Here is a 135,711-nt window from a genome sequence, read left to right on the forward strand (position 1 = left end):
ATAATATCCACTGGTAAAGATTATATATTGATAGGAGTATACAGAGTTCAGTAACCAATTCTATTCATATTTTTGGTCTTTCTGACCTAGGTGCTGAGAGAATTTATTAACATTAAAAAGCAGATGAAATAGAAGCAGTTTTATTATAGTTCTGTCCCTCAGTTCTTTGAACTCCTCCTTAGTTGTAGGTCAAAATCACATGGTGATTGACCATTAAATTAAGAACTATGTCTAATCCTTTTTAAGCTTGACAACTTATTTAGATCCTCCTACAGTTTTATGGAAAGAAAAGACTTGCAAAAATATTTGTTAGTCAATCATTACAGTCATTCACTTTACCAATCCAACACTAATATTTGGAGCCAGCAAGGTTCTTTACACCCCAAAAGATGCACTAATGATGAAAGGTAGACTTTTGTGTTTTGTTTGTTTGTTCTTTTGTAAAGTAGAAGAAGGTTGTTTGTGAACAGGGGTTAGAGAAAAAAGAACTTGGCATACCTCAGACAAATTCTAAGGCAGATCAGTCTTAAGAAAGAGTATATGTAGAGAGATTGAGAATCTAGAAGTTTAAACCCCAAATTATTCATATACCCTCTACCTTGAAAGTGTTTGCGTAGCCAGGATTACATGTATACCTATCTGAAGGCCACTGGCTTGGGGAAATCTCAGGGTGAGCAACGTTCTAGAGTCAGAGGAGTGTGGCCTTGAAACAGTCATTTATTCTCATTCTTAGCAACCAGGGTGATTCCACAAACTCTCCCCCACAGTATTGTAAGACCTTGATGAGAAGGCACATCTGAGAACCCATGATACATACAGAAATCAAATGGATCCAGAAATAGCTGATCCATTACATTGAGTTGCTGGGACTCACATTGAATACGTACTCAGGCGTGACTTTCCCAATATGACGGAACATAATTGCATGGGATTAGCTAGTGCTGTAATTGGAAGAAGAGCATCCGCATTCTCATTCAAACTCCGCATGCCTGACATATATGACTTCTAGCAGATCCTAAACTTATCCATTTTCCTGTCCATAAAACAGAGAAGTTAATTAATTGTGGCCTGCTTCAAATTCTTTGTTGAATGAGGAATAGTACAAATGTGGTTGTCATGGGCAAAACTGCACAAAATAAAAATTACTCAGATAAAATATTATGCTCCTCATTTTTAAGGCACTGGAAGTTTTAAGGATTGAAAATGTAAGCCAGTTAACATAATAACTGACATTTAAAAAATACAATTCACTTAGTACTCTCCATTTATTTCTTTTTACACCCAAAATGTCTACATTAGGAGTTAGAGATCAACAAAAAGCAGTGCTGTCTATTACACTATGTATAACATAAAGTTCAAAGGAAAGTGTGTTCTGTAAATTAACATGTAATGTCCTCATGTCACACTAACTGGGCGTCCTAGCTACCGGCTAGAATATTAGAACTCTAGTTTTTAATCCAAGTCTGCCTGCTAATACTTCAAGAGTAGAGTTCCCACAAGCCACATGACCATTCCTGAGAGGTCTATACCATGAGATCAAGGGGCTTTTTCCTTGCTTCCTGGAGGTTGCTAGGGTCAATGGGAGAATTTCCATCCCAGTTCTGTACTTTCTTCTCCAGGCTGGTAGACCTGCTCTTTCTGAGAGTATGTCCTTTTGTACATTCTTTACCACTCTGTGAGAGAAGAGAGATGAGAATGAAGGCACACAAACCAGCTTATCCCAATGAAGAGAACTTAAATCTGAATGTAGATTCTGCTGTACTCTAAGAATATACTGTAAATTAGAAGTCACTTAGCTCTTGGGGACCCGCCATGGCAAGCTCTGAAGCCACACTGCCTGGGTTTGACTTCCAGCCTCTGCCATTTGCAAACTGTGTGGTTTCAGATAAATTACTTAACCTTTCTATAAATCAGTAACTCATCTGCAAAATGGGGATCATAATAATAGTATCTTTCTCATAGTTTTTATTAAGATAAAAGATAATTGTTCTCATAAATAATATGACCATATGACTTATTCAAACTGATACACTTTTGCAAGTGAACAGAGATCTTACTAATAATTACGTCAGAACAGCAGGAATGAGCCAGGACTTTCCTGGAAAATCCAGGATTATGGGGTTGCCTTATCTTAAAACACCTAGCATGATGCCTGGGACCTTGTTAGAATGAGCTGTTAATATCCAATTATATTGCCTGGGGAATTATGGTGAAAAAATTTCTGAGAATATGGTATTCCATATTAGTATTTTCAGTTTGTTAATTCGTAGCAGTGTTTTTTTAAATAAAGGAAAGTATACTAAAATGTATATGTTTAAGAGGGTCCCTTACCATTATTTCACTTATTTAGTCCCTACCCACACTTTGTGCAAGAGGACGCAAGCCTGGAGAGTAGCAAGGAGGCTCCCTGTGTTCCTTCCAATTCCCACCCTTGTCTGATGAGGAAAGAGGGGTGATATGAGGTCGGTCTCAGAGTAGCAGCAGGACTAAAGTTTAACTTCAGGAAGTCTATAGTTATTTTTGTTTAGATTTTTAAAAATTAAAAACACTGTGTCAAAAATCCAGCAAAAATAATTGGTAATAGAGGCAAAGACATTCCAGACTCAGAAGTCCCATGAAGTCATCTCTATACCTCTTGCCAGCATAGGGTCTTTATAAAACATGTTCTCAGGGTCCTGGCCAGCCTAACATCAGCTGCCCCAAAGATGGGGCTTCCATCATTTTTTTGGCAAAACATCATTGAAGTCCAGGAAGCAAGGTCTTCTGACCTGGATTTCTTGGTTTAATATAATTCCAGTACTAGGAGATACCACATTTCTGTTAAATGCAACTTCTTAACCAAAATTTGCTTCCTTTGAGCCTGTGCACCTAGAAGCAGAATTTTCATTGCATAGTTCAAATTCTTTTAATATTTACCGTCAAAATCCTCTTGCCTTTTTAAGTTAGATGTAACAAAACCAGCACTCTACACTTAGCAAGAGTTCAGGATTTTTCATCTCTATGACATGAAAAACAGCATACAAGAAAGTCATATTTTATTGAAGTCTAATAGGTTCCTTTTTTCCTGGTAATAATATCAGCAGGAATAGCATTTGAATAGGACCTCCCAGTTGACAGAGTAAGCCAAGATACATTACCTCATGGGTATTTTATTCTTTCATTTCCACCAAATTAACATGCAGCAAGTCCAACCTCTTGCATGAAGCAGCCTAAAGAGAAAGCCCAGGCAGTAGTACCAGGCAATGTGTTTTCGGCCCTTCTCTGGCAGTCCAGGGAAAGTGTGGGACAGCTTACAACTCGCAAAAAGATGAGTTCATGTTCAGCCTGGGAAAGCTGTACAGCAGCCTTTCCTGCTGCTCGGCATGAAATGAGCCATGAGCAGCATGAAATCACTGAGCACAGGTGTAGAGATTCACAGTGACATAAATATCCTTGCTGTTTAGCAGTTGGAGGAAGGCTGTGGGAAGATTTGCCACAAGCTCCTCCTGGCCAAGTCTGCCTTTATAAAGAGATGATGAGTCTCATCCCAACTTCCAGCTAAAAGACTCAGAAAGAATTAGACAAAGATGTAGCTGAATACTTATCTCAGACCATTCTAAAGAAAAAAGCAGAAGAAAAAAATTATAAAGTACAAAACTGGTGTGTTTGACCACAAACACTTAAATCTCCTATGTGTTAAAAAAAAAAATCACCAGAAACAAGATTTACAAAGACAAATAAAGGCAAAATGTCATCTATATGACAGGGAAATTATTAACAATACAACTATAGGAAGTGTTGTAAAATTCTTTCAAAAAATGAATTAAACTTACGTGAAAATATGCAAAGAAAATGGAAAGCGAATCATCAAGGGGGGAGGGGAGTCTAAACAAAATATATGCAAATGTTCAAATTCACTAATAATATGTAAATTAATGTCATAAATATACCATGCTTGCCTATAAAACTGGAAGACTTTTTTTTAAATTATAATATCCAGCCTTATTTAAGATGTAAAAAGGGGAGAATATACTATCTGATTTCAATTTTCAATGCTTCTTCCATTTTATTTTACTATCAGATCGATTTTATTTATCCATATTTATTTTTTTAACAAATTTATGTATTTTATTTATTTATTTTTGGCTGTGTTGGGTCTTCATTGCTGAGCATGGGCTTTCTCTAGTTGAGGCAAGCGGGGGCTACTCTTCATTGCGGTGCGCGGGCTTCTCATTGTGGATGCTTCTCTAGTTGTGGACCACGGGCTCTAGGTGCTCGGGCTTCAGTAGTTGCAGCACGCGGGCTCAGTAGTTGTGGCTCGCAGGCTCTAGAGTGCAGCCTCAGTAGTTACGGTGCACAGGCTTTGTTGATCTGCAGCATGTGGGATCTTCCCGGACCAGGGACTGAGCTTGTGTCCCCTGCATTGGCAAGCGGATTCTCAACCACTGCGCCACCGGGGAAGCCCCTATTTATCCATTTTATTTTTACATTTCCTCATCATTGTGTTTGGTTTCTTATCAGTGTAAGCAGGGACAGTTGGAATTTTTTAACCAAAGTAAAAGTTATTGTTTTTTTTGGTTTTTTGTGTGGTACGCGGGCCTCTCACTGTTGTGGCCTCTCCCGTTGCGGATCACAGGCTCCGGACACGCAGGCTCAGCAGCCATGGCTCACGGGCCCAGCTGCTCCGCGGCATGTGGGATCTTCCCGGTCCGGGGCATGAACCCGTGTCCCCTGCATCGGCAGACGGACTCTCAACCACTGTGCCACCAGGGAAGCCCAAAGTTATTGTTTTTAATGGGAAAATATATTCCAACTATGTTTGTTGTCATAATTGGCATGATTGGTCTTAATACTGTAAATTTTCCAGTTTCCTTTTATTCTGCCATTCCTTTTTGTCTGTTATTCAGACTGTGTTTTGTTTACTTTTAGTTCCATTGAAATTTAAAAGGTGGAAGTCCTATAGCAGTTATTATCACATATAAATATACCCTAATTACAAATTTTAATAATTATGAAGACACCATTAACAGAAAGAAATGCAAGTAACCAATAATAAAAATATTAAATATAGCAGGTCTGACAGAGTATTTGTTGTTAGTAATTTTTTATTTTAGAAAATTGGCATGGAAAAAAATCTCACATTATAATAAAAACTTGACAAAAAAACTAGTATAGCATGACCACAAATGTGCGTGTGTGTGTATATACATATATATGTATGTACATATACATATGTATTTGTATTCATAGAAAAAAGACTGAGAAGTAAATACATCAAAATGTCAACAATGGTTATTTATCAGTATGGGTGACTTTTTCTCTATTGTACATTTTTAAATTTTCCAAATTTTATGTAAAGAGTTCATACTGTTTTTATAATCCAAAAATAACCACTAAAGTAAAATTTAACATAATGCTTATCAATGAGCTTCTCAGAAAGCACAAACATTAGAAACTCTTGCAGGGGTGGGATGAATTGGGAGATTGGGATTGACATATTTACACTATTGATACTATGTATAAAATAAATAACTAATGAGAACCTACTGTATAGCACAGGGAACTCTACTCAGTGCTCTGTGGTAACCTAAATGAGAAGGAAATCCAAAAAAAGAGGGGATATATGTATACATATAGCTGATTCACTTTGCTGTACAGTATAAACTAACACAATATTGTAAAGCAACTATACTCCAATTAAAAAAAAAGAAAAGATGAAAAAAAATAAAATTTAAAAAAAAAGAAACCCTTCTAATGCCTTGTAGCAGACTATGGGGATTGTTTAGAATTCCAGAGATCCCGTTTATAGTGGATGGGACAGGCCAAGCCCTTTCAGAGGAGTGGCTACTTCCAGCCACACAGTAAACTCCATATTTGTGGATAGACGAATGGATGGAATAGAACTTGACTTGCACTTTGCCAAACTGTTTTCGTCTGTTAGCCTACAAGTCACAACCTTGAGATACCCTCTAGCCCATAGATTGTCTGACAAATACCAAGAGAACATAAAACACTCCAGCAGCTCATTTTTTAATTATAAAAGTATTTGATATATTGTTCTGAAGTTAATATTTAATGCAAATGCAGCAATGAATGTATCTTCCCCTAGTTTCTATAAGTTAACTTAAATTCTGTTGCTCTTTTATCTTAAAAAGAATTCAGTGCTCAGTTTCCTGTTTCATTTACAAGCAGTAATTTGATTTTGCTAATTTGGAGTTTATAATCCAATCTGTATCTATTGTTCAGCCCAGTGGAGTGAATTTGCATGGCAATCACAGGTTACAAATTATAAACTCAACACACATCTGAAGTTTTGCAGCCTTTACAAGGCTACAGTGAGTTTTAATGCCAAATCACTTGTTATTTTTCTTAATGAAATTGAATTTTTTGCTACTGATATTGAACTGTTTTCTATTAAATCCTTCCTGATTGATGATGAATGGGGAAGAGAGAGGTTGAATTAAGTTGATTTACAGAGGAATGCTGGTGTTTATATATTCCCATTCTCTGTTATACCACTTAAATATAAAGAAGTTGTGTATCTTTTCTTTAGAGTTGTCTTCAAGTTTGAGCTTTTTTTTTTTTTTTAAAAAGTGGACGAGTGGGGATAAAGCAGAATACAAATTGTTTTAAAGGAACAAGAAAAAGTAGACTTTACTAGGCATTTAAAATAAATTATCATTGGACACCAAATTTGCCTCCAATTTTCCTGTAAATAAATGAAATAAAGAAACACGTTGGGTTACATAAAGATCAAAAAAAGTTAAAAAGTGTATCAGGGCTTCCCTGGTGGCGCAGTCGTTGAGAGTCCGCCTGCCGATGCAGGGGACACGGGTTCGTGCCCCGGTCCAGGAAGATCCCACATACCGCAGAGCGGCTGGGCCCGTGAGCCATGGCCGCTGAGCCTGCGCATCCGGAGCCTGTGCTCTGCAACGGGAGAAGCCACAACAGTGAGAGGCCCGCGTACCGGAAAAAAAAAAAAAAGTGTATCAAACAAAATTTTATCTCATGGTTCCACTTCTGAAAAATGTTCAGCTTCAGTACAAAATACTTTCAACTACAGTTTTACCAAAGATAGAGTGACTATATTTAAGTGGACAGTGTATTTACCTGCCCTCCACGCAAGAGAACCGTATCCTAACTGTTGACTCTTGTCTTCTTACTTACTGTACTCATGGGACTGTTTCACAGCTACCAAAAACTCACCAAGTCCAAAACTGAACTATCAGCCCCTCAAATACTGCTGAATTAATCAATATTTTTGATTGCACACAACAGAAACTAATTTGCAGTCTCTTTAGCAGCTAGTATTTTGTTGGAAGCCTCCTAGGGCAGCTTACAGAAACTGAAAGCAGCTACCCTCTCCCTGTTCCCACCCCGCCCTCTAGGGAATGGAACTAGATATTGAAAATCTGCAAGAAGCCTGGCAGTACTTTCTAGCTCTCATCTCTGCAGCTCTCTGCTTGTCTGCTTTCTTCCCCAGCAGACCTGTGATGTCCATGGCACAGAACAACTGCCCTTCTTTGACATGGGTCCTCCAGTTCAGGCCATACAAAGACATGGACTGCCTCTTTCTTCTTACTCTCTAGAATCTTGTCACAGGAAACCTTCTTGCAGTTCCCAGAGCACACCATGCTCTCTCCCCATCACAGCCCTTTGCCATGGAATGTTCCCCACCCAGCAGGCCTTTGCCTAACTAACTCTTAGATCTCTTGGGCTTTCAACTTAAAAATCATTTCCTCCAGGAGACCTCCCCTTAACTCTTAGAGCATCCATTCATCCATTCATTCATTCACTCAACAAAAACTTACTGAGCACCTGCTATAGGCCACACGTAGTACTGCGACTGGATGAACACTGGTCTGTCTGGGAAGAATATTTAAATATACATGATAATAAATGCAATAGAGGAAAGCAATAGGATAAAGAATAATAGGGTGGTCAGAGAAGGCCTACCTGAAGAGGTGATACTTCAGCTGAACCCTCTGAAGGACAAATCAGGGTTCTGATCCAAAGAAAGGAATCAGAACATGCACCAGCTCTATGGTGCATTTGAATAATTGAAGGGAGGCCAGTGTCCCGCAAGACACTGAGAACATGAACTAGAGAGTGGCCATGACAGAAAATGAGATCACTCCCAAAAAAGGTGGTGGAGTTTAGAAGTGAACCATTAGTGACCCGCACACAAGATTTGGCTACAGGTACATTTTGTTTGACTGGTAGAATATTTTAATTATCTTTTTAAAAATTTTAATACATTAGGCAGGGCAGTACTCCAAACTCCACACTTAGGTCAGATTCAGAAACTTATACTTCTTGCCAGTCCCCAGAATTCCATTTGGAAGGCACTAGAAAAAAATTGGACTGGCTTTTGTGCATTCTGTTTCTGTGGATCTGTGAAAACACCTAACGCAATATTTAAAGTCATTGAGGTTGCTAATATAGTGGAAAGAGCTGAGTGAAATCCTGGAGCCACAGTAGAATCCAGCTCAAGATAGTCATGAGAACTGAAATCAATTGCTCGGCCTTATTGTAGGCTGGCCATTTCATTTCTCTGGATAGTAAATGCTCCCAAATTATTTATATAAGGAGATAACTTAAAATAAATGCTCTTAAAAGTTTTACATCTTTCAATCTCATACATATATTCTCAGAATTGATTGTTAATTTTTCCCTTTTTATACAAGTTTTCCATATCAGTATAATTTGCCGCATCCGCACCTTCACTGCTTTCAGTAAAATTCTAACTCAGTATGTAGCCCCTGCATCTGATCTAGACAAATAATATATTTTTAAAACTACCTGGACCGGGCTTCCCTGGTGGCACAGTGGTTGAGGGTCCACCTGCCGATGCAGGGGACACGGGTTCGTGCCCCAGTCCGGGAGGATCCCACATGCCGCGGAGCGGCTGGGCCCTTGAGCCATGGCCGCTGAGCCTGCGCGTCCGGAGCCTGTGCTCCGCAATGGGAGAGGCCACAGCAGTGGGAGGCCCGCGTACCGCAAAAAAAAAAAAAAAAAAAAAAACTACCTGGACCAATGTCCCTCAAATTTTTAAACCTAAGTCTAACACATCTCAGCTAAGTGATGATCTTCCTATAAAACACTTAAATAAAAATAATAATATTGCTTTCAGGGTTATAGCTAATTGTGTTTTTTTCTTTTAAAATATATTATTCATAGCTCATATGTGTATGCTGTGTAGTATTTTCCTTTATCAAAGGAATTCCCATCATATTCCCCCTTAATTGTTCCTCTGTGAGATTAGTGATACCTGGGATTGTTTATGACCATTTTCTATCAATTATCAGTCACATTTTGGTAAATGCTTGATGATTAAAAAAAAATCCCACATTATTTTGATATATCTAATAATTAAATCCTAGAAAAAATTATTTGAAAAATACTTTGAAGTGACAATTGTCAATTACAAAGGGAAAACATTAAGAAAAAAAGACACCCACTCAGACACTTTAAACTGTCAAAATCAAAGCTGAGCTAAATTGAAAGCTCAAATGGAGTTGTGCAAAACTAGTTCTAGCTTAATGTTCTACATAAAGGACATAAATATCCTGTTTTTGGATTTTTTTCTTCAGCAATTAGGACTAAAGAATATAATGAAATTCACTAGATCTTCCATGGTTTTCCTTTAATGCTATTTTTTTGCATTCTCATTTGTTTTGGTATATGTTCAATATCTGACAAGGCAGGAGAAAATAAAATAAGGATCCAACTTTACACCTACTTTATAGCCTAAATATACATTAGGTTCCCTGGGGAGGTACTTCTCAGTGGACTCATGTACTTTATTTAGTAAAGTGAAACACTGTAAATGCTTTTCTTTATTAAGTTGCTGAATTGAAAATGTTTAAGTTAGTAGTGGCCAAATTATACATTCACAGCTCTAAATTACACCTATATACTCTATCTTTTCAAAAGGCTTGGTTAGAATTGCAGCTATTCTACTTTTGGGGTGATGCATATCTTTATTAACATAGACAAAGGACCCGGAGAAATTCTACTAAATATCTGGCATTCTGCTATAAACTCTAACATTCCCTTGCTTCCTATCCCTCTTCTAAAAGATGGTGTCTTCTCAGAGAGCTTCACAAGGGCTGGTACAAGCTTAATCAACACTTCCCAACTTCAATCTATTTCAGTTTAATATGGAAGACAAACTCTAGCTGTCTCTGTTTGACTGATTATTTTCCCTTTTTAATTTATATGTGTAAATCACTGAGATGGCAAAGCAAGAATTTAACTCTGGGTTTGGTTTTTTTGGTTAATAATATAAAATGATCCATATTTAGAAATTTTATTAGCTGTGTTATGTTGAAAAGAATGTCTTTAAGTAGAGACTGTGTTTGTACACACAACTAAGACATGTCATGATTCCATTATAGAAGCGCATTCAGAATTATGTTCCATTGTGAAAACGTATTAAACATACAAAAATGCTTCAAAATGTATTGATTGTGTGTCACGGAAAAAGAGGGCCATAAACTATTTCTTAATGAAACACTGTGATGTTGTATACAATGAATAATTAACATATATTTGGTTCTGGTGTTAGGAAAACCAGCTTGGAATGCCAAATCACAATAGGAATTTTAAAGGAAGCATATACAGAAACAGAAAGTGGTTCATTTACCTATTCCTTTCTCTTATTTGCAAGTAACTTTTTTTTTCAGATTTGAAAACTTAAGGTGTAATTCGTGCTTTATTCAACTTCAGTCAGCACTCACAAGCTTTTTAATGCAATGTATTAGTTTTCTATTGCTGCTGTGGGTACTCTGCTTGGGTGGGGTCTCCCAAGGTTGAAATCGTGGTATAGGGCTTCCCTGGTGGCGCAGTGGTTGCGAGTCCGCCTGCCGATGCAGGGGACGCAGGTTCGTGCCCCGGTCTGGGAAGATCCCACATGCCGCGGAGCGGCTGGGCCCGTGAGCCATGGCTGCTGAGCCTGCACGTCCGGAGCCTGTGCTCCGCAACGGGAGAGGCCACAGCAGTGAGAAGCCCGCGTACCGCAAAAACAAAAACAAACAAACAAAAAAAAAAAAAAAAAAAGAAATCGTGGTATCAGTCCTGCTCTGATCTCATCAGAGTTGGAGTTCTCTTCCAAGGATGTTTCAAGGTTGTTGGCAGAATTTAATTTCTTGTAGTTGTAGGATAGAGGGTCCTGTTTCCTTGTTGGTTGTAGAACTGATGTCCCCATTTTCTTGCTAACTATTGGCAGGGACTGCTCTTAGCTCCTAGAGGCTACCTATAGTTTCTTGTCATGTAGCCATGGCCATAAGTCCTTTTATTCTTTAAATTTTCAATTTCTGGAAGGGTGCAATTCCTTTAAAGACTCACCTGATTAACTCAAGCCCACCCAGGAAATCTCCCATTTGATTAACTAAAGTCAATAGATTTGAGACCTTAGTTATATTTGTAAAAACCCTTGGCTCTTGTCATATAACATAGCCTAATCATGGGAGTGAATTAGAATTTGTTCACAGTCCTGCCCCAACTCAATGACAATGGATTATACCAGGACAGTACACTTGGGGGCAGAAATTTGGGGGGTCATCTTAGAATTTTGTTTACCACATGATATAAAAGGCCAGCATCACCAAGAAATCAAAAAACAACTAACTCTTACTGAGTACTTGCCATATGCCAGCACTGTACTGGGCATTTTGCCTCTATTAATTCATTTTGATACTCACAACAATCCTGTGATGGAAATGTTCTCATTATCCTTGTTTTACATATGGGAAAACTGAGCCTTTTAGAGGCATTCAATAGCTTGCCCAAGAACACACAACAAACAAATATCAGATCTGGAATGTTATCCTAGGTCACATATATCTGATTCCAGAGACCTGTGCCATGTGGAAATGACTCCTTGGATGTCATTGGCCAAAGAGTACATTGTCATAGACTCTTAAGGAGAATTATTGATTTCAGAAGAACATTTTTTCCTTTAATCATGCATTTATCAACCAGCAAATATTTATTAAGTTTTTTACTTTTCCTGGGACACTGGGCTGAGCAATCAGTGGTTATACGGATCTGTACTAGATCCTTGTCCTCAAAAGCTTGAGATCAAAATGGGAGAAATAAGATAATCATATGCCTCCTCTAAATAGCAACCAAGATCTTAAATACATAAACATAATAGCTTTGCCAAACAAATGATACAGTCAATAAATGTAAACCATTAGGAGCTTAAACATTCACAGAAAACTTCAGAGAGGAAATGGGACTTTGATATGTGATTGGGATTTCATAAATCCTTACCCTGGAGATTTGGATTAACATGTTATATACTAAATAAAGTATGTAAGGTCTCTAAGTTTAGATTCTTCTAGGAGCTAAGAAACATAAAACCTGGAGAGAACATAGAGTGGAAATTCTTCATCTGAGACTCCTAGACTCCAGAGGAGTACGGTGCAGTCTTCATATAGCTCAGAGTATGGCACAATCTTCAAACACCATTGTCACCTGGAGTTTATTAAAATGCAGATTCTAGGTGCTTATTCAGTTGTCGCCAATTAGTACTCAGGGAGTTAGCCTCAGGAATCTACTATTTACACAACCACCTGAGGAGATTCTTATTTCAATAGCCATTATCTGAAATGTGCACTATATCCTGAAATGTGCACAGACTCTTGAATGGTTGCCTATCTGCCTGGAGAGAGACTCCATGGCTTCCATCAGGTTCTCAAAAGGGTCTGCAAACCAAGAAAAGGTTAAGAACCATTAGAGTACAGGAGAGAAGACTAACATATTTTAAAAATAGAGAAACAGAACATTAAGCAGATCAGAACTGTCTAGTCCAGGAGAGAAACACTAACCTGAGGGTGGATCTGAGCACACAGTGCTGTTAAATGGATTGATAATGCTGACCAAATGTTCGCCACCTCTATTGAAGGTACAAGAAGAATAACTGTCATAAAACTGTAGCAGAAGGAATTGAGACAGGAGATAAACACTTCTTTGCACTAAAAATGCTAGGAATATCCCAGAGGGCAAGAATAAACCAGTTAATCACCTATCCAGAAAATCAAACACACTAAAAGTTTATCCAGGTCTGTCTGCTTTTTCATCAGAACATATAATTGTACATTCTTGATTGTTTTTATTATTACAGTAACCACAATTGTCCCAATGAAGGAAGAGACTTTGTGACATTTACGTATTTTGAATGTTTAGGTTTATTAAAAATTAAATTGTAAGTTAGTACCCTATTATGTTTTCCATGTCCTTCATTAATTATCCATCATCATAGCAAAGTGATCAGTGCTACAATTTAGTAAATCAGTTAGTTTTTTTTTTTAAGGTGCATGTTAAGCACATACTACCTGGCTAATATTCTACTAGACAAAGATTGAAAAGTTTTATATTTAATAGTACCCATTCTAAATAAAGTAAGTTTACATTTATGAATGGAATAATATGAATTGTCTTAGGCCCTGCCTAAAAGAGTCCCATAACAACTAGTCAACTTCATTAATTTGGTAAGGGGGAGAAAAAACTATCAAACATGTTATTTGACCTTATGGAAGAGAATAAAAATGTTGACTTGTCATCCAGATGGTTTGAATTCATATATTGTAAATTTTATATATATTTGAATATTATACATATATACATATATATAGTAAAAAATGGTTTAAAGCATAGCATAGGATTATAAACAAGGACAAGAGGTTTGTAGAAAGTGATTCATGGAAAGAATTGTAACAAGCTGGTTACATGATTGATAGGAGAATTATATTTGTTAATTTTAAAAACAAAATTATTTTAAAATGATCAAATAAGAAGCTAGTTACATAGACTAAGCTAAAAGTAATAATAATAGGAAAAACCAGAGAAAATATTTAAGTTGGAAAGCATGGGGTTCTACAAAATGAAAAAGGGATGAGACATATAGTTATACCTGTAAGTACTCATTTATGTTTTAGATATGAAAAACATTCAATTGTATTACTACCAAAAAGAAAAGTTGAAAAGTTGAAAAAGTATAATGTAAGACTAGACTAATAAAACGCTATACAAAGTTGATATCCACAAACCTGCAGGACATTGTCCAATGCAGCATCATAAAGAGACAAAAGCCTGTTCGGAAACATGGGCTCTGTGCCCCCTTGCACCACCAGCTTTTGTCTTAATCCATTCCTATACACTGTGGTTCTATGGATAACCTAACAAATGAGCACTTTCTCACTCAAAGTGCTAAATTATATTCTTCTCCTCTAAAGCACTAAACATATTAGAAAATGGTGTCAATGAGGGCATTTCATTTTAACCTGAAACCTGGAACAGAACTTAAGAGAAAAAAATCTTTTCATTACTTCACAGTTTAATAAATGGTTGCTCGTTTAAAATGACAAAAATTGGGCTTCCCTGGTGGCGCAGTGGTTGAGAGTCCGCCTGCCGATGCAGGGGACGTGGGTTCGTGCCCCGGTCCGGGAAGATCCCACATGCCGCAGAGCGGCTGGGCCCCTGAGCCATGGCCGCTGAGCCTGCGCATCCGGAGCCTGTGCTCCGCAACGGGAGAGGCCACAACAGTGAGAGGCCCGCGTACAGCAAAAAAAAAAAAAAAAAATGACGAAAATTGTTTCACAACTTTTTTTAATATTAATTAATTTTAAACTTATTTTCATAGACTTTCAAACATATAAAAAAGTGGCAAGAATAGCACAAGGAATTCCTACATATCCTTTACCCAGATTTACCAATCCATTTGCTTTATCATTATTTTATGATTATTTTTTGGACCATTTAAGAGTAAGTTAGAAACATTTATGCTTCGTCACTCTGAAATACTTAAGTGTATATTTTCTAAGAATAAGGATATCCTCTTACATAACTGCAGCTGAGGTCTCAAAATCAGTACATTTAATAATGATACAAAACTATTATTTAATCCACAGTCCATATTTATATCACATCACTAATATTTTATATCAAGAATAGCTCAAAAGAAACTTCATGAAAAAATACAAGAGAGTTAAGAAATCACTCAACATATATAAGAGAAACAAAAAGCTTTCCTCATGGGGAAAAAAATAAAAGATGATGCTCTCTACTATTCTCTATAATTTTTAGAGATTGCTTTTTTTCCATACTGTGAGAAGAGCTCAGAGTTTTCTCGAAGTCTCCAGGTTTTCCTTCCAAAATCAGTTAACAGGAAACATTTCTTAAATAGAGGTGCATGGCACAGTAAGAATGATCTCTTTATAAAAAAGTAAAGAAGAAACTAACACACCATTGAAAAGCAATTATACTCCAATAAAGATGTTAAAAATAAAATAAAATTAAAATTAAAGAAAGAATGATCTCTTTAAGCTGATCAGTAAAGCAGGAAAAAAATTAATGCCCAGGACTAGTGGCAAAGTGTGCCACTCACTTCCATGAAATAGCATGTGACTGTCTGAGGGCAAAAAGCCTTTAGCATAGAAAACAGCTCTAGATTTATTTTGCATGTTTAAAATGCTCTTATACTTCCTCCACACACTCGAAGCTTAAAATCAATGACTACAAACGAGAAAGAACTTCTGGACAGCTTTACCAACTAACTTATTCCTTCTCCTCAGAATAGCAAAATACTACCCTGGATGCATTTTCTGTTTTGGTAAATGCATATAAACACATACGATATTAAATAAATAGGTAAAATTATTTAATACAGCAAGGGTTAATAAGGTACCTTGAAAGATTTGAGAGGATGCAAATAACTATTCCAAAGTTAAAAAAAAATAGAAAATTTTGTTTCTAACCAGAGAACTTTTAATATCATGGCATTAGCAGACAGAGCTCAGTATGGTTTAGTAGTTCAAAAGTCCCACACTGGCTCAGTTTATACCTAACTTCATAATTAGATCAGAGAAATAATCAAGCTGCCTCTTAGGCCAAGGGCAACTGCTTAAAGAGCATATCCAGCCCTGAGTAGGTAAACCAAGTTTATTTACTTCTGGTTTTCAATATGAAATTCTTTCAATTTTGAAATTCTTTGGCAATTTTCTGTATACCTCAAGTGACAACTACTAAGCCAAGGAGAGGTGCCTTTTGGTCTCAGTGAGGACATTAGTTCATTCATTCACTCATTCAAAAACCGCAAACTTGAGTGTATGTTAAACAAGACAGGCCTATGCACTTAAGAAATTTAAGCTTCCATGGTGAAGTACCCAGCCAGGTGGAATTTTTTTTAATATGAAGAATAAAATTTGCATTTCAGCTTGTTTGGTATAAATTATCCAATAGATTTCAGTTATGCAATTACCAGGATTTCATATAAGCTATGTCTTATAATTAGAAGAAATGCTGATTGTACGTGGAGAAATAGAGCATAAGCATAGAATTAAAAATCACAGGTCAGGAAGATTCAATGACAGTGAAACTTAACGCTTATTTTTCTGTGTATTCACATGAGGAATTATGGGCGAATTACTATGAATAGCCATAAAATAATCTGTAAATAATGTTGAGAGGCAACATAGGTTACTGTTAGGAAGATTAGCATCACAGCTCTATCACTGACTAATTTAATGATATTAGTAAGATTCCCTGAATCTCATTTTTCTCCTGTATAAGATGACGTAATCAGTCTCTCTCTCTTGGTTTTTATATAGATTGAGACAGTGTACATAAAATACCTAGTATAACTCAGGAAGTGTTCTCTCTTTTGTGTATTTGAATGGTTTTGTATGGGATTATTTATCTATTTCTAAACACTCTAAACACCCAGTAGGCTCTCTGGACTTGCGTAAGGGTAAATATTTATTGTAGCATCTGTGTCTCTCTTCAGTAAAGCCTTGTGAATATAATAATTTTACTGAAGAATGAGGGAGGAAGAGAAAATGTAATAAAACTTGTTTGACCTCCATATTGTACTCAGTTCTGCAACCACTGTTCTATAGGTGTTTACTAATCCCTCATTATCATCATCAGAAATGCAGACTCTTCAAAAGAATGGTTTATCTTGATACCATAATTAGTTAAACTTAGGAATTTCGGGGGGAGGGGTACTAACATGGATAGAAGCAAATAATGTCTAACTGCATTTACATCTTTATCCAAAAGAATGACAATTATTTTTGAATGAGTCAGGTTTGCAATCTCTGAGCACTTGTGACTGAGGAGACCCCATCTTAAGAGGCATGATGGTACAGAGGGAAGTGAATGGGCTTCTCCTAGTTTACAAATCCTGGCTCATTTATTTACTCCTGTGCTTTACTCAACAGGAACTACTAATACCTACTTGTTGGGGCTGTTGTAAATATTAGAGATAATGTGAAATACTTGCCAAACATTTGATGGGTGTGTAGTAAACTGTGTTTCTTTGTTTTGTATTTAGCTATTTTGATACAGAATTTTATGACATTGAGAAAATGTCCATAGTCAGCTTTCTTCTTTAGAACGTTCTATTTAAAGTGGCATCTTTTCCACTTAGAAATGTGGGACAGAGAGCTAGTCTCTAGGGTAATAAGAGTATCTATACCAACTGCTAAATAGACATCAGGAAGGTAAAAGCAGACTGCCACCAAATTTGTGAACAATGACCCCCAGATTTATTTCCCAAAGAAATAACATTTGTGGCAGAAAAAAAAGTTGAGTACTTTCAAAATCTACTGGACAAGGGGGAAAAAGACTACAATGTTGGTGGCTTATCTCTGTAAATTTTACATCTACTTAAACCTCATGAGCAAAGGCCCCTGTCTTCCTACTCTTCTTCATTCAGAGTGAACCCACAGTAAACTGATGAAATGAACACCCTTTTATATCAGTGTATTTCCTCACCCTAACTTCCCAGTTTGTGTCTAAGCATCAGCAATGCCAAGTCTTTTTGATCTTTCCTTCAATACCATCCCCCACTGAAACCTCAGCTTTGATGTTTCATTAACACAAAAACATAAAAACCAATAGCAACTTAGCGCTTTATCCCTCCCATTGGTCTTGGCATTTCAACAGCGGTCAAAGGCCAGTATTTCAGTTGAAAATATGAAGCATAATTTGTAAGAAGTGTCAGGCTTCTGGAGGAAAGAGTGGCAGATTAGGAAGGTGATTAGAACTTCCTGCAAAAATAAAGTCATATTGGATAATTAGTGCTGAGTCATCTCTTGGGCATTTTACTTAATATAATAAAAATGAGTGTCCATCAGACACACTTTTGGCTTGTTCAAACGAAAATCATGTAACTGAGTCCCTTGGAAAAGGGAGTATTCTTCAATTTAGATTACCTAAATTTTGTTAAATAAAACAAGAATAAAAATGAAAAAATTGGCACCAATTTTATCCCCTAAAATGTTAGTCCCCGGGTGACTTTTAGAGAAATACCATCTTTAATCCCTCACCCTTCACAAGACGTGTTTCTAGGTATTGTCCCTCTAGAATGTCAGAGTCCTGGGAAGTAAGCACCATTATCACACTTGTTTTGTGAAAGTTCAGGAAAGAAAAATAGTTAAGGTTGAATAGGTAGTTATCAGCAGAGCTGAGTTTAGAATTAATTTATTCTATTCAGTAGACTATTTACTGAGTGACTATTATGACCCAGGTCCCCTACCACCCAATGCTGCTGGGCTTTCCTCTATTACTGCAGGATTTCCTGTCTGCTTGTCCTTGGTTTGGCAGAGCGTTGCAACCTTTCATTACACTAATGCTGTGAGTTGACAAGGAGAAAGAGGATTTTCACTCCTCCAATTTACGTTACACCACAAAGCCCAGGAGCCCCGGTCCATGCTGGGTGATCTCCCTGGCTGTGTTCCCTGAGTTAGATTGCGTGTGCCTAAGAGAAAAAAAAAAAAAAATCAAAGCTCTTCTCTTTGATCCTAGAACTATAAATCCTTTGGAGGCTTTTATTCCATGTTGGTTCTTTAAGCAGAAAGGTAGTATTTGAAACTGGCTAAACTAACTAAAGGAGTTGCTAGTCCTTTATGAACATATGATCACTTTCTTCCTAAATTTTAAGTCCAGCCCTAATTTTAACCATGATTCAAAGAAGCCTTGGTTCTCTGCGGCTCCTGTGTATACCAGTCATATGAAGGGAAGCCAGAGCACTGTTTTCCCCACTAGTCTGGCAGTACATTGATCTTTTATAAAGCATATCAGCTAAATGAGTTGATCCTACATGTAGTTTGACAAGCATGTCTGCATTGACCAGGAAGTGGGAAATTATCTTTCACACCAATGACATTGAATACTCACGTCTTTTTTTGAGATTTTTCTACTTTGGATGTGAGCAATCAAGCCTCTCTGATATAGATATGTATTGAAATCCTACAAAGTCCTCTGGGTTTATTGGCAAAGGAACACCCCTGCCATTTTTATTCTAAAGAATTGCTTCCATAGGCCACAATCTGTCCACCATTCCAAAACCTAGCCAGATGGACTGTTAGTGGATCTGTTCTAATTTGGGAACCATTCCAGTTCTGAAACAAAGTGCCTTAATAATTTTGTTCTATATGTATCAGCCATTGACTGAGGTTTTGGCCCACCACGAAGAGCAATTATGCAGCTTTCTCATTACTATCATTATCTATCTGTAAAGTGTCCTGTCAATAAACTACATTCTCTGCTGCTTGAGATCTTTTTTAACCTAACCTCCTGAATATCTGCCTAAGGTAAAAGGAGATGCAGCAAACGTTGGCCCATACAACAGAAGCACTTATACAGATACATGAATGACTAGTGCATAGTGAAGGAGACTGTGAAAGACTGAAAAGTGGTCCCTTTCTGTCTTCATCACTGTCCCACTCTTGGAGCTAAACCCTTCCAACACCGGATATAATCTCTTTGGGGCTTGTGTGTATAGCTATTTGTTATAGAGCCTGCACTTGCCTTTAGAGAGACTTACTCATGCAGGATCCTTCCCAAAACTGACAAGGAGGAAAATATTGAAATAATGAGAACTTTGATTAGTTTACCACTACTTTATTTTATTCATATCACACAGTTATGGGAATTATTTCTGCATGGCTACCTATAGATAGTATTTGAGAGTATTCAACAGCGGTCATACTAACAAAACTCATATTCCTTCTACAGTTTGTATAAGTTGTTTTTCTAAAACCTCAGAAAGAATGATATTTTTAATACAGTGTGAATGTTAACCATATTATTAGCTTTGCTGATTTATTTATTCAGTATACTAAATATTCTTCAGCTATAATTTAAAATCAACTTTTGTGATAATTGATTGATGATGATTTCATCATATAAAAAATTTAGCTACAATTGAATTCTTATTGAAGTATAGTTGATGTACAATACTATGTAAGTTACAGTTGTACAATATAGTGATTCACACTTTTTAAAGGTTATACTCTGTTTATAGTTGTTTTAAAATGTTGGCTATATTCCCTGTGTTGCACAGTATATCCTTGTAGCTTATTTTATACATAATAGTTTGTACCTCTTAATCCCCTACCTCTATATTGTCCCTCCCCCCTCCCCACTGGGGAAGGAATTTTGATTAAGACTTTGGCCACCAAATCTTTGGGTTGTTTCAATTAACCTAAAGCTTCAGAGTTCTTTTTGTTGGTTTGCTTTTAAGCTTCCATTAGCAGTGGCTTTTACAATTGGCACTGTTGACATGGAAACCAGTATGAAGAATGAACAGAATAAAAGAAGTAGGATTAAAAGAATGCAAATATAATTGTATGACCACATATATTTATATCTCCATGAAATTCTGGAATTGCTTTGAAGAATATATAAAAATAAAATAAATTCAAGTAAAAGAACTATTTTTCATATTGGCTCCCTAGATTGGCAATTTGCTCATTTCTTCATCTTCCAAGATGGTTTATAATTTTCAGCCCTGTTTTTTTGTTTTTTTTTTTTTTTTTTTTTTTTTTTTTGGTGGTACGCGGGCCTCTCACTGTTGTGGCCTCTCCCGTTGCGGAGCACAGGCTCCGGATGCGCAGGCTCAGCAGCCATGGCTCACGGGCCCAGCCACTCCGCGGCATATGGGATCCTCCCAGACCGGGGCACGAACCCGTATCCCCTGCATCGGCAGGCGGACTCTCAACCACTGCGCCACCAGGGAGGCCCTCAGCCCTGTTTTTTTGATATGTAAAGGAAATGTATGATTCAGGGAAATATTCCTGAAGTCATAGAGCATGTAAGATGGACATATGGAACACCAACAGCTATAATTTAGCATCTCAGGTCCCTGCCAGCCTGCAAAGACTTTCACAGTAACTCAGCCTAGGTTTCCACATTCAATAACTTCCATTCCACCATTGCCTAAAGCAAATTCTTCTTCACAGAATGAAATTGCATTTAGCATCCATATAGTTCTATGTTGATGAATTATTAATTTAAATACATTCTAATGAGCTCAAAATGAAGAAACACTCTGTCCATGACCAAGTGATGTTTTTTGTTGTTGTTGTTGTTGTTGTTTTTTGTTTTTTTGTGTGTGGTACGCGGGCCTCTCACTGTTGTGGCCTCTCCCGTTGCGGAGCACAGGCTCTGGACGCGCAGGCTCAGCGGCTATGGCTCACGGGCCCAGCCGCTCCGTGGCAGGTGGGGCCTTCCTGGACCCGGGCACGAACCCGCGTCCCCTGCATCGGCAGGCGGACTCTCAACCACTGCGCCACCAGGGAAGCCCCAAATGATGTTTTATAATTTAAATATAATATAAGTTATAATACTTTAATTGTTACATTCCACTGTGTTCTCTCTGGGGAGCCTTTTTTTCCAGGCACCTCCACGTAGCTTACAGTAAATGTTCTCAAAATTTAGCTTGCATGGGAATCATCTGGGGGGTTTTGTAAAAACACTGATTGCTTGGCCTCACCACCAGTTTTTGGCTCAGTAGGTCTGGGGTGGAGCCAAAGAATTTGCATCTCTAACAAGCTCCCAAGCAATGTGGATTCTGCTGGTCCAGGGACTACACTTGGAGGGCCACTGGCTTAAAGGACCATCTATTCTGCTAGGATGGATTTTCCATCACTCAGCCATTTGGAAAACTCTAAAATGAGCAAAATTTTTTATTTTTTCCCACCTTTTATTGAGATATAATTGACATATAACATTGTGTAAGTTTAAGGTGTACAGTGTGTTGCTTAATAGCCAAAGAATTTATATAAAGATCTAAGAAAGTTGGAGTATTGATAGGAGATGCCTTTAATAATATTACTATTTGTTTCTGGAGATTCAGAAGTTCTTTTCATAGATGTTCCTGCTCTCCTCAATCACCAACACCTATGTGATTAATTGCCATCTGTGCTCCCTGGAAACTTGCTAATAGAACATGTCAGGATCTTTAATGAATTTTAAAATGCACCACTTATGGATAATCTTATGCACTTTTTATATAAAGGAAATTATGGACCTCCTGTCTAATATATTACATTGATCCAAATAAATGAAATTGAGCCAACCCTTGTGTGTAATGTGACATTAAAGTTAAATTAAAAGGTGAGAATAAAGTCTATAGTTACATAATCTATATAGTTTCTAGAATGTAAAAACTGGTCCACCTGCTGAGTCCCCAAATAGTTCTAGCACTCAGGAAGGGACTAAGGAGTATTCTTCACTGTCAGGACAGCATATATCTAATGTTCCTATATAAAATTAGCAGAATTGGTCATAGCTTTCACTAAGCAAAAATCTGAATATTTTGATTTATAGATTTACAACCTCTGTCTGCCACTGAATTCCTATGAGGACCACTTAACCTCTCAGACACTGTATTTTCTCAGTTCCATAATAAGGGACAGTTATATTGACCTGCCACATAATTACATGAGAACCCCATTAATGGAAAAGAGCTCTTTTCAAACTTAACTTTCTAGAATATAATAATGGTCAAAATACTTATTAGTATATCTTTGCTCAGTTTGGTTACCCAGGTTACCTGAGAGTTTATGCTGTAAAAGATGAGCACTGATACAGAGCAGTGAAAAAAAAAAGAACCCTGTTTTACATGTAGAAATGTAGAAATAATGACGTTTGTGAGACTTCGCTATTATAAAGGGAGTGTAAATTGAATGGTTCATCTAAACACCAAGGAAAATTTTACCTTCACATATATTAACATTAATTTTATTGTACTATCTTTCCAATGACTACTGTAAATGTTTTAGACTGGTAGCACTGACTTTGCCCAAACCTTAGTCATCCTTCCATTCATTGATTCATTCACTCATTGAACAAACACTAATACCTAGTGTTCTGTTTGAACTGTGGTTGGAACTGTGCCTTGACCCTACATTCTGTCAAAGTTATGTAAGTCCAAGATACAAGATGTTCAAACATGAAATTAAAAGACACATGAAAAGATACCCAGCATTTATGGGGTGATTTAAAAATAAATGAAAAATCGTATTAAATATGCAGCTTTGTGGCTCTTCAAATTGTTGCTTTATTTTGAAACTAAATACATACTTACATCTTTACTGTATGTCCATTTGTCAGATTTCATTCATTAATCTATTTATCCATGTATGCAACAGGCATTAAAATAAACTAATCTTCCCACAGTCATATTACAGGCCAGTTCCTACAGCTGTAAAATGCAACATTCCTCCAAGAGAAATTGGAGACTAAGGTTTCCTGTAGAAATAAAGCCAAACATTCCTCTTTCACAAAATCTCCAATAAAGTTAGATAAATACTATATATCAGTTTCAGCCTAAGTTAGCAACTTGAGTGAGGGTAAATCAGAAGCCTCATTCATGAGGCCAGGTATTTTGGGGTAAAATAGAATATTAGTGTTAATGAACTGTGACTTTAGGAAATTTCAGAGCAACTTTTTCTTTGTGTTTAATTTGTTCCTTAAAGGCTAAATTTGAGTAAGATGTACTTCTAATTCTTTTCTCAGTAAAGTCGTTTTTTTTTTTTTTTTGCGGTACGCGGGCCTCTCACCACTGTGGCCCCTCCCGCCGCGGAGCACAGGCTCCGGACGTGCAGGCCCAGCAGCCACGGCTCACGGGCCCAGCCGCTCCACGGCACGCGGGATCCTCCTGGACCGGGGCACGAACCCGTGTCCCCTGCATCAGCAGGTGGACTCCCAACCACTGCGCCACCAGGGAAGCCCTCAGTAAAGTCTTTTAAGATTATATTACATTTTCAAATAAAATAATCAATTTTGATATATTTAAATGGAGAATAATGTTTTAGAGCTTATTTTTATATTATATCATAAAATTTAAAATTTCACAGCAATTTCCCAAACATTATTAAAGGTGTACTTTGGACCAAACACTGTGCAAGGCGCTGGTTATACAAAAATGAGTAGTGTCTGGAGGGGACCTGGCTAGTGTTAACCTTTGTTGGTAGTGTACAGAATTTATATAAACATAGACTTAACTTTTGGACTAATCAGAGGTATCAGAGCATTTACTGATCAGTTTTAGACTCTTTGAGAAAAAAAACCTAATATTGCAGAGCAGTAGACAATGGTATCTTATACTCTGGAACCTAAAATAAGAGGTTAGATTACTATGCTTCTTTAATAAGCTTACTAAATTGAATTTTAATTGTTCACACTTTGAGGCAATGAATAACAAAAACTTCATCTCTGTAATTAAAACTGAGCAGGTCTGTTTTCTCCAAAGATGCCTCAGCTTTAATCATTTTAACCCTGAAAATAGCATTTCCTTTCCCACTAGGGCAAACCCACATGAAGTAGCACAGAATTCTGCCCTCATATAATGGGCTTTTATTTAGTGAAGTGCTTCTGTTGTTCATACTTATCTTTTATAATAGCTGTGGGCCACTGTTTTGTCCCAGAAGCTTATATATAGAGCTATCCCTAGACAATATTTTGAAGTGGGCAAAGATTGTTTTGGATACTCTCCTTCGAGAACCATTCAGTCATTTTCTGAAGATGTCTACCTACTTCAGTTGCTTGTCATGTTTAATCAGATGACAATTTTTTGAAAATTTTTTAAATAAAAAATTTATTACTCAAAAATCACAAAACTAAATAAGTATAAAATAAATGTAAGTAATTAAAATTTCAAATGACGTTTTTATAAGTTCATAGCATTTATAGTTTGGAAATCATTAAAGTTTAAAATTATATGAAGATCCTTAGGATACCCTGTAAATGGAGAAATGGGTAATATTTAAATATAAAATTTAAATATAAGTGTATACCTTTTAATGAATACATATTAACTTATAAAACATATATCATACATATAAAGTTGTATAAATATGTACTTATGTTTATTTTAGTATATATGTAAAAATATGACATAAATATTATCATATACATACATATATATATATATATATATATATATATATATATCTCCTCTGAAATTCATTCATTTGCCAAGCCACCTATTTGACAGAGAAGGAAGAAAATATGTTATCAAGCAAATTTGAAGTTCTGTTAAAAGCTTTAGAGCTACGTTTGTATACAATCACTCCTTATAAAGAAAAATGCATTTCATAATACAAATCCAAATTTGGAGAAAAAAAGCAATTTTGAAGAAAAAATAGATTTTTCTAAAAACTATTTTATTCTGACCCATAGTTTATGCTCTTTGGAACAATTTCATTAACCTTGTATCAAAAGATAGCTAACCTAATGCCATGTATTCTGTAATGGAGTGATCCAAACTAGAATTTTGCCATCTTATACTTGTTCATAATCTTAAACTGTCAAACACAGACTCTCTCTCCTTAATCTCATAATCTCTCCTAGGATTAAGCACTCATTTTTTCCCCACACACAATAATTCTTTTCCCAAGAGCACGCGGTCGCTTTTAAATTAACTTAACATGAAAAAGTCTCTAAAGCACATAAAGACATTACAAAAAAAAAAATTCTATAGTCAAAGAAATAATCACTGAATGGAAGTTATACACATTCTACAGTGCATGTAATGCTTAAGAACACTTGTAATAAGGATGTTACTTAGAAAGCAAGAAAGAAAGGGAGGAAGGAAGGAAAGAAAGGAAGAAGGAAGAAATAAATAAACACATTGTCAGTCTAATTCCTAACTGGCTGTTAAACTTTCAAATTGATAAATTCAAGATGTATATCCCTAGAATAAAACCCCAGCCTTGATCTCAATGAGTAAACTGTGGTATTGATATCCAGAAGGGCTAGATTGCTGTCTGGCAAAGCAAATTAAGTTCCTAGATCCTGGCTCCTTTCACTTTGTGTTTAATATATACACTACGACCTACTCTACGTCATCTTCTGCTCTCAACCTCAACTTGAAAGGCTCTCTGCCTGTGATGGGCTAGTTATTTTATGTTATTAGTCTGAACATAGTTCTAAGACATCTTACCAGCTTCTAAGGTAGCCTGCAAGTCCCTAGTAGGCCTACAACTTCTGTTATACTAAATCCAGGTTCTATAAGACAGTCAAAGAATTGGAGAAAAGTACAGCAGAGAGTCAGTGTTAAAAGGTCATATTTTTCAGTATTTTTTGAATTGGTCAAATGAGAAGATAGGAATGTGTAGAACAGGGACACGATAGATATGTTTAAGTGATTTCTAAAAGATTATTATTTCCAAAAAATTGATTATCATTTTCTATTTAACCGAAGCGTGGAAAAGAAAAAAATTTTCAGCCTCAAAATTTTGAGATTACTTTGAGGTTTGACTATAAGACTTTCCCAAGAGTGATAATCATAAATGACATTTATGAAACAATTTCTATGTGCTAAGGCACTCTCTAAGTATGCATGCATTAATTGCTTTAATTCTACAAACAACCCTGTAAGGCAAATATTTATATTAGCCTTTTATTTTTAAAGATGAAGAGACTGATGCTTGCAGAAGTGATATGACTTGCCCTAAAATTTTCAGTTTTATAGTGTAAACCAATAGGGACACAAAATTGACTTTAAAGCTTATATTATCATGAGTGTCTTTGGAATGAATTTTCTGAAAAAGACTGTAGAGTCTCATTGTCTACTTAGGGACAAAGGGCTAAAGTACAGATATGTATAAAAATTATACACATTCAGACATACACACATACATCATTTTCATCTTTATTTATTTTGTTCCCAAGCCTAATATTTTGATAATTCTGTGAGATCAGTTGCATATGTGAGCTCCTTTTAAGAGGAGAACATAATCAGTACGTTTATGGAACAAATTGGAATTGTTTGCTTACTTAGTATTAGAAAGCATTTTTCTCCTCAAACAGAAATAAAATTAATAAATAAGATATATGAGATATAAGGTTATAATTTGACTATAACTTGGAAGAGAAAATTATAAATATATGTACCAAAAATTTGGGAAAAAAATAGACCAAAATATTGGAGGTGATTGTCTTGGGGTGGTAGGACTCTGGCCAATTTTCTTCTTTATTCTACACATATTTTCCATTTTATTTAATGAGTGATTGTTACCCCTATGATGAAAAATATTTAAGTATGGAAATAGGAAATGTAAATACCTAAGGCTATAATGAGAGTCCTAGAGTTACAAATATATTATTAAAATAAATTTCTATAAAATATGGGCATCCATTATAGAAATTTCTAGGCAGTAATAAACACATTTGATAGATTTGGGATCTTAGAAACTCACTACTTCAAAAGGAAACCTATCTCATTATCAAAATATTAGATATTGTAACTACATATTAGATTTTTAATATCTACTTATTGGAAACTTCTTTATACTGACCTAAATTTTATTTCACTATTGTGGTTTAGACTTAAAAATATAGAAACAATCTCTAGGTTTAAAAAAGCAATCAAAAGGAATGTTTTGCTGCTTTACTAGTACTTTTTTTTCCTCTTTTTTTTTCAATTTTACTTATTTATTTTTGTCTGCGTTGGGTCTTCGTTTCTGTGTGTGGGCTTTTCTCTAGCTGTGGCGAGCGGGGGCTACTCTTCGTTGCGATGTGCGGGCTTCTCATTGCAGCAGCTTCTCTAGTTGTGGAGCACGGGCTCTAGGCGCATGGGCTTCAGTAGTTGTGGCATACGGGCTCAGTAGTTGTGGCTCGTGAGCTCTAGAGTGCAGGCTCAGTAGTTGTGGCGCACAGGCTTAGTTGCTCTGTGGCATGTGGGATCTTCCCAGACCAGGGCTCGAACCCATGTTCCCTGCATTGGCAGGTGGATTCTTAACCACTGTGCCACCAGGGAAGTCCCACTAGTACTTTTTTTTTCTTTTTTTGTGGTATGCGGGCCTCTCACTGTTGTGGCCTCTCCCGTTGCGGAGCACAGGCTCCGGACGCGCAGGCTCAGCAGCCACGTCTCACAGGCCCAGCCGCTCCGCGGCATGTGGGATCTTCCTGGACCGGGGCACGAACCCGTGTTCCCTGTCAACCACTGCACCACCAAGGAAGCCCCCCACTAGTACTTTTACAGTCCAGCTTTTTTCAAGGTACTCTGCTAAGCACTGATTGTGGCTTACCAAGATCGATAGAATATGTCCTGTCCTCAAAGAGTTCTCAGTCTATTTGAAGTCCTGATGGAGAGAAATTTACTATGTAGAATGAAGTAGGCAACTGTTTTCATTTGGAACTATTGGAGAGAAAACTTAAATCAATTCTCAATTCTTCTAGGTTTTAAGTAATAAGAAGAGAAATATATTAGAACCTGATTAAGCCAGGGACACACTCATGGATGAAGTGTTCTCGCACATTCATTTTAACAAATAACTTTTAAATGACTATATTCTATTACATTTCAAGGAGATCAGTGTTATGAAGCAACATTTTTAGTAATGCTAATTTAAAATATTAACATTAATAATCCATCTGACTTTTGACATATTGGGAATGAAGAAGAAACCAAAATTTTTCCCAAATGGCTTTACAGTTGTTTCAGCATCACTTATTAAGTAATCCATCTTTTCCCTACCAATATAAGATGCTACATTTACCCTACAATCAGTTCCCATGGGAGTTAGACTTATTTCTAGATTTTCTATATAATTATATAAAACTAATCCCTTTTAAATTTCTCCTTGGGTCAATATTGTGCTCAACAAAGTCTCCTTATCTTGGATAGAAAATATATCCTCATTAAAGCTATGAGATAGAAAGTAGTCCTAAGGAGTCAATGAGTCAGGCTGCCTTCATAGACACAAAGAAGTCCAGTGTGTGTGTCTATGTTTAATATTGTTATCAATTATTATAATGTTATATTTAAAAGGCCTTTTTCAAAAATAGAAATAGTAGGGCCTCCCTGGTGGCACAGTGGTTGAGAGTCCGCCTGCCGATGCCGGGGACACGGGTTCATGCCCCGGTTCGGGAAGATCCCACACGCCGCGGAGCGGCTAGGTCCGTGAGCCATGGCCGCTGAGCCTGCGCGTCTGGAGTCTGTGCTCCACAACGGGAGAGGCCACAACAGTGAGAGGCCCGCGTACCGCAAAAAAAAAAAAAAAAAAAAAGAAATAGTAATCATTTATGTGTACTCATCATAGTTTATAATAATAATTATTTAATCTTCCCAACTATGTGAAGAGGCATTGTAATTATTAACACCATCTAAATTTTATAGGATGGATATCTGTCTCAGAGATGCAAGTCATTAGCCCAGGACTAAATGGCTAGCAAATAACAAAAAGAGATCTCAAATCAAACTCAGATCTTTTGACACTAATTCAAAACTCTTTCTAGTACTTCTAATTTCCTAGAGTTAGAAGCATTTTCAGAGTTTGGGCTTTGTGCCTGGCACTACAATAGGTAATATGTGGTAGGACAAAAATCTTCAGTTCTGACTCCCTAGGTTAAGGTGGAATCACCTCTGAAGTCCCTTATAGACTAAGCAGAGGCAAAACTGTGAAGTAGTGGCTTATCTTGTCACCCTCCTGGCACATTTATAGTATTCTCTTTCAAACACCAGCCACTTCATGCTCTTATGGTTCTAATAAGCAAACAACACATCAATGTCCTATTCAAGCCTATCCTCTTTGGACTTAGTCTCATGCTATGAACCACAATTCCTTTTCACTTTCAATGCTGTGAATTTACAGCTCTGCATCCTAAAGTGGTTTCGTATTACATCATAATTTAAGAGTGACGCAACATAATCCTCTCTTTTATACTTTATGAAGGACTTCTAGTAATTGATTATTACTTTTTTATTATAAAGAAATATAGCATTATGGGAAACTTCACCCATCATCCTACAATAAGATATAATCTTAATCTTTGCGTAGATACATAGGAAGAAATAGATATAGATATATACACAATAGAACAAAAATAAAACAGGCCTTCAAGTGGAAAGATTTGGGTTCTAATCCTTTCCTTAGCATTTATAACTTGGGTAATAATGGCAAATTCCTTTGGCTCCTAGTCCTAAATCTAGCCTTTGTACATATGGTAAAACATGAAGTTCCACTTATCTAAGCCTTATTTCTTTATCTATAAAATGAATATATTTGCATTTGCTGTCCTCATTAAGGGTTGTTGTGAAGTACAATTGAGAGCATGTGTATAGAAATCAATTGCAAAATATAATGCAGCGTAAGAGTCAAAGATTTAGAACAGGCACTCTTAAGGATGCTAATCTTTGTAGGAATCCTGCTCATACTTTTCTGGTCTCTATTGGTGTGAGGGATCTACTCTTGGCATGTATAGAGATTGAGACTGACACAAACAAATGTGCTAATTATTCTGCAGAAGCATTGGGCCTTTAAAGTGAAAATTCCATTATTATAACATGGAATAACAAAGAAGCTTTCCATCTCTTCCCTTGCTCTATGAGTTAACCAACAGTTTATTCTCATTATGTCAAAGGTGGGCATAACTCCCCTAAAATAGGACTTCTTTGTCTTGGCCACAACTGGAACCAATTTTTTTATTAGGCCAGTATCACAGCAGAAATAAATAACCCAGTCAGCAAACAGAGCAGAGCTGATTAAATCTATAGGATGTCAGTATCATTTTCTCTGTTTTCAAGGCAAATGGAATCTCTCATGCCTTCGTTTCAATGACTAAGACAAGAAGCTGGCCTTGTGGGTAGAGGTCAAGTGCAATTTGATAAGGACCTTGGTCTCAAAATATATTAAAAGGGCTTCCCTGGTGGTGCAGTGGTTGAGAGTCCACCTGCCGATGCAGGGGACATGGGTTCGTGCCCCGGTCTGGGAAGATCCCACATGCCGCAGAGTGGCTGGGCCCGTGAGCCATGGCCGCTGGGCCTGCGCATCCAGAGCCTGTGCTCCGCAACGGGAGAGGCCCGCGTGCTGAAAAAAAAAAAAATCAAAATATATTAGAGATCAGAACATCATATAAAAGATTAGGATGAAGTTCCCTGAGCTGTTACAAGAACTAGAAAATGTCAAGTTTCAAGAGACCTTAGACATCTGCTAATAAAGCCCTTTCATTTTACAGATGGGAAACTAGAGCAGTGTGTCGATTAGCCTATGATGATATGGGTACAGTGAGTGTTAAAACCAGAACAAAAGTATGGATCAATAATATCATTTGAATATTAATATTTGTAACTTCAGTAATTATTTACACTCTTTGTTTCCTTCCAATTGTAGTTATAAATACTGCTTCGTAAATACTTAGGGCACTCCCTAAAATGCTTTCTTCATCTGCCTAGGATGCAAAACTGGTTCAATATATGGATTACATACTCAAAGGAAGCTTTCCATGGAGAGGAGAGAGAACAGAGATAGGAATGCTGTGATTCTATTGCTTTTATTGTCACTCTCCCTTTCTTCTTATTTCTTTAATTCGAAAGGTCTTTGCTCAGTTGCATCCAGTATGTCTAAGGCAACATGCTTTAATATTGATGTTCTCAGGACATGCCATGTCAATTACTCTTTCTTCCCTTCTTAATCTCTCTGTGCCTCATTTTTTCATCTATAAAATGAGGGTGACAGTAGTACCCCATCTGTGAGAATTAAATGAGACAACATATGTAAAGCATTTTGAACATTGCGAATACACAGTAAATGCTAATAATATTAGCTATTATTATGACCACTGTTATTATTGTTATTTGCTAAAACTTTTCTTCAGACACTGTCAGTGAAATACCACTTTTTAAGGTAATAAGGCTATTCACAGGGCACATGGAAAAATCTGGCCAGATAGCCTCGATATATTATTTGAGATTGTTTTTAAAAGCCAGTTTAAGAGCAGAATAATTTTCAGATCCCATTGAAGATTGTTTCTTATAATTATAAGACAGACGATGGCATAAGGGATACTATGTGTATGAACAGAATTTTTTTAATGTGTAAAATTTTAAATTAGTTTACAAAAGGAAAAAGTTTACCAGCAATGTACAAAAACAATCCCATAAATGTGTGAATCTCTCCTAATAATCTTATTGCACACAGAGATAAAGGTTTTATCTTAATTCTATAAGCTTTCTAAGGACTTTTCACTTCTCTGACTGTATCTGGGCCCTATCCCTGATTTACTGGACTTTCTAGAGGCTTCACTGTTAAATTATAGTTTATTCTCAAAAAGAAATGGAACTTGCCCAGACCACAATAAAAATAAGTGTCTATATAGTGAATGTTACTGCATGTCAAATGTTTTATGAACCCAACCTCCTTGAAGTTCATTTTAACACTGCAAGACAGGCATTATGATCCTCATTTTTCAAATGAGAAAATGAAGCCTCAGAGAGATTGACTGACTTTCCCAAGGTCACACAGCTCATGAATGCCATAACAGAATTTCAAACCTAGCTTGGTCATTTGCCATGTGGAAAGTTTAAGGGGCTTTATTGAAAAAAACAGCATTCTGAAACTATTATCTTTTAAAACATATATAGAGATATTATGAATAAAACATAAGAGAAAAATGAATGGAAATATAAAAACAGAAGAAATATCTTTTTAAACCAACTGTTCTGTGAGAAACCAGTGGTTCTATATTGCAGTATTTAACAGAGTGACCTAGCAGATAAAAATATGTGTATGTACTTTTACTCTGAGCAGCAGATGTTGTTAGATTTTTTTTTCATTTTAACATTTATTAACATGAATGATTAACTTGATCTTCCTTGAAAATAAATTTTGAAAATATTTTTTGTGGAGCATTTGAGACTTCTAATTGTTCTTTGGGATTACTTGTATCCCAGTTTCCTTAAAAGCCAGTATTACTTTAGGAACATCCTAGAAGCATAGTGAGAGGAGGGGGAGTCAGTATTCATATGCAGATAAAGACCACATCTCTGGGTTTTCCAGGAAGCACAGAGCATTATGGAAGAGTAGCAGCCTCCTACAGCAGCTCTGTGTCTGGATTTAAGAGTGGACATGTATTTGGAGAGTGTTAATGGTCACTCCTGGCCTTCATGGGGCCTTTGGTTTGCCTTAATTTAATTTTTTTTTTTTTTTACGTAGCAGGCTTTACTGCCTGGTAATATTTAGATGCCAGTTCCCACGTACAGTAATCATATAGTGGTTATCATAAAGCATGTCAGTGTTGCCATTTATTGAGGAAAAAATTTTACAACTGCTATTTAGAACCAGAAATGTTCTGTGGAATCATATGGTACTCTTGTGTATATAAAGGGGCAGATGCAGTCAAACTGCGTGGAGCTCTTCAAGACCTCCTGAAGAGCCTCATCCACTTTGAAAGAGAGTTGCTTTTTAATAATTCTCAGATTATCTGTATAAGTCATAGTAATTCATACTATCAAAAATAAAATTATCTTGAATATTTTAGGATCTCCAGCTGGATTTAATTAAGCAAGAGCTTCTCCCCACCCTGTGTTTATGCTCACCAAATGGTTGTCAATTCCATGTAAATTTTATGAAAGTCTTATGTATGTTTTTAAGATTCTGAATTAATTTTATTACCAATTATGATACCATCAAACAAAAGAAGTGCTTTTCTAAAGTGAGGAGATTATCATGAAGTACTGAGAAAATGAAAACATAGAGTGTAGATTCAGAAAAATTTAGGTTTGAATTTATACTCTACCTCTAACTAAATGGAAGACTTTGAATAAGTCTCTTAATCTCTCTGGGATGCAGTTTCTTCCTCAATAAAATGAAGAGGCCACGTACCACATAGGGTTGTTGTGAAAGTCAAGAGCGTGATGCCTGGCCGTACCAGGTCTCCAACAATTTTGAGTTTAACGCAGTCCTTAGTAGTACCCTATGAATTCTTCCCCAATCTCACTCCATTCCCTTCCCACTGAGAGGCAACTATTATTTATTATCCTAGAATTTCTAGTTATTATCACCATGACTTACTTAATTACATGTTTTGTGTCCCTGAGCAATACATATATATATTTTTTCACCTGGTATATTTTCACACTTATCTTTCTATTCTCAGCTCAAGGTCATCTTCATGAAGTCTTCCTCAGTTCCCCAGGCCCAGCTCCCTGACTGTCCCTGCCTCTAGGATTGCTCTTCCCCAACCCATTTTCCAAATAGAATCCTGTCACTCTCCCAATCAACTCTAGAGACTCCCCTGTTCTCCTGGTCCATGCTTAGAGATAAAGGAGTTGATGCAACACATGCAAACCACAGTGTTATTCCTAGGTTTTCTCAAAAGACTGATTAAAGCCCCCCTTGGGAAAGCCTTGCTGCTCCCTGGTGGATGCCTCCCTGGCCCTCTAGGAGAGGTGGAGTCTTCATAGACCTGTCCCAGAGAGGCCTGGATGCTTTCTGGCAGTGAAAGATGAACCCCACCTTGATATTTACTGGGACCTTCTCCCCATGGCTATTGGACAGGTCTTTAGCTCCTGATGTTCCTCTGAACCAGGAAAATGTGGAACAAAGAAATGCTGACCTACTCTGACTTCAAAATATAGTTTTAGGGGAAGATACATTTTTATGTTATTGATGCAAATAATTACAGAGTACTCACTACTCTGAGTTCCACTTGATCAGTGAAATAATGTAAATGAATGCCTTTGCTCATGACAGGGAAACTTATAGGGAGAAAAAAGTCTCATAAGCCTTTAGAAAAGATTTTTTTTAAGATATAGTTCATTTCAAATCATCTCTGAAAATCCCTTCTATATTAAAAAATTAGTAAAAGTATATAAAAATAATACCTAACTAATATGATTATAGAGAAGCTTTAGGTCAAACTAATGATGTAGGGAAACTATATTTATGTATTCAGCCTGTAAATATCCACATTTTGGAATTATAATTAAATATTACTAATTTTACCATAGAGATTTTTTAATTCTATATTTATACTTTCATGATATACTGATGTCGTATATATAATTTACTTGATGCTGAGTCCTTAGTCGGGAACATAGTCTATAAATGCAACATTGTGCCTGGAATAAATAAGATTCACTTGATGGAATGATTTCCATTGAGGAAATAACCTGGAGACTTCTGCATTTGTCGGAAAGTTAGTCTCCAAATGCAAGTATTCCAAATGTTGCTTTGGACAAAGTCTTTAGGAAGAAAATATAACTAGTTTGTGCTTTGAAAGCAGTTGACCTCAAAAGTTTTAGATTGATTCTAAATTGGAATTTTTTGCTGAGTTGTCTTGAAAGTTTTTTTCATTTTGTTTTCTTTTTGTCATATGTACTAAAATGTCCAAAAGGACCTAGGGCATCTGTTTATTTATATTATATAATGTTAGGAAGCCTGTTAGTTCTTAAATACACTATTAGGGTCTTCTCTTTCCCAGATAACAATATCATATTTCAAATAACTTGAGTCTCAGAGTTGCCGGCAACTCTTGAGAATGACTCCCCAAATTATTAGATTTTCAGTAATATGCAAGAAAAGACTTCATCATTTCCTGTCTAAAAACCAATATTGTTGGGACAATTTAAGAGATTTGGGGGAAAGAATTTTGCCTGGGAATCTTATGGGATCCCTCTCTGCCATGCTTTTATCTGAACCAACATGCACCACTGTGCCTTGCTCTGCCCTCAGCTCAGTCACAGATTCTCAAAGGCAGGTTCCAACTCCTAGAAACAAAACTTCTTCTCTCTCATCAAGACCAGGTCACCCTTCAAGTGAAAACATTCAATCTAATTTGCTGAAGGTCATCTTAATATTTCCTGGGCAGATGGGCTGGTGTTTCTGAGACTGACCGATTGATGCCAACTTACCTGGAGTGGATCTTCATTCAGGTTCAGTTGAGTTAGAGCTTCACAGTGTAGTGTTTTCCTTATGTCATAGTTCATTTCTGCCACACAGGATTTTTAACATAGAAGTTGGATTTTCTATGATCCAGAAAGAAGAATCATATAGGAAAGAAACATTCATGTAATTTTCTTCCCTTAAAATAACTATTTCCCTTATTCAGTTAAGGATCATTTTGTTTTTAGATATTAAAATTAAAAGCATACCAAATGCCTCCTCAGAGATGTCCCTCTTTCCTCTCTTCTCTGTTTCTCTTCAGGTAGAGATCTCAGGGAAAATGAAAGGCAAGTGTAAAATGAAGAGCTAAAGTTAATTTCTAGCCATACTTCTCCTTAGGAACTTAAAGGGATGTTTCCTTACCCACACCTGGGCCACACCCAGTGAATCAGAATCTTGAATGAGAGGCCAGGAAACCAGTGTGTTTTTATAGCTCCCTAGGTGATTCTAATATGCATCCAAACTTGAGAAGACCTAGTGTTTCCAATCCTGAAGCAATATTGAATACCTCTCCTGTCCCCAGCTTGCACTTGCTACTACGTATTACCTATGTGACTTTTAATACTATCTATCCTGTTTTCATATCTGTAAAGTGGATGTGGTGAGTGGTGATGGCTAATCTATATTTCTTCATCATGAAAACCACAAGCAAAAACATTTATCTTCCATATAGCAGTTCATTCTGTTTGAGGATATTGTAAAATGCAGCAATGTGATTAGGATAATCAGTACATCATTTCCATCCCATTCACTCTGTTTAGAACTAAAGCTCCCAGAGTATTTAGTTAATGGCTATTATATTATTTTATTTTTAAATTTTTCATTCATTCATTCAACAAATATCTATTGGGTATACCTCATGATATACCCTTATGTAGAATGGCCCATCACAGAATCATGGATCCTAGGGCTGAAAGGGACCTAGTCCAATTTTTCCCAATTAGAAGATGGAAAAACTGAGATCTGGAGGGTATTGTATCTTATTCATGACTAGTTACATTAGACTAACACACCTGCTTAGTGGCAGAGCTGGAACTAGACCCAAATACTCTTCCTCAATCTTTTTCCTGAGCCCTTAAGGCATATTTTATTACAGTTACCTGTTGTTGCATAAAATATTACCCCAACATTTAGTAGCTTAAAACAATAATCATCATTTATTATCTCTGGCTGTTTCTGAGTCAGGAATTTAGACAGAGCACAGGGGAAACAATTTGACTTGTTCCTTGATGTCTGGGGCTTCAGCCTGAAGACTTAATAGGTAGGGGACTACAATCATGTCAAGCCTCTTTCATCACATGCATGGCAGTTGATGCTTGGACTGTCAATCAGAACACCCATACTTGGCCCTTCTATGTGTTATAAGCTGAGCTTCCTTACAACATGGTGCCTGGGTTCCAAGGGCAAGTGTCTCAAGAAAAAGAGAGAGCCAAGGAGAAACCAATAGCCTTTTATAGCTGAGCCTATGAAGTCATGAAGAACCATTTCTGCCATACTCTGAAGGTCAAGTCAATTACTAAGGTATCCCCAAATTGAAAGGAGTGAATATAGACACAACCTCTTGAAGGAGGAGTGTCCACATCACATCATAAAATGATGTGGGATGAGATTTATATTGGAGCTGCCATTTGGGAGAATACAATCTTTCACAAGTCAGAGCTTATTTATGGGAGCCTGGTACAATTTGAAAACCATGTCCATCACTTTTTTCTGTAAAAGGGCAAGACAACACAACTCCATCAAGAATACATCCCTGAAAAGCTGAAAGCCAATCATGCTTTAACAACATATCTCAAACATACACACACACACAGACACACATACACTATATACATATATCCCCTCCACATTTAATATTCTGAGTTTATACTACATCTTCATGCTTATTAATGCTACATGAATGTTAGTAGTAAGATCCTTGAAAAAATGAACAAGAACTCTTTATTATTTTCCACAGTGTTTGGAAAGTGGAAGGAACTTTAGTCCCATCATATGGACCCTCAAGAAATCAGAAAAAAATTATATCTGGAGATTTATTATATAAAGTCATATTAGAAAATCTCCCATTATTTTAGAATATATATCTGAATGTTAAGAGACAGGAATCATTGACAAACTTTAAACCTAATAGGAATTATTTTCTGTTGTGATTAACACAAAATAACCAGAGTGGTTAAAACATTTTAAATCATTTACCTAATTTGATTTCATGACAGAAAATCTTAGTTTTACTTTTTATTTTTAAAACTTACTACATTGACACCTTGTTTTGGAAAATATTTTGTTTTTGTCAGTTGAGCAAATATCAACATAATTTAGTAGATTTAAACTGCTTCAGCTTGCAATTACTAGTTCAGGGAGCCACTGTTATTATCTTATTTAGGGACCATCTATCATATTGCATGTAATAACTTAAGTGAATGCATAAAGATAGCATTAAAAGGTAAGATGAAAAAATCTCTCTAAGCCTTTCAATTTAATATCAAAGTTAATTTATTGTATAGGTCCCAAAGGAAGGACAACCTTATTAATTCATGCTTTCTAACCACTGAACATGTAGATGGTCTAAGTCCTTGTTCTTCTAATTTTCAAAACTCTATCAATTTACTTGGGAATTATTTTCTAAATATTTTTAGAATTTTAAACATAGTCCTTGAATTAAAAATGTAGCTGGAACAGAGTCCTTGATTCAAGTATCATTAATTGAACAACACTTAAGTCAAACCCCAACTGAAGAGTCCTTTAAAACTAACTTGAATTCTAAAATGAATTCCTAAAGGAATGCATGTATAAAATTTTCCTTGATGTTATAACGCTACAAAGGCAATGTTGAAAGATTTATACATTTCCCAATCATGACAATTATATATTATATCCTATAAAAATGAAAATCTTGGATCATGTTATATGTGTCTTACCAATTTTTCAGAGTGCTGTACTCCATAATTATGGTGTATCTAAAACTGAAAGACCTGTTTGGAAAAATATCTAGTATTGTTAACCTACAAATGAAGGTCACAAGGCTTTTATAGATGGTTTATGAAAATTTTTCTTGTAGCATCAGTGTTTGTGATCTGTTTGTCTATAATCACTGTCCACAGTTTTATTCTTAGCATGAACTAATAACATTTTTTTCTGTCAAGTCCACAACAGAATATGTATTTATTGAGTATACATTTGTGTACACATACATGCAGTAGAAGGCATAAATGTATGGGACAAGTGATTCTTGAATTCCTTTGCCACTCAAGTTACCCATAAACTGAAAGTGTGAGAACCATATATCTACACAATATCTAATTCCTTTTTGCCTGAAATTTTCACTTCATTAATTGATTCACTCTCTTCTGGCACCTGTTTTGGTATAATATAAGTGCAGTCTCTTTGAAATTATTTCCCAAAATATTCATGATTGCTGAGTGCATAGGTATGTTAGTCATTTTGTGAGTTGTGAGAAGTAGGAAAGTCTTAGTTTTTTCTGTACTGAGTACCTAGTTTATTTAATTTTGAACAAGGGAGTAGGAAAGAGGAACCCAAATCCCCAATTTTTAAGCCAGCTCTATAGAAGTTAAAATCAGGAAGACATTACTGCATAGTCATTAAGTACATGGACTACAAGACCTTCGAGATCTGATATTGAATCCCTGCTCTGCCACGTTCTCACCTGCAAACCTTCTCTCTTAGGATTGTTTTGAGAGAATTAATTTACGTGATGAGAATAAGGCCTCAAGCACCCACCATTCTAGGCACACAACTATTATCATACAAATAGGTCTTCACAAAAGCAGTACTCTACCTGTGATGCCCTAAGACCTGGACTTTCATTTTAAACAGGGTTAAGTCAAAATATTTCAATGACCCAACTCAATAGACCACTCAACTACTATTTACAGTCATGACTTTCGTTTTGTTTGACTTTCTAACCATCACGTTAGAATACAGTGTCAACAGAAGCAGAATTTAGGTTTAAATCCAACTAAATGGTATTAAAAACAATTGCATTTATGCTGTAATTAGAGTGTGTTGAAAAGCCCACCCTCCTTTGTGAGTCCACATGCCTTCTGACAGCCACACTTGTGAGATTGTAGTATATCCAACTGGAAAATATATTACATTTTGCTTTAACTCATCCCCTCCCCTTCTGCTGACTGAAAAAAATGTCTTTGGGTATATTCCAAATGGCAATAGAAGTTTTCATTGTACTTAGCATCTATGCTTCCATAAGATTCTTTGAGGGTATCCAATGACATATTGTAGCTTTAATCCTGGAACTCTTAAGCTATTCAGAGATTCGAGGTTTTGTGAAATTTGGAGCATTGATTCGTATAGATAAAACTGGAGAAGAGGTAGTTGTCTTCATCTTGTCCATGCGAACAGTTGTACGCGGGAATGCAAACGTCATCATCCTGATTCCAGTCCTGCACAAACAATGATGTAGGGGTGGTTTCTTGTGCTTGCTTCCTCGGTAATTCTTTCTTTCCTTGGGACCTGATTCAACTTCCAGTCTGTCTCAAGAACCCCAACATTAAGAGCGTGGATAGGCCTGCCTTACTTGACCATTCACTCTGCCCCTTTCAATCCTAGCTCACTACCCTTCCTGCTTTTCATTGCTCCGCCAGCTGGTGGCCCTTCTGAAATGCTGCTGTTACACTAATGCTTTCTCAGTCAGGTGTTAACTGACATGACAGCTTCACGCATCCACTTTTTACCACTTCCTCACCCTATTGTATGTTAACTGTGTGTGTGCTCAACGAGGGAGTGTTCGGCTGCCTTCTAATTACACTGCTTACTCTTCATTTTCACTAAACTAACCCTAATTTGGCTCTTTGGGACTTTATTCTTTTCTGATATTAGCCACTTTCTGGAAGAGAAGTTCTTGCTTAGGAAAGTAAGCTAGAAAGCCGAGACCCTTCAGCTCGCATACAACTCTGAGTAAGAGATCAAACAAAGACTTCATACAGAAATCTTTAGTTGTGACCAAAATCTAGTACCTGTCCCATAATGGTATACATTTCACCATTATTTGGTTCCCACACAGGCAGTACATCTGTAATAATTGTTAGTAGTTCATTCATGACCTCTGGCTGTTTAACTTATTTCCATTGAAATCTTATTATGTGTTTCTTTGTCTTCGTTTATGATTCGATTTTGTCTTATGCTTTTTCTTTTTGCCTTTCTATGATGATTTCAATACTCACCACACATGTGCTTACTACCGGGGCAAAATCACTGTAGTGAAGCATTTTAATGACAGCACTCTGTTTTTGATGGTAGCGCAAGGCAGCTTGGTCTTAGTGCTCTTTCACAAGGAATTGTGCAATGTCCCAAGGAAAAGAGAAGAGCTATTAAATAGCTGATAGCCCTGATGCAATGTCTTCTATTTCTTGGCCACGTTCTGGAGCTATCCAGGAATGGATGTCCTTAATGACTTCTTTCCAAGAAAATTCTCCAAAGAAATAAGGTGTCTTCGTCTCTCTAAGCAGTATTATTAAATGGAGCTTTTGTTGTTTGGCACACTGCCATTCAGAGGAGAGCCGTGATCTTGCCCCAGTGGGAGACAGAAGAGTACAAAATGTATCCTCTGGGTCCCAAGATCCTGACTGCAGGTTAGAACACAGGAATGGTCTGTCAGCAGTTTTCTCCCACAGAAAAGCCCCTTCAGTTTCCTCCTTCTTTCATCCCTGAATACTGAGTGTTGCAGAGCCTAATACTCCATTCTGTTGTCACCATCCTCCATCTTTATAGAATTGTAGAGTTACTGAAAGTTAGGGAGCTTATAGTAGTCTCTCATTTTCCACATCTCGCCAAATTTCCCACAAGTAGCTAATAGCAGGGCTGGGACTTGAATCCGTATATCCAGACTCCCATTCAAGTTATTCCCCCTCAGCCCCACCCCAGTCAGGTACTTTATCCTTTCCCTCTGTGTCAGTGATGAGCTCTGAATGATGCCAGTCATTTAGAGCTTTTTTTCTGGTGTCTTTCTCTTTATCATTTTTTATTTCTATTTTTAATTGTGGTAAGATACACGGAACATAAAATTGTCCATCTTAACCATTTTTAAGTATATAATTCAGTGGGCTTAAGTACCTTCACATTGTTGCACCAGCATCTACCTCCGGAACATTTTTCATCCTGCAAAACTGAAAATCATACCCATTAAACAGTTACCACCCCCTGCCCCATGCCTTCCCACTGTGGTGGTATCTCATTGTGGTTTTTATTTATGTTTCCCTTATGATTAGTGATGTCGAGCATCTTTTCAAGTGCTTATTGGCCATTTGTGCATCTTCTTTGGAGACATTCTATTCAAGTTCTTTGCCCAAATTTTAATGGAGTTTTTTCTTGTTGAGGGTTTTGGTTTTTATTTATTTACTTATTTTTGGATAACTTATATAACACTTGTCTCTTCCTGAGAAATGTCATGCTAAAAAAAAGATATAATTTCAAGATATAACATGGGTGTAATTTACATAGAGTTGCCAATCTGGCATTTTTTATCAAAGATAGATCACAAGCCTAGTCACTGAACAGTTTAAGCATTTATCTTTCTTACGTCTTAAAATGTAAGGATTATGGTAGACATAGAGGCCTAATTGTTTACAAGTACTATTTGAATGTCTGCTCAAGATGGCAGATCACAGATTTCACATACAGTGAGAGAAAGAAAAAAAAATTACTGAACAGAGGAAATAATATGTGGTTAAAGAATTCTTTCTGGCATTCTTTGCGTACCAGATGTTGCTGAGGTTAAATATTTTAACTACCTTATAGTCTGTTATTTTGCAGTCAGGGGTTGCCTTTATTTCAAACACAGATGTTGCAAATTTTAACTACTCAGCTACATTTAAATAATGTTACAATGATAGTGTATATTAATAAAGGCAAATGTGAATGTAAGAATTTGTTGTTCTCTCCCCTGCTGGTGGGAATTTCCAAAAAGCAAAACGGTCATAAGAAGTAAAATGGAAAACTTGGGCCATATTCTATAATATCACTGAAACTGTCTGCCTTTGTTTGTGTTTTGTTAGGAGTTGTTTTTATCGGTGTATTATGACTATTTTTTCACTAGTCATTGTGATTCATTTCCCTTTATAGTTTAGTAATTACATTTGTGAAATATATTTTTAACACCTAATCACCATCAGGGCACTCTTAAGAGATGTAATTAGAAAGACCATCAGACATTCTGTCTTAAATGTATCGCTAATTTAGTACTAACTCATTTTTTTTTATTGCAACTTGCTATTGGTATCATGAATGGAGCTTTAATTATAGAGAATGGTCCTCGCTGAAATGGCACTCCCATTGATTTAAGTGCCTTCTTTTAATTTATGGAGTATTCCTTTTGGGGGATTATTGTCAAACATTTTTTAATTATACTTCCAGTTACTGGAAGACAGATTGAAAGCAGGGCCAAACAATTAAGGTGTGATGAGCATAACTTTCCCTCCTCTCTACAGCTTTCTTATTCTGTGCTCCAAAGCTACACCACAGGGAACGTTCCTATTAGCAAGACTAAATAAAACCCCGAACCTACATTCCTAAACCAAATCACATTCGTTAAGTTTACTTCTTTGGTGTTCCTAATTAAATTTATGATTGGATAAGTCTTGTTTTATGTACCATAACTTCTTTATATACTTAATTTTTAAAAAGTGAACTGGCAAAGCAAGTCATAAACAAGTTCGTCACAAAGACCAAACTTTCTTTAATAAAGCAGGTTGCAAAATGTTCTCGTCACCTGAAATATTAGATCACCACTTTGAAATTGACTTGGACACCATCTATTTAGATAAGTGTCCTTTGGATCAGAACCTTGAACATTAGCTCTTGGGGTCATGGTGGGAAACAACTGCTATGATGGAAACTATATCATCATGGCTGACAGTTAGGGATCCAGTTTGGCTGACCATCCCTGATGTCATTAATCCTGCTTAATCTCCCTGCTTTTTCAAGGGAATCCAGCTAATTTTACAGAACCTTTTGAACTGCTTACACAGTCATGCAAAAGGATAATTTCCAAGGTGCTCAAATTTCAGGGAAATGGATCCTTAAATAATTTAATAAGAAAAGGAAAGCTTTGTAATGATTAAATTACATTTGATGGCACTTTTCTCTATTAGTAAATATATGCTACTGGAATTGAAAATACAGGGGCAAGCTTGTCCCTTGTAAGGTGGTAGGTGAAATATCTTTGTATGGAATCTCAGGAATGTGGGTGCATAAGGGTAGCTCCCATTCAGGCATTCTCTGTAGTCATAAGAGCAAGAAATGCATCTGATTCGGTAATATATAATGAGTAAATTTATAAATACAAAAAGTGCTCTCTTTACAACATGAGGAATATAGGCAATATTTTGTAATAACTATAAATGGAAAGTAACCTTTAAAATTGTATTAAATTTTTTAATTAAAAATAACTAAAAGAAAAATATTCTTAATCACTAGAATCAGAAATTTAAAAAAAATTTTAATTAAAAAAATAGTGCTCTCTGCCTTATTCCACCCCACCTCCATTTTTGCAAACACAAATGTAGAGATACATGCACAATGAATAGCAAGGTTATGGAAGAGAGGAGGGAAGTGGAGAATACCATGGCTGGTTTACAGCTGGTGAGCATCGGTATAACAGTGCCTGTGGTTAACAGCCAGCAATTGTTCTGACTGGTGGATGTTTAAGTAGCAACAGTTGTTAAGTATGTTGAATAACAGCACAGGTTATTTCTTTATTTAACCCATTTTGTTCCAGGCTAAGCACCTTCTACCCTAAGATATCCTTGAGATCAGAACCAAACAGAATTCCTGAAGGTAATTAAGAGAAATTGAACTGGGCAAGAAAATGAACTGTGGTCATGGGTTACTTCTATCCCAACTAGACCAAGCCTCAGAGGCTTCACTGGCAGAAGGTTGAATCCAGCTAGGGAAAACCTTTGATAGGGGGCAGGGTAGTAAGTTAGAGTGTACACTAGTTTGGGAATCTATGGTTTAAGTTTAACCAGAGCTCTTTCACTAACTTTCTAACCAATTTAAGGGAAGTCATTTCAGTGGGTTTTCAGTGAAAAGTTTGGAAAATTTGGACTTTAGAATCCCTTCCAGTTCCATCATCTAATCAAATCAGGCATATCTTTTTCTAAAAGAGGATTTTTTCAATAGTGTGTATAAGGACACCGTAATATGTATATAAGGACTAAAATCATAAACCTACCATTTTAAACTCTTGTTGGTATTTGGAGAATGGTTTGATATGTGTATGACATTGAATTCTACCTAAATATTTTAAAGTTTGACTTAAAGAGTTATTTGTGAAAGTGGACTTTCAAAACAAAGCACCAACTCAGTCATCTAATCATCAGATTTTCAGTAATCCAGACAAGTTATGGCAAAGTCCTGCAATTTCTATTCCAATATAACAAAGAAATGCTAATAAGTCTGCAACATTTGCCTATAACTACAGTCTTTTCTGCAAATAAAGAGAAGGCAACACACCTTTCATTCACTGAAATCAAAAGCCAACTATTAGCCAAGCTTGCCTGTTCATTCCTTGAGTATTTTTTGCACATTATTATTGGTAGATATAATTAGTAACAACAGCTAATTTAAATGAATTTAAAGGATCCATTGTTGCAGGACTTCTCAGAACCTTTAATATCCTAACATAAACATAAAACTTTTCCAGAAAAGAGCACATGGTATTTCACATTTCTCAAACCTTTTCCCAGTGAACTATTCCTTCCTTTTATTTATGAGTTATTAAATAAGTGGTCACAGGGATCATATTTTAGAGAACACAATGTGGAAATGCTGTTTATATTAATTTTCTATTGAAGGGTCAAATAGACCCAATATTTATCTAATTGTTATGCTATCTCTGTCGGCAAAAAACGTTTTTTATTTTATTGCAACTCAGAGCCAGTATTGGAGTAAGAAAAACTCTTAATTATGATCCAATTGTCTAATTTTATATTGATGTCCAGAAAGGTGCAGTAATGTGCTTAAGTGTCATGTAGTGAGTTTGAGGTGGGTCTAGGATTGGAGTATAGAGCCCTTATTCCTTAGCCCAGCGTTTTTTTTCCATTACACTTCACTGACTCCTCTTCCCATATCTGTCATCGCTGATCTCAACGGAAGTGCTTATAAAGAACATATGAAGACGCTAATAACAATTAGGTGCATTTTAGGGTCTCCAAATAGAAGACCCTGCTGACAATTCAAATTCCATTTGTCCAAAATTGAGTTTCCTTCTTTCTTGTTATACGGCAGTGTATATGTAAGGAATAAGAACATGGAGTTTGGAAACAACCCACTTAGAGCTTCTTCAATATATTCAGTGATTCCCGCATCCTCGTCTTTGTTCATACTGACCCTTTAGACTGAATTGTTTTTCTCCCAACCTCTCACATATTGAAATTAAACTTTATCTTGAGATGGCATTAAAGCACATGTAATAAGTTCATGATGGGTGTTTTTGTTTGTTTTTTGTTTTTTTTTTTTGCGGTACGCGGGCCTCTCACTGTTGTGGCCTCTCCCGTTGCGGAGCACAGGCTCCGGACGCACAGGCTCAGCGGCCATGGCTCACGGGCCCAGCCGCTCTGCGGCATGTGAGATCTTCCCGGACTGGGGCACGAACCCGTGTCCCCTGCATTGGCAGGCGGACTCTCAACCACTGTGCCACCAGGGAAGCCCAGAAATTCCAGTTTTGCTCCATGGAGAAGAAAAAAAGAAAATTTTAAGTAAAAGGGCAGCTCTTTCTCATGGCTTGCAGGCTTAATTGACTATCGTGGGTTAGAAATTGCCATTGAGCCCAAAGAGCATTTTCCAAAGTATATTCTGTACATGGATCAATAATTGTTATTATTAAAAATGTTTTTCAGGGTCAAACAGGTTTGGAGAATGAAGAGTTAAAGTCAAACTAGTGTTTTTGGTACAGGAAAATTAGATACTTTAAAGTGCTAATGTCTCTGGTACATATCTAAGCGGAATATAGAAAACGCTTAGTTTCCTAAACTTCTTTGGCCATGGAAACTTTATTTTATGCTGCTTCTCATGGGATTCCCACTATTCTATGGAGTACACTTTGGGAAATGCTGATCTATGAGCATAGACACATTATTTTCAGACACTGACGTTTCATATTCTTCCCCCAAAATAAAAATAGTGTAACTTTACTTTCCAAGGAAATCTGTTCTCTTTAAATGAAGAGTAGTCTATTTAATCACCATCATTGTATTAGTGATTTAGATGCTATTTATTCACTGGAGGAGTGGTTTCCACTAACCAGTACACCCCTGCAACACAGGGATACAATTTTCTAGAGATGAGATGAGTGATGGGTGCTCATTTGTGGACTCAGAGCAATGCACGTTCTGTTGTCGCACTCAGTGACTGAACCACTGTCCAAGGTTACCTTATTTCTGTATTCTAAACCAGGCTCCCCAATCAGGTGTTTAGATTCCACGTCCATCTGGCTTATATGTGGGCTTCCACAAGAGCTTTTGTTTAAAAAAAAAAAAAAGTGGTTAAAAGACATTTTGGAAACCACTGCCCTAAGTAGCTAAACTACTGAGACAGATCCAAGGGGGTCAATTTGCTTTACATATGGAAGTGTATTCTTCTCCTATTCAAGGAGGATATGGATATGGAATTGGTATGAAACTGGCATAGAAGTGAAGCTTTTTGTCCAAAACTAAAGAAATAATAAAAGCAGAAGCCGAAATAAGAATCTCTTGGCTCCATAATTAGGGCTCTTTGGGTAAAGAATAATCCTCCCTGCCTTACCAAATTCTGACCCGAATTCATCCCTTAAACAAAGCAACCAATACTTACTGACCATTTACTATGTTCCAGACTCTTTTCTAGGTTCTAGGGTTACAAGACTAAACAATGTCCTTGTTGTAGAGAATAGGAGAAACATCAAGAAGGAAGTAAATAATCTGATGTCAAAGTTAAGCTCTGTTCTGGTTTTCTTGGAGTCATCTTCCAGGTGTACCATATGACTGTCTGATCACAAGTTCTCTGTCTCACCTGTTCCCATTACAATTTGAAAGTTTCTAAGTTGCATGTTTATCTCCATTAGCTACTGTTTGCCTGATTTTGTCCTTTTCTACCTGGGTCCAGGTTCAACTTTCTAAGCTTAGAAAGTTAGAAAATTTCTAACTTCTAAAAAACTGAATTAGAAAATTCCTGCCTATCAAAAATTCCACATTAGTCTTTCTCTAGGTTCCACCCTGCAATCTACCTATCCTTTAATCATCTGTTCAGCTAATATTAGGGCTCTGTTCATTCATTTTGGGTTTTCCACAGCTGTTACTCTTATTAACTTTCTTCACTCTTTTTTCTCTTTCTTTGAAGAATCCTAAGAAGGTGAATTACTTCACTCCTCATTCTGGTTCTACTCTTTTTTGCCTTGTTTATCTCCCTTAAATTCTTAAAGCCCTGTCTTTCTTCACAACTCTACCTATGCGTTCTTTCTCCTATCTTCACAAATCACCATGAAACACCGCAACAAAAATCCCGTGTGCTGCAGCTAAGACCCAGCACAGCCAAAATAAATAAATAAATAATAAATAAATAAATAAATATTTTTAAAAACCCACTTTTCTCAAAGAGAGGCATATCTACAAGGTACTGTTTAAACCTGGACAATTACAGTTGAAATTTTCTGACTAGAGGCAGGTGCAGTACACCCCAGATATACTATAAAGTTACACATGAGGAATTTGTTAAGAGTTCAAAATAATGCAAGACCATTTAAAATTACAGACCTCTTCAATTAATAGGAAAAAAGAAAGGACTTTGTTTCTTGGCTAAACCTCTCTGTCATTTCCAAGTGTTCAGACTCAGATCTATTTTCATTCACCTTAGTTGTTCATGGTACACATGTAAACGCGGTATGTGGGGCTTTGAAAGCCTGGACCTCCCCTTTCCTAGGCCAAGATGACTACGCAGCTCCACTCACCTTAAGGGTGACAAGTATCCCACCGCTTCTATTGCTCCACACTGTAATGATACCGTTTAGTCAAAACCAAGCAACTGATACTTTATAAAATATCAAGTGACATCACATATGTCACATAGATAGAATAAGCCAATTAACTGCCTAATCGCCCCATATTCACCTTCATAGAGAAGCTGGCTTCTCACTGTGCTTAGCTCTCACATTTGGAATTAATGAGCTGGACTTTCATGGGAAGAGCAGATCTGGTTTTTAATTCTTAACACCTGTAATGTTCCATACATCCTGCTTCTCTCAGGGACGAAATCCTAGGACTATCATACTCAACAGACCCTTAGAAACTCATTGTACGTCTATGATTTCCTTCTTAAAAAGTAGGGGGCTTCCCTGGTGGCGCAGTGGTTGACAGTCCGCCTGCCGATGCAGGGGACACGGGTTCATGCCCCGGTCCGGGAGGATCCCACATGCCGCAGAGCGGCTGGGCCCGTGAGCCATGGCCACTGCGCCTGCGCGTCCGGAGCCTGTGCTCCGCAACGGGAGAGGCCACAACAGTGAGAGGCCCGCGTACCGCAAAAAAAAAGTAGGATCTAACTAAGGAAAGCTGTACCAATTTCACAGGTATGTGAACACTTCAAAAGTTCTACCTTTCACATCAGGAAATCAGTCTCATCCAGTACGCAGGTAATAATATTCCCAGTTAAGGGAGAAGAGCTCCTCCTCTTCCCTACTTCCCCTTGCTGAATTCCTTCATTATCTGTCCTTGTACCGAAGCTAGCAATCTAGGAGACTTTAATTTATCCCTTTTTATTTCCCTCCATGATCATATTGGTGCTTGTTGCTAAAGGGGGCCCTGTATTACTACATTCCTAGCCAAGGGTTTTATGCATTTCCTTAAAAGTTTGGAGGCAATCACTGAAGGAAGATATAATTACACTCATTTTGGTATAGGAAATGGGTTGGAGGGATGGCGACTTGAAGTAGGGAAACTGGTCATGAGGCTGTTGCTAGGGTCCTGATGAGAAAGATGGAGCTCTGAACTAAAGTGGTGGAGAAGGGTGAACACTTTAACAAGATACCAAAGGCTGATAGAATGGGAATCATGGAGACTAGATGTCAGGTATAAGGAAGTGGGTGGAATCAAGGACCATCCCTGGTTTCCTATTTGGACAGTTCATGGATAATTGTGGAAGTCACTGACATGGGGGTACAAGGAATCAAAAGGAAAAACAATACATTCAAGAGGGTTCTGTGCTTCCTAGAATTCATCAGACCACAAACCACCATTATTATCAAAAATAATAATCACGTGTGAGTGATTGTGTGAAGTGCCAGAGATACATAGATAGCTAAAACATAATCCTTTTCTGAAAGAGGTTTCGCATCTGGCTAGGTTGTTAAGTTGTGTACATACATAGATGAAAATGTGTGGCAGGCACACAAAGTGCCAAAAGGTGGTTTGGGTAACAAATTTTCTAGGCACTCAAAACCTACTTTACTACCCTTATTTTCACTTCCTGAGAAGCTCTAAGCTCCAGCTAAATTAAAGTTTTGTATTTCTTATTCTTTGGCTACCCCTAAATTTTTCTATCTCCGCATCTTGTTTTTAATCTGCTTTCTCTGCCTATGTAGGTCTTTGTTTTTTAAAACCCTATTCAGTTCTCAAATTTTAGGTCAAAATACAAATCCTTCTCTCGTTCCCCCAATCAGAAATGATCCTTTATGAAGCGCTGTATTTGTGCCATTTTATTGAACTTTTAACCCAGGCTGTATTATAGTTATTTTAGCACATGTCTTACATCATTCATATTGCTCCCTGCCCCCATCCCCCCCCATGCTCAGTTTCTTGTACTGAAACCACATCTCATCCATCTCACCCGTATTTGCATCCCTTGTAATGCTTCAGCTGTCAATACATGAATGTGTTTTCAACTTACTAGTGGGCTTGAAGTGTCAGAAACAAGGGGTAATGATCAGCATATAAGATGACACTTGAAAATTATACTTTCTCAATTTCCTGGCATGCTAATATATAAATTGAATACAATTTACTCTTGGGGACAAGTATATTAGGCACTGTATGGTCAGGCCACTCAAGATGGTTGTTTTCTTGCTCTCTGTACATCTCCCGATCCACCAGTCCTGCTTCTCTCACATGAATATCCAATCCCCTTAATTATAGGGCCTAATTAGTAACTGCCTACGTGCTCACCCCCTGCCCCAGCTGCTGATTTCCCTGGTAACTGAGCCAACATGACGTCAGTTCCCCTATAAATAGTAGCCTCTTTCTCTGCCCCGCCCCATCCGGTGGTGAAGGACGCTACCACGGCTTGCCTGCTCTCTGCTGCAAACAGTGGGGTGTTGCTCCAGGACGTTTTGCTTAAGAGTCCCCGTCCAATAAACCACTGAGTCTCTGTTGCTGTCTCCAGGCTCTTTGGTCCCAAGGCTGGGCAACTATAAGGCTTGCAGGCCTGCAAAGTGCAGCCCAACCACTGGTGAGCCAACCAGGAGGCCGAAAAAACTCCCGTGAGCGCCGAGATGTCGGAAAGTAAGGCTGGGGTATGGAAAGTTGCAGAGGTGATCCTGAGGAGGCCGTCCACTAGCGTGTGGGGCTCTGTGGCAGCTGACTACCATGGGAGATGTTTTTCTCTTCCGTCATACTGATGACATCCTGTTAACCTTAGAGCCTTCTTCTGGTGTGAAAGTAGCAGCCCCGTGCTCGTGGCTCATCTGACTGCATGGGGATGGCTGGTGAATACAAAGCGTAAGAACTTGGATTATCTATCAAATACTTGGATGTTAGCTGGTCGGGTAAGATGCGCATACCCCCGACCCACCACCCCTAAACAACTACAGACACAGGCTTTAGGGGTGTTACCTCAGGACCGGCTTGTCAGTTGGAGGTGGCCGGTTCACCAGAGGGTTTGGCTGGGGCCTGTGGCAACGGCAGAATGTCCTTGGCTTCTGGTCTAGCTGTGGAAGGGGGCAGAGCAACAGTATTGTTTCTTGGAACAACAGGTGTGTGCAGTCTACAGTGCGTTACAACAGGTGGAAGCCATTACTCGAGGTCTACGGAATCATAGAGTAATGCAAAAAAACCCCACATTAGGGGCTTCCCTAGTGGCACAGTGGTTAAGAATCCACCTGCCAATGCAGGGGACACGGGTTCGAGCCCTGGTCTGGGAAGATCCCACATGCCACGGAGCAACTAAGCCCGTGAGCCACAACTACTGAAGCCTGCACACCTAGAGCCCGTGCTCCACAACAAGAGAAGCCACCGTGATGAGAAGCCCGTGCACCGCAATGAAGAGTAGCCCCCGCTCGCCGCAACCAGAGAAAAGCCTGCGCGCAGCAATGAAGAACCAACGCGGCCAAAAAAAACCAAAAACCCTACTTTACTGGTGCATGAAGTTCAGGAATGGGCCAATACAAATGCCGTACACTGACATTTCCCCCTGCCCTACAGCCCCTGTGCTGCCAGGCTAATTGAAAGGATGAAGGGACTACTCAGCAACTGACACAGAAAACTCTCTCTTCCAACATGAGGATATGTCCCAGGAGCAATCGTCCCAGTGCTGACACGCTGTTAACCCAGAAGCAACTAGTGAACACAATCCAAGCTCAACTGTCCACCACCCAACGACTGCTGCTAAACGGTCGGTCAGGCCAATAACTTGCTTTTGCCCTTGACACAGGATCTACCCCCAGGGGAACACATCATAAATGACCCTAGGACTGGCAGGTAAGTTCCCAGTGGTTTGGGTTTGCTGCCTTGTGGGGAAGAGGATTAGAAAGGGATTTACACCGAGCTGATCTCCCTGTGCTATGCGGCTGCTTCCCACTAGCTATCTATTTTACGTTTGGTAGTGTATATATGTCCATGCCTTTCTCTCGCTTTGTTACAGCTTTGTGACCACCTAGAGGGGTGGGATAGGGAGGGTGGGAGGGAGGGAGACGCAAGAGGGAAGAGATATGGGAACATGTGTATATGTATAGCTGATTCACTTTGTTATAAAGCAGAAACTAACACACCATTGTAAAGCAATTATACTCCAATAAAGATGTTAAAAAAAAAAAAAAGGGATTTACAGATCTCACCTGTTTTCTACCCAGCCCCACCTAAAACTACTAAGGTAATTAATCCAGGCCCCCTACTGGAGAAAGGCACCATCATATTAACTCTGTGGTCCGTTGCTACAGGCCTCTCCGGTATTCGGCCCTGGCTGTGTGGACTGAGGATGGAGAGGTGGTGTGGTCCTGTGGCCAGGACAGAAACCACACGCAGGGGCCCTGTGATCTCAGCGTGCTCTTACTGCTTGTATTTTGCTTAATAGTCATGATCTCCCCTGTATTGTGCCTGTGAAACATCTTGCCTTCCCTCCTTAGTCTAAGTGGAGGGAATCTGTGGACTGAGTGACAGTGGTGGCCTCACTGTGAAAGGAGTTTGATTGGGTCCCTGTCGCGAGAGGACATTGTCATCCTCATCTGGACTTCCATGAAAAATTGACCTGATAAGTGCCTGGCTCCAAAGTTTGCCCACCTCTTGGACTCGTGATACTCTTTAGCCGCTGGTGTCTGTATTGCATGTGTGGTATTTGGTTGGAGTGTTCCTCTGTATACCTGACCCCAGGGATATCACGGAAAAGGGGCGGATCAAGATTGTAAGGGTCCTGCAGGGTGTGTAGGAGGGGAGTGTATCGTCAGGTCATTCAAGATGGCTGCTCCCTTGCTCTCTGTACATCCCCTGCACGACCAGGCTCTGCTTCTCTCAGGTGACTCTCCAATCCTCTTAATTATAGAGCTTAAACTACCTGCCTATGTGTTTGCTCCCTGCCCCAGCTGCTGGTTCCCCTGGTAACTGAGCCAACCTGATGTCAATTCCCCTTATAAATGGTAACCTCCTTCTCCCCCAAGTTGCAAAGCTCGCTGTCATGTCCTGCCTGCTATCAGCTGTAAAACGTGGGATATTGCTCCAGGACCTTTTGCTTAAGATACCCTCTCCAGGGCTTCCCTGGTGGCGCAGTGGTTGAGAGTCCACCTGCCGATGCAGGGGACACGGGTTTGTGCCCCGGTCCGGGAAGATCCCACATGCCGCGGAGCGGCTGGGCCCGTGAGCCATGGCCGCTGGGCCTGCGTGTCCGGAGGCTGTGCTCCGCAGCGGGAGAGGCCACAGCAGTGAGAGGCCCACGTACCGAAAGAAAAAAAAAAAAAAAACCCTCTCCAGTAAACCATGGGTGTTTCCACTGCTGTCTCCAGGCCATTTCTTTGGTCTCAAGGCTCACAGGCCTGCAAGGTGCAGCCCAACAGGCATACAGTGTAGATACTAGCTCAAGCCTAGCAGAATATGTAAAACCTAAAAGTGGTACAATGAGTAGAGTGTCAGACGCAATGATAACCACTCACCCCTAGTTGAAATAGTTTTCACACAAATCCCACTGACGAAATGTATATATTTAAAATTTTTTTCACTCTTTTATTTTTCCTTGTGTAAAATTACCTGCAGAGTAACAAAAAACTCTTGTTTGTGACAAAGCAGCCTGTTTCTGACTGTTGCGCTCTTGAGTAGGACTGGTGACCTCTTAGGGAACAAACAAGCCTTACTGTGGAATAAATTTATTCTTAATAGCAACTTGACGCTTGAAGAATTTGTAGGAAAGAAAAATACTCAAGGCTGCAAATAAGACTACTTAAATAAAAGTTGGCTTTTGATTACCTCGAAGGCATAGCTATTAATCCTTTACAAAGCACAGATTTTATTTGTTCATGTCCACTGAGGTGACTTTTTGTGGATGGTTCCATTGAAATTTTTCAGCAGTTCTTTTGATGCCATGTGTTAATTGAAGTCCACATTGATTGCTCTTGATTTCTCGGAATCTTTTATTTATGTCCTGATATGTAAAGGGGACTCCAGAATTTCTTAATGGGAGAACTTTAGACAACAACCAGACAAGCCTTCCTGGCTGAGAGGAAGGGCAATGGAACGTGCTGCTGCATTTGCCTCACAAGCTTACTGTACTTACATGGATTGTATTGAGGGTGTCTTTGGACATTGATCTTCTTCAAGTCAAACAGACAAGAAAAAAAGGCCACAGTCAATATTAGAGCTGTATTAATTTAAATGTCTTTGTTACTTTTATATTTTTCTAGGTCTTAGAAGACCGTCTGCAAAAACCCAGAATGAAGTTCACGCTTACACGCTGGTGCTTGACCCTCTTCTTCTTTCTGAATGTAAGTGAAACAAAGTTATTTTAAGCTATGTTAATCAAGAATGCTGAAGTAGTATGATTATGATTGGGCATTTGCAAGGGTAGACATTGTTCTCCAAAAACCAAACTATAATTTTCTTTAATGTTTTGTTAACAAATCTCCTCTTAATATTATTCAAGGAAAACTATTACTAACATTTCATACATGTTAACTTAATTTTAAGGGAATTTACATTTTGTAATGTTATACATCAAAGTTTATGGGAATGATTGCTAATGTAGCCCTTCTATACCTGTTTGAATGAGGATAGTTTATTTTATTATGTAAGACTGTCATGTTACTTTCATCTTCAGATAAAGTACAGCATAATTTGCTAAAAGTAATCCAGTACTTGGAAATGTAGGTACTTTCATGCTGTTCAAAATAAATTTTAAACAAGAATATTGTAGAAACTACTGGAATATTTTTTCATCTGTAGATGTCTAAGCCTTATGTCATATTCTATAGATGCAGAAGTATTGGTATATTCTATTCATACTGATATTGTTATTCATCTCAAATGAAATCCTATGTGATCAACTATATGTAAATATTTTAAATTTTTATTTCATAAAGCATATAGCTAGACATAGATAGAAGAAATGATAAAGTAACTACTAGATAATAAGAAAGTTTGAGTATTATCCAGTCACCGTTTTTTGGTTTTTGTTTTTTTTACGAAAAGTATATAACTTTTGGTATGTTTAAAAAAAAAGTCACTTTTTCAAGACTCTTACCTAATACATTTTAAAATTCAAAGACTGAAGGAATTTCATATATTTGCATGAGCACGACAGGTGTCTTATGGTTTGTGGGCATTTTTTTTTTATTAGCAAACATGATTGCAGAGGGTACTTAAATGGCTTTGTGCTCTCTTCACTGTAACATAAATTTTGCTTCTGTGTGTTTGGATTACCTATTGGATTTGGAGGGTTTGTCCATAAAAAATTTGATACATCAGTTTCCTTCTAAAACATTCATTATGTTCCACATTGATGCTCTCTAGAGAAAAGGAAATTTTTAAATGACGTTGACTTTAATTATTCTAAAATGTCACTTTTTTTTATGATCTTAATTTATTCAAAGTTACATCGTAATTTTTTTTCTACATCTTTATTGGAGTATAATTGCTTAACAATGGTGTGTTAGTTTCTGCTTTATAACAAAGTGAATCACTTATACATATACATATGTTCCCATATCCCCTCCCTCCCTCTTGCGTTTCCCTCCCACCCTCCCTATCCCACCCCTCTAGGTGGTCACAAAGCACCGAGCTGATCTCCCTGTGCTATGTGGCTGCTTCCCACTAGCTATCTACCTTATGTTTGATAGTGTATATATGTCCATGCCTCTCTTTCGCTTTGTCACAGCTTACCCTTCCCCCTCCCCATATCCTCAAGTCCATTCTCAAGTAGGTCTGTGTCTTTATTCCTGTCTTACCCCTAGATTCTTCATGATATTTTTTTCTTCTTAAATTCCATATATATGTGTTAGCATACGGTATTTGTCTTTCTCTTTCTGACTTACTTCACTCTGTATGACAGACTCTAGGTCTATCCACCTCATTACAAATAGCTCAATTTTGTTTCTTTTTATGGCTGAGTAATATTCCATTGTATATATGTGCCACACCTTCTTTATCCATTCATCTGATGATGGACACTTAGGTTGTTTCCATCTCCGGGCTATTGTAAATAGGGCTGCAATGAACATTTTGGTACATAACTCTTTTTGAATTATGGTTTTCTCAGGGTATATGCCCAGTAGTGGGATTGCTGGGTCATATGGTAGTTCTATTTGTAGTTTTTTAAGGAACCTCCATACTGTTCTCCATAGTGGCTGTACCAATTCACATTCCCACCAGCAGTGCAAGAGTGTTCCCTTTTCTCCACACCCTCTCCAGCATTTATTGTTTCTAGATTTTTTGATGATGGCCATTCTGACTGGTGTGAGATGATATCTCATTATAGTTTTGATTTGCATTTCTCTAATGATTAATGATGTTGAGCATTCTTTCATGTGTTTGTTGGCAGTCTGTATATCTTCTTTGGAGAAATGTCTAGTTTAGGTCTTCTGCCCATTTTTGGATTGGGTTGTTTGTATTTTTGCTATTGAGCTGCTTATAAATTTTGGAGATTAATCCTTTGTCAGTTGCTTCATTTGCAAATATTTTCTCCCATTCTGAGGGTTGTCTTTTGGTCTTGTTTATGGTTTCCTTTGCTGTGCAAAAGCTTTGAAGTTTCATTAGGTCCCGTTTGTTTATTTTTGTTTTTATTTCCATTTCTCTAGGAGGTGGGTCCAAAAGGATCTTGCTGTGATTTATGTCATAGAGTGTTCTGCCTATGTTTTCCTGTAAGAGTTTGATAGTTTCTGGCCTTAAATTTAGGTCTTTAATCCATTTTGAGCTTATTTTTGTGTATGGTGTTAGGGAGTGATCTAATCTCATACTTTTACATGTCCCTGTCCAGTTTTCCCAGCACCACTTATTGAAGAGGCTGTCCTTTCTCCACTGTACATTCCTGCCTCCTTTATCAAAGATAAGGTGACCATATGTGCGTGGGTTTATCTCTGGGCTTTCTGTCCTGTTCCATTGATCTATCTTTCTGTTTTTGTGCCAGTACCGTACTGTCTTGATTACTGTAGCTTTGTAGTACAGTCTGAAGTCAGGGAGCCTGATTCCTCCAGCTCCATTTTTCGTTCTCAAGATTGCTTTGGCTATTCGGGGTCTTTTGTTTTTCCAAACAAATTTTGAAATTTTTTTGTTCCAGTTCTGTGAAAAATGCCAGTGGTAGTTTGATAGGGATTGCATTGAATCTGTAGATTGCTTTTGGTAGTAGAGTCATTTTGACAATATTGATTCTTCCAGTCCAGGAACATGGTATATCTCTCCATCTATTTGTATCATCTTTAATTTCTTTCATCAGTGTCTTGTAATTTTCTGCATACAGGTCTTTTGTCTCCTTAGGTAGGTTTATTCCTAGATATTTTATTCTTTTTGTTGCATTGGTAAATGAGAGTGTTTTCTTGATTTCACTTTCAGATTTTTCATCATTAGCATACAGGAATGCCAGAGATTTCTGTGCATTAATTTTGTATCCTGCTACTTTACCAGATTCATTGATTAGCTCTAGTAGTTTTCTGGTAGCATCTTTAGGAGTCTCTATGTATAGTATCATGTCATCTGCAAACAGTGACAGCTTTACTTCTTCTTTTCCAATTTGGATTCCTTTTATTTCCTTTTCTTCTCTGGTTGCTGTGGCTAAAACTTCCAAAACTATGTTGAATAAGAGTGGTGAGAGTGGGCAGCCTTGTCTTGTTCCTGATCTCAGTGGAAATGGTTTCCGTTTTTCACCATTGAGGACGATGTTGGCTGTGGGTTTGTCATATATGGCCTTTATTATGTTGAGGAAAGTTCCCTCTATGCCTACTTTCTGCAGGGTTTTTATCATAAATGGGCATTGAATTTTGTTGAAAGCTTTCTCTGCATCTATTGAGATGATCATATGGTTTTTCTCCTTCAATTTGTTAATATGGTGTATCACGTTGATTTTGCGTATATTGAAGAATCCTTGCATTCCTGGGATAAACCCCACTTGACCATGGCGTATGATCCTTTTAATGTGCTGTTGGATTCTGTTTGCTAGTATTTTGTTGAGGATTTTTGTATCTATGTTCATCAGTGATATTGGCCTGTAGTTTTCTTTCTTTGTGACATCCTTGTCTAGTTTTGGTATCAAGGTGATGGTGGCCTCGTAGAATGAGTTTGGGAGTGTTCCCCCCTCTGCTATATTTTGGAAGAGTTTGAGAAGGATAGGTGTTAGCTCTTCTCTAAATGTTTGATAGAATTCCCCTGTGAAGCCATCTGGTTCTGGGCTTTTGTTTGTTGGAAGATTTTTTTTTTTTTCTTTTTTTAGATGTTGGGGGTAGGAGTTTATTAATTAATTAATTAATTTTTGCTGTGTTGTGTCTTCGTTTCTGTGCGAGGGCTTTCTCCAGTTGTGGCAAGTGGGGGCCACTCTTCATCACGGTGCACGGGCCTCTCACTATGGCGGCCTCTCTTGTTGCAGAGCACAGGCTCCAGACGCGCAGGCTCAGCAGTTGTGGCTCACGGGCCTAGTTGCTCCGTGGCATGTGGGATCCTCCCAGACCAGGGCTCGAACCCGTGTCCCCTGCATTAGCAGGCAGATTCTCAACCACTGCGCCACCAGGGAAGCCCCTTGTTGGAAGATTTTTAATCACAGTTTCAATTTCAGTGCTGTGATTGGTCTGTTCATATTTTCTATTTCTTCCTGATTCAGTCTTGGCAGGTTGTGCATTTCTAAGAATTTGTCCATTTCTTCCAGGTTGTCCATTTTATTGGCATAGAGTTGCTTGTAGTAATCTCTCATGATCTTTTGTATTTCTGCAGTGTCAGTTGTTACTTCTCCTTTTTCATTTCTAATTCTATTGATTTGAGTCTTCTCCCTTTTTTTCTTGATGAGTCTGGCTAATGGTTTATCAATTTTGTTTATCTTCTCAAAGAACCAGCTTTTAGTTTTATTGATCTTTGCTATCGTTTCCTTCATTTCTTTTTCATTTATTTCTGATCTGATTTTTATGATTTCTTTCCTTCTGCTAACTTTGGGGTGTTTTTGTTCTTCTTTCTCTAATTGCTTTAGGTGCAAGGTTAGGTTGTTTATTCGAGATGTTTCCTGTTTCTTAAGGTGGGATTGTATTGCTATAAACTTCCCTCTACTGCTTTTGCTGCATCCCATAGGTTTTGGGTCGTCATGTCTCCATTGTCATTTGTTTCTAGGTATCTTTTGATTTCCTCTTTGATTTCTTCAGTGATCACTTCGTTATTAAGTAGTGTATTGTTTAGCCTCCATGTGTTTGTATTTTTTACAGATCTTTTCCTGTACAATTACAATTATCTAGTCTTATAGTGTTGTGGTCAGAAAAGATACTTGATACAGTTTCAGTTTTCTTAAATTTACCAAGGCTTGATTTGTGACCCAAGATATGATCTATCCTGGAGAATGTTCCATGAGCACTTGAGAAAAATGTGTATTCTGTTGTTTTTGGATGGAATGTCCTATAAATATCAATTAAGTCCATCTTATTTAATGTATCATTTAAAGCTTGTGTTTCCTTATTTATTTTCATTTTGGATGATCTATGTATTGGTGAAAGTGGAGTGTTGAAGTCCCCTACTATGAATGTGTTACTGTCGATTCCCCCTTTTATGGCTGTTAGTATTTGCCTTATGTATTGAGGTGCTCCTATGTTGGGTGCATAAATATTTACAATTGTTATATCTTCTTCTTGGATCGATCCCTTGATCATTATGTAGTGTCCTTCTTTGTCTCTTCTAATAGTCTTTATTTTAAAGTCTATTTTGTCTGATATGAGAATTGCTACTCCAGCTTTCTTTTGGTTTCCATTTGCATGGAATATCTTTTTCCATCCCCTTACTTTCAGTCTGTATGTGTCTCTAGGTCTGAAGTGGGTCTCTTGTAGACAGCATATATATGGGTCTTGTTTTTGTATCCATTCAGCCAATCTGTGTCTTTTGGTGGGAGCATTTAGTCCATTTACATTTAAGGTAATTATTGATATGTATGTTCCTATTCCCATTTCCTTAATTGTTTTGTGTTCGTTATTGTAGGTATTTCCCTTCTGTTGTGTTTCTTGCTTAGAGAAGTTCCTTTTGCATTTGTTGTAAAGCTGGTTTGGTGGTGGTGAACTCTCTCAGCTTTTGCTTGTCTGTAAACGTTTTAATTTCTCCATCAAATCTGAATGAGATCCTTGCTGGGTAGAGTAATCTTGGTTGCAGGTTTTTCTCCTTCATCACTTTAAATATGTCCTGCCAGTCCCTTCTGGCTTGCAGAGTTTCTGCTGAAAGATCAGCTGTTAACCTGATGGGGATTCCCTTGTGTGTTATTTGTTGTTTTTCCCTTGCTGCTTTTAATATATTTTCTTTGTATTTAATTTTTGACAGTTTGATTAATATGTGTCTTGGCATATTTCTCCTTGGATTTATTCTGTTTGGGACTCTCTGTGCCTCCTGGACTTGATTAACTATTTCCTTTTCCATATTAGGGAAGTTTTCAACTATAATCTCTTCAAATATTTTCTCAGTCCCTTTCTTTTTCTCTTCTTCTTCTGGAACCCCTATAATTCGAATGTTGGTGCATTTAATGTTATCCCAGAGGTCTCTGAGACTGTCCTCCATTCTTTTCATTCTTTTTTCTGCTCTGCAGCAGTTATTTCCCCTGTTTTATATTCCACATCACTTATCCATTCTTCTGCCTCAGTTATGCTGCTATTGATCCCATCTAGAGTATTTTTAATTTCATTTATTGTGTTTCTAATCGTTGCTTGATTCATCTTTAGTTCTTCTAAGGTCCTTGTTAACTGTTTCTTGCATTTTGTCTATTCTATTTCCAAGATTTTGGATCTTGGAATCCAAAATTCCAAGACTGCCGATTTCCTCTTCATTTGTTAGGTCTGGTGGGTTTTTATCTTGCTCCTTCACCTGCTGTGTGTTTTTCTGTCTTCTCATTTTGCTTATCTTACTGTGTTTGGGGTCTCCTTTTTGCAGGCTGCAGGTTCATAGTTCTCGTTGTTTTTGGTGTCTGTCCCCAGTGGCTAAGGTTGGTTCAGTGGGTTGTGTAGGCTTCCTGGTGGAGGGGACTAGTGCCTGTGTTCTGGTGGATGAGGCTGGCTCTTGTCTTTCTGGTGGGCAGGTCCACGTCTGGTGGTGTGTTTTGGGGTGTGTGGACTTTTTATGATTTTAGGCAGCCTCTCTGCTAATGGGTGGGGTTGTGTTCCTGTCTTGCTAGTTGTTTGGCATAGGGTGTCCAGCACTGTAGCTTGCTGGTCGTTGAGTGAAGCTGGGTGTTGGTGTTGAGATGGAGATCTCTGGGAGATTTTCGCCATTTGATATTATGTGGAGCTGGGGGGTCTCTTGTGGATCAGTGTCCTGAAGTTGGCTCTCCCACCTCAGAGGCACAGCACTGACTCCTGGCTGCAGCACCAAGAAACTTTCATGCACACGGCTCCTCAATTTGGGATGATTTGTTGTCTATTCATGTATTCCACAGATGCAGGGTACATCAAGTTGATTGTGGAGCTTTAATCCGCTGCTTCTGAGGCTGCTGGGAGAGGTTTCCCTTTCTCTTCTTTGTTCTCACAGCTCCCGGGTCTCAGCTTTGGATTTGGCCCCGCCTCAGCGTGTAGGTCGCAGGAGGTTGTCTGTTCTTTGCTCAGACAGGACAGGGTTAAAGGAGCAGCTGCTTCGGGGACTCTGGCTCACTCAGGCCGGGGGGAAGGGAGGGGCATGGGGGAAGGGAGGGGCATGGAGTGCGGGGCGAGCCTGCTGCGGCAGAGGCCGGCATGACGTTGCACCAGTCCAAGGCGCGCTGTGCGCTCTCCTGGGGAAGCCGTCCCTGGATCCTGGGACCCCGGCAGTGGCGGGCTGCACAGGCTCCCCAGAAAGGGGGCGTAGACAGTGACCTGCGCTCGCACACAGGCCTCTTGGCGGTGGCAACAGCAGCCCCAGCGTCCCATGCCCGTCTCTGGGGTCCGCGCTTTCAGCCGCAGCTTGCGCCCGTCTCTGGAGCTCCCTTAAGCAGCGCTCTTAATCCCCTCTCCTCGCGCACCAGGAAACAAAGAGGGAAGAAAAAGTCTCTTGCCTCTTTGGCAGGTCCAGACTTTTTCCCGGACTCCCTCCCGGCTAGCTGTGGCGCATTAGCCCCTTCAGACTGTGTTCACGCCGCCAACCCCAGTCCTCTCCCTGTGCTCCAAGCCTCAGCTCCCAGCCCCGCCTGCCCCAGCGGGTGAGCAGACCTCTTGGCCTGGTGAGTGCCGGTCGGCACCGATCCTCTGTGCGGGAATCTCTCCGCTTTGCCCTCCGCACCCCTGTTGCTGTGCTCTCCTCCACGGCTCTGAAGCTTTCCCCCTCTACCGCCTGCAGTCCCAGCCCGTGAAGGGGTTTCCTAGTGTGTGGAAACCTTTCCTCCTTCACGGCTCCCTCCCACTGGTGGAGGTCCCGTCCCTATTCTTTTGTCTCTGTTTTTTCTTTTGCCCTACCAGGTACATGGGGAGTTTCTTGCCTTTTGGGAGGTCTGAGGTCTTCTGTCAGCATTCAGTAGGTGTTCTGTAGGAGTTGTTCCACGTGTAGATGTATTTCTGTGGGGAGGAATGTCTAAAATGTCACTTCTTAGATACATTACTAACCACTACTAATGTATTTATTGAATTCTATCGACCTGATTTCCAAATGGCCTTTAAAAACTATCAGTTTGTGTCGCCGCATTCCATTAGCCTCATCTACTTTTACCAAAACTACCCACTCACTTTCTCTTCTTACCTGCAGTAATACAATAGGCTTAGAACAGTGCTTGGCACTTAGTGAGTGCTGAAAAGATGGTAGTGATGACGACAATGACAACAATGATGAAGACATAATGCTTCTCAGAAGAACCTACTTTATGTTGTTGTTGTTCACTTAGCTGTATTCTCCTATTTGTGTTGAGTTTATGATAATATACGGCAGTTTTGTTTATATAATGCTCAGGTAGAAAGTACATAGGACACCAACCAGGCATCTGATCCTACCCAGAAGAAGCAGGGCTAACACTTTACAAAGCTCTATTTTATCCTTTGTTATTTGGAAAGGTATGAGTAATTGAAAGCTACAAATAATCTGAACATAGACATTATCATTATTAAGAATGGTGACATGGAAAGTTGTTTACATCAGCTTGTGGATTCTGGATTGATAGTCCTGTTAGAGCAGTTCTGTCTGTGGGAATCAATAGGAATGTCTCCCTTCAACCCACTAGCATGGATCCCCACATTCAGTAGGTTTGGACCATTCCTCAAAGTTCTACACAGAACACCTCTCTACTTGTTCTGACTCTATACTTCTAGAAACCACCTGTAACACACAAGGAGGCTGATTGTCTTACATAAATGTAGGAATTGCATAAACACACGGCCATTCAAATAGATTGCTTTACCTCTGGACCCCATGATTAGTGTGGATGAAACTTTCTAGAATGTAAGCTCCATGAGGGCAGGAATCTTGCCAGTTTTGTTCACTGCTGAATATTCAGAACCTAGAACAGTGCCTGGCATGTGGGAGGCACTCAAAGTATTAACTGAAGGAACAGTGATGTTTCGGCTGCGGACTACAGCTGTCAGTGGCAGCTTGGTGGTCGTATGTGTGGCGCCATCTACTGGAGCCTTTAGGAGTGACATCACATATACGGCGGCTAAACTGCTACATAGGACAACAATTAAGAGGTGGTTTTTGTTTGATTTTGGAAGAATCATGCAAGATGGCTTGAATGCAAAACTTTGAATTTCAGTCTTTATTCAGAAAAGCAACATGCCCTTAATGTCTCATTTCTATCTTCATGTGAGCATAAATTATATATTTACATTCCACAAATACATAGAATAAACATAACACTTACGATAAGTGGAATATTGTTTTTCACATTGCTTGATGATTTAATCACTACTGCTTCTGTTTTACCTCTTTACTGCTGAAAATTATACCACCTCACTAACTATTTTTAACTGTATGAAATAATTAGCATAAAGTTAATGATCAATGAACTTTATGAAATTTACATGTTATTTTAAGCAGTAGTAATTCCATGATCAGAATTATATAGATGTAATGGCTATATATTTATATCTACATATATCTGTATGTTATATACATAACAGAATGCCTCAATGTATATGTTATTTTCCGAAGAAAATCACTGAAACATTCGGCTACCACTGGAAAAATTGCACCGTCAATGCTCAAACATGAACCAGACCAGGAGCGGCCTCAGGTTATTATGGTTCTTCTAAGGGCAGAAGTTCTGATTCCTCATTCCGTCAGTGTTGAAACAATCTCTGTTGGACCAGGTTACAGGAAGTTCACTGGAGTTTTGTTTCAACATTGGAGGAATGATAAGATCGATGCTACTGTCGTCTACGTGAACTACACCTACTTTTTGAGATGGTCATATCTCTGCTATTACTGGTGTTAAAACTGCATTAAACCAAATAATGTTGTCATTGAAAATACAGGTATAGGGTTTCCACTTGGCTATTCTTGCACATACTGCCTCCCCATGGCCTCCATGAATTTCCAACTAACACAGGAACATTTAATTGGTTGCTTAGTCCGTTTAAAAGTAGAATTCAGAATGTTACTTCTGGAAAGAATGTCAAACTTAAGCAAAGTAGTTCCTAATGTCTAAAATATCTAATAAGTGACAGAAAAGATTTATATATAACATCATAATATATCTTCTAATTTGATTTGAAGATGGTGGGAAAATGACCCAGAAATAATAATATCAAATGATGATTTTCATATCAACTCAAGGTTCTAAGAATAGAGCCACAAAGACTCAAATAGATGCATAAGCTGAACCAATCATTTGTATCTTATTGTGAGGACACTGTAATCAATTAAAGATCATGGTTCTTTAGTCAAATTATTAAAACACACATTCATACAAATGTAGGCTAATAAAGTCCAAAAAGAAGGCTTTACATGAAATCTCTTCAAAATACTTTTCCTTACTCCCAAACCATCTCTCAATTCCTAATGGAATATCTGAGCATTTAACGATTAATAATTCTTTACCTTTCACAGTTTCTGGTGTCTGGAAATATTTATAGTGTTGGTCTTTCTTGCTGGACTGTAAGTTCCACGAGGGCAGGATCTGTGCTTGTTTTACTCAGCACCGTATCCTCAGCCTCTAGCTCAATACTTGGCTCATCAAGTTCAATGACTATTTGCCGACTGACTGATCTTAAAACCAGTGGGAAAGGGGTCATATTACAACATAATGTTGTTCAGCTACATTGGTAAAGGATTTGTACACCTTTAATAATTGTCGGTTCATTAATTTCTTGTCACAAATTCTAGAGGCATTAAAATTAGAAATAATCCTAACACTTAGTGTCAAATATATTCACAGTAAGTATTCATCTACAGTTATAACAGTAATGTTATAACAATAAGTATTCACCCTCTTCTGTTTGCAAGTGATTTCTACTCAGATGACTTGCTGGCACCTCCAAATCTAGTCCAAAAGAGAACTTACCTTCTCCGAGTAAAGTTTTCCTTTCTTAATGTCTTCTCTTTCTCAGGAGGCTACCATTTTTTTTTTCTAGTCGTATAGGCTAAAATATCTGGGCTATTTGACTCTTACTGTTCTCCATTCCTTATATTCAAATATACCTTGGTGCTTTTATTACTTGAGAAAGTGCTGAGTTGCTCGCTCTTGTTCCATCTTAAGGTGATCTAGTCCATGCCTTCAGCTGCCTGGCTGGCCTCCCCAGCACTAATCTGTGGACATCTGATGCCTACCACATGAATTTTATTAACATTCTCCTTTCGCAACCTTCACTGATCAAAAAACTGCAAGACAGCTTTATTTCATCATGTTTTTAAAATATTTGCTAAAATATATTGAGCCTTTCATGTCCCAGACGTTTTGTATTCGTTCTCACAGGGCCCTGTATTATCTGATTTTCCTTGATTTCATATCTTACCCTCAAATATGCTCCCCTCCAGGCAGTATGGTTTCAGTACAGTGTTTCACACATACCATTTCCTTCCTCTGGACTTACCTGCATACCTTTCCTACCATCCACAAAGCCTTCCCTCTCCTCTCTGCCTATGCGATGGTACATATACTCAAGATCCAATTCAAATTCTACCTTGTATCTGTAGTCATTCCCAACTATTCTTGCCCCATGATCTCTCTCTACTCTGAATTTTTATTGTTTAGTGCTCTGTACAGTTTAGCCTTTAGTGATAGGCTGTCTCATAGGACAGGATGCCCTGTCTACACAGTGAGATACACTGGGAAACAGTGAGGCTCTACCATGAATATCCTGGGGTATACAGGTCAACTTAATAAAGATGTTTATTTTAGAGACTGGAGAATAGAGAAAGGTACATAACACTATTTCTGCTATCAGTACATTGGGGAAACTTCAGTCTTAGAATAATTTAAACAGAATAAGGCCAATTAAAAGTGTTTCAACAGGTGTAATAGAAAGCAAGGAGAATTTCTAACTTCAGAAAAAGCCAATGCAGGCTGAAGCTTGCAAGTCTTCTTCAAAAAACTCTATACAGAACATGGATATAAAAAAATCAGATTCAAGCACTACTAAAAACATCAGAGCCACAAAAGAAATTGAAATCTATCTAAACACAACTTAGGATAATTTGTCAGACATTCATCTTTTCAGACACATACACACACACAACTTAGATTAATGGGACCTATGATGGTAGTGAAAACTAACAGACTGATAAACCTAATGTCAGTCTGTACTGAAAATTCAAAAGCTCTAAGAGAAATATTTAAGATTTACATTGATTTTCAGCAGTGAAAATGATACATTGTATAGGTCATCTGCTGATGAAACCAATTTAAAGAGATTAAGGCCAATTACCCAAAGCAGACTATTTCAGAAGAACAGATTTTATTTGTTCTATGGAATAAATGGGGTAAATTTTTGGCAGTGTGTGCAATCTAAGTACAAACAAATCAGCTGAAAGAATCCAATTAAAACGTATTTATTGCACTAATATAGCTACTTTAAATAACATGATTCGTGATTCTTAGGAGTTCCAAACAAAGCAAAGTTGATTTAATATATTTTGGAAATCAGGTTATTTGCTTTGTTCACTTCTAAACTTTACACTGATAAAATTAAAACAATCTTGTGAAGAGGTGCATGAGTTTGTGTGGGTGCTATACATTTTCAAGAGTGAATAGAATGAAGGCAAATAGGAAAATTTTAGGGTTTTTTTCCTAGAATTTATAGATGAAATGTAAATACACTTTTTAATTATAAAGCAAAAATATTCCACATGGAGACCATGCATAATTATTGCTTACAGAAGGAAAAATAAACGTTTTCATACTTTTTGATTGTTTCATTATGTATTCACCCATCTCTACTCCCTATAAGTAACTCAGTTTCCTTTCTAATACAGCGACCAATTCCAGTTCTTCCTGCCACTTCAGAGATCACCCACCCTCCAACAATAGAGCCGGAGCCATTTCTCTACCTTTTAGGAAAGCAGAGACTGTTGGAGGCACAGCACAGATGCTATGACCGAATGCAAAAGTTACCCCCATACCAAGGAGAAGGTAAAAAGAAGGACGTATGTGAGTGTGTGTTTCAAACATCAAGAATGCAAAAGTTACCCCCATACCAAGGAGAAGGTAAAAAGAAGGATGTATGTGAATGTGTGTTTCAAACATTAGGAAAGGCTTATTTTCTTCTGTGGGTAAATATGTATTGACTAATTTTAATTTAATATGCCAGTAGTTTTAACAGTGGCTTTTATACCGTGGTATGTTTGTGTATTTCATACAGCAGACATGCCTAGTTTCTTTGCTCAAGTTCACCTGACTGCTTTTTGGCGAATATCTGCATTTACGACAAAATTACTACAATAGCCCAGTATTCACCCATGGCAAGCAGGAACAATATAGGACTATGTGAGGGAAGGAAGTAGAGAATGACAGGAGGAGAGTTAGAAAATAGTGTGCAGAGAATTAGCCTGAGGCAGAGCCTATCAAAACTCTGGCTTGCTTGGGTTAATTAGGTAGTATCTAGTATCTTCCCTTACCTGTCAATGGGGTGGCAACTCATGCTAATCCTTCTCCTTTTCTACCCCCAGTTCCCAGAGGAATTAGAAAAAGATATCTCCTGGGCAGACATTGTTTATCTATCACCTTCTCTAGAATGCTCTGTGTGACTGCCCAGATATTCTTAGCGCCAAGCATATTCTATTAGCTACAGAGGGTCTAGGGGAAAACAAAAGAGAGGATGTGATGACCAAGCATTGCTACATTCATTTAAATTCTCTCCCCTGACCCCTAAAGCACTTGAAAAGACCCAACAAGATCTTTTTTTTTTTTTTTTTTTTTTGTGGTACGCGGGCCTCCCACTGTTGTGGCCTCTCCCGTTGCGGAGCACAGGCTCCAGACACACAGGCTCAGCAGCCATGGCTCATGGGCCCAGCCGCTCCGCAGCATGTGGGATCCTCCCGGACCAGAGCTCGAACCCGTGTCCCCTGCACCGGCAGGCGGACTCTCAACCACTGCGCCACCAGGGAAGCCCCCAACAAGATCTTTTACACCCTCCTGTATTCTAAGACAATACACTGCTTCCTAGGGGGAAAATTAGTTGAATATACTCTATTTACTACACATGGTTTGCCATCAAACAGTTAAGGTTTTAATTTATAGTTCCTATTTTTAGCATTTTCCTTCAAACAAAAAACAGAGTCAATTGAAAGACATGTGTCATTCTTCTGTGTGCAGTGGTTTCAGTGTTTAAGAACCTGAAAAGGCATTATATGTAACTCTGCCCAAAGAAGAAACCCTTTCTCTGAAGCTAAGTGAAACAACAGAAACACAAAATTGATATTTTCAGAAACTGAGTGAGTGCAGTCTCCTTCGCTTTGGTCTTAGTCATCTTGGGAGGATGAAATTTTGTGCTACGATCATTATTTAAAACTTTTTTTTTTTTTTTTTTGAGAACTGCCTTCAAAGCCTGAAGCTCATTCTTTTGAATAGTTTTCCGTTTTGGGGTAGATTTAATTTTTTTCAAACAAAAAATATTCCTTTATTTGAAATTGAGAATTTACACCAGGCTTCTATGCAATGAAACACCTTAAATGCAGTTATTCTTTCACCTAATCCTCTCCGTCCGTCTCCCATACATTTACTACACATTTCCACTTGGCCATTTCACAAGTACAGTATTTTCAAATCTCACCATTACCTTACTCGTAAACTCATCCCTCCTGGATTCTCACTTCTGTATGTGACACCACCACTGAGCCATTTACTCAGGATTAATATTTATGAGTCATCCTTGTGTTTTCCTGTTTTACATCCACACCCCGTTAATTACATTTCATTAATATTCCTAAATACACTAATAGTGCTTTATTTTAGACATTTAATATCTCTTACCTGGACTGTTACAATAGTCACCTAGTTTGTTAATCTTATCCTTAAAAATCTTATCCTTAAAAGCCCTTATCCTCTTTGTTAATCTTATCCTTAAAAGCCCTCTTATTCTCACTAAAATCTAGATTTGTTCGTGTCATTCCCAATGGTTCCACCTTGCCTACAGGAAAAAAAAAACCCAAACTCCTTAGGATGGCATTTAAGACACCTCATAATCTGACCCCAGCCTCACACTAGTATCAATAAGAAGGTGTATGAAAAAATAGATACTTTTACAATTGCACTAAAAGTTTCCCCCTTCAAGAGTAGATTTAATTTTTGAAAGCGCTGAGAAACCACTTGGAGCCAATGTTGAAGAATACATAAAGTGATCAAACTAAGCATTATTTTAGTCAGTGATGGTGTGATTCTAAACGAATAAGACTGCTTTTATATGTAGCCCATTAACTGGCTGCAAATGCGTCTCCTGAACAAGTGCATCACCCTTGGATTAACAATAGAACTACCTAAGGCAACCCCTTTGAAGGTTAATGGTTAGTAGGCTACAAATGTTCCAAAGCCTTTTATCCAGGGGTAATATTGCATTACTTTCCAAGAGTTTTTTCGTAGTATTTCTGGAGATATTTTAAAGGAAAGATTTTGGAGGAAAGATTCCATACAGATACCTTTTGAGGAACAAATGGAGAATGTCCTACAAAAAAAAAAAAAAAGGAAATTCCTTAGTACTTGGAAAAGTTAATACCTTTATTTTGCTGCTGCTGCTGCTACTGTTGTTTTAATATTTCCATGTCCAAGTGGAGAGTCCCAGAATAACTGTCTATGCACTGTTAAATCCTGCTGAGGATTCTACAGTTTTTGACAACTGTAATATAATTTCTTTCTAAATGGCCAGGTCTGTATTGCAACCGTACCTGGGATGGATGGTCCTGCTGGGATGACACACCGGCTGGAGTGCTCGCCCAACAGCACTGCCCAGATTATTTTCCGGACTTTGATGTAGCAGGTAGAGTATTTTTATTTTATATTTTGCTATGAATCTTTTAGTGTTTTTCTAGTTCTGAAAAGAAAATCAGATACAAAATATACTACCAAGTCATATTCTATGCAGTTTAGCACATTCTGAAGAATTTCCATAAATGAAATATTACCCAGTTGTATAAAATCGCAAGCTGCCCTTATTTTTTAAGTCACATTGCTGATCGGTTATGCCCCTTAGTCATAAATTATATTAAATGTTAGATAAAAATGAAAAATTTATATATTTTAAATATAAATTTTAATAAAAAATTAATATTTCTAAAACTGAACAGTTTTATTTAAATGTGTAGTTTTTAACATTTTTCAGTTGTCTCACATTTGATGACTTATGCAAATGCTTGATGTAGAGTTTGTGCGTACTGGGCTGGTAGAACAAGCATAATGGAAATTTGATGTAACCTTGAAAATTATATAAAACTGTCATGTGTAGGGAAGATAAATCAGAAGGTGGTAACTCTAGACATTTACCAGATTTCTGCTCCAATAGTAGATTACTAAAATATGTGCAGTAAATAAGACTGGTACTATTAAAATGGATCGTACTAACCCAGCTGTGTGCCCAGCCCAACATGAACAGCCAACAGATGTGTGTTAAGTGAATTTGGTGTTACTTTTATAACTAAATTTAATTAGTAACATGGGAATATTTTCATTGAATATCATTTTTTAACTTTCCAAAACATTTTCATCTATAGTATCTCATTTTATACTCACATAATATTTGACATAAAACCACAAGTGAACCCAAGTCTCCTGAGCTCTCACCTATCCCTTTCTTTCTAAGTAAGGGCAACAGTCTTGGAAAAGCATTTGAGAAATAATATTTCTAAATCACTGTACAAACTTATGCAGGTTGAAGTACCTTCAGAACTTTCAAGGGAGAACATCGTTTTCCTTCAGGCCTCAGTCTAGCCTCACTGGTGTGGTTAGAAGTTGGGCGGGGATGAATAGGCAGGAGTACCAGCTGCCAAGTGAAGTGAGAAGCTAGGGGCTGAAGTTATGCATCTTAGTATTGTCATCTATCCGAATAGAATGGAGGTCTGGAATCGAAGATGCTCAGTGGTGAGTGGTCAGGAGCCAAGGCAAAGGGATGTATGAAAAGTAGGTAGGAGGTTGTACAACAGCCTCAATCCAGAGATTAGACACTTGGGGCTGGGAAATGGGATTGGATAGCTGCTAGTAGTAAGTGATTCTCAACTTGGCTGAGAAGCTGGGGAGCTTTAAAAAATAATCCTGATCCCTGGTACCACCCCAGATATTCTGATTTAATTAGTTTGGAGTGCAACCTGGACATCAAGATGTTTAAATGTTCTGCTTGTGACTAAATTGTGCAGCCAAGATGAAACTGTGTTAAACAATAAAGTCCAGATAAGAAAGTGGCTGGTACAAAGCCCAGCCAGTGCGCTCAGTAGCTCTTCCAGTAAGAGGCAGAGCACAATATCCTATGAGACTGATACAGGCCATAGAGGAAAGAGGGTCCCCGAGGAATAAAAGGTAGTAGCTGCCCAGCTCCAGGAACTGTAGGTATCAGGGCCAGAAAAGTTCCGTTCTAGGAGACTGGATAGAAGGTCTGTCCCATTGAAATAAACCTGGGATTAAGATACTTAAAAAGGAATATAATCTTCATTACAAAGCAGATCCTGATGCTGAAACTAAGTGGGTCCAGCTAGAGACACATTGCGTAAGTCCCTGTTAAGGGGTGAGATTTGTTCCTGAGACTACAGCGAGCCTGAGCGTGCGGGAGGCATTCAGGTGGCTCTAGATGTTGAAACTAGAGCCACTAGTTGACTGGTGTGGGGACTGAGCTCCCAGAACACAGGTCATTCCACCTCAAGCTCTGTATCTCTTCTAATAAGATGTGGAATAACAGAGCACAGTAACCCCGCTGCACCTCACGGTGCTCATCTTCCTCCTTCCTTCAGTGACCTCTAGGGAATGGGGCCAGGGAAGAGAGTTAGAACACCCAATTAGAGGAAGGGGATGCCAGGGTCCTGACAAGAGAGGATCTTCTTTGAATTATCTGGTCTGGACTAGAGGTAGCATTTTAAAGAGAAGACTCAATGTTTGTTTTTTGCTTAAGAGGTTATAGAAAAATCAACCTTCTCTTTCAGATTTGTCCAAGACTTGTTGGGTCAGACTTTCTACCACATTTCAGGGTTAACCAGCCCATCTGGTTACCCACACTTATTGTCTGTGAATGACGAGAGGTTATTTCCTGCAGACTGAAAGTGAGGACATCAGTTAAGATGGAAAACAGCAGTCATACAATAAAATTTATGCAAGAACGTTTCTGGAATCCAGATTAGAGCAATTAGTCTATCCCTGAGACGATGTTTGGGAGATGCTTTTTGTGCTTCCTTCAAGAATGAGATACAAAGTGCGACCCCAGTGAGAAGTGATAATGGAAATGGGATAACAGTGGGGCACTTTTAAAACCAGCTCAGGCCAGCCACTTCCAGGAATTCTCATTTTGTTGGAAGAGTTGGGATGTGAAGAGAGAAAGGGCTTAGTGCTATGCCCTGCTCAGCACTACCTTCCTGTAAACTCTAACTAAATGCTATTTGATAGTAGTCCCCCAGGTCTTTATTGACTGTTCCCAATAAATGATGCTTCATTAATCTTGATCTGACAGCCACATTAGAGGTAACATGAGTGGCACAAAGAGCTGTCCTGCAATCAAGGCTGCAAGGCCAGTTCCAAAGCAGCAATGGGCTCTTGCCAGAGTGGCTGTAATTATTAACTAGAAGGCAAGTTTGGGGTCACAAAACAGGGGTTTCCAGGCATAGATTCATCTTTTCAGCCTGATTTTTAGATTCTTCTCAGCTGGGGGACAAATCCACTTTAAAAGAAAGGCTTTAAAAATACCTATATTCAACAAATTTAAATTCTTTAGTATTTTACCGTTGACCCAAGCTGTATCTTGATGATACATACAACAGCTTAATAAAATGACAGAGATTTCATTTTAAACAAAGTGCTTGGTAAAAGACAGGTAAGTAATGAAAGAGTGAATAACAGTATTGAAATTCCAAAGAGGCTGAGAGTCTGAAGGAATATGCTAGAGTATAAAAAGCAAATCCTTATTAGAAGGGATTTAAGGGCAGGAGTCAAACACTCAATCAGCAGTAATGGGACAGAGCCAAGGTGGCCAACATATGGTTGAGGACAATGATTCTCAACCCTGATACCCTTTGGAATCAGTGAGCTTCTTAAAAATGCTGGTGTCTGGCACCTCTTCAGATTAATGGAACACAAATCTCTGGGGACTGGGTTTTGAGCATCTGGTAAAAGCTCCTCGATGTGAATCTAGATGGAAGGAAGCATGCTGCCTCTTCACGGGGCAGTTCAAACTTAGACTATTTTAGAGGGAAATGCCAATCTCAGAGCACGTGCAGAGAGGCTTCAGGCTGTGAGGGGGAGGCATGTGTGGTGAGAGTGAATAGGGGTGTTTGGTTTAGAAAGGGAAGTCAGAGTAGACGTAGCCTTCCGTCAAATATTGAAAGATTTGCCAGGTGGAGGATGACAGATTCTTGATAGCTGCAACAGTTAGAACCAGGAAATGCCTAGATCCAGACCTGAATTAAATCCAAACAAAACAATATTTCCTACAGTGCCGTCCGTGATTGGAAAGGACTTCCTCAGGAGGAACACCCTCTTCCGTAGAACACGTTACTCTATATAGCTGCATAACTCTGTACAAATCAAATTATATTCATTTCAATAAAACAAAACTATTTTCTAACAATATGTTAAAGATAAAATGCTGCATTACAAACCACTTTTTTTAAATCGCAAGTAAGCTTAGAATGGTCGTTGACAAAGCATTAACTAAATCATTGACCAGTTTTCAACATCCATTTTTCCCTGCTGATTAGTGCTAACCCTTTTGGAAACATTGTTGGTGTCCAGTGGCGATTCTTTAAATAGTTTTTGTCCAATGGCAGTCATAGTAAATTCGCAATTTAAAATTTTTCTACTTAACATTGAAACAGATTTACATTAAGCAATGATGATTCTAATAGGCGATTTAAAACATCTTTTCTTTGAAAAATGTGTTTTTTCATCCATTTTAAATCATTGTTGGAATAGACATATTACAAACAAGTCTACAATTTTCAGTTTAAATCTTGTGCTGAGTTTGGTAGTATCTGTTTCATTCATACGATGAAAAATTATGAATTTCACCCTAAAAACTGCCAAAGTTAAAATAATTTTCATACTAGCTCTCAGCATGTTGATTTGACTAACCGCAACTTCTGATAGAGAATTATTTTAAATGTTATCAGATCTAAGTAATATTTCAGCAAAATAAATTTTTAACATTAATTGTTTCTTAGCCTTTAAAACAATGACAAATATTAGTATATGATTCTGATTTCCATATCCTTGTGCTAAAAGAAAAACCATATATAAAAGGGTTTTCCATAGGTATGATAGCTCTTTGCCTTTGCCAATGAAGAACAATGCTTCAAAAATATTATCCCTATGAAATTATCAAAAATCAAAACTGTGAGGATTGCAAACACACTGGTAAAATCTCTTTTCATATTTTACCAGTTCAGGATTGTTATATGATCTCTAAGCAATAAATGCATTGGAGAGGTACTTTGGAGAACTAGAAAAAGTCTGAATAACTCAGAATAAGTTTGGCAAAGTAAAACGGAGATAACAGTGCTTCACATGACTTTGCTGAAGCTAAATTGAAGCAATGCATATTAAAGCATCCTGTATAATGCAGGATTCGAGGTAGTCTCTATTGACTTGTATTCACGTTCAAGTTCTATAAAGTGATTAACACTTTGGAATGGCTTTTAAGCTTTAGTTTATTGTTTTTTTCCTTCTTGCTATTTTGAGATAGTACATTTTGTTTCATTAACAGAAAAAGTTACAAAGTACTGTGAGGAAGACGGGCTTTGGTACACGCACCCTGACAGCAACATATCCTGGTCCAACTATACTATGTGTAATGCTTTCACTCCTGAGAAAATGCAGGTAGGTTCTATTTCAAATTTCAGTATTGGGTGAGAATGCCATCATCTATGCATGGAAATTTATGCCTAATTGTAAAACCCCCGCTACCAAGACGCCAACTATTTTGTAGAAGGAAATCAGATAATGACCTGTCAATTCTAGGGACTCTATGAAGTGGCACTAGAGAAAATGATGTTTTACTTCTTGGTTGGCATTCAGTCAGTGAGAGTTCTGTGAGCGTGTGGAATCAGGCCATTTGTGGCAAGAGGAACATGTCCATGGAGCAAATGATGGGATTCCCTGCAGCGCCAGACATTAGGCAGCATTTCCAGGAACTGCTTTAACATCTCTTCTCCTGGAAGAGTTCCAAAACTACAGATTTCTCCACGAGTCACCAGCTAATGGTTGTCCCTATCCCTGTCCTGAGATGTCTGACAGTTCTACTATCAAGCCTTGAAGGAACTCTAAGAATGGGGCTTCTCATCAGCCCACTGATAAGAGTGTGGCTGTTTAGATTATTTCAGTGGAAGTCCATTCTAACTTGCTACTTCTTGTGTCTTACTGGCTGTTAAATATTTTTACTATCTTTGCTTAGAAACATTTAAGCCAGTGGGGCGGGGCGGGGGAGTGGGGGGCAGATAGCTACTGCCTTCTTCAGATGCTAAAGAAATCTGAAAAGATCATTAAGTCTACCACCAGCCTCCTCTCCCCACAGAGCTGGGAGAAACCGCTGGTCAGCGTTTAGCACACAGGGCATCTCTGCGCAGCCCTCGTGGCTGCAAGAGAAACCTATTGTTTCCTTCAAAGATAGGCCTGTATGCTCTGTTATTGCAAAGTTGGAAGCTACACGCACATCAGTGCTTTTGTTTCCTATAAAGAAGCTTTACGAGTATAGGAATTTTTCCTTCCATTAAAAACAAAATAAACAACAATTAAAAACAAAGAAGATGAATAGATAGCTTAGAGAACAGTTGACTAGAGGGACATCTTGTCACAGGCACAGGCTGAGGGCACCAAAGCCAGTTACCGCTTCCACAAATTGCTAAGTCACCCCTGAGAGTCAGACACATGCCTACATCCTAGAGCTATTTATCTAATAAGGTCTGATTGAAATGACGTGTCAATGAGTAAGGAATTTCCTGAATGAATGCTGATTATTTTACAGAAAAAAAATTTAACTCTTTTAACTGAATTGTTAGAAAGAGTGCACATCCAAATAAACAATTCTCAGTGCTGCCACGTTTGACATCTTCACACACTCTGGCCACATCTGAGAAGGAAATAAAGTATTTTAAGAATAAATACTCCCCTCTAGGCACCTAACATAATGATTGAAATTCTATGCACAAATCTTCCATCTATATACAGGCAAAAAAAAAAAAAAAAGAAAAGAAATCAACCTAGAATTTATTTTTTAAAAAAAACCAAACACTTCTCAGTCATAAGAATGATACAAAAATGGCAAATAAATTAGGAGCTGTTGATTTAACCTTACACATTTAGACAATTCTATTTCAGAAGCATAAACAGTTTTTAAAGTATTCTGGAGGCAACTGAAAGAAAATGAATTAAATTATATAAAATTTCCTTACAAATAAAATGTACAGAGATAAAAATAAAATACTGGCATGCCTATATATCCAAATTAAAAACAGTACTTTAAATGGCAAGGGGACTCAATATGGTAAACTATTTAAAAGGGAAAACTGTTAGAAAATGCTACACCTGTTTTTGTCTAGGCGTAAAGTTAGAAAAAGAGCCAGAAAATGAATTCTTGGGGAAAAAAGACAGGAGCTGAGTGTTTTCTTGCAAAGATTCCTAAATACCTCCTAAGAAGGGACCTACAAGCTATACTGAAGTTTTTTTTTTTTTTTTATACTGAAGTTTTTATCAGTTCTAGGTATAAACCAACTATTCCAGATTTACTATTATTACCTGCAAGGATAAAAAAGCACTGTTAGCAGAGCAGTATCAACAATGAAACTGGCGAACGATATGTAAATGCCTAGTGAAATGATGCAACCACAATTCAGGATAAGTTGACACATTCATTTTGAAACTCTAAGGCCTACAAGGCAATATCTGTTTCTGTCTAGCAATAATGCACATAACCAAACAAAGGGCTCTGTTTTGTGAGCCTTTTAAGCAGAATTAGCGCTTCAATCTCAGACCCTTCACAAGGAAATTGATAAGAATCAAAATGTTCAAGGGTAATGATTTGTACATAAATGGTGCGTTTCTCCCAGGAATTCAAAGAACTCCATAGAAGTTTTCCAGCTTATCTACACTGCATTCACATTCATACCAGGACCCAATAAGTTATTGAAAGTACCTTAAGTTCTTCCCACAACCCAATAACCTGTTGTGGGAGGGAACTTAACACCAGAAGCCCAGAGATTATGTTGTCCTCCTTTCAAGCCATTGCCCTCTCTGAGTCTCTGGTTTTTTTTCACCCACCAAATGGATATTACAGTCTCTTTTTCTCCCAGACAAAATAGAATACAGGGTGCCCAGCTCTGAAAACAAGTTAGGTGCTTAGAGAGTTCTACCTGTCAGTAAATAGAGAAGGAAACGATCCACTATTGTCAGAGGAGTGTCATAGGTCCACCTGCCCCTAAATGTCTCTCCCATTGGCGTCATAAACATAAAAGGCAACACTGGAAAATATAACAATGTGGAATAACATAAGTAAAGAACTTAGATTTAAATGCTGAGCTATGTCTACTGCTGGTCAAAGATTATACCTAAGAGGTGCTATTTCTTTTCAATTTGGAACACACATTTTAGTTTGTTGAAAATTAGAGTTAGGGATTCATTGTATTTTTTTTTTCCATATCGCTATTCAGCTGACCCAGCAACATTTATTGAAAAGACCATCCTTTCCCTACTACCCTGTAGCATCACCATTATCATATATCAAGTGGCCATACATGTCACTACATGCTTCTGGACTGCGTTGCACAGGTCTGTTTGTCTCTCCTTGCACCAGTATCACACTGCTGGATTCCAGTGGCTTTATAACAAATCATGATGCTCCATAGAGTAGGTCTTACCACTGTGTTCTTCTTCAAGATTGTCTTGGCTATATTTTTTTGTATTTTCAGTGCAAATTTTAGAAGCAGTCTGTCAAATTTTACATGCAAAGAAACCTTGTGATCAGTTTGAAAATTTTGAGATCTTTATCTTCCAAACATTGAATAGAGTATATCCCTCTATTCATCTCTGTCTTTAATATCGCTCAATAATGTTTTATAGATTTCTGTATAGAGGTCACACGCATCCTTCTGCAGGTTTTTTTTTAAAGTTATTTATTTATTTTTGGCTGCGTTGGGTCTTCGTTGGTGCGTGCGGGCTTTCTGTAGTTGCGGCGAGCGGGGGCTACTCTTCCTTGTGGTGCGCGGGCTTCTCATTGTGGTGGCTTCTCTTGTTGCGGAACATGGGTTCTAGGCACGCAGGTTTCAGTAGTTGTGGCTTGCGGGCTCTAGAGCGCAGGCTCAGTAGTTGTGGTGCATGGGCTTAGTTGCTCCGCGGCATGTGGGATCTTCCCGGACCAGGGCTCGAACCCGTGTCCCCTGCATTGGCAGGCGGACTCTTAACCACTGCGCCACTAGGGATGTCCCCCTGCTGCAGATTTATTCTCAAGCATTTGATTTTTTAATGCAATTGTAAATGCCACATTTGAAATTTTATTATTTGTTGTTTATGTATTAAAACTGTTCTCATTTTTATATTCAACAACTTTTATAAAACTCACTTATTAATTTTAGTAATTTATAAATTTTATGTTTTATATGTGTAGTATTATATCAGCTGCAAATGAAAACAGATGGATTTCTAGGTAGCCATTAAATTAATCTACTTTCTGTCTCTAAGAGATTTGCCTTTTCTGGACATTTCATATTAATAGGATTATACAATATGTGGTTTTTTGTGACGGGCTTCTTTCACTTAGCTTGATGTTTTCAGTGTTCATCCATGTTATAGTATGTGTAAGTACTTCATTCCTTTCTATGGCTGAATAGTATTCCATTCTGTGGACAAACCACATACACCAGTTGATGGACATTTATGTTATTTCCACTTATTGACTATTATGAATGGTGCTATAAACATTTTGTGTATGAATTTTTGTGTGCACATATATTTTTATTTATCTTGGGTCTTCTTTTTCTTGATCAGTCTTGCTAAGGGGTATTGAAATTATTATTTTTTTTAGGAATTAGGTTTTATCTTTGATCCACTCAATATATATTCAAGTTCTCTTTATCATTTCTATTTCCTTCCTTTTACATTCTTTAAGTTTAATTTTCTTTAGATGAAAATTTAGGTCATTGATTTTCAATCTTCTTTTCTCATATATGCATTTTAGTCTTTAAACTTCCCTCTATGCACAGCTTCATCTACACCCAAAAAGTGTTGGTATGTCGTTGTGAGTTCTTCTTTGATCCAGTGTTTATTTAGAAATATATTGTTTGCTTTTCAACAATATGAAGGTGTTTTTTAAGTTATCTTTTTATTAATGATTTCTAGAGTATTATGGTCAGTGAAGATGCTATTTAAGATTTTAATTATTTGAAATATATTCATTTGCTTTACTGACTAGTGTATGTCAATTTGGATATTCTTTGTGCATTTGAAAAGAATGGGTATTCTGCAGATGTTATGTGCAATGCTTATTATATGTGAATTAGTAAAGTTTGTTGAGCATGTTGTTCAAATCTTCTATAGCTAGATTTTTCCTCCCTGTGTTCATTCTACTGATTACTAGGAGCTGTCAGTTTTTGCTTTATGCTCTGTGTGGTTTGAGTTTATATTATTAGGTGCATAGACATTTAGCATTGCTGTATCATTCAGACATAACATCTGGACTTGTATGATATCACACCAGTTTTCTTATGGTTAGTGTTTACCTGGGCCATCTTTTCTCGTCCTTTCACATCCAATATTTCTGTATCCCTGTATTAAATGATGTTCCTTACAACATATAATTGCTTTAAAAATCATCTATTCCAGCCACATGATTTTACAGATGAGGACTACTGTAGTCTGGAAAATTGAAGTGACTGGACCCATGAGTGTCGCACAAACACTTAATGATAATACTCTGAGTAAAGAACGCTCTGATGAATCGCATCTTCTATTCTTCCCACCATGTCATGCATATTCCAGTAAAACTGATATTCTTAGGAAAGTTAATCTATTAATCCAATTTATAATTCAATATAATTTAGTTTTCTGAAATATTTATCATTTTAGTCATTTTTTTTGTTTTGTTTTGTTTTTTTTTTTTTTGCGGTATGTGGGCCTCTCACTGTTGTGGCCTCTCCCGTTGCGGAGCACAGGCTCCGGATGCGCAGGCTCAGCGGCCATGGCTCACGGGCCCAGCCGCTCCGCGGCATATGGGATCCTCCCAGACCGGGGCACGAACCCATATCGCCTGCATCGGCAGGCGGACTCTCAACCACTGCGCCACCAGGGAGGCCCTAGTCATTTTTTAAAGGAGAAAAACATTTGTTGATTTACACTATTTAAAAATAAACATTTTCGGGCAGAAATTGAGACACAGATGTAGAGAACAAACGTATGGACACCAAGGGGGTAAAGCGGCGGGGGGTGGTGGTGGTGTGATGAATTGGGCGATTGGGATTGACATGTATACACCGATGAAAAAAATAATAATAAACTTTTCCCTCTTCTGTAATAATTTATTCACCTATCTGCTTTTGTAACTGGTTTTGTTGTTGTTGTTGCAGAATGCATACATTCTGTACTACTTGGCTATTGTGGGTCATTCTATGTCGATGTTCACCCTGGTGATTTCCCTGGCAATTTTCATGCTTGTTAGGTAAGTACACCTATAGCATCTTCCTTTTATTTTCTTCTCTTAGGTACTAAAATAAATGGTATACTCTGCAAGAGTGTTGGGCAGGGGGAAGTCTGCTGATTACAAGACATGTAACACTGGGAGTCATGAAGTAGCAAGAAAAATGAAATTAATTAAAATATGCTTTTTAACCCTATCTTTGAGGAAAATAGGATGGATACATATAATTTTCAAAGGTGATATGCCTCCTTCCCAAAATGAAATAATCCTGTGCGCCCGTAAATACATTGCATTAACATGGTAAAGTTCCACTTACCATGGCTAAGCTTCCATGAAGTATTGAGGAAATAATCCTCCTCCTTCTTTTACTCTCACTCTAAAATATGGAGGCCATGGCTGCAAGTTCAAACACACCCTGCTTAATTATGAGCTGTACTGTAAGTGGATTGGGCCAGAAGAGAAGTGGGGCTGGTAAGGCCATGATCATATTCAGCCAGAAAAGGAAGTTTCTTTTGGCCTTGACTAACTCAGCCAGAGTCAAGGAGAACCTCTAGAAGAAGATGGCCTGTTGTCAAGTGTCAGTTTTTTGCCCTTGCACACCTACCATTGTTAACTGAAAGTGTCTTCTAAGAACTGTAAGAAACAAAATTCCAATGAGGGTTTCTATTCTGAGGCTGTGTCCATACAAATGATTGTATTACCTATTGCAAAATGATTAAGTTGATATAGATACTGATTTTACAATAATGGAGAATTTAAAATATTCTATAGTTTTAGGAATGACCACAATGTATGTGAGAGAGTAACATATGTTAAATTTGATCCTAAAGACATGTCCTAAATTTAGTGTCATTTTTTTAAATCAAAGGCAGGAGGCATGCTACAGTGCTATTTCCTTCCACTGATACTTTTTTTAGTGATATTATACAAATGATTAAGAAAAGTTCATAGGCACAGACTACAAATAATTCTCCACACTTAAAAGATGTGATATGTAATTAAATGTATAGTGATTCATATATAAAATAACAATCTTAATTTGACTTTTGTTAAAATATTGCCATGATAATACTAGAAAAAATTAAACCAAGGGGAGAATCACACTTACCACACCCTTAATACAACTACAATTATTTTTTTCCTTGACCCGATTTTTTTTTTTTTTTTTTTTTTTTTTTTTGCGGTACGCGGGCCTCTCACTGTTGTGGCCTCTCCCGTTGCAGAGCACAGGCTCCGGACGCACAGGCTCAGCCGCCATGGCTCACGGGCCCAGCTGCTCCGCGGCATGTGAGATCTTCCCGGACCGGGGCACGAACCCGCGTCCCCTGCATTGGCAGGAGGACTCTCAACCACTGCGCCAGCAGGGAAAGCCCTCCTTGACCCTATTTTTAATCTTTGTCTATAACTTACATCATAATTACATATTGTATTATGTCAACATCATCAATTTATGTTGATCAAGCAATATAACTGAATAGCAATTTTTTAACTGAATAGCAAATAATAACAAATAAGCAGAGAGTGAGCTTCTTCCATATTTGGTTTAACAAGAGAAAGACTGATAAAGCAACAAGACATGAAGGATTAATTATTAGAATAATTTTTTCAATTATGATGATCAGAATACAGCAGAGTAAACACATAGCATGATTAATCTTTGAATGTCTATTCATTTTTCAACTACACTTGACCACAGAGCAAAAATACATCATCATGTCTCTCATATAACTTTGATTAAAAAGTCTGTCACTAAAAGTCTGTTCTTTAAATTTTTTAAATATAACCATAAGAAAATTGAAATAAAAAGCCCCAAATTTGTAACTCTGCAACTAATAAATGTACACAGGACTTTAAAGATAAAAAAATGTCAAGGGAGATTTCTTAGTTCTTCTCCAGTCACTTAAATAAGTGATGAGGTATGAGAGCCAAATCAGCAAAGAAAGTAAGAATGTTCTTTCAATAATTTCTCTATTAAGCCACTAAAGATGGGTGTTTAAAAGTATAGCACATAGGCAAAGTGAAATATTTCTCAATTCCAGTTAGTCCCAAAACAAAATCTGGTAAAATCCTTGGGAGTGCGGGCATACTATCTAGGAAGCACAGATTTTGCCCTTACTGTCTCTCTGTTTCAAGAACCTTCCAAACAGTAACTTAAGTCTTGGGAGGAAAAACATGTCTTATTGAGGTAGAATCTGAATATAACAATGGGAAGACACAAACTGAAACAATTGGTTCTCTAGGGGTGCACTCATTAAAAGGTGACTAGGATACAAAAAACACACATATGTGTTTTTTGCTAAATATTTTTATTTGCTAAATATTTTGCTAATATGCTAAATATTCAAATCCAGAAGCAGTCATGTCTGATTTTTATACCTGTTCTTAATCTTACCTTAAATCTGCCCAAACTAAAACTATCAATGCCATCTGTTTTTCTTAAAGTATGTTTCTAATTCATCACATTTTTTCTTACATTTGGATTTCAGAAATATTCAAAGTGACTGTGAAAATAAAAATAAAATAACTGATCTATGACTGCATTTTATCTTTTAATTAGAAATATTTTCCCAGGTGTTTTTCAAACACTCAACATCACCCTTGTGATATTTACTGCACATTACAAGGGGAGGTTTTACAATTTATGTACTTAAATGGCATCATCTGTGTGAAACCTGAGCAAGCAATCATCACTCCCTGGCTTAATTCTGCACACCCAGGGTTGAGTTATTTTGCAAAATCCAAATAATCAATTTCAAAAAACGTTCATGAAACCAAAATGAGAAGTTACACTCAGCTCTCCTTCTGAGACCTAATGCCTCATTCATAATCATCCCATTGAAATCTCACTCTAAAATCCTAACATGTGCCTTCTAGGGTCTATAAAAAGGAATAACCCTGCAGGTGTCCTTCTCAAACCAGCAGGCCAGGAAGGCCTGCAGAGGAGTTACTGTATATATGGGAGGCTGTAGAAGTGCCAATACTTTGCTAAAAATCCTGGGGTGTTACTCAGAATGAGATCATTAAGGCATGCCGCTAATCTTAATGTGATTTTACTCTGAACATTCAGGAGAAGATAAAAGGCAGGACTGTGTAACCTGAAACAAATAAGAATCATGCTCCCTGTGCTACTGGAAAATGACTATAGAAATTTATATAAAGTCTTCGTTATTTTAAAAGAATAAAGTTGAACTTCTAGGCCCTCTTCAAGATAAAGGAAAAATTTTTCAGTGATTTAGATCATAGAAAAGGCAATACTGAAGATCTTAACTGTACAAAGTGGCAGAGTTAAAATAATATTCAGGATGATATACAGATTACTTCTGATCCACCAATTAAAGGTTGAAAACAGCCTTTTTAGAATATTTGGTTTAGGACCTATACTGGGAAAAATAGTTAGGAGTAATACCATGGAGAGGAATTAAACAGAACCATCAAATTACTTAAGACTCCTCATGACTAGATGCCAAGAGTAAATGTCAATAAGGGGGTTAAAATAAAAATACCTTTAGAGAAGACTGGCTTGAGAAAGTCACATAAGTGGACATTTGTGTTTGTTTCCTGCCATTTTAAGCAAGTTTGCAATAAATTCACTTATCAGTTCCATGTACAATTTATCAATTTACATTTCTGCATAATAATTCTAAATACTAAAATATCTCACTGTTTTTTCTTAAGGAAGGTCCAATAATAGATCATTCATTAATATCCATTTTGACTACTTGGTACCAAAGTACTACTTGCTGATTAAATATTGTGAATATCAATTACTCTTGCCTGAAAGTTAACAGAGATATATGCTGAAAGAGAAGTGTGTTCATTGCATTACATTTTCTACATTACATTACATTGACCACGTTGGCCAAAAAAAAAAGTTTTCCACTGGGACCTCTAAAAGGAATATTGATTCCTCTATTACTCAGTATTCCCTATTACTCTATTTCACATCTTTATAGAGGATGGATAGATAACTATCTTATATAGTATCCTATTATACATCTCTGGCTGCCTTCCTCTTCCACCAGAGAAACCATTAAATCAATGGCAGCAAAAACAGCCTCCTTTCTCCCAACCCACCCTTGACATGGCAGGACACCAAAGATAACTGTTGGTCATCTCTTGGCACATGTTCACTCATAGAACAGTAGTAATAGGAAAAGAAGCAAGAGTTATGATTGAAAGGGAGTTCCTTAAGGATAAAGATTTTGTGCTAAATCCAAAGATATAAAGTCCTTGTCAGATAGGAAAGATGTATAACATACTGTTCTGAATTTTTCGAGGAGTTTTTTTTTTTTTTTTTTTTAGTTTCTTCTTTATAACAAAGTGAATCAGTCATACATATACATCTGTTCCCACATCCCTTCCCTCTTGCGTCTCCCTCCCTCCCACCCTCCCTATCCCACCCCTCCAGGCGGTCACAAAGCACCAAGCTGATCTCCCTGTGCTATGCAGCTGCTTCCCACTATCTATCTACCTTACGTTTGGTAGTGTATATATGTCCATGCCTCTCTTTCGCTTTGTCACAGCTTACCCTTCCCCCTCCCCATATCCTCAAGTCCATTCTCAGTAGGTCTGTGTCTTTATTCCTGTTTTACCCCTAGGTTCTTCATGACATTTTTTTTTCTTAAATTCCATATATATGTGTTAGCATACGGTATTTGTCTTTCTCTTTCTGACTTACTTCACTCTGTATGACAGACTCTAGGTCTATCCACCTCATTACAAATAGCTCAGTTTCGTTTCTTTTTATGGCTGAGTAATATTCCATTGTATATATGTGCCACATCTTCTTTATCCATTCATTCGATGATGGACACTTAGGTTGTTTCCATCTCCGGGCTATTGTGAATAGAGCTGCAATGAACATTTTGGTACGTGTCTCTTTTTGAATTATGGTTTTCTCAGGGTATATGCCTAGTAGTGGGATTGCTGGGTCATATGGTAGTTCTATTTTTAGTTTTTTAAGGAACCTCCATACTGTTCTCCATAGTGGCTGTACCAATTCACATTCCCACCAGCAGTGCAAGAGTGTTCCCTTTTCTCCACACCCTCTCCAGCATTTATTGTTTCTAGATTTCTTGATGATGGCCATTCTGACTGGTGTGAGATGATATCTCATTGTAGTTTTGATTTGCATTTCTCTAATGATTAATGATGTTGAGCATTCTTTCATGTGTTTGTTGGCAGTCTGTATATCTTCTTTGGAGAAATGCCTATTTAAGTCTTCTGCCCATTTTTGGATTGGGTTGTTTTTTTCTTTGCTATTGAGCTGCATGAGCTGCTTATAAATTTTGGAGATTAATCCTTTGTCAGTTGCTTCATTTGCAAATATTTTCTCCCATTCTGAGGGTTGTCTTTTGGTCTTGTTTATGGTTTCCTTTGCTGTGCAAAAGCTTTGAAGTTTCATTAGGTCCCATTCGAGGAGTTTTAATGCAATCCATTTCACATTCCCTCCTCCCCTCACTCCTCTTGTCCATCATGAACAAGGTATGATACCTAAGTAAAGGAAAACTTAAAGTTGTGCCTTGTCCTGTGATATCAAACTGATCTATACAATCTGCAAGACTCAAGGCAAATATTAAGCACCTTCTCATACAACTTCAAGATCCTGCAAGCACACATATACATGCATAGGATACCAATAACTTGAAACAAAGTTTTCAATGTGAAAGATTTACACCAGGTAAATTAAAATCATAAATATGACATTTAGCTTTAACTTTAAAGTGTGACATCTTGAGATTCATATGAAAGTAAATCGTTATCTCATCCTCACATGTGAATGATACCTTGATTGGGCCAAGACAGGAGTAGATTATATTGTCTTATCCTCCCACTCTTGGAGAATCTATAGTACTTATAGTTCCCTGTCACTCAGAGTAAGCAACGTCCTGTCCATCTAAATACCTGTGTTTCTTTTTTTTTTTTTTATCAAGAGGAATAAAGTAGAGCTAACATCTGGTTCATGCCATTTCTACTAAAGACATTTCAGGTCTGACAGGAAAATGTCCGCTTCTCTCATGTTCATTCAGGCAACAGGATATTTGTATTGAGAACAATTAAACACATAATTTCTTAAGTTCAGTTAATCCTCTTCAGCATCCTATACCTCTTTCAGAACATTTATTATAATAGTAAATAATTATGTAATATATAAGGTCCCTGAAGGCAGAAGCTGTCTGTTTTGTTCACCCATATATCCCTAGCATCTACAAGAAGGTTTGAATCAGAGTTGGATACACAGTAATATGTGTTGGATTATTGAAAGAATTTTAATAAATTTAAAGTACCTTTAACTTACTTCAAAAAGCTGAGTGTAAATGTCATCAAGTAAGTGTAGTAAAAATTTTAAAACTCAATAAGGAGAAATTGAAATCTTCAAGAAACAGAGACTCATATATTAGTCATATTCTTCCTTTGGAACCTAACAGTTTATCCAGCTTTAAACCATCACTTTCTCATTGTGTACATAACACAGTACTGTGTATAGGTTTTACCTAATGTTGAACAATAGGATAATGTCCAATATTAGTTAAGAATCTGGCAAATGTTCAGTATGATACAAAGTATGAAATAGATCATCTAGCATTTAATGTAATTCTCTGTACTGGAAAAACTGTTTAGTGGTCACGGCTCAAAGAAAATTGCTATTATATAAAGATTTTTAATGTAAAAAAGAGTATTAAGCCCTACTGTGTGTCAGAAGCTGTCCTAGGTACACAAAACAAATTCCTTTAGCATTTCCACTCTAGTAAGAGAAAATAACAGGCAGTAAACAGATATACGATATGTCAGGAGGCAGTAAGTGTTAAGAAGAAAAATAAAACAGGGATACAAGGACCCAAGAGTAAGCTGGAGGTGGAGGGAGTATATTTTATTTAGGGCAGTTCTGGTTTACATAGGAGACTGAACATTAACCAGTTCTGTAAGCTAATGTCCATTGACAGATTATTGAACTCCACCCAATCCAAAGAAAATCAGGCATGAGAATAACAATGCTGAATGATGCATTCATCCATACTCCTTAGTTATGCATAATGTCAACTGTCGTTGGTTTAAGCCAGGCTGAATCCAATAATGAGAACACAGATATTTGCCGCCCAGTGAGAAGAATTATAAAATGCTATTACGACTGTATGAAAAATGGCAGGTCAGAGGTTTAACAGTTACTTTATGGGAACAGTTTATGCAGTATAAATGGGCATGATGTTTTACATAAATACTTTTTTTTTTAAAGCCTTAAATTTGCATCCTACTTTTTATAGTACTGTTAAAAAACCAACTAGGTTCAGTTCATTTAACAAAATTTTCTGCTGCTACATAGAGTAGCACATGGTAGTGTGTGTGAGAAAAAGAGAGAGAGAGAGGGAAAGAGAGAAAGTTCTCCTCTAAACCCCATCTTTACCATTGGCTGCCTCCTGCATTCTACCACTGCTCAACAAGTTGAGGATTTTAAAATATTCTGTATTAACTATTTACTAATACTTGTGCTTCCTGAAGAGTTGAAAAAGGGCTACAATAATCAAAATATGCTCTAACAGTTGCCCTTATTGCTTAAAGTTTTTTTTTTTTTTTTTTTTTTTTTGCTGTGTTGGGTCTTCGTTTCTATGCGAGGGCTTTCTCTAGTTGCGGCAACTGGGGGCCACTCTTCATCGCGATGCGTGGGCCTCTCTTGTTGTGGAGCACAGGCTCCAGATGCGCAGGCTCAGTAGTTGTGGCTCACGGGCCTAGTTGCTCCACGGCATGTGGGATCTTCCCAGACCAGGGCTCGAACCCGTGTCCCCTGCATTGGCAGGCAGATTCTCAACCACTGCGCCACCAGGGAAGCCCTTAAAGTTACTTTTTACTACAGATAATTGACAACTCATTTTTCCTTTGATTTGAAAATATAGGAAAGCATTTTCATGATTCATTTTTCCCCAGAATTTTCTTGTCAAAATGCCTGGGATTCTAGCTTTATTCCATGAAGATTGTTTAGGAGTAGTTACTATGGTCACTCATTGGCATCATTAACTGAATGTTAACATTAAATTTCTCACATTATGCTAAACATTTTTTGACTGGATCAAATATGGTAAACATGAGATTTTAATTCATCTAGGATAATCACTCCAATTTTGTTATAGCCGTCCTGCAGGCTGTCTACATTTGCATCAAAAAGTGAAATAGGAGGGGCTTCCCTGGTGGCGCAGTGGTTGAGAGTCCGCCTGCCGATGCAGGGGACACGGGTTCGTGCCCCGGTACGGGAAGATCCCACATGCCGCGAAGCGGCTGGGCCCGTGAGCCATGGCCGCTGAGCCTGAGTGTCCGGAGCCTGTGCTCCGCAACGGGAGAGGCCACAGCAGTGAGAAGCCCGCGTACTGCGAAAAAAAAAAAAAAAGTGAAATAGGATATTTAAACTAATGTTTATTTAGTTGAACCTTCACACAAGTACACAAGTTCAAATTTATGAAGTGGAGGAGAGAGGAATGAAAAATGCAGCAAACTGTTTAGTACGCCAGAGGTGAGACATGGCTGTTCCAACAAGCAGTGCACTTGGATAGGTCCCAGGTCCAAACCACACTGAGCCTCAGCACGAGATCAGATATGAGACTAGTTAGAATTCTCTGCCTGTGTCTGAGCTCCACCATCAGGAGGACATGGAAAGAAGGAGCCATAGGGTTGATTTCCAGTTGGAATACAAGAAATAAGAAGGTATTAAAAGAAATGATGAAAGAAAAGGATGACAGGAGACTTAATAAAATCTGTGTATGTGATGGGCCAAGGACATGGATTCAATCAGGCTGTCAGGCAGCCTTGTTTCTGACTTCAGGCTCTGTTATCCCATTTGCCACTCAATTTCTGCCGGGTTTCATCAGTGGAGAGTCGACGTTTCATCTGAAGCACAACTCCAAACCCTAATAGTTTCTCTTGTAAAAGTCCTTCTCTTAATTAATTTTATGACATTTGTTATAATTGAAAGTGATTTTTATCACTCACTCTTTTAGTTATTGTAGGAAGTCACCCTGAGGACTGAAAACTATGAGCTACCGGAAAACTGTAAAAATCAGGCAGAAAGGTAGTAATGAGTCTTAAAGATGAAAACAGCTTCACTTATTTCTATATGTTCTTTCCTCTGTTGCTAAAGAAAATATTAAAAATATTTACAAAGTGGGTTTTTTTTTTCCAGGTACGTCGACATTTTGGCACTGGTTAATGCTTTCTGTTACTTTTTCCATCCAGGAGCCTTAAGTGCCAAAGGGTGACTCTGCACAAGAACATGTTTCTGACTTACGTTCTGAATTCTATCATTATCATCATCCACCTGGTTGAAGTTGTGCCCAATGGAGAGCTCGTGAAAAGGGATCCGGTAAGAACTACATGATTTGTTTTTCATTTTATTTTTAAGGATATAGTAAGTATAAATAGTGAACATGGTGTCATTGTCTTACTTAAGCAGCTGTTTACATATATAATAATATTTACTTTTACAGTTGAGTTTTGCATTTAACAAGGCACATCATTTCTGTGTAATTATTGGAAGTAATGGTTATATGCTATAGTAAAGGGCTGGGAATAATAAAGTTATAGCCCAATAAGAATCATACCATAAATAATGAATTTTCATGACTAATCAATAATTTATTAACATCCATGGGAAGTTCACTGAGCACATATACTAGGTGTACTAAAGCAGTGCTTTGCAGTGGCCCCAGTGTGTCACTAATGGGTTACAGGTGTAACACATTCTGGTGCCAAGCTGGTCTTGGGCCAGTCACTTCAGCTGCAAGTAGCTATGCATTTACTCTAGTGATTCATATAAATTTTATCGTGTTCTATGTTTGCATGACTTAGAAAAAAGATTTAAATGTCCCTAGTTCAGGCACTGTCATCTCCCAGTCTCTGTTAATGGCCCCCATTAACTGAGCTCAACCAGAAACCAGAGGGCGAGGAAGCCCTGAAGGAGATGTGCAGAGCAATTTCTCCAGGCCCAGGAGCTGGGTAGAGAGTGCATTTGAAAGTACAAACAGAAGTTATCCAGCACACAATGAATGGCCAAGGGATATTTTCATTTTTGTTTCTCTGCTTAACTGTGTTATGCAAGCATCTGTAGATAGCCTCATCTTTCAAAACTGGCATTTGACAGCTCTGCCAACCCAATGACAAAAATGCGTGAAATCTGCCCAGAGCGTGCATCCTGCGTGACAGTGGCATGGCATGGGAAAGCAGCTTAATTTGGCTTCTAATGGATCCACAGTGCTAATAATTTTTGCAGTGTGAATACATCCAGAAAGGCATTGTGATCCATCTTTTAAAACCATGGCATCTGTTATTGAGACAGAGTCGTGTCTTAGGTGCAGAATGGGTTTACCTTGATGAGTTTTCGTCTTTCATGTCAACCGATTTTAATAAAAGTAATCTCATTTCACTTAATCCTCACAAGGCCCCAGCGAAGGGTGGATATTCTCCCCATTATTTTTTTAACATCTTTATTGGAGTATAATTGCTTTACAATGGTGTGTTAGTTTCTGCTTTATAACAAAGTGAGTCAGCTATACATATACATATATCCCCATATCTCCTCCCTCTTGCGTCTCCCTCCCACCCTCCCTATCCCACCCCTCTAGGTGGTCACAAAGCACCGAGGTGATCTCCCTGTGCTATGCAGCTGCTTCTCACTAGCTATCTACTTTACATTTGGTAGTGTATATATGTCAGTGCCACTCTCTCTCACTTCGTCCCAGCTTACCCTTCCCCCTCCCCGTGTCCCAAGTCCATTCTCTGCATCTGCATCTTTATTCCTGTCCTGCCATCTCCCCATTATTAACTGAGTAAATGGAGGCTCAGTGAAGGCACGTGTCCTACACACCGTGGATAGTTAGACGTAGATAGTTGTCCTACCCACCGTGGATAGTTAGATAGATAGATTCAAACCCAGACCCGTCCCACGCAGAAGCCCATCCTCTCTCCTCTGTACCACATGGTGCTCTTGATTATCTTGATTTCTTTCCTTAGGAAGATTGTTCTTAAAGATATTGGCTCAGCCATTTCAAAGTAATGGTTCTCCATAATTAGACAAGCACACTCCATTTCATTAGAGAAGCTGACTCCCACTAAGATTAAAACAGGTGTAGAAGCCATTAACCAAGAATATCTCAGCAAAGAAAACTCAAATTTGGGGCGTCCCATTTCCCATTAAATATGAAAACCCTGAGAAAATTACTATCTGTACAAAGTAGGCCAGGAAATGGCACTTTAGTTATTGAACAATCAGCCCACCAACCTGGGAGCAGAGGTCTTGTCATTCTTGAATAGACTCTCTCCCATCTCTCTTGTGCGGGGTCTCACACCCACATGTCATGCCTCCAGCCCACCCTCTGGATGTAGGGTAATGGGGGCTTTTCATCCATTATGAGATCATACTAAACCTGTTATCCTCCTGAAATAGTATACATTCAGGACTTTTTCTGAGCTCACTATTAAATTGTAGAAGCCATTTAACCTTATCCATCAAATGAGAGTAATAAAAACTGCCCTTACTTCCAAGGGGTTGTCCCAGAGTCCCAAAGAAGCATAAAGCTTTTAAAAATTCCCAAGAGCGTGATATTGCAAACGATTGCTCACAAGGTAACTGCTAACCCTTGCCCTGTGGCTAGCTCCCTAGGTCCCTGCACATGACTTTCCCAACCAATCTGTTACTCTATTCGTTTTCTTAGACAGGTAAGTTATCATTGACAGATGTTTTCACTTTCATAGGTACTTTAGGGACAGACATTCCTAGGTACTCTGGCAGTCACAGCACACAGGCTGCCTCCTAGCCACCAAGCAGCCAGCTCAGCTCTGCCTTCCAGCTCCCCTATTGCCTCGAAACCTTTAATAAAGCCTGTAAGCAGGTATCTAGGGACCTGGCTTAGCCACAAAGCAGCTGATTCCCTGGGAGAATGTGAGCATAGGGGAGTCAGAGAAATTAATAGGAAGCTTTCTTCTGGATATGGAGATGGGAGGGTGGCTCTCTCACATTAGGCATTCTCAAGGTGACATAAGTTTGAAAAACTGAAAAGAAGTTTATCTTTATGGCATGACTAACACCGGGTTCTCCTAATCAATATATTTTTAACCTAACAGACTTAGGTTTGTTTTTGTTTTTTAGCTATGCAAGAGCAAACTTCCTAGGAAAAAACTATAAAACTCTTGAAAGGTAGAACTTCATCCAATCAATCAAGTGTTTATTGAGCACCCCAAACTTCAAATTTTTGTCTTCAGGCTGAACTAAATTCATATCATTTGGGAGAAATATCTATTTATGACATTCTCTTCACAATCCCTAGGAATATGCCCAGCCTCACATAGAAACAGCTGCCTACGTCTTGCAACTATATATGTGAGACTCAGTCATTTATCTACCTATTTCAAAGTGTGTGTATGTCTCTTTTTTAGTGGAAAACAAAGGAGCAAAAAGTCTGATTTTGCTCTGTGTGCCTGAATGAGAAGTCTCCTTTCCTCTGAGATTCAAATGAGAATAAGCCACGAATCACAGCCCACTTACAGTGGAAAACGGGGTGTGTGTGAGCACACTTCGCCCTCTTCCACATTTCCAAATGTCTGTTTTCTTCCATAGGACAGAATTTGGAAACATGTGCCTTTCACCAAATACATATAAATAGCATAGGCTAAAAACCAAAGACCACAACGACAAAAATTAATTGACGTTTGTAAATTGTGAAGCATACAACTGGCCCACAGGAAAAAAACTAGGACATTTGTTGTTAGTACTTTCTCTGTTTGAACAGTCTTTGTTTTCCAGTGAGATTTTGGTACATCTCTTATCTAATCCTCCACATACAACACAGGACTGCTCTCTCTAGGCAGGCAAAATTAGTTCAAGAAAGGGTAGGGGGCTTTCCTGGTGGCGCAGCGGTTGAGAGTCCGCCTGCTGATGCAGGGGACATGGGTTCGTGCCCCGGTCCGGGAAGACCCCACATGCCGCGGAGCGGCTGGTCCCGTGAGCCATGGCCGCTGAGCCTGCGTGTCCGGAGCCTGTGCTCCGCAACGGGAGAGGCCACAACAGTGAGAGGCCCGCGTACCGCAAAAAAAAAAAAGAAAGTAGGAAAGAACTCTCAGGTAGATATATCTTGTATGTTATTCATCATTGAAACTGCTTATTTACTATTTCCAAGAGAGACATAGGTCTTAAACTTTGTATTGTACCTTATCTTGAAAATGCATATTCTGTCATAAATGCTATCATAGAAGTCTAATTTCTTGAGGATCTTTTCCTATCCAAATGACTATTAAAGTAAATTGCAGTTGGAACTACAAATGCAGGCATTAAGAATAAAGGAACTGTTGTAATATATTTGAGTACCCAGGGGATAAACAAGAACTAGGAAAGGTTTAACCAGGTTTAACGAGAAAAACCCCATCTTTCCCAGCAATAAAATTCCCCACCTTTAAAAAGACAGAGAAAATAACATCCAAATATTGAGAGTCATGTCATCAACGTATTACTAAGTCATGTGCAAAATCAGATACTCTAAAATCAATTACTCTAAATAAATTATATGAAATGCTGCATTTTTCTTGAAAAACTGACATTCCAGAAAACACTAGATTAAGGTCCTCCCTAGCCAAGAAAAGTGGAGATAATAAAGAAAAACCCAAGAAAAAAGAGACAGACAAAAAAAATTAGCAGAAGAAATTTTTGAAAAAGGGAAGATATTAGACATTTTCAGTCTATAAGTATTTATTGAAATTGCAATTAACATGAAAAACATAACCAAAGTCATAAACTAAAGCACATCCATCAGCACTCCATCTATCTGTGATTCAAGCATATGTCTCTTTTCTATAAAAAAGAATACATAATTTTCTATATAAAAAAGAATATATAATTTTAAAAGACTTTCTTTCTTAAGCAAACTAAAGACAGAATTGTGGGTTGTTTTTTTTCCATTTTGACCCAATTCTCAGGTCACTGAATCAGTAGTTAAGAGGTAAAAATATTTTCCTTCCCAGTGCCCAAGGGGATATATTAAAAAGAAAGTTATTTCTTGTAAAAGGAGGCTGCATTATCCCAGTGCTTTCACACTACTTCTGTAAGGGTTTATTTTGTTGGGGGCAAAAGAAAACAGTGTTCTCACTCCTCAGCAGGAATCCCAGTGGGTTTATGGTCCCTTTCCCATCAAAGTAGTCAGTCTCTTCCCTTGAAAGTTTTTTGGTTGGGCAGATTCTCTCCTGTAAAACCAAGGGTGAGAATCTTATTCCTTCACACAACTTTTTTTTTTTTTAAGTTAAACTCAAAATAACTCATCGAATAAATAAGGGCTGAATAAATCCTCAGTTTATTGAGTGATGTGAAAATTGCTCATTGTCATTTGTGTCATTTGAACATTTCATTTCTATAATATCTAAAATTTCATTTTCTTGTTCTGTCTGCTTATTTGATGATCTTCATGTAGAGAGTTAGGAGGTAGAATTAAAAGCATTGTTCTTGCTGCATCTAAAGGAAGCTGGCAGCATACTAGTCATTTTCTAGAAAGAAATGTCTCTCTAAACTTTTTATCTGAGTCTGAAAGGGACAACACAGTGAGATTAGTTTTTACTGGGAACCTGAGCATTTACCTCAAAAGCCAAAACAATTGGGTCACATTTTCTATAGCCTCTTATATAAGTAAAGTCAAATGAGTCCCAAGTTCTGAAAACCAAAGTGAATTTCTTCTAAGTCTCACTTGTTCAGGACAGTTGAGCCAATAGGCTATGTCAGAACGTCATCTTAGTCACAGGAAGATCAGCTTGGAATGGATGCTCAGAAGTGAGGCACTAGAAACTGATGAAACCACGGGTGGAAACTTGACTCCTCCCACCTAGCCCAGAGGAGGCTGGTGGGAGGGAGAGCATGTAAATGTGAGGGAGGTGACAGCGATAGCAGAGTTTTTGAGATGAGAGATCAAATGGCAGATAAAACTGTATTGGAATTATCCATTTTGGTAGCCTATGAAAGACATTAGATTGAGAATGAACAGTATGATGGATTTGAGGGACAGTGCAGAGAGAATAATGCCAAGACACGGTAATGAATTGAGGTATCTTACCCTGGTCGTTTATGCTATTTCACTTTACTTACATTTCAAAGCCAATAAATGGTCTTTTAACCAAGATCATATGGTACAGAAAAGTATAGAGGATTTCTTTATTCCTTTTAAAATTTATTATTTATAATCAACCACATTTCCATATGGATTTGAAGAATTATTCCTAAAATGGCTATAAACATCAACCCAATCTCCAGTTTCTCTCACCTGACCAGTCTGGGTGATACCTCTGCACGAGAAATTAGTCACCTACAAATGGTATCTTGTGGTATGGTTTATGTAGTACGTCTTCATCTCAACATTTGCAGCTTGTTTCCCTTGCTTTGAGAAAGCTGTTATGAATGTCATGCAGCACTTCTTATAGATTTGTTTTCATTCTCAAGAAACTTTCAGTTGAGTTACTAGAAATTTTGTACACTCCCTTGGGTATGTTGGTTAATTGTTAGAAAGTTTTGGAGCAATAATCAATTTGATCTTAGCTGTGTTCAGGCAGATTGCTCCAAATACTACAGCATTGTTCTCGCTGAACTGCAGGATCTCAGATCCCAGCTCTTCTACTTACAGATTAATCTTGAGCAAGTTACTTAACCTCACTGTGCTTCACTTTCTTGATAGAGATATCAATAATAATAGTACCTTTCTCAAAGAGTTGCTTGTGAGGATTAAATGAACCAATATACTTAAGATCCATAAATCCATTTAAGAGTCAGAACTCTCAAATGTTAGCTATTATTATTTATAAATCCACCCACAGCATGGATTTTTTTTTTTTTTTTTTTGCGGTACGCGGGCCTCTCACTGTTGTGGCCTCTCCCGTTGCGGAGCACAGGCTCCGGACGTGCAGGCTCAGCAGCCATGGCTCACGGGCCCAGCCACTCCACGGCACGTGGGATCTTCCCGGACTGGGGCACGAACCTGCGTCTCCTGCATCGGCAGGCGGACTCTCAACCACTGTGCCACCAGGGAAGCCCCTAGCTATTATTATTTATACTAGAGTTGTTACCATTGTCATGGACTTAAGCACTCATCATTTTCTAACTGTGGTACCCAGTTCCATTTCTGTTAACACACCATGGGAGGTGTGGAAACTCAGAGCATGTGTAAAATACTGCTTAAATCTAAAAGGACTAAGTGTGAAAGCAGAATGCACATACTCAGAGGTTTTAGATCACAAATAACCAAAAAGGGCTGTGGCCTAAGCCTGAGCATATAAAACTCATTCAGTCATGGCTTGAAAATCCCCAGTGAAGAGTGATAATATCCTCATTACAGCATGTAGGCAAAGACCCGTGAGTATAGCAAGCTGTTAATTTTTATTCCCCTGCCACATTTCTAACAGGCTTCTTTTTTTCCCCCATCATGTTTTCTGTTTTCTCTGGCTTTGTTTCCTGAACACTTCTGGAGTATTTCCTTTGCCAATTTCTGGATCATTTTCCAGTGTATTTATCTCAAATGGGACTTTTTTCTCCAGTGTTTTTTTTTTTTTTTTTTTTTTCCTAAACACACCCAATCGTGACTACAGTTGCACAGATTCAAACTTATTTTCTCTGAGGCTTTATCAGAAATCAGCCCAGGATTGCATGACAGACTCACATTTAATTGAAAACGTTATATCTTTAAATTTCTCTAGAGAAGGACTGCAGTAGTTTCCTACAAAGTTAATGCTGACTTTCTGACTGGGGGATTTTTCTCCTTCATTCAACTAGCTTTAAAGACTGTACAAGTTGACAGTTTTCAAGTTGAAATGAAAGCCTTTTGCCCTTTGGTTTAGCATCTTGACAAACATTTCTGTAATTCCTCCTCATGAAGTTTTAGTATACATGTGAATCAAAGTCAGGACGTTTCTCATTGCATTGTGAGTCTACTGGAACAAGAAGCTTGTGCTCTTTGATGGTTAGAGTTATAGGTCCTGCAAGGCCAGCAAGTAACCAAAACAGGAGTCAGGTACTGAGTAAACTCCCTCTGTACCCTAAACCTATTCAAAGTGTGCCCCATTGTCCAATAGCATCAGCATCACTCGGTACTTAACTTAGAAATGCAGAATCTACCACCCCATGCTAGATCTTCTGAATCAGAATCTCTGCTAATGGGACCCACAATCTGTGTTTTAACAAGCTCTCCCAGTGATTCTGATGCACGCTAAAATTTGAAAAAGCACTACTATAAACTTTTTCATTATTTATATTTGAACTGGATATTTTTGGAGAGCTTCATTATTACATCACTGCTTTCAAGAACTCCTTTCAATAACCCATGCCCACACCCTTTAGAGTTTAATTTCAAGTGGTAGATGAAAGGGCATTTCAAGCTTGTAAGATGTATGAAGGAATGGAGAGGAAAAAGGTAAGCCATATGTCCTTTCTAGTTCTCTGTGTATCAAAATCACTCTCACACTTCAAAAGAGAGCTGGGAAAATTACTGACCTAATCAAATATCAGTCTCATTGGATCCATTCATTTTTATAGACAAACAATAGTAGTTTCTCTCCACAGTATTTCCCACTCCAGTTCTAAGCAGTTCAGGGAAGATAATGGAGTTGCAACCTCCATTCCCCAAAAGTGTATGCCCACATGAGGTGGAATGATATATACACCACTGAAACAGAGGCAGAACAACCTATAGACACAGTGCTGGAGATCACCAGAACCTACACCAAAGTTTATTTCTGCTTTAAAACAAGATTTAGCAGAAATAAACTTGGCAGCTTTGATTCGGTACAAAGTATTATGGAGTTAGTACGCTTTAGGCCATTTCAAACTAATTTTTCAATATTTTTAGTTATTTATTAATATATGTGTATAGTGGAGGATGTGGTTTTAACTGTTTGCCGTAAGTTTTCAAACATGCTTCTGATAGCCCCCAGTAACCAAAGAGAGACCCTCCTAGCATACTCTTCATTTTGCTACAATATTGTTCATGCAAATTCGAGAAGTAAATTTATAGTTAGCCACCTCTTTTACTATAAATTAGTCTGTATAGCAGCCCCCAAATAATGCAAAAATTGGAGGAAGAGCAGAATGCTTGACAATGCTTAATAATTCGTTCAACTTTGGCAGAATCTACTAGTTCATTCCTTGTTAATTTTCTCACAAATTGAATGGATTATTTAATGTTAATAACACAAACCCCATTAGTTTGATTCATTTATTTGCTATGATCTAGGTGCCAGGCTTTGCTATGTACCTGAAAAAAGAATTTTTAATGGTATTAATGTTGATTACAGAAATCACCTGTTTTAGAAGTCATTGTGCATGGCTGCATTTATGTATTTCTGTATTCATCTCCCCTCCAGAAGATGACTTTCTCAATTGCAAGCACTGAACTTTGTCTTCGCAATTCTAGGACCTAGTCCAGGATTGAACATACAAAAAAATAAGCATAGTTTCTTCATGAAATTTAGCCACCATTTTGAAAAATCAAAGGATCTTAAATAATAACATGTGTTTAACCAAACTCTAGCAGAATGTCCTTTAAGAAATAGTTGGTTGTGGGCTTCCCTGGTGGCGCAGTGGTTGAGAGTCCGCCTGCCAATGCAGGGGACTCGGGTTCGTGCCCCGGTCTGGGAAGATCCCACATGCCGCGGAGCGGCTAGGCCCGTGAGCCATGGCTGCTGGGCCTGCGCGTCCACAGCCTGTGCTCCGCAACGGGAGAGGCCACAGCAGTGAGAAGCCCATGTAATGCAAAAAAAAAAAAAAAAAAAAAAAGAAATAGTTGGTTTGTTATTTTGAATTCTCCCTTGCCAAATTTTTTAAAGCCCAACAAAAACAAAACATCTCACAATTTTTTCCTTAGTATGCTACTGTATCTAGCCATATAGAACATAACTACAGTGAATAATGAGGATTGGCTGCATATAAAATGTGAAGTCAAAGCTGCTTTGGATGACACAGAGCCCCAGCTTTTCCCTGGGCCATCATCTTTGCCCTCTTCTTATCCCTTCCTCTACAAATGGCAGCCACCAAAGCTTCTGCTCTGGACCTCTTGATCCAGAAGGAATAGGGTTTTCAAGTAAGAGTAGTCTTTAAAATGAATCCAGAGTATCAACTGAATTTCTTATTTTACTTGTTTGTCATGTGCACATAGCAAGTATTTGCTTAGCAAACTAATAATAATATTAAATAATGCCAATTAGGAAGGTAATCAGATAAAGTCAGTGCCTTTGTAAGCCAATATAAATTACTTTTAGATTACCTGATGTTTTGAATTATCTGCACTACTGTTCCACTTTGGTCAGAATCAGAGGTTGATTCTATCTCTGAAAATACACTATCTGCCTTCTCATGGACCCAGCTGGCTGCTTCTTACGTTCAATGAGTTCTGAAAGGACTCAGTGCATCAGATTCCCAGTAAATGAATTACTATTGCTATGCATTGAATAGAAATAAGTGGTCCTGAAAAGGTTACTGCAATACTGAAAGTCACTTTCTGGCTAATTTGCTTTGTAAAAAAGAAGGCCTGAAATCCAATCAGATTCAAAATGTAAAGCAGAGCATTTGATAAAATAATAATGCAAATAATCATCCCTAATATGTAAAGTCTTGCATGCTAAATTGTTCTTATTTTTGTTGTTGTTAGAGGGAGTCAAGCACAGCTAAATACCTTAGGGTAGTGTTCCTCAACCAGGGACATTTTCCTCTCCAGGGGACATCTGGTAACGTCTGGAAATATTTTTGATTGTTATGACTGGGTAGAGGATGCTACTGGCGTCTAGGGGATAGAGGTCAGGAATATTGCTAAACACCCATCAACACACAGGACAGCCCCACGACAAAAAGTATCCAGTCCAAAACATCGATAGTGCCAAGATGACAAGCCCTACTCTAGAGGTGACTAGGAAACTATTTAGGGTGTTCTGTTATGTAGTTTAAGCAATAATTATTTCTGTACAGACAACAATATGTAGTTAATCTTGATTGCTCCAGAAATGTGGATCCCACATCAGTACTGAGTACCAAGCGAGGTTTCCATCCTTCTGTGTCCCAAACACATGGACCCCCATATAGAAACTAAGGCTCCCTTATGAAAGTAAAATCACATCAGTTGGGCTCAGCATAGCTCCTGGCTCATATATGAGAAGTGAACCACCTGGTTCTCTCCTCTTTTACTGCTAAGTAAACATCACTAGCAGATCAGTGAACTTCAGGAGAGCATTAACAATTTCTGTGTTATTCTCCTCACTGGCCATAGAAAAGGGGCCCTAAAAGTTGTGGGACAAATCCTTGGATGCTATCAAAAATTATGGGTCTCAGACACACTACAGGAAAAATAAACCTGTCTAGACTATATAAGTAACCAGGATGTAATGAGGAAAGAACATTTGGGAGACTAGGCTTCCATTGCCCTAGTTGGCTGTTTGTTTACATGTAATACTAATAACCTATGAACTATTACTCTGATTTCCGAATCTAGATGGTGACACATTGATAGACATTTGGGGAAACTGCCTTTCAGGCTGAATGCAGATACTTTGGCTCATTCTCACGTTCACCCTCTGTTCTCGGCCACATTGTTACAGATGTCTTCCACTGAGTATCTCCATTTCTTTCCAACAGCCGATCTGCAAGATTTTGCACTTTTTTCACCAGTACATGATGTCGTGCAACTATTTCTGGATGCTCTGCGAAGGGGTCTATCTTCACACACTCATCGTGGTGTCTGTGTTTGCTGAGGGACAACGCATGTGGTGGTATTATGTCCTGGGCTGGGGTATGTATTTTCTGCAGCTGAGTTTTGAGCCACCTTTACCTCTGTCTGTATATTCACAGTCTTCTAGTCTTGGTCAGAGAGCAGGCAGGGGCTGAGGTCCTTTGAGGAGAGATGGGACACAGGTGCTGGCAGGAGTTCAGTCTCCAGGAGAACTTGGTAGAAGCTTTTTAACAAGTTCACATGGACTGTGATAGCGGGAGGGTGAGTGCAGTGAAAGAGAGGTATGACTATGAGAATGTCCTCAGGAAACAAACCCAGCTAACAGATGGACTGAAAACATGCGCTGATTGAGAGATCTGATTAGACCCCCTTCAGTTTTATTTATCACCTGTTTGTAGAGCAAAGGAGAATTTCACATTTTGAATTCTGTACTCCCCTACCCTGGACCCACTTCCCTTCCTCAAGAGTGTTCCTTCCTGTCAATCCATCAGCAGGACTCCTCTAGTGAAGGTTCAGGAAGTGGAGTCCAGCTAAGCAATAGACATAACCACATGGGCCTCCAAGTAGAACCTACCTGACCTCACAGTGCATGGCAATGGCTTTGAAAAGCTTATGGTGGGACTGTTTGAAGTGTGACTACTTCTTCTTCTTCTTCCTTTTTTTTTTTTTAAGGCTCATGGATGAGGTTTATTTTCCAATTGATAGTTTATGTTAGGTGAAACAGTCTCCAAACCAGACGAGAAACAGTCACTTATTCATGTGGTTGAAAGAGTGAATTAAGTTAATTGTAGTCTTTAAACATTTAAAAACAGTCTGGGGGAAAAAACCTATGTAGTGCTCAAACTGTACTTTTTAAAATACTATTTTATTTATACTCAAGTATGAAAAAAAGGGCTATACTACCATGTTTACATACATACCAATATTGGAAACAATTCAATAATGAATCACATCTAAATTTTATAAAGAATACACAAACATTAAAAAACACTGGTTATAGAAAGCAGGATAGAAGAAAAAACGATTAGCTATCATTTTCATTTCCATTAAAGAGCAGCACCCTCTGAGAAGAATCAAATCAGTTAGTAATACTCACCTATACTGCAAAATAATATATACAAAGGAAAGTTAGTGATTGTACTGATTTTATTACTTTTACTAAGCCATTTTATCTTCCTCACACTCAATGCAAAGAAAATAATATGAAGAAAAATATGTTCTCACCATTCACAATAAAAAGAGTCTGCTTCATTCTGCAGGCCTGGCATATTGTACAATAGAGAGCACTTCATGGCTGAAGTGGATCAAAGTATCATTTTGATTCTGAGCCACCGAATAGAATCTCATGCATATTTGGTGACTGGATTAACTCCATAGGAGCTGTGATAGACTGAACCATTTCTGTGGAATCCCCAGATCTCTCAAATAAGAAAAGGCCCTACACAAGAAAAAATAACAATCAATCTGTCCATAAATTCTATCTATAGGCTCTTTCTCTAGTGTAAGGTGGAAAAAGGGGCCCTTTCTTGAGTACACGGATAAAAGTGTTGCTGTAGTTTAAAGATTGCTGGATTGACACTGTCTGATATAATGAAAATAAGGTAAACATAGAAACCACTGCCAGATTAAGAAACTTCCACAACTTGTCTCAGTTCTTCAAATAATGGAGCAAGTTCCTTTTCTAGGCTGACGATTAGTCCTATACTAGCATTGCTGCTGGCTATGAAACTCACCACCAAAGGTAAACGATTGCATTGAACCAACCTGGTAGGTGTTATAGTAACAGGTGATACTTTTATTTTTTGAAAATCCAAGTTTGCTCCCTTGGTCTGTTGCAAGGGCAAAAGTAGACAAGAAACCAGGTCTCAAAGCATGCTCTGGAGCATTATCATTGGCCACTTTAATGAAAGGCACTCCACCTCTATCTGATACAACAATAGCATGGAGCCCGTCAACATGTGGTAATTTTTTATACAGGAATCGTTGTAGGTCATCCGCCATCATGAACCCCTTTCTCTGGCAGGATCAACCTCCACGCCTGGGTTTCTGGGCTGCCTGCTTCTCTGAGCTGTCACTTCAGAGGACAGCTTCTGAGACAGCTTCCTCTAAAAGCCACTGTCACATGATTTGTGAGGTGTGGCTACTTCTGTACAAATTGACTAAGGTAGGGTGCTGAGGTCCTTGGGGACTCTCTAGAATTGTTCCCTTTCCCTGAGGGCTGCTAAAAGAACAGCTCCACTGCTGGAAGGGAAGCAGACAAATAGTAAGGCGGTGAGAGGGAAAAAGCTCTGGGACAAAAACACATTCAGTGAAACTTCCATAGTGGAGGAGGATCCCAAGGGCCATTCCACACTGTCTATAGAGCCAAGGGCTGCCCTTACTCTCCACTGACAGGGTGACTATGACTCTTGGAGCAGAAGCTGTGGATTGCCTTCAGCTAAGCCTGACTTTTAATGCAGCATTTGGGGGAGCCCCTAAAATATCCATAAGAGAGGCAAGATTTCATGAGGAGGGAGGATAATCTGAGGGCTTTCTGAAAACATCACGCTTTGTAGTTAAACCCCTGCCCAACAGATATTGTTACCAACTGTATAGAAATGCCTCAGGGAAGTCATGTAAGCAGCCCAAAGTCTTCTCCACGATTTATGCCAGGGATGGCCTTATGCAATATTCATTTACTTGTCAACCCTCCCTCATAGGAACACATGGATTTTAACCAAGTATCAATACATTACCCAAACCCAATGGGATAATCCTTTAATGGTGGGTCAATAGGGCAGATATTTGGGTTGCCTCAAAGTTGAACGGATGATGCTACAGCTCTTTGGTTGTAAGTAACAGATAATAAGATATTCTAATTTAATCAGAAAGAGAAATTCTCACACTCTAGAGTATCTCATGGAAGTCAAGAGCCAAAATGCAGTGGGGCTACTAAAAGGGCTGTACCTTGGCAACAGCCCAGCATCCTGGATTTTTTTAACCATCCAGTAAGGTTAGAAATCAAGCTTGTGACTATCCTGCCCATCCCACATCAGGTGCTAGGTCCTCCTGTTTTTCCCTGTCCTCAAAAGAGGCCAGCATACAATCAAACTTGTTTTTTGTTGTTTTTTCTCTTAGTCCCTGCCTTCCACAAGAAGCCCCTCTTTCCTTTCCCTGCCCTTCTCAGCTTCATACATACCCCCCAGTGATCTCTAGTCTTCTGAAACTGGTCATGCCAGGAATCAACTAGCTACAATTTAATTCCCCCCAATAGCAATTCTGATTATCACAATAATAATGATTGCTACTGGTCAGATGCCTTCAAACTGAAAACCTGAAAATAACATCTCTCCCTGGCCCCCCGCCACAGACACCATTTCTGTCTGATCTAGTTTACTTATTTCCTTTGAAGTAAAATGTATGGCATACTTCTTGTACCAATTTTGACTATTTAAAAACATCTGTCTGCCACACTCAGAAAATTTCTCATGGAAGGAAAAGGCTGCAAATTTATTCTTGCTTGTGACATTCAGCAGAGATGAGAGCACCCTGGAAGGAGCAATTTATACTGCTTTTTCCATACTGATGCATTGTGAATTCGTTATAAAACTTTCAGCATCATCGTAGTCAGCTCTTTGAAGACATCTGCTTAACACACATGTACATGTGTGTTACAATTCAAAGGAAAAAAGAACAAGCTGTTGTATCAAAAAGAAGGTAATGCAAATAAGTAAAATATTTATGGGATATCTTAATCAGAGAATACTTAAAACTTTATCAGAATGATTCAAGCAGAATCCTAAGGAACATCACATTCAGTAAGGTAAGCACAGAACCGTCCATTTAAAAGAATGAGAAGGATTTAAATTTCCATAGATGTTTAGAAAGATAGTCAACAAGTATAGTTCTAAAATGTAATTATTTTTTTTAACATGCTTGGGCTAAATCTATCTCCACTCCTGCACACACTAAAATTCCACCAAACTCTTTACCATTCAAAAATCACAGTACCAAATCTCAATTCTGAGAACAAAATTGTAAGACAGCTATGATGACTTCTTTTAAAGCAATAGCCTTCTCTTAGAACTTCAGGCAAGCATTATCTTTGGATGGGAGGAAAACAAGTAAAATTACAACCAAAATAAATTCTCAACAAAAATAGTTGCACAGAAACTTTAAAGAATTTAATAGAACAGAGAAGAAGAAATTTCTAGTGGATATTTTTATTGTCCTTTTGAAATTATTTTCACACCAAAACAGTACAATAGGTCCTAAAATTTAGGTCCAATGCCATGAAATAAGGTGTAACCTATGTTTTGAAAAGAGTTTGAAAGTGGGACAGCAGAAAATTTGACCCAAGAAAGCTACGTCCTGAGACCTAACTTTGTTTGCAGGTGATGTACATCTCATCCATTCATTTCAGCTGTAATATTACCCAGTCCATCTCAAAGAATTATAAGAGACAGTATGAACATCACCCTCTGGGTGAAAAGTATCTGGTGGTGAACTTCCCCCCAAAAGAAAATGAAAAAAGGCTTCTTTCAGTAGTTACTTCCTTAAAAGTCTGCACTGGACAGCTTACTGGTCAATTTCTCTCAAATCGAAGCAACTTCAAACACTGAAGTTTAGTTCTCAGAAAAATCATTTTACAATCCTCTTCAGATTGATTCTTCACCTTGCTGTTTCTCCCATTGTTATAAATCAAAGAAGGAACTCCCCCACCCATGGACTTTTATAATGAACAAGTAGAATTTATCCAGCACTCCTGAAGAAGAATACTGGGGAGAGAGGATTATTCTTACTCTGACCATCTTTAGTGGGCGGAAAAGGTTGTTATGATGCTTGAAGCCTGGAAGAAGAGGAAAAGGAAAGAAAAAATAAACTGTAAAAAGTGACATCATGGCTAGAGGCAGGTGAAGAACCCTAGAAATTAACAGATACGGGTCTATACTCTTCTCTGTATTAAGTAAGAATCACATTTTCCTTTCTACAAAATGACAAGGTGGAAGTGAAGTCTCCATATTGCCTCTCTTGCTGTCTAATTCTAAAATTTGTATTTCAAAGTAAAGTCAGAGAGTGAATTTCTGATTCTAAACCTGAGTGGGATGTTAGAACTGCTGTGAATAAAACACAATCAGGTTTTGTGTTAAATAGACTCAAAATTCTTCGAAGTCAAACATTTGATGGTCCTATTTTGAATTATATGCTTCATGGGTTAAGAAGCTGAGATGGTTCTTTGGTGAAAACTCGATGTTCTGAGTCTCTTTTTGCATATAATTCACAGAAAATAGAAGTGTGGATGTCTGATTCACTTCTGAGACACATTTCTTAATTGATAATAGTTTTAAAAACTGTCTACAAATGTGTCAACCAAATCAAACAATTTTCTGTTGTGCACGGGTGTATCTGAGGAAGTTTTTTTTTTTTTTTTTTTTTACAAAAGTTACAGCTTTACTCTAGATTACTTTTATAGAATAAAGGTTGATTTTTAAAAGACTCAGACTGACAGGACGCATCACCAGCAGCTATCTCCATCGTTCCATTTATAAACTCAAAGTTGTTTTTGACTAGTACTTCAAGTTTACTCAGGGAAGTAGATTCTGAGCTGCTTTAATAAAAGGTCCTGGAGCCAGAACTTACAGAGGGTAGGGTATGTACTAGCTACTCTCAAGTGTTCTTGTTGAAAGAAAATAGGATCAATGCACATGATATAAACAGAAAAACAAAAAGCCTGGAAGAAATACTGAGAGCACCAAGAAGTCTTTGGAGCAATCGGACTATGGCTTTCATATGCCATCTCAGGTCCCTTCCCTTCAGGACAACCCACCTCCCCTGGGTAAGACAGCCCAGTTCACACACAATGAAAAGCTTTCTGGTCTCAATTAATAGTCACCATCATCACCATAGGCATAACAATGGTATTATGGTCATAGTGAGAGTAATAATGTACCTACCACACTGGATAATTTGTGAAAGGCTTTTAATTATTTGGATGCTGTTAACCAAACTCTCTGACAGCACATGATGTTCTAAGAGCATTTTTACCTGGTTTGACCAAAGATAATCTGCACAAAAATATCAGGGCAATATGTTGACAAGACATTAAATTTGCCACTATTCTTGAAAGTAAAGTACAATTTTTATAAAACTGTAGTTATAGCTTTTGTACTTTTTCACATTTTAGGGCTCCCGCTGGTGCCAACCACTGCCCATGCTATCGCAAGGGCACTGTTATTCAATGACAAGTAAGTATTGTGGTTCTTAGTTAACGTATTTGTAAATAAAATGCAATTGTATTGATGTATTCCCTCCTCTTTTTTTTAGTTGCTGGCTGAGTGTGGACACCAACCTGCTTTACATCATCCATGGTCCTGTCATGGGGGCATTAGTGGTGAGAAATGCTTTTTAAATCCATTATTAACAGTTAATTTAGTGATAATCTATAATAAGAACAATTTGATTTGAGTCTTTTTAAAAATGATTTTTATTTACTATAATTGGGTAGAGGGGCATAAGCTCATTTCTATACAAGCCATAGCAACAATATAGGTGGTTTTTTTTTTTTTTTCCAACAACTTATAAATTCTCCTAGTTAAAGACCAAAGGTAAAGATGTTGCTGATAAGAAAGCGAAAGACCACAAAGTCCCCCTGCAGCATTTCTCCCTGGGCTTTGCCAAACGAAACCATCTTCCATTTCACCTTTGGTCCATGAGCCATCATCATAACTACTACTGAACATGCACTTAAAGCATTTCAGGCACTTCACATACCTTGCCATGCTGTTACTAACAGCAGACCTTCCAAGTGGATACATTGAGACATTTTACTCATTAGGAAAACTAGACCCAAAGTCTCAAGTAAACTCACTTAAGATCACATGACTAGTAAGAAGTTGGGCCAGGAGAAAATATGACTGTCCGAATCTATATGCAAGCTCTTTATTTCCACCCATGGTTTACTGTATGTTGGCCATCATCAGAACCATCAAATTTAAAATTTAGATATTATTTTCCCCATTAACCTCAAAGATAGTGTTTTCTTCAGGTAAGAGTAAGAAAAATAAAAACAGTCGGAGTCATAGACCATATTCTGCTCCTGCATTGAAGAAGCATCCATTAGTAACTGATCAAATTGGGTTATCACCCGGGCTGTCTCCTAACTTTCCTGGCCTTTCCAATGCAAATTCAATTTCTTTTGCCATTTTTCAGAGTAGTGGTGTACTTACTCGTTCAACTGCGCTCACGAGGACCTAATAACATGGGTCTTGAATATTTACACAACACCCCATAAGAATTCAATGTTTATTAAAGGTCTCTTTCCTTTCTTGAATTTTTGGGGTAATAACATTTATTTCTATTCCAGGTAGAAGAATTATTCTAATTATTTTTAAATAAATGATCAATTAAATTTTAAAAACAACCTTGGTTTTAAAACTAATCTTCACAGCCAAAAGTAATTTGTGATCCACTAGAATGGCTGATATTAAAAAGTGACTGTACCAAGTGTTGGCAAGGGTAAAGAGCAACTGGAATTCTCATATAATGCTGGAGGGAATGTAACATGAAGCCACCTCTTTGGAAAACAGTTTGGCAGTTTCTCAAAGTTAAACATACACTTACCATATGAACAGGCCATTCCACTCCTAGACACTTATTCAAGTGAAATGAAAACATGCCCACACAAAGACTTGTATACAAGTATTCAGAGCATGCTTATTCATAATAGTCAAATTTTGGAAACCATTCCAATTTCCATAAACAGGACAATGAATAAACAAATTATGTATATGTATTATTTATATAATGCAGTACTACTCAGCAGTAAAAATCAATGAAATGCTAATACACACAATACAAATGAATCACACAGATAGTATGTTAAACCAAAGAAACCAGACACAAAAGAATACACACCATGTATTATTCCATTTCTGTGATGATAGGAATCAGCAGTTGCTGGAGGTGGGGTCCGGGAGTTGTTGACTGCAAAGGGGAAGAGGGGACTTTCTGGGGTGGTGGAAATGCTCTTCTCTTGTTTGGAGTGGTTGTTACACAGGTACATACATTTGTCTAAACTTCCCAAATGTAAACTTAAAATCTCCATTTTATTGAACGTACATTATACCTCAATGAAGTGATTTCTTTTGAAAAGTGTTATTAGAAAAAAAGAAGTCTGGGTTAGCTTTCTCCACTGCATAAGCTTTACAGATAAATTTTTCAGCCCTCATTTTACTTTTAGTTAAGTAGTCCTGCCTAAGGGAAAAATCTTCATAATGAAAAGATAAGAGAAATCTAAAAGTGTCATTTATGACTTCCTTTGTAAAAATTATAAAAACCTAAATAAAGAATAAAATACCTTCCTTAGAGTTGAACCTAATATACTTACATATACAGGAGATTATTTTCTCATATAGGGAAAAGGGGGGGAAATGTTAATTCACGTCTGAAAAGAGTATTTGGCTCTGCTGATGCTCCGTGTTCTCGTAACACGGAGCCGATTATATTACCTCTCAGGCAGTCACTCGTGTCCCGTGTAGGTGCTGTCTGCTCCCCACACTGGATAAGCGAGAACTGAGGGAAGTGGGTGTCCTTCAGGGGTGCTGACCTGAAGAATTTGCTCAGAACGATCATATCTTTGCAGATCAACTTCTTCTTTTTGCTCAACATCGTCCGGGTGCTTGTGAAGAAAATGAAGGAATCCCAGGAGGAGGAATCGCACATGTACCTGAAGGCGGTGAGGGCCACTCTGATCCTGGTGCCCCTGCTGGGGGTCCAGTTCGTCGTCCTTCCCTGGAGACCTTCCCACCCAGTGCTTGGAAGGATCTATGACTACGTGATGCACTCTCTGATTCACTTCCAGGTAGGGAAAGCACTTATTCAACCACTCATTCAGCTAGTTGGTGCAGGGCCCACAGTTTTCTGGGGCTCCTCTGAAATGAGAATGACCCTTTAGAACACGTGTTACCCGGAAGGTAACATATGTTACCTTCCCTGTCTCTCTCACTGCCTGCTTTCCCACGTTTTGAATCTTAAAATTGGGCAAGGAGACAGGAAATAGGAGGTATGAGCTTTGAGAATACATCTTTAGAGAACAAATATATTTGTCCAGAGACTAACCCACTGCAGAGCTACTCCCACAGTGCTTTTTTTATTCATTCATTCATTCACTTATTCATTCATTTATTTATGGCTGCGTTGGGTCTTCATTGCTGTGTGCAGGCTTTCTCTACTTGCGGTTGAGTGGAGGCTACTCTTCATTGAGATGTGCAGGCTTCTCATTGTGGTGGCTTCTCTTGTTGCAGAGCATGGGCTCTAGGCGCACAGGATTCAGTAGTTGTGGCACTCAGGCTCAGTAGTTGTGACTCATGGGCTCTAGAGTGCAGGCTCAGCAGTTGTGGCACAAGGGCTCAGTTGCTCTGCGGCATGTGGGATCTTCCAGGACCAGGGCTCGAACCCGTGTCCCCCTGCATTGGCAGGCGGATTCTTAACCACTGCACCACCAGGGAAGTCCCTCCCACAGTGCTTTTGACCTTTCCTTCCCCTCCCCAGCATCTGAGGGCCACATTTGGTTTTGCTTTTCTGAGGGGACTGTTGAAGACCAATGTAACCAATGCCAATTGGCTTTCCAACCTGGATTATTATCAGTATAGTCGCTAATGCCATGAAAACACAGGGCAGAGAAGCAGATGTTTCTATCAGTGTGAAATGCCAACACTGGACCCCGAGCTGGAATCTATATCCCTCTTAAACTGGAAGCCAGTTTCCAGTCACTTCACTTCATTGCCTTGGTTCTGATTAGAGAGGTCAGAAACTTAGAATACCTATATTTTAGCCATCCCTACAATGTCAGGCAGACCACAGAGAATGGGTATGGCTGACACTGTCACGTCCATCAGAAATCATCATAATTATAGCTACCATTCACTAATATGTACTGTAGCACTTCATGTGTGAGGTAAGTATTCTCATGCCTATTACAGATAAGGAAATGGACTTTTCTGGTTAGTGGCAAAGTCAGGAGATATAACTCTAAAGCTGACCTAAAATCTCATAACTTACAGCCTCCAAGCTAACAGCCAAAACTGTGAAGGAAACCAGGTTTTGTGAGCACTTTGTTGCTTCTGCTTTCCCATTACTCCCAGGACCTTCAGCTGGTCCCACCCACGCATATACTCTGTCTCCCATACAGTAATTTTCAGACCCTCCTTTCATAAATACACATTGAATTGTTTTTCCAGGAGCTGTAATGAATTTGCACAGAGCATCCACGCCTCCTGCTCTGTCTCCCTCCATCTGTCAGAGGGATGTCAGGAATCCATCTTTGACAGTTCAGTGACTACATAGGGAAATGTATCCAGGTCTCTTCTCATGTGGGAGAGAATGGAGCAGCCTCTTGGGGGTCGTCCCAGGTGGTCCCATGTCTGCCACACAGGGGTGGAGAGTGGCTGCTTTGCTTCCGTTCACTTTGCTTCAGATCCAAAGCCTCGTTGAAGGCACAGTGTGAGGTACTTTGAAAGCAAGGGTGGGACATGGTGTGTCCTAAGGCAGAAGTGAGTCTGCTACAGGCTCTTAGGCCAGAGTTTTGCTGTCTCAATTATTCATGTCCAAGTAGTTTTATTTTCTACTGCTGAGGCTTAATGTGAAGAAAGAGGCCAGGATTAATAGGGCTTAAAATTAAGTTTAGGAATTATTTTAATAATCTGATCTATTATTTTGGCCATTTCTATAGGCAGTTAAAGCTTGGACACAAGGAATCTTCTGAGTAGTGACCAGAACCTCAGAAGTTACTTAGTCCACGTCCTTATTGGAGAGATGGACTTGGCTGTGGGAACAGTACTGCACTAGTTCACCATAAGGACACAGGGCACAGTCAGGCCCACAGCCATGCACTGACTGTGACACTTGTGCTTGCAAAAGTTTTCTCTACTAAATGCTACAAGATCTCAGTTTTTAAGTTTTTTAGGTACAAAGATTCTTTTCAAATCCCCTGTAACCAGCATATTCTGCTATAAATCTCCATGTTAAAGGCCGTAATATATTAACCAGATTGACGAGAGTAGTCTTTTTAGCCAAACAATAGAATCCTAACGAGAAAAAGGCATTTCTAATAGAATATTCTTGTAGTGAAGCACTGAACATGAGTGGTAGTAACTTTCATCGAGCCTTGACTTGCTATTGCCGTAGTGAAATGTTCCTCTCCAGGTTGTCTGTTTATATTGATTACTAAACAACACAATGCACACAAAAATAATTTCAACTATATTTTTCCTCCTCTTTTTAGGGATTCTTTGTTGCCGTCATTTACTGCTTCTGCAACCACGAGGTAAGTGTGTGTTACATGTAATACCGTCACTCGTTTATATAAAGCCAGCACTTTACAGTCTCCAAAGGGCCTCTGTGCACTTTTCATTTGCTCTCACTTCTACAGTTGACCTTACAGGGTTTCATGACTAGCTGGATCATATTTTTTTCCACTACTGCAAGTTGAATCTTACCTGTGTTTTTGTGTGGTACAACTGAAGATATTATCCAGACAGGTAGCTAAATTCTCATTTCCTTGGATTATACCTTAAGCTGGTCAGCACCCTGAGCAGCAACAGTGAAAGCTATTTTGGATTCCCATAGAATCTAAGTCACATCCCCATCCCCTTTGGAAGACCCAACTCCTCACTAGGGCAGAACCAATATCCAGCCAGTTTGTCCTGGTTCACTGACTTCTTTTCCAGTTGCTTGATGCCAGTGTCATACCACTTATTCAACATTTTGAAAATCATCCTGGAGTTAAGACTCAAAAGGGAATAAGTAATTTGTTATCTGCATATTTAGATCAGTAAAATCTAGAGATCCACATGGCCAGTGTTTTAAGGGTTTTTTTTAGCCAGAGTTCCCTTTCTTCCAATGATATCTTGCCTGGGAGCCCAATTTGTAAAACTAAAGTGGAGCTGCTTAAATTTGTACCTAAGAACTTCCAGGGCTTTAAAGAACATGATTTGAAAGCTCCCTCATTTTTCAGGTGAGAAATCTAAACTCCGGAAAGATCACGTGACTTGCCCAATGTCACAATCATAGTTTATAACCAGGACTAGAACCCAGAATTCCTGATTTCCAATTAAATGGACTAAATCTTCCACTGCATGGCATTATGTCTATGACTCCTTCCTGAAGTTTCGTTAGTACACTTTCTTGAGTTATATACCTCATAACTTTTAATATAAAAGTATTTGTGATAATTTTAAATTAATTCCTATTAATAATTTTATACCAAGGCAAATCACATTTTGTTAAAAGATCAATGTATTATTTTCTAGTTAGTAATAAGAATGATTTTCTAACCATTATTAATTGATATTTAATGGATTTTCTAGTCTTTATTTTTTCAGTTAAATAATATTCAGTGAGCACCTGTAATACTGTGCAGCTCTAAAACCTCTTGCTCCTCTCCAACCCCAAAACTGCAAGATGGTTGCCCCTGCTTTCCCTTTTAATTGATACATTTTATTCCTTCATTCATTCATCCATCCATCAACTCTTTCCTTAATCAAACAAAAATATACTGTGCATTCACTATTGCTAGGGACTATACTGAAAGTCTGGGATAGAAATGAAAAGACATCCTTCTGTTACTAGCTGTTAAAGTGTCTTTTAAGAACAGTAAAAACTAATAAATAAATAGGGCTTAGGTCACCCCATCTTTATATCAATTTCTGTGAATTAATATCCCTGCCTTTTGAGTTGGCTCAGGTGGCATACAAAATAAATGTTTTCATCTAAAATAATATCGATATAGGGCTAATATAAAAATCAGGTTCAGGAAGGGCATACCTTGAAAACATGAAAGGCTTGCATGCATTTGTAAAAATACCTCAATACTGATTGTGTCTTATCCATGATGCCGTCTTTGAAGTGGCAGGCATAGAAAGCAAGCCCAGAGGTGCTCCTAACAATTTAAAGTCTCTAATTCAAGTATGTTATCTCTGCTTTTGGAAGTAAAGAAACCATCCCCGTTTTAGTTAATATCATGTTACTGGGGGAACGTACCAGTGTGACATTTCTAATAACACAAACTGTGTACTGTGCCAAATGTAGTATCAGCTCAGCCCCATGGATTGCAGGCATCTGGGCCTCCTGTGAGCTTACTGTCTTACAACACTGAACATGGGCAGGGCACTTACACATGTGGAAAGTGATTTCCAGCTGCATGGTTGTGATCAGGCTTTGCCTGGCTGACTGTTACATTTTAGCAGAGATCTAGGGAGCTAATATGTCAGTTCTACAATGAAGATAAAGGTTTTAATTTTTATTGTCCATATGTTATCAGTGACTCCTACTATGGAAATGGATCAGATAGTCAATGGGTAGGTTAAAAGCAGGAAAGGAATTTTGAGGATTACAGTACAAGGAATCAGGAGATGACCATGAGAGCACGCTTGTGAAACAGACATTTCCCACAACTTTTCCAAGAGTGTGGACATTGACCACCCAATCATTTCAGTAAATTGTTAAGTATCTAAGAGACCACAAAAAGATGATTACACCTATGGAGAGGCCCAATTTTTCTAAGCAGTAGCTTAAAAATTGAGAGTACTAACAACACAGTGCAGGTTTTCCCTTTTTCATTTTTCTTGCTATTGCCCATGTACTGTGGATAAAGTAGTTTGTGGATCAAAGCAGCAAGGTCTAGAAGGATCTCAATTTAATAGTCACAAATTGAGGGCCTCCCTGGTGGCGCAGTGGTTGAGAGTCCGCCTGCCGATGCAGGGGATACGGGTTCGTGCCCCGGTCTGGGAGGATCCCATATGCCGCGGAGCGGCTGGGCCCGTGAGCCATGGCTGCTGAGCCTGCGCATCCGGAGCCTGTGCTCCGCAACGGGAGAGGCCACAACAGTGAGAGGCCCGCATACCACAAAAAAAAAAAAAAAAAAAAAAAAAAAAAAAAAAAATAGTCACAAATTGAAATGTGTGAAAACTAAAATTTTGTTTATTTGCTGTAACTTAGCTTGCTTTGAAGAGCTCATTCCACCAGCCTCTAATACTTTACAACAGTCTCTTTCTAGGAAATATTTAGTTCAAAAGCCTTTGAACAAATGGGCAGCTGGTTTCCAAGTATTATGCTGGTACCCGCTGTTGAAGTTCATGGTGGCTCCCCTCACTTCTGAGGACCCTAGAGATCCTTTCACTCTGCAGGCCCCAGCCCTATCCTGAGACACCAGTCCTCCCTTCCAGGCTACCAGAGGAGCCTGGAAACTCAGGCCCCTTTCTTCACCTTTGTGAAGGGCCTGTGAATCTGTCTTTAGTACGTGCCATAGTCACTGCCACTCCACTGCTCAGGCACCATGTTGGACCTGGTACCAGGCCAAGAGTGGGACTTCTTTACAAGGCTATCACTTTTCAGGACTGTGCTCTCAGAAGCAAAGAGAAAGACCTGCTATACAGGAATGTTTCTGTTATTCCTTGCTTTCTTCTCTCCATTTTTTCAAGTATTCCCTCCATGAAGTGGAAATGCAAAGTCATTTGTGTCTCTTTATATCTCTCTCTCCTCTTCCTCTGGGGGGGGGTACTGGAAGGGCTCTGTACTCACCACTTCCCCTTCCTGTCTATAAGGGACTCTCCCTATGTCATATCCTGCATGTTCGCTATACTATTGCTTTTATTTTTTTAACATCTTTATTGGAGTATAATTGCTTTACAATGGTGTGTTATTTTCTGCTTTATAACAAAGTGAATCAGCTACACATATACATATATCCCTATATCTCCTCCCTCTTGCGTCTCCCTCCCACCCTCCCTATCCCATCCCTCTAGGTGGTCACAAAGCACCGAGCTGATCTCCCTGTGCTATGCGGCTGCTTCCCACTAGCTATCTTTTTTACATTTTGTAGTCTATATAAGTCCATGCCACTCTCTCACTTCGTCCCAGCTTACCCTTTCCCCTCCCCGTGTCCTCAAGTCCATTCTCTACGTCTGTGTCTTTATTTCTGTCCTGCCCCTAGGTTCTTCAGAACTTTTTTTTTTTTCTAGATTCCATATATATGTGTTAGCATACGGTATTTGTTTTTCTCTTCCTGACTTACTTCACTCTGTACGACAGACTCTAGGTCCATTCACATCACTACAGATAACTCAATTTCGTTTCTTTTTATGGCTGAGTAATATTCCATTGTATGTATGTGCCACATCTTCTTAACCCATTCATCTGTTGATGGACACTTAGGTTGCTTCCATGTCCTGGCTATTGTAAATAGAGCTGCAATGAATATTGTGGTACATGACTCTTTTTGAATTATGGTTTTCTCTGGGTAAATGCCCAGTAGCGGGATTGCTGGTTCGTATGGTAGTTCTATTTTTAGTTTTTTAAGGAACCTCCATACTGTTCTCCATAGTGGCTGTATACTATTGCTTTTAGTAAAGTTCTATTTTCAGACCACTTCATATGCAAAAATAAGTTTTTCTATTTAGAAATTCTTTCTCTCAATAAAACTTGGTTTTCAAAAATATTGTCTTTCTAGAGACTCAAGAAAGCTTTGGGACTCAAAGCTAAACAAGGATTTCTTTGTCCTAAACAAAGAAAAAAAAAATCAGAACTCCTGGGATAAATCCCACTTTCCATTCAGCAGCACATAACTGCAAGTGCTTATAATGAACTTAATGGGAAAACAAAGGCCAAAGACACAAACATCCAAATTCAACCACAAACATTCCAACCTGAGTTTCTTTTTTACAAATATAGAAATGGAGGCCCCAAATGTTACCAACCTTATACAGTTAGTCAATAATAGAGCCAGGTGTAATAATTATGTCTTCAAGCCATCAGACCAGGGCTCTATTTTTTAAAGTTGGCAATAAATAAATTGACATAATCGAGGAAATGTGAAGTGATCTGTGTTAACTGCTTTTATAACGAGCAATGAATTTATGTAATTCAAAACTTTGTATATTATACTTACCCCGTGGTCAACTCCTTACATTTCTGATGCTTTTCAGGAGCAACCAGAGTCTCCCCTGTATTTTTCAGATTCAATGCCCACATTCTTGTGATCAAAGCAGCGTTAGGCTCAACCTGTGGTATTGTAGGAGATAATTGCCCTTATTAAACTGTATTAAATTGAAGTGTCTTTCACATGCTGCTAAGGGCCTATGTGTGGTTTACAAATGGAAGCAGATTGCCATCTCCACACAAAAGGATAGGTTATAATTTTGGAATACAATTATAGGAGGCTATGAACATTTCTGTAACAATTTTAGAAAATTGAAATAGACTTCAAACCCTTTGGCCTCATTCTGGGTACTTCAGTAGTATGCATGGATACTCCAGTAGAGATTGTTTTAAAAGGACAGATGAGGCAAAACAAAGACTTCCTTTTTTTTTTTTTTCCTGCTGGGCACTGTCTGCCTCGGATACCTCTAAATATCTGTGTTGCGTTTTAGCTATAAAGACAATGTTGGTATTTAAGAGATGCTGAATCCACGGAAACTATCAGTTCCCTTTGTCTGGGGACATTGCTTCTCCAAAATTATGCTGAGCCAGTATATTTCCTAATTCCTCAACAGGGCACTTGATAGTTCCTAGATTATAAACCTGGCATTTAAGGACCTGTTTAATAGATGGTACAACCCAAATAAAGCATCACTATCTCTTTGTTAGTCTCAACAGGAAAATACATTGTAAAGAAATCCGAAGTTCAAAAGAGAATTGGAAAGCAATTTAAATATTTACTAGATTCTTGAAGAGGTACTAAAAGAGAAATTTCATTGCATGGCAAAAAGTAAAATTTACTCATGTTTTATCTGAAAGTATAACTCAGTAGGGATGCTCTTTCCCAGATATATTCAGCTGTGGTTTCATATCAATCCTTTCTGATATAATCAGTCTAGTCTCTCTTCAATTCTGTAGCTCTCCCTACTGCACAGATTGCAAAGCAAAAGCCCAGAAACTGATAGGGAAACATAGTTGTCTTCTTGGGGAGTGAAGTGAAGGACAAAGTGAGTGATGGAAGGGGAGAGTCTGAACTATTTATTCATTAATACCTTTAATAAACACCTTTGTATTTGAAAACATATTCCTAGGGTGATCTTCCCACCAAGAGTATTTTCTTTCCTTTTCCCAAAAGATCCAACAACACCCTTTTGCCAGTGCAAATCACAATGTGAAGAAAACTTTCATTTGTATTAGCATCAGATATTTTACCAGGCTGTAGAGTACTCTTTGTGGAGACCTACCTTGGAATATATGAGAGAGAACTGAACATGAGATCAGAAACTATGTAATTAAGAGCTCTTTTTTATTTTCTTACCACCACCACCCTCCAAATATATATATATATATATATATATATATATATATATATATATATATATATATATATATCCACACATATGATGTAAGAGTTTCCTTTAGTCTGAAGACTTGAGGCCACCATCCTGCCATAATAAGAGTATAATAATAGGAATAATAGCCTCCTTGTATGGTACTTACATCTTAGAAGCCACTATGATTCATAGTGCAACAATTTAATCCTTCAAACAGCTAGGTGGGGTAGAAGAGTTGTACTGAAGAAAGGAGACTCAGAGGGGTTAACTATCCTACCCAAGATTTCATGGCTAATGTGGGCAGAATCAGTTTCTTGACCCAAAGTTCAATACTTTTTCATGGCATCAAATGAGACCCAGTGAAATGGCCTTATCAGTGGAAAAGGAAAGGAAAGGTGATGTGATGTTACCCAGTGACAACCATTCCCTCCCACGCAGCTCGTTGCTGGTACAATATTACAAGTGGTTGCTTCTGATAATTTCCAATATTAGCAACCCATTGGAGCTCAAGAGTAATTCCCCAAATCATACACCATGGCGTGAGAGAGAAGACCTAATCACAACTGTAGATGACCTAGTGGTTTACAGTTCACCTCAGGGAGGAATTCAAGTCTCTTCCTCAAATTCACTCTAGCCAGTTTTAGCATCCCACCCTAATACCACCAGACGCTAACGCACTAATTACAATATGGTCATGGATGATCATTTTCTTGGCTTAAAGAGGGAGAAAATCATTCTAGAATGGATGTTGACAACCATTCAACAAACATTTGTTGAATAACTGCTCTATGCCAAACGCCACGACATCTGGTAATACAAAAATGAATAAGACATGGTTAGTTAACCATTAACCAGAGCTTTATCGGGCACACCCCATCTCAAGCCACGTTGGATAAAGGAAAATCAACAGTATGAGGCCATTATCATAAAATCCAGAACTGTGGAATGGTTTCCATATATTTTTTTCATGACCAATAATGTATAGATTTAGATAAAACCTTCTGCTGTATCAGAGGTTGTAGCAGATAAAAAGGTTTCAAACTCTGTCTCCCTAATATGGCGTGGATACCATACTGAATGTGAAACCAAGTCAAATTTTCATTCATTGACTGTAAGAGCTAATGAAGAAAACTTTGCTCAAAACAGCAAATAACCTTGCCAGTGGTAGTTGAGGCAAGTAACTCAGTTCTCCAGTTCGCAAATTCTTCTTCCAAGATGGTATATTCCACAGGCAGAGCATTTACCACACGGCCCTTTAGATGAGAATTACAATTCAACCTCCACTAACCTCTGAGAAGCTCCAAGACCTGTGCTCATGAACTTGGCTCAGATCATTTCCTACCATTGTATGAAAACAAGGTTCTCTCTTCTCTTCCAGGTCCAAGCTGCTCTGAAGCGTCAATGGAACCAATACCAAGCCCAGCGCTGGAGTGGCCGCCGCCGCGCCAACCGTGCCGCCAACGCTGCTGCTGCCACTGCCGCTGCCGCTGCAGCCCTGGCTGAGGCTCCTCAGATGCCTGTCTACATCTGCCATCAGGAGCCAAGGAACGAGCCCACCAACAACCTAGGCGAGGAGGGGGCTGAGGTCATCGTTATGGAGGGTGCTGAGGTCATCGCCATGGAAGTCATCGAGCAAGAGTCATCCGCTTGAACGTGACGCAAATACAGCATCGTGATCACTGAGCCCTCATTTCCTGGGAGAAAGACCAACCATGCATTTAAAGTGATTTCCATCCTCCCAGGAGCAAACATCTCATTTGTGAGAATTATTAAGTGCATTTGTCCATAGTGAACCTGAAGAAAGTTTTACTTGACACTGTTGCTACCGGGAGACAGTTTCAGAATGGAGTCTCCCTCTGCAACACTTGTGAACTCCTGTGAATTCCATCTTTCATCCAGGACTGAGATACAAATGTCATAGTAATGCAAGCAAAGTGTCTGAGTAAAACACAGTTAAATTGACCTAGTTCAGATACAGGGTGCTCCTTGTTAATCTTGAGCCATTTATACCTTTGAAAAATTAAAATCACTGTCAATGTTTTTCTTTTTAACTCTAAACTTTGAATTAGGATACTTCTGTATTTGGCTATGGATCTGATTTTTAATTTTTTTTTTAATTTCTATCAATTCTGATATTACTCAGATGTTTTACCATCCACACAATGTAAACTGCACAAATTACAATGTGACCTCCACAAGACAATGTGGCTTTCTGATATAGAGATGAGATGACCAAGCGTGTGTGGGGGAAAAGATTTGCATTTGGCAGGAAAATGTAATGCTTTGAATGAAAAAGAAATTTAGAGTCAGTTTGCTCTAAACCTTAGATGGGTCAGTTTGTTAATTGGTTTACTAATAGTGACTGCTCATCTTGGTTTTGGATAATCCTATCTGTTGGGCAGACCCTAACTGCTGTGAGGAATTGGCCTTCAGGTTGCTAACAAATTGGGAGGTCACAAAGAATCCATCACTAAATTTTTCACAAAACTGCCAAAAATATAATTCCTAGTGGAAGAGAATACTCTCTTTAAAGAGAGTTTTCCACTTTCCTAAACTCCAGGATTTATAAAGCAAATCATTCCAAGGTTTATAAAGCAGATTACCTCTTGCCCTTGGGTGCTATCTAGCAGTAAAAGATAAATTTGTTTAAGACTGGTAATTAAAAGACTCCATACAAGTCCATTAACTGCTTTCCACCCAGCTTCTAAACTTTAACAAGATCTCAGCCTTTTCCAGGAAGATTCAGTAGGACTAATTAGAAATCAGTTTGTAGTTGACCTCTTGTTTGCTGCTATTAGTGAAACAGGAGGGGGAAAAGATTAACTGCTACAAGTTTAACTATATACCAACTCATTTAAAATAAAAATAGACTTTCTCATTAAAATCCAATATTATACTCCCATACCTCTCTTTACTTCCTGAAATATAAAATCTTCAAAAATCCCTGAGTAAACTAGTATCATTACTGGCACCTGAAATTAATTTGTGAATCTGCAACAGTAGTCAGTTACCGTTAGTTAAATTGTGTGCTAAATGAGGAGATACATTGAAGCCCTCCAAATCTCTCATATACATCATCTTATGCCACTGCCTTTCAGAAATGATACAGTTTTGGAAAGACAAAAATTTGATTTGTTCTGGTTGCATATTTAGTGCACCCAAAGAAAATTATATTCTTTCACAGAAAATGTATTTTGGATACTAAAGTAGCTTAAGTCTCCTTTACTTGAATGTAAGGGAGGATTTGAAAAGAGGGTATTTTTCCAATCACAGTGTTTATGTAATAGCGTTCCTATTTTTGTTTACAAACATGGAAAACAGTATTTCTGGCAGCTCTAGTACAAATGTGATAATATTTTGCTGAAATATTCTAGATGCTATTGTGCTAATATAGTAGTGGCTGAAGAAGATCAAACAGCTTACTATAGAAATGTGCACAGTGCCAAAATTATGTGAAATGCTTATGCTACATCCATGTATGAATTAATACAGAGTATGTGATAAGCAAAAAGTTGTATATGTGCATATTTTTCTAAAGAAACATATTCTTCATCTTTTCATTCATTCATCTCATCTCTTAAACTCATTCCATATTCTGTTTCATTTCAGCCGTGGGATGCTGACATCACATCTTACTTGTATTACAGGAGAAGGCAAGATAATCCAAAAATATAGGTTAGAAAACCATATGCAAAACATCACGGTTATTATCTTTGTCAGTGGAACCATCTTCAGTCTTCAATTTGACTAGACCCTCCAAAGCACAGTTCTCATACCCTTGCTAAAGCAAAACCACATGCAACTGGCAATCTATATTGTATAAGTTTGGGCAGCACAGCAAAGAAAGCTAGGGCAAGAAAATATCACATTCTTTTATCATTCTTGGGGTTTTTGTTTTTTTGGGTTTTTTTAATTTTCACTATTGTGGGACCAGACTTGAACTGTTCAACATCACATCAGATCATTAGAATCGTTACAATCATTGATTTTTAAAATAGTTTTGGCTGGATTAAAGGCAACTAATTAAATATCATTAGAATGCATAAAGGTCACTACTGGAAAGATTTTCAGGTCTGGAAATGAGGAATAAATGAGAACTATGATGGATTAATACAGGGGAACAGGAGCAATTTGTAGGGTCTTCATACTACGTGACAGCAACCAGAATTGTTGGCCTCAGGAGATCTGGGGAACTTTTTCAGAAAGGATACATCAGGGCTACATTTTTCCCTTTGTGTTCCACTGGGAGAAACAAATATCCTTACCCTCGTGATACTGAAGAACAAAAATAATTTCCCATCATACCGTAAAATCTGATTCTTCCACAGGGTAACTGGAACTCAAGAGGGTCAGCTGCCCACCTGCTTTGATCCAAAACTGGCCTTTGGATACACGTGGATATCCTGGTTCCTGGAGGAGGGAAAGATGTAGGAAAAGAAATGATAGAAATGCTGTCATCATGGATCTCCCAACCCTTCTCATTCATTCCTGCATTCACTGTCATTGATGCAACAGATGTTTCATACACCTTTCATTCGGCTATACAACAAGTCATCATGACAAAGTGCTTTGTGTCAAACCTGCCAAGTGAACCCATACCCTTAAACCATAACCACTGATATCTTTGGGGTGGAAGCACACACACATGGGGTTGGAGGTGGTAGCTGCGTGTGACCTTTTCTCCACATTAGTGCTGGGTGGGACAGCTAAGTTATAAGAAGTATTCTCAGAACAAGATCTCTGCATAAAGGCTTAGCAAGGACTCATTTTCTTGATAATAAGGTCTAAAGTAGTAATTCTTTCATTGGCTAGGTTACAGTTCAACATCTTATGGTTGGAGTTAACACTTAGAGTTTAAATAAGGTTATTCATAAAGAGGATGGATCAGAAGACATATTTAGAAAAGCATATTTAGAAAGCTCAGAAAGAAATGGTCATTTGTTATTTTGAGAGTGGAAACAAGTGCCTCGCTCCTAACTTAAGCTTAGGAAAATTAATTTTACTGAACCAATCCATAGATAATTTGTATGAGGTAGGGAGGGATATTTCTGTACAATCTTGACTTTCAAAAGGATATTAAAGATTATAGAGAGTTCCCCACTGGCCTAGTGGTTAGGATTCCGGGCTTTCACTTTCATGGCCCGGGTTCAGTCCCTGGTTGGGGAACTGAGATCCCGCAAGCCATACAGTGTGGCCAAAATAAATAAATAAAGATTATAGAATGTTGACTGTCTTATATTAGTGTCATGTTAGTTTTTAACTATTAATGCTATTTAGATAAGGAAAGCATTACATCTCTAATTTTATGGGACATACCTAAAGCTGTTCCTTGAAGGATACTTAAACTTTAGATATGTTTATTCTAGAAGAAACAGAAGATGAGCAATGGAGTAAAAGCAAGCACACAGACACACACATGCACACACACGAAGAAAAATGTTGTGTGAGAAATTACCTTGACAATGTTGGAAAAACTGGCTCACAACATGGAGAAAAATAAAACTGGATCTCTTACTAATCCTACATAAAAAGGTAGATTCCAGGGAGATCAAGAGCTAATTGTGAAAGATAAATACATGCATTTACAAAAACAATGTACAATGTACAAACAAATAGCTTGAGGGCAGAAAAGATTTCTTAAACAAATAACATAAACCAAAAGACCAAAAAAAAAAGAATTTGTTTACATCAAAATAAAGACACCTGATCAATAAGGAATAGTGTCCCTTGTTAAATAGACAAATGTTAGAGTGAAAGATAAAACTAATAGTGAGTTAATGTCTAGAACATAGAAAGAACTCCAGTAAATCAATAAGAAAAATATTGACATGGGCTATGCAAAGGCAGGTTATAGAAGAAGTCATCCAAAAAGTTAAAAAGCATATGAAGATATCCACAAACTCTTTAGTTAGCAGAGAAGTAAGTTACTAGAACAATGACACTACTAGACATGGGAATAAGACTGTTTCCAGGGAGAACCATCAGGATCCACACCTCATCTTTTGAGAGGGGAAACTGAAAAGTGGGTGTTAGGTTTGTCTGATTCAAAAGTCTCACTGATAATATATATTTTAGGAGCAAGCAGGTACCCCTATTTGGGAGAAGGCAACCCTCTTCCAGTTCATTGGAAGACTAGAAAGAAGAAAATAATCCTGAAAGTTCAGAACGGAAGCAAAGACAAAGTTTAGAACTTAGTGACTAGAAAAACACACATAGAAAAGGTAACTCTTGATCTGATTTGTGTGATATCCATGTGGTCAGGGAGGGTGAAACTGAAGCATTTAATCAGCAATGACAACAACCTAAAAATGCACAAATCTACAAGTCAATTAATAACAAGAAATAACCTGCCTATCTCTGCCCTTAGTATATGTGTTAAAATAATTGAATCAAGGAAGACACTTCATGCATTTAAAAAGTGGATAAGTGTCTCTACATTCCAGAACAGTGAATATGTTGATCTACTGATAAACCAATCACTACCTCTCCATCTACACTACCATCTAAGAGAATCTGTCTTCTATGTTTAGATCAGATGATCTCACTGTCTTTGCCACAGCACATTCTGTGAGAATGGCTGTCATCAAAAAGAACACAAATAACAAATGTTGGCAAGGATGTGGAGAAAAGGGAACCCTCCTACACTGTTGGTGGGAATGTAAATTGGTGCAGTCACTGTGGAAAACAGTATGGAGGTTTCTCAAAAAACTAAAAATAGAACTACCATATGACCCAGCAATTCCACTCCTGGGTATATATCCAAAACCCCCCCAAAACACTAATACGAAAAGATACATGCACCCCAATGTTCACAGCAGCACTATTTACAATTGCCAAGATATGGAAGCAACCTAAGTGTCCACCAACAGATGAATGGGTTAAGAAGATGTGGTATATATGTATACAATGGAATACTACTCAGCCATAAAAAGGAATGAAATTTGGCCATTTGCAGCAACATGGGTAGACTTGGAGGGCATAATGCTAAGTGAAATAAGTAAGACAAAGTCTTTCTGTCTGACATATGTGGAATATAAGTCATATATCACTTATATGTGGAATCTAAAAAAATACAACAAACTAGTGAATACAACAAAAAAGAAGCAGACTCACAGATATAGAGAACAAACTAGTGGTTACCAGTGGGGAGAGGGAAAAGGGGAGGGCCATTATAGGGGTTTAAGAAGTACAAACTATCAATATTAGGTATAAAATAAGCTACAAGGATATATTGTACAACACAAGGAATATAGCCAATATTATATAATAACTATAAATGGAGTATAACCTTTAAAAATTGTGAATCACTATATTGTACACCTGTAACTTATATAATATTGTACAGCAACTATACTTCAATTAAAAATTTTAATTACAAAATAAAATAAAGAAACACAGGCAGACATCTAAACTAAGCAGCCATTTTTAGCAATATATGCACTGATAAATAAGAAAGAAAATCAGGAGAATAGAGACACTGAGAGAATGGAGACAGGGGACCATGATGAAAGAGAGCAAGACAGAGATGGAAAAAGTAGCCGCCTGGTTACTTTCTATCTTTCAAGTGACCTGGCTGTTTTTCCAACAATTGGATTCTATAATACTGCCTTGTAATCTTACAATTAATCCCTCTTTTCCTTGAAATAGTTGCAGTAGATTTCTGTCCTGACATTGCAATGTGCCCTAAGATAATTGGCTTCTTAGAGCATATGTCTAAGCCCTGAAGAAAAACTTGCCAAGGCTCATTAAATGCATCAGACATACTCATACTCCCATAGGAATGAATACTAATGTCATAAAAAATGTTCCCTGTCAGAAGGTTTCAGGTAAGAAGCTGAGGGTCATGGAAGCACAGGTGATTTTCATTTCTTCTTCCAAATGACAGTAGTAGCTTTCTCAGAGAAAGAAGGTAGAATGAGAAGAGTTCAATCTGAGAATATCCATGAAAAATAGAATTTGGTTTTCTGAATCTTATTATCAATGCATCAGTACACTGGGTCCCTACTGAGGGCCTGCCTGCCCATCCTAAAGGCTGAGAGGATTCTATTGGGCAGAAAACCTACTGGCAAAATCAAGAAATCTTTGAACTGAAAAATGAGGAAGAGAGGGATAATAGTGCCCAGATACAGCTCCAAAACTTTCTCCAAAGGACCCCAGGCTGACAGATAAAGCAAGACCATAAGAGAAGAAGAGGACATGTTTCCCATGTTTCATGGGAAATTATCTGGGAAGAAAGAAACAATTCGTATATCCTACAAGGATGTGAAGTGTAAGAGTAACAAAGTGAATCGAAATATTAACACAAATAGAGAAGTACTGTCACATGGACGTTACAGAAAGTTGGAGAGACCAGAGCAATAGAAAGATGTGATGCCTCATATATATTTTTTAAAAAACTCAACTATTGAAGCAGTGGAAGACCAGAATTGTATATTGAGAATGTATGAAAAAATCACTGATCTGCCTGTAAAACCAATAACGGACCTGATGAGGAAGGGAAAAAAGAGCATCTAAAGAAATCAGCATGGTATCCATGAAGCTCCCTGAGCAAGATGCTGCACATTTTGAAGAAATATGCACAGCTGGAATTCTTGTTTCTGTTAATAGTTGATTAGATAATTCAGATTAAGTCTATCTCAGAAAACAGATAAAATATTAAAATTATCTGTTAAAAACATAAAAGTGGGGCTTCCCTGGTGGCGCAGTGGTTGAGAGTCCGCCTGCCGATGCAGGGGACATGGGTTTGTGCCCCGGTCTGGGAAGATCCCACATGCCGCGGAGCGGCTGGGCCCGTGAGCCATGGCCGCTGAGCCTGCACATCTGGAGCCTGTGCTCCGCAACCGGAGAGGCCACAACAGGGAGAGGCCCGCGTACCACACACACAAAAAAACAAACAAACATAAAAGTGAAAACAAGAAACAAACAAAATACAAAATCCAAAGTGAAGGAAAATAATAACCCAGAAAGATAAGTGCTCTCAGAAGGCACTTGCACACTGAGGGCATTTGTCAACGTGAACTTCAGTTCTGACATACAAAGAAGAGAGATTACTAATAGGACAAAACCCCTCCCCACAATGATCTGGCATCCCCAAAAGGCTACACCATCAGGATTCAGGATGAGGGTGAATTAAAGTAACTCTTATGGAATTATATCCCATTCCATTCTTCAGGATAAACTAGGGAATTTCAACTCCTGAACCTAGTTTAAGTTCTCCAGAAATATTTGGGCTCCTTACTTATGCACATGTGCCTGGCAAAAGCAATCTCAAGTGTTCTATTTTTAAAAAGTGTAAGTGCAAACTTTGTCAATAGTCAAAAAAAAAATCAAATATGCTGTACAGCACATAGTCAAAGATGACTAGGCACATAGGAACTAGACTTCATGAAAAGCTGGGGAAAAAATAGACTTGCAAAGACATTAGATGTTGAACTTGCTATGTAGATTATAAAACAACTTTGCTGACATTGTTTAAATGTATATAAAAGGTTGAAGATATCTGCAAGGAATAAGAATTATTAAAAGCGTACTCCTTAAAATTATAGTGCTGCTGCTGGTGGGAATGTGAATTGGTACAGCCACTATGGAGAACAGTATGGAGGTTCCTTAAAAAACTAAAAATAGAACTACCATATGACCCAGCAATCCCACTACTAGGCATATACCCTGAGAAAACCATAATTCAAAAACAGTCATGTACCAAAATGTTCATTGCAGCTCTATTCACAATAGCCCAGAGCTGGAAACAACCTAAGTGTCCATCATCGGATGAATGGATAAAGAAGATGTGGCACATATATACAATGGAATATTACTCAGCCATAAAAAGAAACGAAACTGAGCTATTTGTAATGAGGTGGATAGACCTAGAGTCTGTCATACAGAGTGAAGTAAGTCAGAAAGAGAAAGACAAATACCGTATGCTAACACATATATATGGAATTTAAAAAAAAAAAAAATGTCATGAAGAACCTAGGGGTAAAACGGGAATAAAGACACAGACCTACTTGAGAATGGACTTGAGGATATGGGGAAGGGGAAGGGTAAGCTGTGACAAAGGGAAAGAGAGGCATGGACATATATACACTACCAAACGTAAGGTAGATAGATAGTGGGAAGCAGCCGCAGAGCACAGGGAGATCAGCTCGGTGCTTTGTGACCGCCTGGAGGGGTGGGATGGGGAGGGTGGGAGGGAGGGAGATCCATGAGGGAGGGGATGTGGGAACAGATGTATATGTATGACTGATTCACTTTGTTATAAAGCAGAAACTAATAAAAAATAAATAAAATAAATAAAAAAAAAATTATAGTGCTGTATGTCAATTATATCTCAATAAAGCTGGAAGAAAAGTAAAGGTAAGCCTTTATCTTTACCTCTTAAAAAAGAATCAAATATAATTTCTATAATAAAAAAGATAATAATACCTGAGAGACAGTAGATGAGTTTGATAGATTAGGCATAGATATAGAGGATCCACGGACTGAAAGAAAAGTGAGAAGAAAATATCCAGAGTTCACACATAGATAGAAGAAACAGGTAGAAGAGAAGCTAAGCAATGTGAGAAGGTCTAATATATATTTAACCAGAGCTCCACCAAACAAAATGGAGAAAGAGAATGGGTTGCAAGTAATATCTCAAGAGATAATGGCTTAGAATTTTCCATAAACTTGAAACACATCAATCCACAGACACAAGGAGCCCAACAAAGCCAAGAAGAGTAAATAAAAAGAAATTTGCGTAGTCACATAGACTAAACCCACACACACACAAAAATAGGAACTCTTAAAAAGCAACCAGTGATGAAAAACAGACTAACTTCTGAGTGATTTAGACAGTTGATTCTCAACATTAATAATGGAAGCCAGAAGACAGCAGAATGACAGAACCAATAAGATAAAATAATACAAATATCAATCTAGATTATGTACTAACTACAAGTATATTTTAAGAATAAAGGCAATATAGAGGATATACACATCCAGAATGGCAGAGTAAGAAGTTCCAAAAATCTGCTTCTCCATAAAAACAATGAGAACACTGGCAAAAGTTGTCAAAATCAACATTTTTTAGAACTCTGGAAATTAACCAAAGGCAGAATTAACCCAGGAAAGTCATTAAACAACTCTCGGCTAGTGGCTTATTCCTGGCAAAGGAAACAGTTATAGCATACCTTCAATGTTCCAGCATTTGAGGCGGGGGCTTGCCTGAGAGACTTGTTTCTGTCTCACCCACTGGGAACACTGATGGGACCAGAATACTCTAGAAGCCTGGGGGCTGCTAAAAACAAAAGAAAGCCAAGAGGCTTGCAGCAGTTCCAGAGAACCTGCAGTACTGCACACAGACACCAGAGGGAATATGAGATTACAAGTGCCTGAAAAAACAAACACAAAACCCTCTGAGAATTTATGCACACAAATCCAGAGAAGACACATCAACAGAAAAGGTTTGAGAGGCCCCCAGAATCTCTGGGTACACTGATTAGTAAAGGTATTTTCTTATACAAAGCCAATTTGTAAAGACTTGGAGAGGAGGCTGTTTTATCAAATGCATGGATACCAACACAAAGTTACAAGGCACAGGAAAAAACAGGAAAAACTTAGCCCAATCAAAGGAATAAAATTAATCTATTTTATTTCGATACTCCACTTTCAATAATGGATAGAACATCCATACAGAAGATCAAAGGGAAACAGAGGACTTGAACAACACTATAGACAAAATAGACTTAGACACATACAGAACCTTCCAACCAACAGTGACAGAATGTACCTTCTTCTCATGTACACACAGAACATTCTCCAGAATAGATCACATATTAGGTCACAAAACAAGTCTAATAAATTTTAGAAGATTGAAATAATACCAACTATCTTTTCCAAACACAATGGAAGGAAACTAGAAATCAACAGCAGAAGGAAAACTGGAAAATTCATCAACATATAGAAATGAAACAACACATTCTTGTATAACCAATAGGTCAAAGAATAAATCAAAAGGGAATTTTTAAAATATTTTAAGAAAAATGAGAGTGAAATATACATACCAAGACTATTGGGATGCAACAAAAGCAGTACTAAGAGGGAAGTTAATAGCAGTATACACGTACTTTAAAGAAGAAAAAAATATCTCAAACAACCTAACTTTATACTTCAGGGAACTAGAAAAAGAAGAACAAACTAAGTCCAAAGTTAGCAGAAAGAGGGAAATAATAAAGATTAGAGCAGAAACAAATGAAATAGAGAATAGAAAAAAATCAACAAAACTCAGAGGTGGCTTTTTGAAGAGATCAACAAAAGTAACAAATTTTAGCTAGACTAAGAAAAAAGAAGACAAATAAATAAAATCAGAAATGAAAGAAGAGACATTACAACTAATGCTATAGAAATAAAAAAGGAATACAAAAGGATGGTAAGAGACTACTATGAACAATTAAATGTGAACAAATTAGGGAATCTAGAAGGAATGGATAAATTCCTAGAAACACACAACCTACTGAGACCAAACATTTAAGGAATTAACACCAATACTTCTCAAATTATTCCAAAAAATTGAAGATGACAGAACTTTTCAAACTCATTTCATGAGGCCAGAATTACCATGATCCAAAAGTCAGACAAAAAGACTACAAAGAAAGAAAACTACAGGCCAATATCCCTAATGAACATAGATGTAAAAATCCAAAGAGCCAAAACAATCTTGATAAAGAACAAAGCTGAAGGCTTCATAGTTCCTAACTTCAAAACATATTACAAAGCTACAGTAGTCAAAACAGCATGATCCTGGCCTAAAGAGAAAAAAATACCATTGGAATTTTGATTGTGATTGCATTGAATATGTAGATTGCTTTGGGTAGTAAGGGTATTTTTGACAATATTAATTCTTTCAATCCATGGGCATTTTCACCACTGTCATAATTTTCAGTGTACAGGTCTCTCACTTCTGTAAATTTGTTCCTAGGTATCTTACTTTGAGGTAATTGTAAGTGGAATAATTTTCTTATTGTTTCAGCTTGTTATTAGTGTATAGAAATAAATTTTTGTAGATTAATTTTGCATCCTGCAACTTTACTGAATTTGTTTATTAGTTCTAACAGGTTTCTGGTGGAGTCTTTATATAATATCATGTCATCTGCAAATAATGACAGTTTTACTCTTTTCTTTCCAATTTGGATGCCTCTTATTTCTTTTTCTTGTCTATTGCTCTGGCTAGGACTTCTAATACTTGAATAAAAGTGGCAAAAGTGGGCAGCCTTGTCTTATTCCTGAACTTAGAGGAAAAGCTTTCAACTTTTCACTACTGAGTATGATGTTAGCCATGGGCTTGTCATATATGACCTATATTACATTGAGTTACATTCCCACTTCTTTGTGAGTGTGTTTATCATAAATGAATGTTGGAGTTTGTCAAATGCTTTTTCTGTATCTATTGAGAGGATCATGGGACTTTTATCCTTCATTTTGCTAATGTGGTGAATCACACTGATTTGTGGGTGTTGAACCATCCTTGCATCCCTGTAATAAATCCCGCTTGATCATGGTGTAGGATCCTTTTTTTTTTTGAAAAACCACAAATAAATCTCACATGTTTCATTTACATACATTTCAATAAGGCAAATTGATGATATCAGAAGTAAAGATACAGGATAGTGTGGAGAGTAATAGGGAAGGTCACAATGAGGCTTCTGGGATGCTAAGTAATGTTCTATTTCTTTTATTCAGCTGGTTGTCAAATGGGTGTGTGCACTTTTGATAATTCAGTGAACTGTGTAATTGCAATGTATATACTTTTAGGTATAATGTTTTGAAATAAAAAAAAAAAAAAACTCTTAAGCCAGATCTTTTTATTCTCTGCTCAACACCTCTACTGATCCTTTCTTACAGTGAAAGTCAAAGTCTTTACAATACCCTACAAAGCCCTAAATGATCTGCCCTCACCCTGTCATCTCTCTGCTGTCATGTCCTATTACTTTCCCCATTGCTTACACTACTATAGCCACACTAGCCTCCTTGCTGTTTCTCCAACATCTTATACTTTCTTTCGCCTCTGGTTCCTATGATTAACTATTCTTTTTGCCTGGAATGCAGTTCTCACAGATATCCAGAAAGTTTGTTCTCTCACTTTAAGACATTGTTTAAATGTCACCTTCTGTGAGGCTTTCCTTACCACTTTATTTAAAATCATAACCCATCATGCTAACATTCTCTCCCCCACTCCCTGCTTTCTTTTTTTCTCCATATTATTTTCTAATATATATGTAATTTATCTTATTTATGTTATTTATTTTCTTCTCCTTCCAATAAAATTTAGACACTGTGAAGACAGGAGTTCTGGGGTTGTTTTCTACAATATCCCTGAGATCTGAAATAGTGATTGGCATATGGTAGGTATTCAATAAATATTTGTGGAATAACTGAATGGCAATTAAATTTCTTAAGCCACCAGTTTTTTTCCAGGTTTATTGACATATAATTGACATATAACATTGTGTAAGTTTAAGGTGTATAACATGATGATTTGATACACATATAGATTGTAAAATGATTACCACAATAAAATTAGTTGACACCTTGATTGCCTCACATAATTACCTTTTGCAAGGGGGCTCCGGAGCACAGGCTCAGTGGCCATGGCTCACGGGCCTAGCCGCTCTGCGGCATGTGGGATCTTCCCAGACCGGGGCACGAACCCGTGTCCCCTGCATCGGCAGGCGGACTCTCAACCACTGCGCCACCAGGGAAGCCCTGTGAGAAGGTTTAAGATCTACTTTCTTAGCAACTTTCAAGTACATAATATACTTGGTTAACTATAGCCACCATGCTGTACACTAGAATTTATTCATCTTATAGGTGGAAGTTTGTACCCTTTGACCAACATCTCCCCATTTCCTTCATCCCTCAGTCCCCAGCAATCACCATTCTACTGTTTCTATGAGTTTGACTTGTCAACTCTTTTTGCTCTAAAAAAGAAATGCAACTCAAATATCTCTAACAAACTATGCAAGTACAGATATCTGGTGGGCAAGGATTTCTTCTTCTTCAAAATAGATATAGGGAACCCAGTGATAAAGCTTTCTATTGTAGCTATTATTACAGTCCCAATTATTACTTAATTATTCCCCAGGAACCTTCAACTATACATGGATACTACAGAATGAAAAAAAAAATAGAATCAATTTCCACATCTTCACTATTCTTTGGAGTAGAATCCTTTTAATGTATTGTTAGATTCAGTTTGTCAATATTTTGTTGAGGATTTTTTCATCTATATTCATCAAAGATATTGGTCTGTAATTTTCTTTTCTTAGAGCATCCTTGTCTGATTTTGGTATCAGGGTAATGCTGGCCTTGTAAAATGACTTTGGAAGTGTTTCCTCCTCTTCTATTTTTGGAAGAGTTTGAGAAAGATTGGTATTAATTCTTCTTTAAATGTTTGGTAGAATTCACCAGTGAAGCCTTCTGGTCCTGGACTTTGTTCCCTTTTTGTTTGTTTGTTTTGTTTTGTTTTGAAGGTTTTTGATAGTGATTCAGTCTTCTTACTAGTAATTAGTCTGTTCAGATTTTCTATTTCTTGATTCAGTCTTGGTAGGTTGTATGTTTCTAGCAATTTATCCATTTTTCCCAGGTTGTCCAATTTGTTGGTATATAATTGTTCATACCAGTCTCTTATGATCCTCTGTATTTCTGTAGTATCAATTGTAATAACTCCACTTTTATTTCTAATTCTGTTTAAA

General features: G+C 38.0%; 1 protein-coding gene and 1 pseudogene across 2 annotated transcripts; one reads left to right on the plus strand and one right to left on the minus strand.

Moving 5' to 3' along the window:
- Window positions 1-55,047: 55,047 nt before the first annotated feature.
- On the plus strand, window positions 55,048-121,631 carry CALCR (calcitonin receptor; the record flags this gene model as incomplete). The annotated part of the gene is made up of 12 exons (XM_079711356.1): window positions 55,048-55,122; window positions 68,156-68,312; window positions 71,041-71,151; window positions 76,066-76,178; window positions 81,911-82,002; window positions 91,201-91,327; window positions 102,602-102,755; window positions 108,859-108,919; window positions 108,999-109,065; window positions 111,316-111,534; window positions 113,956-113,997; window positions 121,359-121,631. The coding sequence occupies exons 1-12, from the start codon at window positions 55,072-55,074 to the stop codon at window positions 121,629-121,631; spliced, it is 1,467 nt and encodes a 488-aa protein (XP_079567482.1). The 5' UTR covers window positions 55,048-55,071.
- LOC307058029 (ragulator complex protein LAMTOR3-like) lies at window positions 104,321-104,696 on the minus strand (annotated as a pseudogene). Its single transcript has one exon. The product of its transcript is annotated as a ragulator complex protein LAMTOR3-like (transcript).
- Window positions 121,632-135,711: the final 14,080 nt, after the last annotated feature.

The sequence above is a fragment of the Hyperoodon ampullatus genome, assembly GCF_949752795.1.
Source record: "Hyperoodon ampullatus genome assembly, chromosome: 9".
Classification (NCBI taxonomy): domain Eukaryota; kingdom Metazoa; phylum Chordata; class Mammalia; order Artiodactyla; family Ziphiidae; genus Hyperoodon; species Hyperoodon ampullatus.